Here is a 144179-nt window from a genome sequence, read left to right on the forward strand (position 1 = left end):
TGTAATTTTTTTTTCTTTTTTTGGTGTTGAGTTGTATGAGTCCTTTATAAGTTTTGGTCATTAACCCCTTATCAGATATCATTTGCAAATATCTTCTCCCATTCATTAGGTTGTTCTCTTCATTTTGTTGATGGTTTCCTTTCTGTGCAAAAGATTATAATTTTGGTGTAGTCCCAACGGTTTATTTTTGCTTTTGTTTCCATTGCCAGAGGAGACTTGTCCATAAATATATTGCCAAGGCCAATGTCCAATAAATTAATATCCACATTTTCTTCTAGAAGTTTTATGGTTTCAAGTCTTACATTTATGTCTTTAATTCATTTTGAATTTATTTTTGTGTGAGAAAGTGGCCCAGTTTCATTCTTTCACTCTTTCATTCTCACATGTAGGTGTCCAGTTTTCCCTCACCATTTATTGAAAAGACTGTATTTTCCCCACTGTATATTCTTGCCTCCTTTGTTGTAGACTATTTGACCACATGGGTGTGGGTTTATTTCTCGGTTCTCTATTCTATTCTGTTAATCTGTATGTTTATATTTGTCCCAATACCATACTGTTTTGATTATTATAGCTTTGCAGTACTTCTTGAAATCTGGGATTGTGATACCTCCAGCTTTGTTCTTCCTTCTCAAGATTGCTTTGGCCGTTCCAGGTCTTTTATGGTTCCACACCAATTTTAGGGGTATTTGTTCTAGAACTGTGAAAAAATACTTCTGGTGTTTTGATAGAAATTGCATTGAATCTGTAGATTTATTTGGGTAGGATAGACAATTTAATACCATTAATCCTTCTAATTTGTGAGCATGATGTATTTTTCCATTTGTTTAGGTCATCGTTAGTTCCTTTTGCCATTTTTTTTTTTGCAGTTTTCAGAGTACAGGTCTTTCACTTCCTTGGTTATATTTGTTCCTGAGTATTTTATTCTTTTTTGGTACAACTGTAAATGGAATTCTTTTCTTAATTTTTCTTTCTGTTTTCATTATTAGTATATAAAAATGTAACAGATTTCAGTATGCTAATTTTTCTGTATACAACTTTATGGAACTTATCCATTCTAGTAATTTTTTGGTGGAATCTTTAGTGTTTTCTATATATAGTATCATGTCATCTGCAAATGGAGACAGTTTTACTTCTTCCTTACCAATTTGGATGTCTTTTATTTCTTTTTCTTATCTGATTACTGGAGTTAGGGCTTCCAGTACAATGCTGAATAAAAATGACAAGAGTCAGTATCCTTGTATTCTTCTTTCTTTTTTTTCTTTTTATTTGGCAGAGAGAGAGAGAGAGAGAGAATCTTAAGCAGTCTTCACACTCAGCATGAAGCCTGACATGGGGCTTGATCCCATAACACTGGAATCATGATGTGAGCTGAAATCAAGAGTCAGACAACCAACTGAGCCAAACAGGAGCCCTTATCTTGTCTTATTTCTGATATTAGAGAAAAGCTTTCAATTTTTCACCATTGAGTATGATGTTATCTGTAGGTTTTTCATATATGGCCTTTGTTATGTTGAGGTATGTTTTCTGTAAACCCATTTTGTTGAGAGTTTTTATCATGAGTGGATGTTGTATTTTGTCAAATGCTTTCTCTGCATCTATTGATATGATCATTTTTGTTATTGTTGCTGCTGTTCTTATTGAAGTAGGCTCCACACCCAACGTGGGGCTTGAATTCCTGACCCAGAGATCAAGAGTCCCATGCTCTACTGACTAAGCCAGACAGGTGCCCACGCAGAGTTTTTATTAGATAATATTTGTATTTCCATGTGAGAGGTGGAGAAACCTAAGACATAGAAAAGTTGACTAACTCATCCAAGGATCCCCAGCAAGCAATTGGTAGGGCCAGAATTCAAACTAAAGCAATGTAGTTCCAGGACCATTCTCTTACCAACTATGCTACATCATGTTTTAATCAATAAATAATGTTATCGGCAGGACTGTGGCACTAAACAACTGTAGTGGCTCTTTCCCATAAATTATGCAGAGGCCCTGACCAACAGAAAGGTGATCACTGTTGTTTATCTACTCCCACACAGACAAGAGAGAGACAATGGCATTTTGAAATAAATCTTGTAATCTCATATATCACAAACCTGTCGCGTTTCCACTGTTACATGTGTAAGAGAAAGCAATGGCATTCAAATTAAGTAATGGATCTGAAACAAGGAAAAAGAGTAAAACTCATACTCTGCTTCCATCCTCTTGGATGTCTTATAACATGGAACTTCTAGATATATTTTACTTCCTAGAGGGCTAGAGAGATGCATTCAACAGCCAGATAGATGTCTTTTTAATGCAAATCATATCATATCACTACTCTGTATTGAATTCTTCAATTCCTTCCACTACTCCTGGAATAAACACTAAATGTATTAAGGTGCACATACATGTCAGCATCGTCAGACTCCTGCCATTTTCCCCAGTCTCATAATGTCCACCTCTCCCCCTTGTTTGCTTTGTTCCTTCACCCTGGTCTTCTCTTCTCTCCACTTGGGACACTCATCTTCTAACTCTTGGCAAGGCTGGCTCCTTTTTATCCTTCAGGGTCTCAGCATAAATGTTATCTCCTTAGAGAGATGCTCTGTGTCCACTTGATATAAATAGGTGACCCCCACTTCCCAATTACTATCTAGCATCTCACCTTGTTTGCTTCCTGGCATGATCCAGAAGTAATTAATAATTAAATTATTAATTATTGAATTATTCATTCTTTGTCTACCCTACTAGAAGTAAGCTTTTTTGTTCAGCATCACATCCATGATATTAACACAGAGCCTAGCACATAGCAGAAGTTAACATATTTATGATACTAAGAAATAAGAAGTGTATATTACACGGAGTTTCGCAATATTCCTTTGCCTGCACACTCATACAAACCTCACCTTCTGGTGTATATTTACCTGAAAGAGCATACAATTTGGAATTGAACAGACTTAGATTCTTATCCACCTCTGCTACTTACGAACTCCAAGATCTTGGGTGTGTTTTTAATTTAAAAATTTTCCTTTCACTTGATAAAAAAGTGGTATTTACCTCATGGATTCAGTGTGACCACTAAGTACAATAGTATCTGTAGAAATGATTCACTCTATTCCTGGCACTCAGCCACCAGTTAATAAATGTTTGTCTTCTTTATGTCTTTGGCACTTGTAAGCGCCACTATCTTACAAGTTCATGGATCACAGCAACATATTAGAAAATGAAAGTTAAGAAATAGAAATGTTTTTTAAGTTTCAAATCTCCAAGCAGGAAGCCTTGCTTTTTTACATCACAAAATTTAAACAAGAAGAGAAAAATTACACAAAGGAAATAGAAGAGAGGCAGGAAGCACAGGAGGGAAAGGTGAGAAAAGAAAGAAAGAAAAAGAAAAAGAAAGAAAGAAAGAAAGGAAGAAAGAAAGAGAAAGAAAGAAAGAAAGAAAGAAAGAAAGAAAGAAAAAGAAAGAAAGAAAGAAAGAGAAAGAAAGAAAGAAAGAGAAAGAAAGAAAGAAAGAAAGAAAGAAAAAGAAAGAAAGAAAGAAAAAGAAAGAAAGAAGAAAGAAAGAAAGAAAGAAAGAAAGAAAGAAAGAAAGAAAGAAAAGGGTTTGCATCTTGCAAAGATACTGACAGACCATTCCAGTTCTGGCCTGGTGTTCACTGAACACACACACAGAACATACAGGCAGTTCTTTCTTGTTGGTTGATTGCTTCGACTACCTGCCGCCAGGCCCTACATGCTAGTGCAACTTGTCATTTTTCAGAAATGAGCATCATTTTCTCAAGTGTTTTGGCCAATGTGAACATTTCACGGATGTTTTATGTTGAAGGAACACCTAGTTTCTTACATGTTTTTAAGGGACAGGAAATGTGGACATTTAAAGGCAAAACAACCCAATATTTAGCATCTTAGAACTTGGTTATATTCTAGCATATTTAATGACATAGTGGGAGAAAGAATTTTCTTAAAGCAAAAGCCTCTGAGGTATTTCTGGAGGCATATTTCAGATTCTCAAGGAGGGCTTAGTAGGAAATATTTTTTGCTAAGATGTTTGACATGAGTCCAGACGATTCCTGGAACTCTCTTTATATAGAAGCAACACATATAGATAAGTTAGAGGTTACTAGCAGGTTTGAAATGCTCCAAAATGCTCTCATGTCAAAGGGCCACTGTTTCTAGTATTAGGTGAGTGCACCAGCCATTTTATTTCTTCTCAGTATCCCTATTCTGTCCCTATTGGTATATTTGTAATAGGAGGAATAGCCTCGCGTCTCCTAATAGACAAGTCTCTTGGGTAACATTTGCCAGACCAATGGCGTGGAACCAGGATAGATGGCATTGCAGATAAAAATAAGGTTTCAGGATACAAAATGACATCACATAACAACATCAAAACTTTAAATGAGCTTTAGCTGGTCTGTTTATGTAACAGTCTGGAAAATAAGTAACTACTGTTACCAAGTTGATTAGTGAGGTTATCTTAAAATCTCTCCAAAGGGGATCGTTTTGAACTGGAAGAGTTTTTAAGAATCATCCTGCGAGTTCAAGTCAGATTTGGTGAAAAGCAATAAAGGAAAGTCCTGGGTCTTCAGAAATGTACATCTGTTCTTCAGTTTAGGAACTGTGTGAATCTGGAGTGCAAGTCCATGGGATAGATGGAGCAGCCATTAGAGGGATTTCAGTTTATCCCTTCAAAAGGATTTACACCAATAGGGATTCACCTTATCCAGCAAGGCTTTAGGACAGATTCTTCCCATAGGCCTTCTAGCAGGCACCTTCTGTGACCTACCAAGACCCTCTTGCTTCTGTCTGCTTCATTTCTTTTGGGATCTGATTGCTATCTGTGAGGCTTCCTCTGACGCCATCTTGCCTCTTCTCAAACTTGCTTTGACTTTATGGAGACTGGCCATGGTTACATTTTTAGAACTTGACATGAACACCCAAATCATGGAAAGATGGGATTATTTTCTCCATCTTATTAAAAACACAGACAATCCATCATTTATCTTTCCTTCTGTGGAAAATTTTCTAATAAAAATGTTCACACATTAGTGCTTAATAAGAAGCCCAGTGGATGTCCTTTACTATTTAGTGTTCATAGACTTGTGATAATTCTTTTAGCTGAGGACTCTAGAATCCTGTGACTTGGCTATCCAGATGTGGAGAAACAAGGAAAACCCTAGTAAGAAAGCCAAAATCCTGTTCACACAGGAATTTGGTGGAGAATTCATGGCCTATTTCATTTCTACCCACCCATGGCTTTCATGAATCCTGCTGTTGCCTGACCAAATCGGGTCTGTTTGTAACGCCCTCCCTTTTAACTTGAACCCCTACTGGTTTTCCTACTTTATTTATTTATTTTTGTGGAGGGTATCCTCATTTCTTTTTTTTTCCCACACACTTAGCTGAACTCAAGCTTGAGTCCAAACAAGACTGCCTTGAGTGGATTCCATAGCAGCGTTCCTCAGCTGGCTAGGTCCCCTTGTGATGGCATTCCCAAGGACCCATTGGCTGGGATCCATAGCATTCCACTATCAGGACTGCTGACAAAGGTTTATTTTTTTTAATACACTTTAATCTAATGCTTAAGGAAGGAAGGGATGTTTACTTGTATGAACCTTAGTTTGTGGTGGGTTTTTGTAAGATTCCCAGGGCATTCTGAAAGCATGGGATTTAATGCTCTGCATTCTCTGAAGGTAAAACAAAACAAAACAATAAACTTATTTCCCTTTAGTATCTTTCCTTCCAACTTTTTTTTTTTCATCCCTTTGGGAAAACATCACTCTTTCCAAATTGAAGACTCTCTTCAGAAAAGGAGAAATCAAGTGACTAACATTCTTTCTTTTGCAAGAAAAATAAAAATAACACACACACAAAGAGAGAACATTAAGTGATTTCCTTTCCAGTGATCTTTGACATGTTTTTATGAACATATCTCCAGACTTCCCTTCTCCCAAGATACAGCTCCTCACATCAGAGTTGGATTAAAAAACAATAAAATTAATTAATAAATTAATAAAAATAAGTGAGAAAATGTACATTGTTAAGCTTTCTTTAAAAAGTAGAACCATTTACATCTTCCCAAAAAAGAATGGCTTTCAGTTTTATCCAACACAAGATAGTATTTACAATAGGACAGAGAAAGAGATGACCCAGAAGAAAATGAGACGTGACCAATCAGTGGGCCTGTTAAGAATATTAATATCATTTCCTGATGAATATTACTAAAAACACTAACAAGTGACATTTACTGAGCACTTTCCATACACCCGGTATCCCCCCAAGCTCTTTACATGCGTTATCTCACTTAATCTTTAAGCTAACCCTGAGATATAATTTAGGGGTTGGAAAACATATCTATAGAGGGCCAAACAGCAAATATTTTAGCCTTTGTGGTCACATAGGGTTTCTGTTACACGGTCTTGATTCCTTTTGTTGTTGTTTTCTTTGTTTGTTTTTATAAACCATCACAAATATACACACCATTCTTAGCACCTGGGCTGCCCCCAGATAGGTGGCACATTGAATTTGGCCTGGGGGCTATGGTTTGCTGACCCACTTTGATCAGAGTAGAACTTATACTATTTCCATTTACAGAAGAGGAAGTTGAGACTTAGAGGAATTAGGTTAATCTGCCAAAGTTATATACCTAATAAGTGGCACAGGACTTCAGTTAACCATGTAGACCTTAGCAAGAGAAAATGAATTGCAGTTAAATCTTAGAAGTCATGAAATGAGGAAATAAATATTGAGCATTTCTAATAAACCCTATATAGTTAACTATGATTCGCGCTGTCACTGGAGTATCAGCTAGTTTATAAATGCCTTATTGGATATACTAGTAGATATATGCTATTTGCACTTAAACTCCTGGTGCATCCAATATCAAATGATGACTATTTCATGGGCACAAATAGAAGGGTTTTACTTTTAGAACACTGTAATATTTTCCAGCCTTAACTAATATAGCCCTGATTTTAATTTTTCCTGTTCTTTACCATTTCCTTTCCTTAAGTTACAGACAACCAACGTAAATACACATTCAACATTTCAAAAGCACAACTTAGCTGAAACTGAAAAAGAAACACACACACACACACACACACACACACACACACACACATACAATGGGCCTAAGATTATTTCTTACTATATTCCTCAATCCAGAATTTGAATGCAAATCATTCTAAATTTTTACTGGTTATCTGAAGTGCCATAAAAGGAAAAACATAGTGAAGCATTCAAGAAATACAAGATTTTTTTCAAAAAAATTTGATGGATCAATTCTGTGGTTTGAGTATAGAGTAAATTTGAGCCCGTTGAAATCAATGTTTTTGAGGTTAAAAATCACTAATTAGGAACATGTATATGTGGTACTTACATGCACTATGCTGCTTTTCCCCTTAGAAGTAAATTATGTTGAGTATGAAAGACTTGACCCAAAGTATCTACTGCAACTTTTAAGTGCTCATTGTTCATTACTAAGTATTTTATTGAAGATTTTTTTGTCTAGATAATAATGCTAACTCCAAACCAAACAGCAGGAATCAAATCAAATCAAATTTGGGGAATTTGTAAATGATAGGCATGTCTAAAATTAGGAAGAGAAAGCATATCCAATAGATAAAAATCCTTCTCACCTATATTCTTTTTAACATGTGTCTTTAAAGCATCTAAATCCAGACTCCATTGACTCTCACTCCATTGAGAGTGATGGAGTAACATATTTTGAAAGTTTCCCCAAACTTATAATTTTTCCCACTAGATTGAAACAACTCCTTTTATTGTCTTGGCAGTTTTTAAAAACCGCCTGCCTTTATTTTTATCTAATATCCAGAGTCCTATCAATAAATAATACACATTAAATAACCATCTTGGTTGATTTTTAAGAAGTCTTTTTTTTTCTTTTGGAATAAAACTAAGCAAAAGGAAACTTAGAAGTGTACCTATATATACAAACTGGCCACAACCAACAAAACACAGGAAATTGGACACACTATGGATGGAGAAAGAATTTCCGATTTCTATCACAGCTCATTCTGCGAGTAACACTGCAGTTCATTGTCAAACACAGGAGGGCCTGGGGTGCTTAGGAGAACAGATGGCAGCTGGGTGAGGCCAGACAGGAGAGAGGGGAAGGTGTGGCCACCCAGGAAGTGATTGTAAATTATGCAGCTTGCTCTTCTCGCCTTCAGATGAAAGGGAGAAAAAAAAGTATTTAGAAACGTGTGTGCCAATGGTCAGCGCTGCGGCAGCCCCGAGGCATGTCCAACTCAAGATACAAAGCAAGGTATAGACCGAAAAGCAATCAGGGGTTTTCAGGGAATGTTAGGAGATAGATGGTGATGCAGCAGCGCAGCGACCGCGCTGGGTCAAGCAGCGTGCTTGAAATAAAAACAAAACCCAGTGAAGTTTGCAGACTCAGTTTTTCCTTCACGAACCTAATGCTATTTGAAAGGTAGGTGCGATACAGGACTCTAGTGAAATGAACAGACGCAGCCTAGGAGCGCAGCTGTTCTTGCTTCTCACCGTGAAGTGATCAAGAAAAAACAAATAGACTTCCAGAGAAGCAGAAGGGAATAAAGCTGAGATTAAAAAATGTGGGACCCGGGAAATTTAGGGAAATGGTAACAAGGGAGATTATGGAATCACCTAAAGGATTATCTTTAAAAGACTCAAATCATTATATCAGCATTATTTTAAAAACCTGGCTGTTTTCTTTGGGGGGGCAGGTAATGGCATATCAAAGTATAATAAGATGTCAAACAAATTTTAACTTAACTCTTGGCCAAACAGCAAAATAATTTGTTTCCTGTACATCTTCCCTGTGTCATTTCTATTTTGTATATGAGCATGCTCTGCCTATATCAGATTTTCCTAAGTGCATCATCAAACTTCGGGGGTGTTTTAACAGTAGTCTCACAGTGCCTAAGTCAGTGTTGTGTACACAGTAAGTGCGTATCCACCAAAACTACAAAACTGGGAAGTTCATGAAGTTTGAGTTCATAATTCCTGCACGCGCGGACTTCCCAAGTGTTACAGAGCTCCGCCCACCCCCTTGTGATTTTGCTCAGAAAAGTAACGTTGGGGGCTGGCAGGGAAGGGGTAGAAGGAGACAGTGTTGCAGATTCAAGGAGTAACATGTAAGAAAAAGCTCAAAGGTGAGGAGGAGGAGGAAGAGAGAAAAACACGGGAAGGGTTTTCGCAAGTGAAAATAATTCAGCAATGGTTCGAGGTAGTAGTGGTGGGTGGGGAAAGGCAGAGAGAAGTGGATAGAGGCTAGGCTGCCGGCTCCTCGCAAAGGCTATTCCAGAATCTTCTAAACCCAGGTGAGAGTTTGGGTTTGGGCTTTCTCATGACGGCAATGGAGAGCCAATGGACCGTTTTAAGCAGGGAAATTCATTCCCAGAGATAAAGTTCTGTAATGTTCTTTCTGGGCGCAGTGAGAGCAGAGGTTGGAGAGAAGGTAATCTTGAGGCTTAGAGGTCAATTTTGAAGCTTCGGCCGAATCCAGAAAAGAAATGATGGCAAATTGCATGGAATGAAATGAACTAGGACTAGGAGATCAGAGTGGATTTGGGGAAAAGAGAGAAAAGAGAGAGAGAGAGAGAAAGAGAGAAAGGGTGAAAGCCACATTTGTGGTTTCACATAGAGACCACAGCAATGAGGGTAGGTTTGGGGGAAAGAAAGTGCGTCTTCCGAACTGTAATTTTTGCTTTGGCTCTGTCTGAAGATACGGCTTCCGAAATCCCTCCACCTCCTCTCAACCCTTCCATTAATTATTAGAGGATTCTGCATAGAGATTGGATATTTGTATTAAAATTGAAGTGTGCGAAATACAAAATGCCCTAAATTATCACAATCAGTAACTCTAATTGGTATCAATTAAGACCCTGAATTCTTCCCTACCTAAAATTAATCTTTTTCTGTCAGAAAATATTTCTGAAGCAATGTGCAAACCATTGACATCTTATGAGCTTGTAAAATACTGAAGTGTTTGCTAAAGTATTTTCTTTTCTACATTCTATCTTCTACTAAGTGAATTATTTATCTGATATTTTGTGCTAATCTGATAACATATACATTTACATGTACAACATGCATACCCAGATATAGGTAAAATTCGTAGCTTTCCTAAATTGCAAATTCAATATTTTTGTACCAGTTCCAAAATTCCTATTCACTATTTAGAAGCTTTCCTACAAGACACAAAATCCATTGTGCAATATATATATATATATATATATATATATATATAACCAGAATATATATATATATATATATATAACCAGACTGCAGGAGTGCAAAAGTATACACTGTTTCCTTCAAAAATGGAGTCATCACTCACAGATGTAGATGTGTACTTCTTATGCCAAGATGAGACAGATGTGGTTCTATTCACTCAGGGACAGGTGCTACGGAAAAAGAGATAAAACATTTGTAGAAAGTGTAAGCAACTACATCACTGTTGCTAAATAAATAAACTCTCTGCCAAAAAACTTTATTTGCTTATTTCTCCTTCATGTTTATTTTAAGATCTGGTAGAGCTAAGCTCTATTCCATTTTATTTTCCTGCATTGGTCACAAACGGACAGGGCGTACATATGTGTTTGAATATGTTCTGTAAGAATGAATGGCACAGACAGTCCCCACGCCATGCTATACTATTATTAATTAATATAAATCAAGCTTACCCCTGACGTACCACACCCACAATTTGACACACTTCACTTCTGGCAAGATCATGTTCACCACCCTTATAAAAGAAAACAGGTTAAAATGAGGGCCATGAAAGCTAGGCTTTCTGGCAGGAAAAGCCAACTTCACATTATTTTTCTGAGAAACATTTCGGGGAGCCACAGACTAAGAACAGTACCGGGGGCAGAAATGTGCAGCTGCTAGGCTAGGGCAAGGAAACAGAAGATGATTTTGATTTTAAATATTCGTATTAATTCTGACTCCAAAAGAAGGATCGGGTGGGAATCAGCAGCTGGGAGAGGGAAGGCGAGTGGAAAAGATGATTTTGATTTTAAATGTATTTAATCATAATGCAAAGTGGAGAACGAAGGAGATCTGCAGCTGGGCCAAGGAAGGCAGAGGGCTGAGCTGGAAGATTGTCTTTCTTTCAAATACGCAGCTTTGGCTTTCCTGGAGCCCAGGGGGACCAGGGAACTTGCAAATACAAGGAAAGGTTTTATAGCTTGAGGGGGCTGCAAATAGAAAACTCTGCCTGCCCATGTTGACATTAAGAAAAAAAAAAAGATAATAAGAATAGTTAGTAAATTTAAATGAGATTAATCCCAAGATTGAAAAGGCAGCAGAAAACTCAAGAAAGTGTTGGCTGTGGAGTGCTCTAATAAAAACAAACATGCTGATTATTTGATAGTTATCTCTCATATAAAAGAGTTTTATTATCATTCTTTAAGAATTAGGAAACTAAAAATACACTGATCATTGAAATTATAGAGAATATAATGTACTCTTTTAGTTGATGATTTTAAAGGAAGCTTAGGGGCTCTTAGAACATTATGTCAGTGCAGTTGGGGCTTGGTAAACGTTTGTGGAATGAAAGTAAAAATTAATAAATAATCATTAACCTATATTTTAGATATGGTAGAACAAAACATACACTGAGCCTACAATATTCTCCAAAAGCTGTTTTGTATATCGGCTTGTTATTTTGTTATTTGTCTCACAAAATACAGTGTCAAGAAAAACTCAATTGAACTTTCTTTTCTTTTCTTTTTTTGGTATTCTGAGTAATGTGAGTTGTTTAAAGTGTGAAATTTCCATGGCACATTGATGATATTTAAGATACTATTTAAGAAACCCAAAAGATATATATAAGTGTGTTGAGAATGCCCATAAAGGGGAGAGATGTTCAAGGGAATAATCTCAACTAAGGAATCATTTGCTTTTAATATGAAAATGTAAGTATAACATACGTTTCACACTGCCAGGTTGAGAGAATCTTTGTTTTACTTAGGGTTATTCACTATTTTGAGAGTCTTTATTTCATTTGAGTGAGATGTGATTTATTTTTAAGCCCAGCTTCTGTGTTTCCGTAATGATAATCCCTTGGATACAATAGATAGCTTGTCAATAACAGGTCATGTCGTATTTCTTGACAAACAAAAACTTCCATTTAGGACCACGTTAAAAGACTGTGTAAACCTCCATCCACGGAATTATCAACACTCTAAAATAGGTGGTGGCGGTGGTGGTGGTTGGGATGCAGAGTGGGAGGAGCCTTGCCCAAGAATCTGTCTTTAATTTTTTTTAAGTCAATTTTGCTCACCAGGTGGGGGCTTTATCCATGCTTTTCAAAGCTTGACCAATGAATCCAGCTTAATACAAATATTTCCCTTTGTAGGCAGAATAGTCAAAGCCTTAACTGGTTTAAATCCAAGTAAGAGATTTTACTTTGTCTGAATGCCAGAAAGCATACAAAAAACAATTATCAAGGGCATAAAATTCATCTTTATATCCATCATGAACCAGTGGAGTCGCAGTGGATCTCCGTTGTTCAGTGTCATTCTATGTATTCTTAGCAGCTTTCTAATTCTAAATATGCTATTTGATTTTATTTTTTGACAATTTCTGTCAGTGTACGTCCTGAAAGTAGGTTGTATTTTTCCCTTTCAGTGAAGCTGGAAGAAGCAAGTATATAAAAAAATACCGTTACTTCCTTACATTTATATTTTGTACAACCCAGCATTGATTTGCTCCTTATTTAAGCAACATTTTCTTGATAAATTAAAAAAGCAGCAATAGCCATTACTGCAGGCTATATACAGCCTCTAATATCACTTAAGCATATTACAGAATATAATATCTGGTACTTAACGACTAACTTGCATATGAAAGCTCACATAATGTCTCATAAAACCCTTAAAATGGCTTCAGTTTAAGAGTCTCTTTAAAAAAAAACACCTTCAGGGAATATTGTAAATGAAGTAGCACTCCAGCCTTGGAAAAAAAATTCACACACTTGCAGAAATTTTTAATATAAATTGAACACATTAAAAATTAATTTTGCATGACCATTTCGCATTGCGGTGCCAATGCATAGTTAAGATAAGGCCTTAACTCTTCTTTGTTTAAAGTAACATGGAAGCTCTTTGCTTTCTCTCTTTGCTTTCATCTGTACATAATTATTATTTTCATTAATCAGAAAATGGACCCCCATTTTCCTATTCTGACAGCCTCAGCTGGAGTTGACGGAAACCCTACCTGAGTCACCAGGGTAACCTAACCATAAACTTCTAGGAAACTCATTAAAGAAAGGTGTGAGCTGACAATTAACCAAGGCAGTTTCCATCATCCTTCCTTTTTTGAAACCGAGGGGCTTGGGAGAAAAGCTTACTCATCAGAAAAGTAGCTTTGCCCTGAGAAGTAAACCTGCTCTGACTTGGCCATCACTCTCCTTTCCCAGACCCCTGATTTGTCTCTTCTTACTTGCTTTCAACTGGATCGGGTATCTTCTTGAAGATTTGTGTGGCTTTTAACAGGAGTATTAAAGAAGTAACACAATGCACATTTTCTGTTAAGATACTCATTTTTCGATGGAAATAAACAGGGGCAAAAATAATAACCAATTGCACCTTTTTGTAGTTGTGTAGATTTTTTTTTTATTAGTCTCCTGGCCATCATTTTACAACAAAAATTCCCAAAGAGGGCATCGGTCGCAATAAGACATTGACGAATGTCTTTCTCCGCGGAGAGCTGGCGTTGCATAGATCTGACATGCTGTGGTTTTCTGTGGTTCTGACATGAGCAGCCAGTGAGTCCGTGATGCCAGTGGGAGCTCAGAGGGAGTTGCTGGGGTGATTCACAGATTACATCTCAAGTGATCAATTTTAAAAAGGTGGGGATGGAGCTGACCTAAGAAAGTGTCCTAGACATTAGGTCAAAGGTGCTATATAAATTTAGCAAACAAAGAAAGAAACCCAGAGCACATGTTCCTTAAAGAAGCTTGCATTCTATCCTTTCATTGTTCGTATCAAAGATTTAACTATGCAAATCTTAAAAGCTGAAAATAAAATGAGAAACCTCAGGCTTAGTTCAGAATCTGTGGTTTAACCTACTGGGATGGGGATCGGAAGTTTTGGGTCAGGGGACAAGTTTTACAAGAGTATTTTCTTAGCTTTCTTAAGCTTCCAGAAGACCTTGTGAAATATTACAAAATGTATTCCCTAGTTCTCTCTTAGTTCTTACACTCCATGTTAATACCATTTATAAGATACAACAATAAGACTCCAAAACTATTGAGAAGACATTCATTGCTCACTGCCAGAAAAGGTATTAGACTGGTGGTATCTTATCTTGAAAAAAAAAATCATTCAAACTGTAAAAATGTAGTGAAGCCAATCTGTCTGGAAGAATTGGAAAAGAACTATCCAACTGCTTGCAGACACACACACACATTTTCTAAGATCTTCACCTAACACAATCATTGTTACCCGCCAAGCATTGTGTATGGTGGAATTGTTTTCAGAAACTTGCAGCCTTATTTTCCATTGAAATGTTTCCAGTCAGACAGATTTCAACCATCAGTTTATTGCAATGCAAGAAACAATCCCTTATACTGTAACTCCATTCATGTGAGTCCAGTGTGCCCCCCTTTTTAATGCAAATGTTATGAACAGGATAAACACTGTAAGAGCTAGATATTTTTTTACTCCTGGGTGGACACAGAGTCATGCAAAATCGCCAAATGTACTGAATTTAGATATGTACAAAAGAAAACAAAAAAAAATCCATAGAGAAGCATCCTTCTTTGTGGCTTCAGTAATTCTCAGTAAATGGCATGTAAACTTAATTTCTCTCTCATCTTCTCTCTTTCTCTCTCTCACATATGCACACACACACAAACACACACACACACATACACGCACACACAAGCAATGACAATACACGAAGTTCACACTAGAAAACAGTTATGTAAAATTATTTTAACATTTTTGGAGGATATCTTTTCATAATCACCTGGTACTAACATGATCAGCTGTTACTGGAGGCAGTGGAGATACAAGTATCTATAAAATTGAAATAAAGGTAAATTTTTATTGAATTGTTACTTATAGTGTTGAATCCACAAGGAAGTAAATAAAGACAAATACCCAAAATCTGATGGGATGCCAAAACCCAGAATAATCCAGTTTTCACGTAAAGTTGAACACAAGTAGTAATTCTTTGGAGTCATTTTGGGTGTCTCAATAAGTAACTCCAAAGAGCTATGAACCTACTAAGGCAGAGAAGCAACCCTACATTCCTAAGTCCCCTCCTCACCATACGGCTTCTAGGATCATACAAATCAGGCAAAAATAATAACATAATAAGCATGGCATGTGCATAATACTACCACATTTATGCAAGCTTATATATGTAACCATGAATGTATACTTTTATGATATAAACAATAAAAATTCTATCCATCAGAATTTTTTCATTAAAGCACTTAAGATCAAAAGTAACACACCTATAGAGATGTTAGCATGTGTCCCAAGCTGCGTTCATTCTCCTTGAACAGAACACAATCTCCAGTCACCTTCCTTCCTAATGGAGTATATATTCTTTTGCTTCTCTTCAAAATTGTGAGAAAATGTAGGCCTTGACCAGATATAGTAGGGTTTACAAGAAGACTGGGAAGAGGTGGTGAAGAACAAACACACAGAGGTCATTTTGTAAATCTGCCCCTCCTCTAATTTTCTACAATTTGCAGTTGATAAGAAGGTGTGATAGGCTGAATTGTGTGCCCCTCAAAGTTCATATTTTGAAATTCGAACCCCCAGTGCCTCAGAATGTAGCCTTATTTGGAAACAGGATCATTGCAGATGTAATTAGTTATGTTTAGACCATACTGGAGTAGAGTGGGTTCCTAACCTGATGTGACTAATGTCTTTATAAAAAGGGGAAGTTTGGGCATAGACACACACACACACACACACACACACACACACACAGATGCACACACAGAATGTCATGTGAACATGACAGCACAGATAGAGGTGATGTGTCTTTAAGCCAAGAAATGTCAGAGATTGCCAATAAGCCACCAGAAGCTAGGGGAAAGGCATGGGACAGATTCTTCCTGACAGCTCTCAAAAGGAACAAACCCTGACAGTGCCTTGATCTCAGACTTCCAGCCTTCAGAACTGTGGCATAATAAATTTCTGTTGTTGAAGCCCCCACACCCTTCCCATTTGTGCTACTCTGTTACAGCAGCCCCAGGAGATGAGTGCAGGAGGTTTCCATCATTATGAGTTTCTGGGTCTACTTTCCAATGAGGAATAATCATAATAACAGAGCATAGTAGAGACCTAAGGCTTTATGAAGGACCTCCTATTCCACGAACATCTGAGAGGTGTGTGTTAACACTGTGGTAGATGTCCAAAGAAGCGACGTAAAAGCAACCCAAGTGTCCACTGATAGATGAGTGAATAAAGAAGAGGTGGTATATACCGACAATGGAATATTACTCTGCCATAACAAAGAATGAAATCTTGCCATTTGCAACAACATGGATGGAACCAGAGGGTATTATGCTAAGTGAAATAAGACAGACAAAGAAAGACAAATACCGTATGATTTTACTTACATGTGAAATCGAAAAACAAAAACAAGTCAAGGGCAGAATCAGACCTATAAATATCGAGAACAAGCTGATGGTTGATAGAGAGGAAGGGGTGGGGGATGGGCAAATAGGTGAAGAAGAGTGGAAGTTACAGACTTTCAGTTATGGAATGAATAATTCATGGGAATAAAAGGTACAGCATAGGGAATATAGTCAATGTATTGTAATAGTGTCGTGTGGTGACAGATGGTAGCTACATTTGTGGTAAGTATAGCATTACATACAGACTTGTGGAATCACTATGTTATACACCTGAAAGTAGTGTAATATTGCCTAGCATCTATACTTCAACAAAAAATATAGAAATGAAAAATAAATGAAAAACAAAGAAGCAATTTAACAAAATTAATGTGGGTTAGGGAAAGACAGCAATACTATAATAATAGTATAAATGTTGGAGCTACTGTTTGTTTGTTTATCTGTTTGCTTGCTTTTTCCAGAGCTTTTGTTTATAGAAGAAGCAAGAGTGACTATAAACATCAGGAGTAGAAGTTCAGTAGAGGTTTTCTACTGGGAAAGGACAGAGTTCACTTGTGAGTATTTAACGTGTACCTGTTACATGAATAAGTGAATGAATAAGCAATATCTAGCAAAGCTTCAGAGAGGAGGTAAAACTTTAGACCCTGATTGCCCTGAGTGGGTAACATCTCATTTTACACAAAACCAAATCAAAGCAAAAATGACATTTTACCCAAACATGATAGAGTGGTAAATTTTTGAGGAGGAAAAAAAAAAAAAAAAACGTTTACAAGCATTTCACAACCGTTGGAACCAAGTGGTATGACACAAAATATAAGACTTGTTATCAATATTCACAGCATATTGTGAATTTATTTTTAGATTGTTGTATAATATAAAAATAATATATAAAGTAGTCAATGATACAGAATCTTGGGAAGATTCTCAATGCTAGAATACTATGAGACAGTTAGGATGTATGCACTTATGGTCCTTTGAAAGAAAGAATACTGATTTTACCCCACAGAGTAGCATGATCTGATTTTCCTTTCAAGGTTTACCTGGTATTTGGTTTCTCTATAAAGGAAACTTCTCTATATGTGACATACACACATGCACCTGCAAACATATACATGGGCGATATGTCAAAAACAATCTGGCACCTGCTGAGAACAAAGGGATGCTTTTTTTGGTCCAAACTGGAGTGCTCTCCCCACCCCAAGGGGCCTGCTAAGGAAGAAGACAATTGGGCTCTCTTTTCTTGCTCGAGCAAACCACGGTCAAAGACTGCATGTAGTTATTAACAGGATCAACATTCTGTTTCCCTTCTTGCCTTCCTCTTTCAAGGTCATTATAGGTATAGGAAAGCAAAATAAATCAACCCTTCTCTTTAATTATTTAATGGGATATGAGGAGTTCCATGAAGAGAAATAATATCATAAGTGGGTTGAGGTGGGATAGCAGTCGTGAATTGATAACTGTTCATACTCATTTGACTTGTGTCACACTCCATACTCTACAATACTATGCAGGAAATTTCATCATAGAGATGAACCAGGAAGCAGCTATAGTATCTTTACACAACATAAAACATTCATGTATTATAAATAAATGATATACAGTATAAATATGATTGCTTATTAACTAATGGCCTACACTCAGGCTTCATCTATGACCTATATAAAGGATTTTTGGCATTTAACGCAAAATATACACAACAATATTTCCTTGCTTTAAAACTTAAAAAGTGTATTCTCATTAAACAGAAACCTCAAAATCAAGTTCAGACAAAAGCCAAAAAGAATGTCATTCTCCCTCAGATTTTAGTTGGATTAAAATAGTGCTATTGCACCGATAGATGTTCAGGTTACCCAAAAGAGAGTAAGATAAGGAGAAAAGACTGCTTAGAGGGAAGACAAAATACCTTGCATAAATAACAGATAATTCACACACACACACACACACACACACACACACACAAACACACACGCCAAAGGTTCTCTAACTTTAAAGCTCTGTCAGCTGCCATGGAGAAACCACTGGCAAATTTTCTCCAAAAATAGGACAAAAGAATTATACCAATTCGATGAGAGATGAATGGCAGAATGTTTATCATTAACTAATCTTAAATATATTATTTACTTTGGAAATATTCCCACAACCCCCATGCCATAAATATTAAAACTTAAATTTTTTCTATTGCTTGTATCTACTTATGAGTTTATTTATCGAATTCTCCAGACCTACAGAAGATATACCTTTTGGAAAACAACTTCACATTTTTGTTTCATGGTAGCATTTGAACCACAAACTTAATTCAAAATTTATCTTAACAATCTTAACTACAATATCTAATTTCTTCTTATTCAACGGCTTCAAGGATTTCTATGTCTATGGTTCTAACAACAGCTCTAAACAACAGACATAGAACCATGAATGCTCACACTGAAGGAAAGTGTTAGAACATTCATCTTCCATGAGAACAGCCCAAATGAGGACTCACCGAGGACACACCTCATTTGAAAGCCTGCCCTTAATGATTGCATATAGGTAGTTAAAATAGAAAGGTCTAACATAAGTGAATTATGATCCCTTTCAAAATATGTCCCCTTGAGTTTCAAAACTTGCAAAACTTGCAAAAACTTGCTTTCAGTTTGCAATGATTACTTGATTTATTAATCACCTTAGCTATCTTTTTCTTTTCTTTTAAAATTAATTTGAATTAATTTGACATATTACATTCAACAAAAGAATTCTGGGGATTCCTGGGTGGCTCAGTTGGTTGAGCATCTGACTATTGGTTTTAGCTCAGCTCATGATCCCACGGTCGTGGGATCAAGCCCTGTGCCAGGCTCTGTGCTGAGTGTAGAGCCTGCTTTGGATTCTCTCTCTCACCCTCTGCCCCTCTCCCCTGCTTATGCGCTCTCTCTCTCTCTCTCTCAAGTAAAAAAAAAAAAAAAAAAAAGAAGAAGAAGAAGAAGAAAGAAAAGAAAAAAGAAAAGAATTCTGAAATTTTAGGATATTCTCCCCAAAACATGTTTTTGAATATTGAACATTCATTAATTGGGATTGGCCACACACTGTAATTTATAGGGTAAAAGGACTTGGTAAGCTGTACTATTTCTTTTCAAAGAACAGAGACTATTTCATTTCAGCCTGGGATCCTTGAAGAATGTGTCTTCGTTTCTTCTCACTGCAGGCTACAAGCACTGCTGAATTGCTTGGTGGAAACTAGCATCAGAATTAATATCTACCTTCCCCTATGTCTTTATAAGCTTTGGGAGTTGAGAAGAGAGTAAAACAATAATAACAAAAGCAGATTCAAAGTACTTATAATTCATAATAAAACCTCCATAACAGTGCTTCTTAAGTCTAACATTTTTTATTCCCTCCATCTCCCCACCCACCATTTTTTGCTAAGTGCAGTACACCCATATGCTTCAACTAGTGGCCCTCAGCTTTGGCTGCACATTACGATTACCTGGAGAACTCACAAAATGAAATACGGATGACTAGGGCAGGGCTTAGGTTTGGATAGTTTTAAAACGCCTCAGGTGATCCCAGTTTTCAGTCAGGGAGGAGAACAGCTGTATTAAACCAATGGTTTCTAGACCTTTCCAATAACCAGAAACACCTGGGAGACTTTTAAAAGCATGGAACCCTTTGCTACTCTACCATACCTTCTTTTCTATCTGTGAAATGGAATCGGAACTTGCACAGTATCTAGTGTTTGTGATTATTAGCAGCTCCTCTATTATTTTCATGAATCATCAGCTTTGAGAACCACTGAATACGCACTATAATTCAACCAAAAAGGGGGGGAAAAAAGGAGCTCTGATCAAATATATTTGTATCGCATCAGAATGCGGTCTCATGTGATGTGAATTTCATGGTGAAATCGTCTGTGTTCTTGTGCATCCATTCAGTAAATGTGATGATTGGTCTGCGTGCTGAACTCCCACAGAGGACTTAGGGTTCTGTGTTCTGAGAACCTCTCTGTAGTCTGTCCACACTGAGGTGCTAACTCTCTTTGCTGTTCCATTGCTCTCAAGCCTAATTCTGTTACCGAACGTATCACCATGGACGGTTTATATGTCCAATCTGTATAAATTCCTGCAGAGGTACTATGCTTTTTGTACACTAGCAGCTTCCTATGGGCCGGACCCTAAAGTGAGTGCTGTACATGTATTATCTCAGAGTTTTTTCACAGTCTTAATTTCCTTATACATAACATGGTTGGTGGGACATCACTTTTTGCTAGTTGATTAAACTGGTTCTCAACTGACAGGAGACTTCTCTGTTAACATTAAAGTGTTATTAATAAACTGAAGCCCTGGGACCTCCAAGGTTGAGGGATGTGAGGACTAGCAAACATTGGGTTAAATCACTCAAAGATCTCCTTTCTGCATCTTTGGCAAAGAACTGACTGCTGCGCATCAGTCAAAAGAGTAAGGGAGGAATTTTACCCACTTAAAGCAGAAGGATTCTCACTTTTCTCAAACCCAATGGGAACTTCTACTATGGACATGCCTTGGAACTTCTGACCTATCTTGAGTAGTTCACAAGTTCTTGAGTGAACTACTCAAGATAACCCAGGAGGCAGTTCATTCAAGAGAAAAAGAGAGTTCATTTCAAGAAGTGTTTTTCTCATTGTGATTTCCTATTATTTATAATTTTATTTTTCATGCATATTGAATAAAATCACCTTTTATGTCAGATGTCCATTTAGAAAAACAGTTTTTATCCCATGCTCACAAGTCACGAAACAATTATATTCAGATTCTCTGTATGATATTTTGATTTCAGTGTCTCCCTCACAACCATTTTTCTGAACCATTTTTCAGAATACTTAGAGCTTTCAAAAGTACCCTATCTCCTCTTCCATCTAAGTTGCCTAAGATGTAGCACTTAGGAATCTATGTAGAATACTGCTGCTGGATAGATTATACCTAGCTGCAAGGACCCACTGGAAAGACACTAGGCCAGTTGCATACTTTATTTTCACTGAGTGTCAGGTCTTGTAAAAATATAAAACCCAGGCCTTATTCTCTGAAAGTCTGATGTTTTTCAAGTGAGGATGGGAGTATGTTGGCTGGAGACACGTCAGGGAAAGAGAGGAGCTAAGAGATAGAAAAATCTGGGGTAATCCACAAGTTAGATTTCTCTAGAAGTAAGATTTCTGATCCCCTAAAATGTGAAGAAAAATTGAGAAAACCCTTTTATATGGCTCCAATTTGATACAACATATTCTTAAAAAATACTGCTTATAGAAGCTTACAATTAATTCATTAAGTATAGGGAACTACTTGGGTACTTGCATTTCAGAATCACCTAGTTTTAAAAGAATCCCCAAAGTCTTTTTTTTTTTTTTTTTTTGCCACAATGGGCAATGGTGAAGCTAATGGTTTTAAAAGTGGGATGCCTGAAGCAGCTTTAGAATCACCTGGAAACTTTTTAAATGTATTTTTTTTTTTTTTTTTTTTTTTTTAGAGAGAGAGAGAGTATGCACACATGCAGGAGAGAGAGAATCCCAAGCCGACTCCATGCTCAATGTGGAAGCCCGACATTGGGCTTCCTCCCATGACCCTGGGATCATGACCTGAGCCAAAATCAAGAGTTGAACACTCAACTGACTGAGCCATCCAGGAGCCCTAGGAACTTTTTAGAAAAGAAGATTCCCTCCCAAGCCCATCCTAGACTGACTGACTCAGAATCTGCCAGTGGGGCCTAGCCCTTTGTGGTTTAACAAGCCTTTCAGGTGATTCCAATTCCTGAATTTTGAAAACATTCTGGTACAAACCAATCTGGGCAGATAGCATCTTTCACAGCTTATTAGAAATGAAGTAGAAGAGAAAGGCATAACTTCCTTCCCCTGGTGACTACATGTTAGCACCCAGCTCAGAGCTTTTCTACTTCCTTAATCACAAGGGATCAGAGAACAGAATGGTGTATGAAGCCATCATTATGTGATTGCAGTAGGCTAAGCATGACTCCTTTTCGCAGCTACCTGAGGATCTGCTCTTGCTACAGGTGCATTCAGTATGCATGGAAACATCAGACTCCTTGTGCCTAATCTAAATCCTTTTTATGGAAATTAAGCTTTCCTCTTTGTTTAGTTTGCAGTGGCAAGGAACAGCTGGTGAGTAAAATTAGTATGAAAAAATCTTCATATACTTAATGGCCATGATTTAAGTCATTCCTGAGTTTTTTCCTCAAACTAAAAAGCACCTTTTACTCTTACTTCAGTCTCTCTCATGAACTAGTATTCTGCTATTTAAGTTAGGAAAATATAAATTAATTATCCATTTTTAAAATCCATAATTCATTTTAAAAGAGTAAAACCAATATGTCTTGCTCTGCATAAAAATCACTGCAGGCTCAGGAGACAAATACAGACAGAAGCTTGCTAAGGGAACTCAGATGATTTCCGAAATATGCCTGCTTTTCACAAATGTATAGTGATCATTATAGCAAGGTTAAAGTTTAACACTAACACCTTTATTTTTATTTTTTTATATTTTGCTCATATTTGGAGAAAAGAAAATGCATATTCTTGGAATATTCTGCTAGCACACACTTCCCTTGGTTGTTAAAGCACCCTAATTGTTGTGCTTTTCTGTCTTGTGACTTACGTGGTGGTTCTGACCTCACCTTTATTCCAGGTGTGAATTATGCAATTCAGACTAGCCAATCAGACTCTGCTTCTTCCTACCCACGCTGTTGGATCAGAGATAAGAGCTTTCTCCAATTCAGTCTGAAGAGAGACACTAAGATTAAGTTCTCTGACTTCTTTATCTAAAATTTTGAGGAAGGGACACTGTTTCTTTAGCCGGAATTGTTAAGAGGATGGGCTGAATGTGGATCCCTCAGCAACCATCTAATTTGGTGAGCCTACCAGCAATGGAAACAACACAGAGATAAAGCAAAGCTAAGAGATGGAAAGACCTCTAAGAAGGCCCAAGAATTTCCACCATAAAGCTGATTAAGACTGAACTTTTCAGGTAAAAGAGCCATTGATTTTTTGTTATTTTTATTTTTTAAACAAATTTATATTGTATTCTTAATCACTTGTAACCTAATGGGCAGGATGTTGTGACTAATTGGTTTTTGAAAAAGGAAAGATAAATCAACCGTGTCTGTAGGATTTTGGCATGAGTAATGGGGTAGATGGTGGTTCTTTTCCCTGAGATTCTGACAGAACTAAACAGAAGGGCAGGTTTGGTGAATGTTGTATAGAAGTGGGTGGTATAGATAAAACTATGTTGGTTTTAAACATTTTTATTTGACTATACCTGTGAAACATTTATTTAAAAATGTATTGTAGGTCACTGATTATGTAGGTCTATATTTCCTTTAAGAGGTCTAAGCTAAATGTGGCTATTGGGGAGTCATTGAGATACATGCGGTAGCTGGACTAAGAAAACGCCAGAGTGTAGAGGGTGTTCAACATTTATTAAGCCGTGTTATTACCTCCGTGACATTGAATGGCTCGGGAGTAAGATAATGACAGAAAATTTAGTTTGAGTTGAAAGCTGGAACTCAGTGGAATGTACTGCAAAAGCAAGGTTGCCGTGGGTAGCAAAGTGACAGATAAAGAAGCGAAGATGAACACAGATCATTCTTTTAAGAATCTTGGTTGTAATGGAAAAAGATAGGGAAAAAAAGTACCCTTTACCTAAATGCGTTTGGATAATTATATATGTATTGCTGTTTGACTCCTAATTCTTTATATGGGTTCAAGGGTGCTATTACCACTTTCACTTTTGCTGCCAGAATTGTCTGTTGCCATTTTAATTTAACATTACTTATTAAAATGTGGGAGTAGTGTCCAAGCAGATGGTTGTCAGTAAACTGATGACTACAGTTATGGATTAGTGTCCAAATACAATACTCAAAACTTGGTACACTACATAGTTTCCTGAATGTGACTGCCAAAATAAATCTGGCCTGGAAAATAATTTTGAGGATTTTCCCCTCTTGCTTAAATTTTCTTCACTATTTTAAACTAAAGATCTCCTTAAAAAGCTGAGGCTGTGCACATACAGATCAACCACAATATTCATTGAATACAGCTGTAGACTTTCTTGATAAGTTTATTTAGGAAAAAACTAGTCCAGTGCAAGGCTCATGTAAACTCCAGTTCCATCCAACATGATTGTTTTCTTCCAGAGAAAAAATCTGAAACCATTGTAAAGTATTTACTCACTGTATCTGTGTTGATCAAGTCTTAAAGTGAATTCTCACTGGTATTTACCTTATTTGACAGTTCTTGTGCTCCGTGACCAAAATAGGCTCTAGAATCTTTTCCTGTCTGTCTCTTCTTCTCTAACCATAGCTACTCCTTTGGTTTATCTCTTAGCAGAAGGCAAGTTGTCTTTTATTTGGGAAAAGCTGTCACTAGGTCCTCCGTTCCTCCAAAGACCTACTCCCTACTCTTGCTGCTTGGAAAAACAACTGGAATGACAATAAATTGGCTGTGCCCTGAGTAGTTCCCAGAAAGTACAATCTCTAATACACTGCTGTTGTAAATCTATCAAATGCTTGATATTTATGAAGGCTTACCTGAGAGATAAGCAGTCCCTCGAAATCCTCTAAAATTTACTCAGGATTAAGTTAAACCAGCAGAGAGTCCTATCCTTCAATAATAGTTCTCCACCCAAGCCTTTACCTAGTGTTATTTTCCTGGCATGATGTCACTGGACAGTGTTGAGGGGCACTGTAGGAAACAGCCTCATGTAGCGGAGGGCTCTGTCTGAGATAAAGGTGTCAGTGAGGGTGATTTTCATCCTGTTACACAGTGTTCTTTTTATAAGGACTCCAGGGAGAAATTTTTTTCTGGCTTTAACACCGGCAAAAGTCATTCTCTTAAGCATTTGGCTTGTTTTTATCTCACGGACCGTCCCATTTTTGGCTTGAAGCAGAACTAATATGTTGTTTAAGATACCTGGCGGCAAAGAGGTCAGCAGGAGGTCATGCTGTCTTCTCTGTGGTGAATTAGGGACATTCATTCATTATCTTTCCAAGTCCTCATTAAAACAGCTTTAATGTGGTGACCATTTGATGGTAGGCATACGCTTTAATCTTATGAATATCAAACCCACCTGGGTTACACTTCCTGTTACGGACAGTTAGCAGAAGCAGGTTAATATGATATTTTAACTCCTTCATCTGCAGCATTTGTGTAGGAATCAAGCTCACTGGTCATGTGAATTTGGCTCAAATGGTCTTTGTAGAGTCCTGATTTATTAGGTTCTGTCTTCAAATCTCTGCTTGCTTAAGATACTTTTAATCATCTGTTTAATTTTGCACCTTACCTTTTTTTTTGCTCTGATATATTATTTTTCAGGTTACTCTTTAGGCCTGGATATGCCCTATTTTTCTTCCTCATCTGACCTAGATTCAAATTTACACACTGTGAAATAGCTAATAAATTCCCATTAAGGTTGTAAAAGGTGAAGGTTCAACCAGTGTCTAAGTCATCAAATTCTCATGTAAAACTGAATGATCCTTGATATTAACAGCTTGGCAAAAGCACGCTACAGGTCCTTAGGATTTTATGAAAAAAAAAAATTTAAGTCATTTGGCTGAGGGCAACCTACCTACTCTAAAATGACTTGAACATTTCTACAGTTTCCATGTCACCTAGGGCAAATCTCCCCTCTCCTAATTAATCTTAAAAAGTAATCTTTTCCCTGGAAATCTGCCCATAGTTCTATCTTTACCTGTACTCATTGTATGATTTTTTGTGTGTGTATGTGTCTTTGAGGCTGGACATTAAAAGGGAAAGTTTCTGTTCATATTTGGGCGGTCGGAGTCTAGGGAAAGTGGGACAAGAAGCCCCATTGGGAGCTTTCTGCACCCCCCCCCCACCCCTGCAAGCAATAGAGAGTATTACAATGATTTACAGAGACACGTTGAAAGTAAATTATGTTGTAAACGCCTGTCCCCTGGGCCAGCTAAGAATCACAGGAAAAAAATGTAAAAAGTTTGAAATTCCCAACAGCAAAGGTTGACAGGAAAATATGGTTTTGTTTTTCTATGAGTAAAAGTAACTTTTATGTTGTGTTTTCCCATGAGAAATTATAAACTTTCAAAGGAATTTTAGCCTCTTGCATGCACATATAAGAGCAATTTATCTGGTACTGCCCCAGTGAAAACACTCTTAAGACTTTAAAGCTGTTAGAAGTGGGGCTGAATTTCTTCAAGACTGCTACTTCTTATTTGTCCTTACTGTCTCCTCTTGTCAAAACATTTACTCAGACTTCGAAGAGTTGCAAGTTGGCACCATGTTAATAATATGAAAATGCATTTGTGCAGCCCGTGTGGCTGCAATTTTTGTATATATTCATCACTTATTTAATGAATAATGAATCCTTTACGGTAGCTAGGCGACACAGAAGGATATGCAGCAAATTAAAGGAGAACTTGTCAATATAAGACACTGCAAGTGTTGCCAAGGTAGCTTCGCCCCTTTGTAGCCTCCTTGAGGCTCAAACAGGGCCTTCTCAGACCCCTGCCTTCCTCTTCCTTCCTCCCTTAATGAGCACCAGCTACAGGAATTCTACAGCCAGGTGGGTAGCGTAAATCATTCAAGTCCGTCCTGTGGTTATGAACCTTTGTTACTCCCAAGACATAAAGATCTACCTTCATGTTAAGTCTTTCTTCTTCAGTGTCTCAAGTTAATTAGAAATTAGCCTAAATGACTTTTATTAGAAATTCAAATTTTTCAATGCCATGATAACAGAAATAAGTAAGAGATGGCCCTAACCTGCTACTCACCCTTCTCTGCAGCTAAAACTCCTATCATTAGATTCTTCAGCAGTGTGGCTTAGCAGTGGCTTCTTTTCATCCAGATATTCTTGGTCAGACTCTTTGTCCCCACCCCCTCTCATAATCCCTCCTTTGCCAAAGGTCCAAGTTTTCTCTAGTGTTTATAAACTCTTTCTTGTCAAAATACCAGATAGTCTGTTTTTCCCTAGCAGGGGAAAAAAAAAAAAAAAAGATATGTCATTTCAGGGACGAGGAGCAGACAACAGTAATCCTCCTCTGCCATTCCAGCATCAGCATCAACACTTAAGTGTGCCTTTATTCTCCATCTCGTCCAACAGAACTTTCAGGACTTTGTTCCCTTTAGACCTCAGAATTAATTCTAAAGTTTGTATAAACGTCACCACAAAATCTTGGTAAACCTATAAACCTGGTAAAGTGCATGCACATTATATTGACTTAAGGAACTACAGTATCTCTGCGTAATATTCCCACAACTTCAGTGATGAATAGAATGAAAGCTAAACCGGCATCATCCTCATTTTCTCATGCTCTGCTAGACACACACTAAAACCCTGCCGCTATGCGTTTGTTTCTTTCCCCACCCCTTCATTTTCTCTGCCTGTGATAGACATATCCTTATTTATGGATTAACAAGTACGAAGATCATGTCACTTCCTGACATAAATGATAATGTACTTTTTGTCCCAGAGATATATTTAGATCAAAAAAAGAATCCTCGTGAAAAGCATCAGATTGAGTTGTTGGTTAAGCAGAGCTACTTAATTAAAATATCACATTAAAATGCTTTTTAGTAAAGAGAAAGCTCAAAGCCAGTGCTTCATTTGCAGTAAGGTTGGGAAAGACATTCCAAATCCCTTCCAGTCGTGCAACTTAGCTTTACTCCAATGTGACCATTAGTCCTTAACCTCAGATAACAAACTTCTAGGGAATGTGAGGCATAGGGAGTCCTCAGAATCATCCTGTGCATGCCTAATCAATAAAAGCTATCCCTTAATTTCTTGGTTAATGATCAGCAAAGGGACAAAATTTTTTTAACTGGAATTTTCCTGTGTTTATTTATTTTTTTTTAATTTTTTTTAACGTTTTTATTTATTTTTGAAACAGAGAGAGACAGAGAATGAACAGGGGAGGGGCAGAGAGAGAGGGAGACACAGTGTCTGAAACAGGCTCCAGGCTCTGAGCGGTTAGCACAGAGCCCGACGCGGGGCTCAAACTCACGGACCGTGAGATCATGACCTGAGCCGAAGTCGGACACTTAACCGACCAAGCCACCCAGGCGCCCCTCCTGTGTTTAAAAATAACCCCTCTCTGGGGCACCTGGGTGGCTCAGTCGGTTGAGTGTCTGACTTCAGTTCAGGTCATGATCTCATGGTTCATGGGTTCAAGCCCTGTGTTGGGCTCTGTGCTGACAGCTTGGAGCCTGGAACCTGCTTCGGATTCTGTGTCTCCCTCTCTCTCTCTTTGCCTCTCCCTTGCTCATGCTCTATCTCTCTATCTCAAAAATGAATAAACATTAAAAAAAATTTGAATAGCTGATCTAAATCTACTAAATATTTTCTTGAAGTTTAAATATGGTTGTGTAAAAAGGCCGTATAGGTTGTATAAAAAATGTACTTCCATTTTTGTAGTAAATAACATTAAACTGCTTAAATTATAGACCACTGGATGGATAGACAGATGGATAGATAAATAACAAGGTACAAATATATCTTGTCTTTGTTCCTAGTTCCTGGAACAAAGCTTCAGAAATCCTTGGAATTTCCTGAGTGATACAAGTGTCTCTGTTATGCCAAGGTGGTGACTCCTGGGAGCCTCAAGATAGTTTCAGGATAGGAGAAGCCTTTCACCAAAAAGACCAGTCTTGTGATTAGAGGGTTGGAACTTTCAACCAGCCTTGCTTTCAGATGGAGAGAGGAGGAAGGCTGGAGATTGAGTTCAATTACGTGGTCCATGATTTAATTATGCCTGAGTAATGGAACCCTAATAAAAACTCTGGACCGTGAACATGGTGGCGCCTCGTGGTTCATAAACACACTTATGTGCTAGGAAGGTGATATGCCTGGATTCCAAGTTCCCCTAAGACCTTGCCCTATGTATCTCTCCCTTTGGTTGTTCCCAATCTATATCTTTTATAATAAAACTATAATCATATGTATAATGCTTTTGGTGAGTTCTGTGAATTCTAGAAAATGACCTAACCAGAGGGGATTGTAGGAACACAATTTATAGTCTGTCAATTGGAAGTGGCACCCAAGACTTGTGGCATCTAAGTTGAGTGCAGTCTTTTGGAGAACATTGCCTCTAACTTGTGGAATCAGGCACACGTGGTTAGTGCCAGAATTGAATTCAATTGTAGTTGGTGTCAGAATTGGTGTCAGAACAGAGATGAAATCTTTTCTGAAATTTATTTTTGTTTACCTAATGGTTCAATTTTTCTAAATTAATCAAAAGTTGGAAAAAATGGAAGCGGTAATAGCGAAGAAAGGATTCAGTTATTCAAGTACTGAAATAAAAGGACACTTTATGAAGGTGCTGAAATATAAATTTTCACAATTTCATGACCTAGAAAATGGTTAGGTTAATTGAGAACACAATTTAAATTTTAGTTATCTGTATTTTATAAAATGTATATATTACATATTATTAATATAAATATATATCGCTATTAATGTTTATGCTAACTAAGGTAAATAAATTTAACTCCAGTTGAATTTTGAGGCCCAAGAGCACAGAGAGTAATAAGAGAACATCAAGGCAAATAAATATAGGACCTAGTTGATGTTAGGATTTCTCTCGCATAATTGCATACTTTTTCAAGTGCATCTTTAAATTCTTTCATGGCAAGAGAATTGTTTTCTACCCTGAGTATTGAAATGGTCGCTTTTCACTTTCCTTATCTGCAAACTAGGAATAAGTCTAGCTCCTACTATTCAATAGTGTTGTGTGGATAAAAGAAAACATTGGTTTAGGGAGTCTTAGAATTCTACATGTGGTGCTGGGCAATGCCCTTAGTTGCCTCACACAAGAGACCCGTCTGTTCCCTGACTCTACCTCACCACTTTGTCACCTCCCCTGGACTTCTGCTTGCCAATATTTCTCTTCAACGGCCTACAAAATACTGAACTCAAAACTCTGATTTGTTCCGACCAATGCAGAGAACACAAAGTTTTCACTCCCATTCCCCAGAACGAAGTATTTCTCCTAATTTCTGAACAACTCTATTACACTGTTGATCCACAGCAAGCCTGTGACAAGGAAATTCCTTCAGTTCAGTACAGTGTCTGCTTTTAAATCTAAATGCGACTTTTACATTTATTTGTATTGCAATGCAATTCCTTTCCTTTGTTTCTAACTTGAGTTTAATGCTTCTAAGGTAATCATAAATTTATCCTACCTTTTTAGTATTTGTTACATTTGCATTTGGTAACCTGGTGTTACCTTAAAGGGATAATGTGGTTAGAAAGAACACTGCATTGGCAGTTAGAAGCAAATCAAAAAACCAAATAAATATTTGGGTTTAGATATGCTAGTTATGCCATTTCAAGATCATTTTGTAGTTAAAATCTTAGGTTTTTATCCATAAACTTGAGATTATAATATCGTCCTCCTTATATAATAGAGTTTCTGTAGGGATCAAATTAAATAAGGAAAACTATTTTAAAATACTCTATAAAACTGAAAAACAATATTCAAATATAAAGTAGAATCACAACTAATTTATTTTATTTTATATTTTATTTTATTTAGTTTTTTAAGAATAACTTGGGATGAAAGCATGAGTTCTTTAGCCACTCACTAGAGACCTTCTCTTTGTCCTTTATCCAAGTTCATTATCCTCTCCTCTTTGGTTTGCTTGTTCTCCAGACCCTTGACCTAGATTTCCCCCTCTTCCATAACAATATGAGACTGTTAGATTAGTTATACCTAAGGCTCCATTCTAATGTATTGATAATTATTTTATCCACTTTCTACCAGCTACTTCTTGCTGAGTTCTCCAGCTTCAGCCTTTGGAAGTTGGGGGATAGAATGTTAAGGATATTGGTTAAGAAGCCAAATAATCTTTGGTTGGAATCTTCAGTCACTCCCTGGCTAAGTGACCTGGGACAAGTTATTTTACACCTGTATATCCGGGGTTCTTCATCAGTGAAATATTCTTTCCATGTAAGGAAAGTAAATTTCCTTATAAAACTAGTATAAAGTTTGTCAGAGATAATATATCTAAAGTATTTAGACCAGTGCCAACTACTTATTAACTTAAAAATATTTGTGGTGGAAGCAGGTTTAAAAAAAGGGATGGGGGGAAGGATAAGGAAATGACTGAATTTTAATTCGGACTTTACTCCAAATGTTTTCCATATAAGTGTTATGTTAATTTCAATTTTTTGAGATAGTATGCAATGTCAGATAGAAAGCAAAGAAGCTTTCTGTGGCATTTTCCTGGGTCTCCAGTTTGTAGACAACAGGTCATGGGACTTTTTGGCCTCTATAATTATATGACCCGATGCCTTATAATAAATCTCTTTATTTTAAATATATGTATCATCTATTCTGTTTCTCTAGAGACCCCCTGAATAATACATCAACATCAGGCAGGAAACTATTAGCTGCATGCACTTCTTATCCTCCAGCTGCCCATTCAAGAAACAGTAGGTAGTTTCATATCAATTATCACCATTTTTCCTAACAGTTTATAAGCCATATATATTTAATATGCTTAAAGTGGACTTGATGATTCTGACTCCATAATTTTAAGAATCACTCCTTTCTTCCTCTCTCAACCAGAAAGATATTTTGTATTATGTAGTCATAGTTAGAATCTATGAATAGGACACAATTGTTCCCTCAGGAGAAACCTACACTGGACTTAGAGATTTGAAATCAAATTAAACAAACAGATGTTGGACTTTTCTTTTCTCATGTGCCCTAGAAGTTCTCCTTAACCCTCTGGTGTTGATTATGCTCTCTTCTACTTGAATTCTCACTGATCCCGTGGATGACCTTAGGAAAAGGAAGGGAAATTAATAGTCATTTATGATGGCTAATTTTGTGTTAACTTTAATAGGCAAAAGGATGCACAGATAGGTAGTAAAACATTATTTGTGAGTGTGTCTGTGTGGGTGTTTCTGGAAGAGATTGGCATGTGATACAGCAGACAGAGTAAAATCTGTCCTCACTCATGTGGGCAGTCATCTAATCCACTAGGGCTCAAGTAGAACAAGAAAGTGAAAGGCAAATTGTCTCTGTATTCTTCAGCTAGGATGCCCATCTTTTCCTGACCCTGGACATCAGAGCTTCTGATTCTCAGGCCTTTGGGCTTGGATTAAATTATGCCAATATCGTTGTTCTGAGATTTTGAAATAAAATCCTATTCTTTACGGAGAGCATGAACTATACATCTAAAACAGAATCTTAAAGTAATATTTTATAGCACATTGCAATTCATTAATTACATTCACATTTATCATGTTCTTAGATACACAAAATTTTGGAGATTTAGAATAGTCAGATTGCTCAAAGTCACCAGCTGGTTGAGGATAGGTCAAACTGTTATGATTTTATTACATTTTCTAAAATAGAAAATCAGACCAGGATATACTCTCCAAGTTTATTCTCTCAAGTCCCTCATTTTACAAATAAAAAAAAAAAAATAGACATGCTGACAATTAAGACAGAAACCCTGGTTTGTTAGCCTTTCTTACCTTATCACTATACATTCAGATGTAATGATATTTGTAGATATGTAGATATTTTTAAACATTAAGGACAATACCTGTGCTATCCAAAAGTCATGCCTCCCAAAAAAGGAACATTAGGCATGAAAATAAAAAGTATTTCGATTCCCTAATCAACAACCATGAGCCTTTTGAAGTCCCTTGAGAAACCTGTAGGCTGATAAATATTTCTGCCCGGATACCAATTGTCCAAAGCCTTGACTGCTCCAGCTGATTTTTTTTTTTTTTTTTTTAATTTTTTTTTTCAACATTTTTTATTTATTTTTGGGACAGAGAGAGACAGAGCATGAACGGGGGAGGGGCAGAGAGAGAGGGAGACACAGAATCGGAAACAGGCTCCAGGCTCCGAGCCATCAGCCCAGAGCCTGACGCGGGGCTCGAACTCACGGACCGCGAGATCGTGACCTGGCTGAAGTCGGACGCTTAACCGACTGCGCCACCCAGGCGCCCCTCCAGCTGATTTTTAATAGCCGTTCTCTGAACCTTTCACTTAGGTGCATGAAAACAGTAGCATTGTCACAATGAGAATACCATCTCCCCAGCAATCTTTGTAGATTCATGTCTGATACAGAAGTATTAGAGGCGGTTCCATAGTTCCATGTCACTGTTCCATTTAGAACTCTGAGATAGTATGATGACTTCTTTTCACAAATTGAGACATTTCCTTCCTTTCGTAGTGCCACATACTGCCAGAAAAGCCCATTTGCGTAGTATGTTGAAACAATGTGCTCTCAGTTTTGGGCACTCCATGTAATTAAATGATAACACCATCTCAGCAATCTTTTGGTGCTTCCTCCTACCTAGGATGTCATCTACTCATGACTCTTATGTGATTTATAATCTGCGCTCTATAAGTTTCACAAAAATAAAACATAAATGCCAGGCCAGAATGACACAAATGGAGAAACAGCCCATTCCCCACCTTCAGCATGATTTGTGATATTTACTGACTAACCAAACACTAGCATGGGATCAGACCCAAATAGCCTTTCAAGACTGGAGTGGTGACAATTGGCAATGGTTAGTGTGGTACCAAAGTATGTACAATATTTGCAGTGTCATAGAACAGGGCTCTTTCCAAAGGGGAAATGCAGCCTTACTGCACAAAGGAGACTGGGAGATGATGTGGGCACAATCCATCCTCCTGGGTATAGGAGGGAACCTAGAAATGTCATAAAATCCCTCTTTGATCTGTTGTCGCTACTGTTGGTTGTATGGGAAATTAACATATTTAATTAACTGTCTGACCAAAGCAGCTGTTACCTTATATAAAACCTTGAACATTGGTGCCTGGCTCATCCCACTAGGTGTTTGAATGTGCCAGGGGCATAAGACTGATGATATTTTTATACTGCATGGCACAGCATGATTCCTCTTGCAATAGGCTCAAGTCAAGATCTTCTTTAAATTCTTCATGGAGAATAATGATGCTCCAGCCCAAATTGCTTAATAACACCCTATGTCAGGCCAGCCAACAGGAAGCTCCATGCACAACAAAATGAACTCTGGCCAATCCAATCGTTTCCAACTTCCAAAAAGGCCCCTGCTGCATAGGCCCTGGCAAAGTCAGGCATGCATCTTTCCTCTTCGTCATCAGGATGCTATTTTAATTACAATTCACTTCTCTTATGACATTACTTGCCTTCTCTCTCTATATATATATATTTTAAACTCCTTGGCTGAAATATTTCTAAATGGAAAGAAGTACTTCAGAGTCAGAAGTTACTTTCATTAGTTTGCTAAGTTGTTGGTCCAAAGCTATTATGGAGATGGTGTAAAATAAATTTAATGCATCTAATTTCATATGGTACATGGATTGGTTTGAAGGATTTCTGTGAGGGGGGTGAGGGATGGTAGAAGGTGGCTTTTCTGGCCATTGAAAAAGCTTTCCTTTACTTGGTTTGTTATTTCACCCAATTGTGAGAGAGTAAGAATCAGGCATTTTCTATTTTGGATGGCTTGAGCTGTGAAGTGATGAGTTTATCTCTAGCAAAGATGGAGGCCAGAATTTTCAATACCTTTCTCGGGGTAATGTGGTAACACTGGTTATCTTGATTGCCTGTGCTGCTCTTTTTCTGAACAAATTGACTCTGCCATTGAATGTGTCTTCCTCATCATACCTTTACTACTGGATACACTTAATATTTTCTTTTGTGCCATTTCTGAAATTCTTGGAAAGTCTTGCAAAGTCTGCAGTTTCGGCTAGGACCATATGTAACTTACAAACAGTTTGCTAGTTCAGCAACTGAAGGGCTCAAAATCCTGATTAGAGAGTGAGGCCCCCATAAAAACTATAGAGAAAAAAGTTAGCTAGCTAGGACTTTACTGTTGGCATTATTATAGTCCAAACTTCTAATAATAAAATATGTGATAGATATATGAAGTAGGTATATGTGATTCTAAAAAGTGATCAATATTTCCAAAAATATAAAACTAAAAAAATTGAATAAATATTAGCATAGACTATCTCATTCTGAATGAGCATATCCTGTGTTGTACTGCATGTGGTCAAAGACCCATTCTAGTTATTTGTTGGAGCTATCATATGAGAATCTCCCAGGATTTAAGGAAGCAAGGTGGTGAATAGTTGGCTTATTTTTTTTATTGATCCATTGTAAGACATGTGTGTGTGTGTGTGTGTGTGTGTGTGTACACACTGACATATATATATATATACATATATATGTATATGTATGTTTATAAACCTATCCATACAATTATATATTTCTATCTATATAAGATATAAGATGAAAATTATTCTTTAAAACCACATTATTAAAACATATGGGATAACATCACATCTGACGGTTGGAAGAGCAGCTTCAAGCTTCTAGAATTATACATGTTAGAGAGATAGTGGCCTTATGTCATTGTTAACTTTAATTAGGAATAGACTGCTCAGGTAACTAGGTGATAGTCTCTCTGCTATTATATAACTGATCTTTTGATGACGACCAATGGAATCCTGATTGCTATATTCAGATGGAATTCACCCAAAGCATTCTTGTTATTCAACAAATGGAGAAAGTGAGGAATGAGTAAGTAAAGTATTCCGTCTGTCCTAATGTTGCCTATAGAATAGATATCTAGCAATGACTATAACTGGAGAGTTTCTTTAATAGATATTTGATCAGTGTAAGAAAATATATGTATTATATAATCATTATGTTACTATTATATATAGATTATATATGTTACTATATAGCTAATATAAATAGAATTAACAAACTATAGGTGATATAGAGTGAAGTTCTGATAATAATTTTTAACCTATTGTAGCTTTCATTGAATAAAGTATTGTGTTAAGGGATTTATGCACATTCTGTCATGCATTCATAATAATACACATAAGGTAGCTACTAATAGTATCAACATGAAATTGATCAGAACATGAGGAGAACGCTTAACTTCTAGGTCAATTGTCACCCATAAGTGACAGAAGTTTGTCAGCATAGGTTTTCCCAATACAGATGTGATGTGCTCACCTATCACAGAATTCTTCCTGTTAAATGAACTGGTGAAATCTCTAGAAGTCTGTTGTAGTCTGCTTCAGATAATGCTTCTTATGGTCACAACTTCGGATCCTGAACTGACTTTCACCTATGCTGTGCTATTCTGCTTTCTTTGTAGGAAGGTTGGTTGGTCGGTTTTACTATTTGCAGAAAGTGCTTAAAATTTTGGTTTGTAATTGCTCACTGCTTTGTAACTATGTTTAACAGAGCTTACTTTACTCTAGCCATCTTTCCTAAATGCCCGCTGCCAGGTGTTCATCACCCCTGCAATGTCACCTCTTTCTATTTTTGTGTCCTTGTAACTTTCTCTCCACTTTCTACCAATATGCGCCGGCTCATGCTGCAAGGTAGTCTTGTGAATTGGGCAGGACCTGATACTTAGAGGATAAGAACCCATATGAGTCTTCAAATTACCTCTTTTATATACATACCCCCACTGTACCACTTTCTGAGAAGGATGCCTTTCCACCTGTGTATCCTCAAGCCCTGGTACACTGCTTGTCTTGGGTGGAGTAGGCCATCAATAAATATGGAATGTTAATTGGAATAAATATATTTACTTAAATGCAAACATATTTAATTTGGAAATTCATTCTTCTTTTCATAATATACCAAACTTTTTGGGGGGGAAATTATCTCTCTCCAATGGTCATTGAGTTTGAGTATTCAAAGTAGTGTGCCCTCTCCTAGGCAAATGACACAAGTCAGGAAAATAAGTGTCTGTCACTGTCTCTGTGCATGTCTGTGTCTGTGCATGTGTCTCTTTTTCTGTGTGGCTCTGTGTGCATGTCTCTGTATGTCTCTTTCTCTGTATCTCTGTGTGTGTCTCCTCCTCCATGTGTGTCTCCCCTTCTGTATCCCTCTGTCTTGGTGTATGTCCCTGTATCTCTCTCTGTCTCAGCGTGTGTCTGTGTATCTCTGTTTCTGTATGGCTGTGCCCCTGTGTCACCCCCTCTCTCACTGTCTCTGTGTTGCCGTCTCCCAGCCCTCCCTGTGTTCCTCTGAAGTCCCTCCCTCTGTCTCTGTGTTCCCCCCCTTCTCTGTCCCTCTGTCTTTCTGCACCCCCCCATGCTTCTGTATGTGTGTCTGTCTCTCTCTGTGACCCTGTATGTGTGTCTGTCCATGTGTATCTGTCTCCCTCTATGTGCATGTGTCTGCATGCATGTGCTGGTCTCTATGTGCCTTTCTTTGTGTGTGTGTGTGTGTGTGTGTGTGTGTGTGTGTGTGTGTCCTTGTGCCTACAGTGTCCATGTACATGTGTGTGTCTATCTCTGTGTGTCTGTCTCTTAGAATTAGAGTCTAAAGAAAAAGGACAAAGATGGGGAGGAATGGTCGAAGTTCATCCATTCTAGTGTAGACTTCAAAGTATGTGTGTCTTAAGTATTCTGCTTCCTGTCGTTTCCTGAGCCTTATGAGTTCTATTTATTTTTTAACAGCATTAAGATATAATTTGCAAATAATAAAGTGCACATATATATAAATGCATAATTTTAAAAATGTTGACATATATATCCCCCCATGAAACCATCATCAGAATCAAAATAATGAATATATTCCATTACCCAAAACATTTTCATTTTAGCCTTCATAATCCCTCCCTCTTATTTTTCAGCACCCCATCCCCCCCCCCTACCAAATTTAGTAAATACTGATCTTCTTCCTGTCAGTATACGTAAGTTTGTACTTCCTAAACTTTTTTAATACATGGTATAATTATTAGGTGCTCTTTCTTTTGGTCTGGATTTTTTCACACACCATAATTATTTTGAGATCCATCCATATTGTTGTATATTTCAGTAGTCAGTCATTTTGCTGGTGCTGAATAGTATTTTTTTAAATATTTATATATTTTTGAGAGAGAGAGTATATGAGCAAGTGGGGGAGGGGCAGAGAGTGAAGGGGACAGAGGATCTAAAACAACAGGCTCTGCTCTTGACTGCAGAGAGCCTGATACAAAGCTTGAATTCACAAATCATGAGATCAGATAATGCTTAACCCACGAAGCCACCCAGGCACCCTGAATAGTTTTCTATTATGCATTCACCTGTTGGTGGGTTTGGGGTTGTTTTCAGGTTTTGGTTATTAGAAACAAAGCAGATATAAACATTTTTATAAAACTCTTTGTGTAAACATAGGCTTTCTTTCTCTGGGGTGACTTCTTGGGGTGGAAATGGTTAGATCCTATGGTAGATGTGTGTTTGACTGCTTTAAGAAACTGCTGAACTATTTTCCAAAACAGTTGTATCATTCCAATATTAAAGTGTTTACTTCATTTTGAGTTAATTTATTGTACAGAGTGAAAGGTATACATAGAGGTTGATTTTTTTTTTTTTTTTAACATGGATATCCAAGTTTTTAGGCCTCATTTTTCATAAAATATTTTCTGTGTTAATTTATCTTTGTTCCATTAAAAATCAGTTGCACATATATGTATGTCTGTTTCTGGGCTTTCTATTCTCTCCATGAATCTGTTGTTGTTTTTTTCTAATTTTATTCCAGTATCACAACTCTCTTAGTGTAGCTTTACAGTGTTTTGAAATCCAGTGGCCTTAGTCGTCCAAATTTGTCCTGACTTTTAAAGCTTATTTTGGCTATTCCAAGTCCTTTGCTATTTCCATATGAATTTTAGAATCAACTTGTCATTTTTTTTCACAAAATGTTCTACTAAGATGTTTTTTTATTGTATTGAAACTGTACCTTAATTTTAAGAGAATTAATATCCTTAATATTGGGAACTTTAACACATGTTCATGATTTCTCTCAATTTATTGAGCAATCGTTTGTAGAATTTAATATGCAGGTCTTTCACATCAGTTGTCAAATTTACCTCAAGTATTTCATATATTCTATTATAAAGGGTTTTTTTTCAACTTCACTTTTAATTGTTCATTGCACATATATAGAAATAGAATTGGTTTTTCTGTACTTACCTTGTGTCCTGCAGTTTTGCTAAACTCCTTTATTAGTTTTAAGAGTTCTTATAGATTTCACTGGATAATATTCATAGAGGATGATGTCCTATATAAATGTCAGTTTTACTTTTTTCTTCCTAATCTGGGTATTTTTTTCCACCTGTCTCCCTATGCTAGATAGAACCTTCAGCACAATGGAGAATGGAAGTGCTAAGAATGGACATCCTTGTCTTGTTTTCCGATCTCATGGTGGAAAGCATTTCACAATTAACTATGATGTTAACTGTAGGTTTTCTATAGATTTCCTTAGGTTGAGGAAGTTTCCTTTAGTCCTTGTTTGCTTATAGTTTTTCTCAGAAAGAGATGTCATTTTGTGTGAAATTGGATTTTTTTGCATCATTTGAGATGATTTTACATTTTCCTTTACTTTGTTAATATGATGAATAACATTGATTTACCTATTCAATATTAAACCAGCCTCTCATGCTGAGATACAATCAAGGGTACTTTGCATTCTGCTCTTTATATATTGTTGAGTTCTATTTGGTAAAATGTTGACAGCTTTTGCATCTACTTTCATATAGGATAGTTGTTTCTAGGTTTATTTTAATTGTTGATGTATTTGTTCATTTAGTTTCAGGATAATATTGACCTCAAATGAGTTGAAGTATTTATTCCTTTTCAATTATTTGGAAAAAAATATATGTAAAATTGGTGATTTTATTTTGTAAATGTTATGAAGAATTTCCCAGTGAAGCCATCTGGGCTAGAAATGTTCTTTGTGGAATGTTATATAATAAAAAATTCTATTCCTTTAATAGATATGGTATAATTTGTCCATTTCTTCTTGAGTAGGCTTTGGTAGTTTTTGTCATTTAAGGAATTCTTTATTTCATCTAACTTGAACTTATTGGCATAAATAAATAACATTAGATTGTAACATTAGATTATATGTCACTTTTCTAATTTCTGATATTGGTAACTTGGGTTTCTCTGTTTCTTGTCCACCTGACTAAAGTTTTATTAATTTTAGTGAATTTTTTTAAATACAAGAACTAGCTTTTTGTGCCACTGAATTAATCTATTTTTTTCTCTTTAACTGATTTCTGTGTCTAGCATTTATTATTTCTTTCATTTATGTTAAGTTTAATCTGGTTTCTTAATGTGAAACCTGAGGTCATTTATTTAAGAACTTTCCTTTTTCTAGTGCTGTAAATTTTCCCAGTACTGCTTTTGCAATATCACAAAAGGTTGAATAGGTTGCATATTAATTTTTTAGATCAAATACTTTATAATTTCTTATTTGATTTCCTATTTAATCATGTGTACTTTGGTTTATAAATATTGTGGATTTTTGAGGCCTCTTTTTTTTTTTTTAATGATTTCTTATTTAATATCACTGAGATGAGAGAGCATATTTTGAATGACACAAACTCTTTAAATGTTATTGAAACTTGGGGCACTTGGGTGGCTCAGTCGGTTGAGTTCAGCTCAGGTCATGATCTCACGGTCCATCAGGTCAAGTCCTTCATTGAGCTCTGTGCTGACAGAGCCTGCAGCCTGCTTCAGATCCTCTCTTTCTCTCTCTCTGTCCCTTCCCTACTCACATACTGTCTCTCTCTCTGTCTCTCTCAAATATAAATAAATATTAAGAAAAAGACTTTAAAAGTTATTGAAACTTGATTTATGGTGCAGAAAATGGTCTATCTTGGTAAATGTTCTGTATGCATCTGGAAAAAAGTGTGTATTTTGCTGCTGTTGGGTGTTATCTAAATGGCAATTGGGCACACTTCATTCATAGTATTGTTCACATCTTTTCTTTGCATACTGATTTTCTATTTGTATGTTGTATTGATTGAAGGAAGGCTATTGAAATGTCTGACTATAATTATGCTTTTATTGTTCTTTATAGTTTTATTAGTTTTTGCTTCATATATTTTGAAAAACTTTTATTAGGTGCATATATGCTTAGGTTTACTATATCTCTTAATAAGATGGCCCATTTATTAAATGATATTCTTTATCTCCATTTTTAAATCTACTTTTTCTGACACTTAATGGGTATTCCACCTGTCTTATTAGCACAGCATAACTTTTTTCATCATTTTACTTTTATCCTATATTTTTCTGTGTATTTGAATTGTGTCTCTTATAGGCAATAAATAGTTGGGTCTTGTTCCCACCCCCATCAGACCATTTATACCTCTTAATTTGGAATTGTACCACATTTAATGTAATTATTGATATAAACCTCTGTTTTCTACCTCCTATTTGATATGTAAAAAAAAAATAAATAGTGTTTTAGGAAGTGGTTGAAAAATATCTACTCATACAGATTTTCAGCTGAGATTCCAGAACCTGAACTGCCTACCCTTGCTCCTTATGTTGTCCTTTTATTTCTTTTGTTGTTGTTGTTTTTATTGGATCATGTTTCCTCTCGTTGATTTCTGTATGAGTCTGTTTCTTAAGCTGTGGTATCCTTTTTGTTTTGTTTTGTTTTTTGTTTTTTCTGTCCTAGTTTCTAGTTGAGAGCTTGTGATATATTTTTAAATGTTGGGTTTAACAAAAATGCTTTTTATATGTTAAATATTTTTATTATTTTGTTTTTATTTTCTTAGTTGGATTATTTCCTATAACTGTACTATCTTAATGATTGTTTTAGAGGTTATAATATATATATATTTTCTAAGTTACCATTCTTGATGGTCTTGACTCTGTGTTGAAGATGCAGATTTATCTCTTATCACTTCTGTCAAATGTGGTTTAACATCATTTATATTGTCAATATTTTAGTGATAAATTTTTATGTATTGAAATATCTTTGCCTTTGTTTTTGAAATATATTTTGCTGGGTGTAGAATTCTAGGTTGACCCTTCCTTTTTTTTTCCCCTTTAAATACTATAAACATGTTGCTCCACTATTTTCTCACTTGCCTTGTTTCTAGCAATAAATCTCCCATCCTTAATCTTCTTCATATTTTTCTTTCTTTTTTTTTTTTTTTTAAGTTTTCTTTTTCTTTGAGCCATTGGTTGTGATGTACCTTGTGGTTTTATTTTCTGTGGGTGGGTGGGTGTATGGGTGGGTGTTTATTGATTTCATTAGGTTTCTTGGCGGTATAGATTATATTATCTTATCACATTTAGAAAATATTTGGCCAGTTTTTGTTCAAATATATTTTCTCCCATGCCATCTTTCAGGGACTCCAATTAAATCTATATTAGCCTCCTTGAAATACTACAGATACCTGATATTCTGTGCATGTTTAAAATTATTATCTTTGTATTTTATTTCGGATTGTTTCTATTATATCTGAAGTTCACTACTTTTTTCTTCAATACCTAGTATGCCATTAATCCTCTATCTCATTGTATAATATCATCTATCTATATTGTGGTTCTTATGTGAGAGTCCTAATTTGGGTCATCTTTATATCTTCCACTCCTTTTTGTCTCAGTTCAACTTTTTAAACATTTGGAATACATTTGCAACAACAGTTTTAATGTCTTTGCCTGATAGTTTATCATCTGTGTCAGTTTTGAATCTCTTTCAGCTCATTGGTTTATCATCATAAAGGTTGTATATTCCTGATTCTTTGCATGTCTGGTCATTTTTATTGGATGGCATACATTGTGAATCTCAACCCGATGAATGCTAGATATTTTTGTATTCACATAAATATTATCAAGCTATTTTCTGAAACACAGTCAAATTTCTTAGAAATGGTCTGATACTTTTGGGTCTTACTTTTAAGGTTTATTAAGCAGAACTAAAGCAGTACCTAGCCAAGGACTAATTATTTTCCACTGCTGAGAAAGATTGTTCTCAGAAATCTACCAGTGTCCTATGAAAGAATAACCTCTCTTTGAATAAAATAAAGAGATTTATGACATTGGTTACAAAGCTTAAAGCAGCAAGAGTCACAGATGACTAAGTTTTCAAGTCTGGCAGAATATAAATGTACCACTGATAAAACAGAAAAGTCACTAGTTGGAGTCAGAGTAAAGTGTTGGGCAGGGGGGAAGTAAAAATGAATACAACTCTATGTGCATGGATTTTTAAATCTCACAAATGAAAATTGCAACTGTATGTTGTCTTCATTCATCACATTGAGGAATATTTTTTTAATTATAAAAGCTTTTTATCAAACATTTACTTAACATGCATCCTTCTGCCAAAGACTATTTCCACAGCCATGTTAATGTGTGTATACCCTTTCAATTTTAGTAGTTCACACATTTAATCATGGGTGAAACAAGAGAGACTTAAATGAATTTCCACAAATTCAGAGTCAAATGCTCAAGATGTGAAAAATATACCAGATTCTGAAACTAATTAAAATACGCAAGGAACATGTTAAAATACATTTCCTATTGTAAATTAAACTTTACCTAAGAGCTATCCAGCATAAGAAAAGTTTTGAAGAAAAACATCTAGCAAAATGTTTCTGCCTAATTCCCAGAAAATATGGAGCACTGTGCGTGGTTATAAGTTATGTTTCTAACACAAGCCAATATACTTTCCTTAATTTGCTTGGCTAAGACCTAGTAATTTAGTGATAATATAACATATTCAAAGGGATAGGGAAAGAACACTCGTCAGCATCCACCACTGCCGTGCAATAAAATTCCAACTTTTTTAAAGAAGAAAAATATAGCATCAAACATAAAAACCTGGGATAAAACCCACAATATGAAAGTAACTGCCTTAATGAAATATTAAAATTGCATCAGGAATACTGTTCTGGCATTAAAAATAAACAATAACATTTTTTCTAGTTATGGTTCACTTCAATTCTTTAAAAATTAATTATTACCTCTTTAAATATTTGATTAAATTAGATTTCAGTGGGCTATCACTATCCACAAAACACAGGGTATGGTGTATAAATTCTCCTATCTCAATTTCTGATGTACTTTGTCATGTTATTTAATTCTGTGATAACTTACTCTACTTTTTATTTTTTTTTACTTTGGTAGTTTTATAAAATGAGCACAACTAAAGCTCTTATTTTGAGTGCAAATAGAGTAGATTATTAAGCTCCATAAAAAGTAAAACAAAACATAACAAAAAACCTGTGACAATAATATTTGATACTTTCCTATCCTATATTGCCTAACTTTCTCACAAAGTCCATTGCAATTGCACTTATGAATCTTATCCTTTAAATCCTATATAATTGTAAGGTAAGAGTCCTACAGCCCAGCTTTAATAGTATATACAATTTGGCTGCCAAGTCAAACATTTTTCACACCTATCTATAACTAGCAATTAAAAACACTTTTTAAGGAAAATAAGCATTTTGAACTGTGGTTCAATTTTGAACTGTGATTCAATTTCTCTAGTTTCAGAGTAAATTTTTGACCCTGCTCTATGTTTAGAGATGTGGCACATAGATGTAATCTTGCCATTAGTATGTTTACTGAGCCACTGTTTTTCATTTCAGAGAATGGTCTTAACATTCATATTGTGCTTAAATTTGCACAGCTATATTTGTTGTTTAATTTCAAATGTCAGCCGATGAGCTTTGGAAATTATGCCTCAGAGGACAGCCAGAGGAAACTGTTTACCAGGTTATCTACATTAATTTTGGAGAAAAGAAAAGGAGTTATCAGGTTAGATTGAAGAATGAAGATATGGAAGATATGAGGGGACTTTTATTTAGACAAAGCTTTAATTGGTTTAATTTCTCACATATGAAGAAAAAAACCTTTATGACCCAGTGACAAATGAGTCCGTTTTCTTCAAACTAAACTCACAAGGTCTGACAAACTAGTATTTCCCCCACTAGTACTTACATTTTATTTCCTAGCTCGGCCACCAGAATTGTAATTTCGCTAATCACTCAACCTGTGTTAGACTCAACACCCTACTCCCACCCCAACTTTGGCGTCCCCCATGTACACTTTGTTGCCAAGCAGAGTAGAGCACATTATGTGGTGTTACTCAATCCACAACTCTATAATGACTCCATAATCTATTCTGGAAGGAGAAGAAATAGACAGCCATGTTGATGATTTTAGCCCTCTGGCCATAGTTTATTGGATTAAGTATAGACACCCTACTTAAACTATAATAATAATCTTTTCTCAAGAATGTGAAGTAACAGATGCAGAAGTTCTATAATAACTGTAGTTCTTTGGAAAATGAGATGTTACATTGTTTCAATATCCAAAAGGAACTGGAATCAGGGAAATTCAGTCTTGTTAAAAATTAGAATAAAATAGAAGTACAGAGACAAAAAGACTTCTGAAATGATGTAGGCCCAGAAAGATAGGGAGGTTAGTGTCAATTTCTTATCTTCCAGTCCATTTTTTGTCCCCATTGAAGCCCAGGTATGCTTCCTGGTTTTGGATTCCAAAAGGTGCTGTTGTACACTTATATTTAGTTCCCCTCTAACCTCGTTGACTGAACTGGTTTATGTCTTGAACTATTTCTCACAATTAAAGCCTTGACTAAAAATGTTATGAGAATATCTCTCCTCACATTTCTTGTGACTGTACTCTTCCATGTTTAGTAGTGCCTTCACACTTTCAGTAATCACTTCTGTTACAGCAAATACTCAGTGCCCAGGAGGAGACAAGCGGCATGCACTCAGGGAATCAGGAAAAACGGTTTGTTTCACACCCGTGCCAGCCCAGTGGAATCACCTCCAAAGGCCAAACCCTGAGCCTTGGTGTTGGTCTCTTTTTATGGGTGGGATTTCAGGGTCTCAAGAGGAAAAAAACAAAGAAAAGGGGCAGGGAACAAAGAGAAAAACAAAGAAAACAAGAGAAAAAAACAAAGACAAGGGGCATCAGTTGTGCTACATGGGCAGTTGGCAGATGTAGGAGGCAAGCAAGATTACAGAAGCCAAAAGTATGCAAAGGGAGTATCTGGCCTCAGACATCTGGCTGTCCCCTTTTATATTGCTTTTACCAGCTTTCTTTCTCATTCCCCCATCTTGATTCTCAAGCTGCTGTAGTAGACTTAGAGAAAATCAGTTTGTGGGGGGCAGGGAAACCTTTGCTGCCATGGGAGGAGGGGCAAAATGTGTTCTGGCTTCTTCCTGCTGGACAGGGATGTTGAAGGGAGGAGTGAGACAGCTAGGGTTCTTCATCATCCAAAGGAGTGTAGCAACAGCTAGAATGGTCCAACTGGAGCATCATCTGGAGTTTTATAGCTTCTAGGCAAGAGGAAAAAAAACGTGGTTAGCATATTAAGAATACAAGGACCAAACAGGAGGGCTATGAAAAGCATTAGGAGAGGACCAGATAAAGGGAGGAGCCAGGTTACCCAATTCCATATATTGCTCCAGGAGTTCCATGAGCCTGCTAATTCCTGCCTCCATTTGTTGATTTGCTTCTCTAGCTGCTGGACCGTATCTCAGACTATCCCTGATTGGTTGACATAGAAACAACATTCTTCATTTAGGAAGAGACATAGCCCTCCCCTTTTGGCAGTTAGCAGGTCCAGCCCTCTTCTGTTTTGTAAGACTACTGCTGCTAGGGAGCCTACTTGGTCTTAGATTTGGTGACCTGTTCTATGCCATCTGTTAGGTCCTTGGATAATTTATGATAATAAGTGGTTGAGGAGACCATTCTTCCTGTTCCCATGCCCATCCCTGCCATTATCCCCAAGGAATCAGCAGGGGTATGACTTGAATGGCTCCTCTTGATTGAGTGTATGCTGCCGAGGGTACTATAAGAGACTGATTGTTGGGTACAGTGTTTATTTGAGGAGTGAGGAAGGCCAGGTACAGATGCTAGTCCAGTTGGCCAGTAGACACACATAGGTGTCTGGCCCCCACATAAAGAGAAGCCCCGGAGGGGCTGACACCAGGGTTGGGTTGTAGGAAGATGATTGAATTTCTGACAGTCAAGAGTCTGGTTGCATTGGCCAATGGTCAGATTGCCGACTGGCTCCATTCCCATTTTGTTTGTCAGGCACCTGGGAGCTGTTTGGGACAATTTGACTCCAGTTAGTACGGGTCTCACCATGTGGGGGTCTGGGTCTTTAGCTAACAGGGTAACGTTTACAGTTGTCTGTGTTATAGGAGTAGCTGTGTAACACGAGGATCCTGTGGACAAGCAGAGCCATCAGGTTCTGGCCAGGCTGGGATTGGTATTATTGAGGAGGCGATGTGTTGCATATTTGCAATATTTGGTCTAGATGGGGATCTAAGACAAATGACCTATCTGATTTATGGAGGTTGAAGGATTAGGCAGAAGTGACCCAGCAGGCATGAGGAACTTCAGGGCAGGTTGGATCAGAGAGCCCCCAGTGGCATTTTATTTTTATTTTTCCCACCCAATAATTTTTTCTGCTTCTGGTACAGAGAGTGACCCTCTTGGTAATATAACATCTATTCGGTATGCAGGGATACATGGTGGCACAGGGGCATGGTGGTGGTGTCGTTTTACCTCTGTGGACTGGAGGAGCAGGAATTTGTAGAGGGGGAGGGGTTGGAGTAAAAGTTGGGAAGGGTACAGGGGGAGGATTGGAGTAAAAGTTGGGAAGGGTACAGGGTACAGTGCAACCCCGTGTGCCTGTACCATAAGTTTGACCCTCATGAAGACAGTAGATGGGGTTCAGCGGTTGGACGCAGAGAGTGGCCCTTTGGGCCTTGGGGGAATGATAAGTCATGCATTTGCATGGCAGGAGTAAGAAGATTCTTTTTGGACAGGTTAGGAACAGGAATATGTGCAACAGGGATAGGAGATAGGGCGATCCCATCCTGGGGTAGGAGACAGTTATAAAGGCAGAGAACAATATACAGAGGAGGACATCAGTCATAACTCAGATCATATACATCTAAGGAGAATAAGGCATCATGACACTCATAAGTAGAGGGAGGCTAACAAGAGTTTGTGACTGAGGAGCCAGTCTGTGGGAGTAACTTGGGTCAGCCCCATAGCAGAGAGTATAGCAGCAAGTATGAAAAGAGAAAGAAGTAGGGGATGGCAATGAAATCTGAGAGAATGATTTGGTAGAGTTCATTTAAGTTGCTTCGTGATTTCCTCAAGCTTCTGGTTACAGAGAATTCTCAGGTGTTGGCTGCAGGCCTCTTATCATCTGCTATCTTCTTAAGGGTGATCTGTAGAGGATTGTTCTGGTTAGCAGTTACTTTCCATTTCAAGTGGTTGTCAGGTGATAGATACAGTGTCTTTACTTGAGAATGGTGGATCCAGGCAGTTAGTCCTGCAACCTTGAGAGCTGTGGGTGTGGTTAGCACAACTAAATAGGGTCTCTTCCAGGTAGGTTTGAGTGGTTCCCTTTTCTAATCTTTTATCCAAACCTGATCCCCAGGTTTGTAAGGGTATATACTTATTCCTAGGAAAATAGGTATCTTGTCTGTCACCATCTATGTATCTCAAATAGTTTCTCCTAATCCTTGTCATTGTTTTTGTATTTCTAAATTCCCTAGTTCTGTCAGGGTCCTCCTGAATTTGACTAGTGGAGGGGGTCTTCCATATAGGATCTCGAATGGGGAGAATCCTATTTTTGCTTGGGGTATACAGTGGGGGGAGAGCTAGGGATAGTATATCTGGCCAGGGCAAGTTAGTTTTCTGACAAAGTTTTGCCATTGCTGATTTAAGGGTCCAGTTTATACATTCCACTTTTTCTGAACTCTGGGGCCAATAGGCTGCGTGGAAGTTCCACTGGATACCTAGGGTTTTGGCTACTTGTTGCACCACCTCTGCCACAAAATCTGGACCATTGTCTGAGCCTATGGTTAATGTAATGGCATTCCATGTCTGGGAACGATATCCCTTAGCAAGGCCTTGGTTACTTCTCTTGCCTTTTCAGTGCATGTGTGATAGGCTTCAACCCAGCCCGAAAATGTGTAGATGAATACCAAAAGATATTTGTATCTATATGGCATTATTTTGGTAAAGTCTACCTCTAAATCTTCGAAGAGTGTCTGACCACAGTGTTGGATTGCCATGGTCCCAGTGGGGTTTTGTTTGGCGTCATTTTGAGTGCAGAGGAGGCAGTGTTGAGAGATCAAGGCACAGAGGGATGGGAGTTGGGCAATTACATAGTAACAGCTTAATAAGGTTTCAAGGGAGGGTTTTTTCCTAGGTGGGTGAGATCATGCTGTTGGAGAACCACCTGGTGGGCTAGCTGCTCTGGTATGTAGACTCTTTGGTCTGGAAATGCCCACCATCCTTCTTTTGTCTGGCCTCCTTTTTCCTGTTGTGCCTGTTTTGTTTCGTGGATTGTGTACCTTGGGGGAAGTTGGCAGTTCCGGGGCCAGCATGATTTTTGAGAGAGTTGTTTGTTTTCCTGCTGCTTGTTTAGCTGTGGCGTTAGCATGTCAGTTACTATCTGACACTGAATCTTTTCCTGTTTGGTATCCCTTGCAGTGGATGACTTCTGCCTTCCTCGGTTCCCAGACTGTCCTTAATAGTTTTAGGATTTCTTCCTGATTTTTTATTTCTCTTTCTCCTGTGGTCAAAAGTCCTTTCTCCTTGTATAGAGCCCCATGTACATGTAGAGTGGAAAAGGCATAGCGCGAGTCAGCGTATATGTTGGCCCGTTTGTCTTTACTCAGTTCTAGTGCTCTTATTAGGACCCACAGTTCTGCTCTTTGGGCTGACCATTGTGGCCTATGGAAGGGCCTTTGCTTCTATGACCTCAAAATCAGAGACTACCGTATAACCAGTGTATCTTTTGCCTTTGTTCATGAAGCTGCTGCTGTCAGCATACAGGATGAAGTCAGGATTTTGTAAGGGCCTGTCTGATAGGTTGGATCAGCTAAAATAGACTTCATCAAGTACCTCTAGACAATCAGGCTCTCAGGGCCCCACCACTGTGGGCAAGAAAGTGTCAGGGTTTAGGGTTTTTATGGCTTCCAATCTTAATCGTGGGTTCTCACATAGCAGTTCCTGATGTTGTGTCATCTGAGCCTGAGTTAGCCAGTGTTGCCCTCTGGCATCATCAGGGTAATAACAGAATGGGGAAACTCAATGTTCAGGTTTTGCTCCAATGTGAGTTTGTCTGCTTCCTTGATTAAAAGTGTGGTGGCTACCAGGGCCCTCAGACAGAATTGCCATCCTGCTGCAACTGAGTCAATCTGCTTTGAAAGGTATATGCCCCTGTTCTCTGCCAAGGTCAAAATTTCTGGGTGAGAACTCCCAGGGCCACCTCATTCTTTTCATGTACAAACAGGTTAAAATCTTGTGATACATCTGGGAATCCTAAGGCCACTGCCTCTGTGAGTTTTGTTTTTATGGTTTTGATTGCCTTTTCTTGATTAGGTCCCCAGAAAAGGGGTGCCCTTTCTTCCCCCTTTATTGCCTCCTATAGAAGTCTAGCAAACTGTGACAATCCAGGGATCCATATTTGACAGAATCCTGCAGCTCCCAGGAACTTTCAGACTTGCCGGCGGGTAGTAGGAGCCAGAATGGTACAGACTGCCTGTTTCCATTCGGCTCCCAGCATCCGTTTGCTCTGGGTAATGTTGAAGCCCGAATATTTAACTTCTTGTTGGCAAATGTGTGCCTTTTGCTTTGACACCTGGTATCCTGCCTCTGCTAGTAGCCTGGGTAGGGTCCTGGTTCCCTCCAAGCACTGGGTCTGTGTGTGACTGGCTAGCAGGAGATCATCCATATATTGGAGTAGGACACATCCTAGGTCCCATCCCAGAAACCTGGCTAAATCAGATGCCAGTGCCCCAATGAATAAGTTTGGTGAATTTTTGAATCCTTGCGGCGGTCTAGTCCAAGTGAATTGTTCCTTTGCCCCTGTGGTAGGGTTTTCCCATTCAAAAGCAAATAGGGGTTAGCTATTAGATGCTAGCTGGGAGATAGAAGAAGGCATCCTTTAAATCTAGACATGCGAACCATCCTGCTTCCAAGGGTGTAAGTCCTAGTAGAGTGTATGGATTAGGCGATGCTGAATGCAGCATGACAACTGATTCATTAATGGCTCTTAGGTCCTGTATGGGGTAGTAATCATTTGTCCCAGGCTTTTTCATTGGCAACAGGGGAATATTCCATGGGGACTGGCATCATTTTAGAAGTCCCTGTTTGCGTAGCCTGTCCCAAGTGCATCTGGATCCCTAGGCATGCCTCTTTGGGACCATATATTGGCATATTTTGACAGGTTGGGCCCCAGGCTTTAGGTCAATTAATATTGGGGGGTGGTTTTTTTGCCAGACCAGGGGTGGTTCCTTCCACCCAAACTGAAGGGCATTCAGTTCCTAGCTCGGGGACTGCAGTTGGCTCTCTGGGAGGGGAAGTCTATAATATCCATTCCTCTTCCTGTGGAATTGTCAAGGACAAAATCATGGGTTGGACCTTTTTATTTAAGTGCAATTGTGTCTGCCCATCTGAGATGAAGGCTATTTCTGTGTCCAACTTGGCTAGGAGGTCTCTACCTAATGGTGAGACCAGGCAGCCATGTAGATACAGGAATCTATGAACTATTTGGTGACCCCCCACCCCACCCCCCCAGCTGGCATTGTCAGGGACCACAAAATAGCCTTTGGGTTTGCGTCCCAGTAGCTCCTACGATGGTGACTTCTTGACCTGAGAGAGGTGCTACCTTGTATGGCACCACAGAGTGTTTGGCCCCCGTGTTGATCATGAAGTCTATTGTCTGGCCCCCTACCTTCATTTTGGCTTGGGCTTATGGAGACCTAGTTGGATAGAGCCTGGTCCTTCCTAATCAGAATCCACTCCTGCCAGTCCAATCAGGTCAGCCTCCAGTAGTTCTGGTTGGTAGCAGCTGGGTAGAGTGGATTTGGTTTTCCTTTTTGGCAGTTGGGGCATTCATTTTTCCAGTGTCCAAATTCTTTTCAGTAGGCACATTGATTCCATCCCAGTGATGCCCTTTTTTTTTTGTTCTTGAATCCCTAGTGGTTTCCATGGGGGCCCTTCTGGAGGGGGTGGTCATCCCAAGGCTGCAGACAGGAGAGCTGCCTTTTGTTTCATTCTTCGGTTTGCCTCCTTTCTGGCAGCTTGATCCCTATTTACAGAAACTTTGTTCATGATTTCCAATAATTCAGTGGTGATCTTTCCAGTGAATCCATTCAATTTTTGGAACTTCTGTCTAATGTCACTTTGGGCCTGTCCCGCAAAGGCAATATTGACCATGCACTGATTTTTGGGGGCTTCTGAGTCAAATGGGGTATAAACTGTGAAGGCTTCACATAATCTTTCATAGAAATCAGCTGGACTCTCTTCTGCTTTTCTATGACCCCAGATACCTTTGCCATGTTGATGGCTTTTTGGCCCCTGCTTTTACTCCCTGGAGAAAGATGAGTTGGTATCTTTCTAATCTGGCCCTTCCCGCCTCTGTGTTGGGGTCCCAGCAAGGCTTCTCTTCGGGTATAGCCTTCCATGCCCAAGCCTCAATGTCTAGTTGCCCATCTGGTGCCAGAGTCTGGAGCCATTTTCTGGCTTTGGTGACAGTTTGTTGGTACTCTTCCATGTTGAAAGGGGTAAGCAGAAGCCACTTACATTTGACCCAGGCAGGGCTGTGAGTCTGGGTATGGATTCTAGGAGATCTATCATCATCTGGAGCTTCTCAGAGTAGGGCGGCATGTGGTGTGTCCAGTTGAGGAGGTCAGTAGTGGAGAACGGTTCGTAGTAGAAAACTGATTCCCCCTCTTGTAGGGTCCCGTTGGGGCCTGTTCTCTGGGGACCCCTAGTCTCCCGCAGTGGCATCTGCATTGCCATTGAGGGCCTTGGACCTTGAGCCACGGACCTAATGTATCTTCCTGCCAGTTCAGGTGTCCCTGGTTGGGTCAGAATGGCTGCTGGCGGAGGTGAAACTTATGGGGGTGGACTATCAGGCAGGTGAGGTTCCTCTCCCTCTATTGATGGGGTGCTGGGGCCATATGGTGGCAGAAATGGAGGGACTTCTTCTGAATTTTCTTGGAGGATGGGGGGCAGTTTTTTCCTGCTGTGAGGTCCTCTTCTCGGCCTGTGCCACTAAGACCCTACAGTGTCCCTTACTATTAATGCGGAACCGAACCCAAAGAGGCTTGACTTGGGCTATTTCCAGCTGCTTATCAATGTATGGGAATTGATCTGGGTGGCTAGGGTTTCCACTAACTACTTTATAAACAGACTGTGGGGACATCTAGGGGGCCAACCTACACCAAATGTAGGCCATTCTGATTCACAGAGGGTGTGTAATTTCTCGGGGATCAATTTGACCCCATAGTCACCTGAAAATCCCTTTTTAAAATTCTTAATGATACACTCCAAAACAGTTGGTTTTGAGGAATTTCTCCCCATCCTGGTATCCTAGATGGATCCCTCCCAGCATATAGTGTCACAGGATACACACAAGGGAACAGGTCACTTCATCCTCCTGGCCTCTCCCCTCATGCGGACTTAGATGCCTCTTAGCATTAGCAGGTCAGTATAAACCCCTGACTCAGATCAGGCCTTTGTGGACCTGATTCTGCCTTGAGCCACATGAGGTCATCACCGAATCACAGAGTAGGACCCACTCAGGCTTAGTAGCCAACACTGTGGAGCACGGGCCCTCTTGCACACATTCAGACAGATTGCACACTTCTACCAGGACTTTCCTGTGTGGTAACTATGTTTCCCAGGAGGTGATCAAGCTCCCCTTCCCACTCTAGGACGGGCCTTAACTCAGTCCTGGGTCCCTGGGGACACTTACCAGATCTGATGTTCCATCTGGCAGAATTTTCTGATGCCCCCTGGATTCCATTCGAGTGCAGCAGGGGCCGACTATTGCCAGGCCCAGCGAGGGTCAGGGTCCAGTGAAATCACCAGCTGCACGCCTTCCTTTCCCTGTCAGGGGCCTGCGATGAGTGGCCTCTCCTACATTGACGTCCTCCTACATTGACGGCTCAAGGGGCCAGCAGGGGTGTTGGTTTCCCAGCCAATGCACCAAAAATGTTACAGCAAATACTCAGTGCCCAGGAAGAGACAAGTGACACCCACTTGGGGAATCAGGAAATACTGTTTGTTTTGCACCAGTGCTGGCCCAGCCGAGTCCCCTCCAAAGGCTGAGCCCTAAGCCTTGGCATCAGCCTCTTTTTACGGGTGGGATTGCAGGGGCGCAAGAGAAAGGAAAGAAAAGAAAAGAGGAGGGGATAGGGGTGAGGGGAAGGGAGAGAAGGGGAGAGGGGAGGGGAGAGAAAGGGGAGGGGGGTGCTTACCAGTCATGCTATGCAGGCAGTTGGCAAATATAGGAGGCAAACAAGATTATAGAAGCCAGGAATTTACAAGGGGAGTATCCAGCCTCGGACATCTGGCTGGCTCCTTTTCTCTTGCAATTACCAACTTTCTTTCTCTCTTCTATTCACTAGGTTTTCATTCAACAGTATTTCATTGAGACCCAACTAGGAGCCAAGGATTCTTCTAAACCTAGGGTGGTGATGTTGAACAAAAATACAGTCCCTTATCTCCTGAATTTGGAATTCGGTGGGGAAGTATTAATTAATTCTGTTAAATTATTATACAATAATGAAGTGAGAAGGGCAACAAAGTGAAAGAGCATCTTTCTGTGAGTGTTTATAAAAAAAAATTGATGTAGTTTCAGGATGAAAGGCTTCTTTGAGGATATGGCATTTTAGCTGCTATCTGAAGGAACAGTAGGTATGGATTTCCAGAAAAGAGGAGGAGCTTGGAAGTATTTTAAGAAAAGTGGGGAGAAGCTCGTAATTCCCTGTTATAAAGAAACCCAAATGATATGTGAACTAAGGTCAAATAGGGCTAGAGTGAAAGAATAAGCAGGAGATGATGTAAGATGTTATTGGGAAAATGTCCAGGGCTAGATCACACATTTAAGGGCATTAAATAATTTGGAATTCATTTCAGAATAATGGAATGCAATAGAAGGCGTTAGAAGCAATGACTTGGTGTCAGTCACTTTAGTATTTTGAAAATATTATTCTGGCTGCTGTGTCGAAATTGTATTGGTGAGAGATCAGATTAGTTGTGGTGGACAAATTAGTTGTTAATTATAGTGCTCCTAGCCAAGAAATGCCACTAGTCTTGTAGTTTGGTATTGGAAATGGAGAAATATTTAGAAGCCCAATTAACAGGACTTGGTGATGATTTACATACAAGAATAAAAGAAGGGTTGGCCACTGTACATGACTCTTGACATTTATGGCTAATGTAACTAAACTGAGGGAAGTAACCCTTACTGAGATATTCTGAAGTTAACAGGTTTGGGATAAATGCATTATAAAGGGATAAGTGGAGGAAAATTTATTAATTGTCAGTTAGATATGTTGAATTTGAAGTAGTTTTACATTTTGAATCAACAGCTGGCTAGGGGCACCTGGGTGGTTCAATTGGTTAAGCGTCCGACTTCGGCTCAGGTCATGATCTCGTGGTCCATAAGTTTGAGCCCCATGTCAGGCTCTGTGCTGGTAGCTCAGAGCCTAGAGCCTGCTTCAGATTTTGTGTTTCCCCCTCTCTCTGCCCCTCCCCACCTCTCAAAAATAAGTAAATGTTTTAAAAAATAAAAATAAAAAGCTGGTTTAATTAGAATTTCCTCCCAGGACATAGAGGCTGAGAAGCATCAATATATCAAGATAGTCATTAAAACTATGAACATAGATAAGATTACTAAGGGATAAAATAAAAGTGAGAGGATAAGGAAATCTGGGACTAAATCAAGAAGAATTCCCAAATTTTGTGGCTGGATACATGAGGGTAAACCTGAATACCATAGCATCTAAGAGAATCTTTCAGAACGATTGGGTCACAAAGTCAAAGCAAGAAGGTATTTACAGAAACAAGGTTGTCAAGGAAGAGGCATGCTAAAAAAAAATTTAAAAATGTATGTACTGAATTAAATGATATTGACATTACTGTTGACCTTACTAAGAGCTGTTCACGTAGTAATAAGGCAGAACTGAGTTGGAAGGGGTGGCAAAGAGAGTAAGAGGTACAAGAAGGAGGTAGTAAATGTTGAGCTTTCTTTCATTTTTTTTTTAAAGTTTACGTATGAAGAGAAGGGGTGTTGTGTTGTAGTGACTAGAGGTAAATGGAACTTCCTCTCCTCTCACTGAATATATGTACTTGGGTGCTGACTTTTAAAATACTTGGATTATATGATGTTTTAATACAGTCATTTTGATTGAACTTGTTGCAGGTGACTATTAGAACGTTTCCAAAAGGCCCTCTTTGCAAGTAATGTACCCAACAGGGAGTTGCATCATTCCTCCCGTCCTTGAAACTAAGCCTGTCCCTGGGTCTTGCTCCACTTCCAAGTCTGTCCCCTCTCTTACTGATTTCACAAGGCATTGTTCGTGTCATTTCATACCTTAACCCATGATGGCACTTTGGAATAAAATGAGACTACTCTTATAAATTATTAGCGTAATGCTATAATCAACACTCAAAACAAATTTGCTAACTTTAATTGCCTAATTACATAGGCAAAATAAATACATTAATTTTCATACATCGCCTGGGAAGTGTTCTCAGATGTAAGGTGATGTAGGTGTGAGGAATCAATAACATTGCTGAGGGTCTAAATTTAATGAATAGGCTGGCTGGATTATCTAAAAAGTTTCCTTCCTCCTTCCTTATCTGTGGGTATAAGAGATACATATTACTGACAATTGGTTATAAAGAACAAGGACACATTTTCGTTTTGCCAAATAATAATAACATATAATTTACTTTAAGGATATGCATGTGTAGGATCCCAGGAAAAACTGCAAACAAGATGCCCAGATAAGAAATACGAGCATAGTTCTGGATTAAAATAAATGCTAAGAGGTCTTAGCCATTGGAGTTTCTGGATCTCCTAGGCTGCCAATTATTCCCAGTTCTTCAGTTATTTGTCCATTGGTGTGTCTGCTCCTCAACTCCTTCTTATTTTAGTTATTTTCTTACCCTGTCTTTAAGCAATGTTTAATGTGTGTGTATGTGTGTGTGTATTTTCTCCTCCACCTCAAAGCCAACTTTGAAGTTAACTGTACTTTGTGCTCTTTCCTAATTTCTGACTGCATATGGCCCAACGAGAGCCTTTCCAGTGTCTCTGTTATGACTTTTCACTTTTAGTGCATGTGGATATCCCCATTATTCTTTTCTCATTTGATAATTCAAATGCCAGAGGGAGAGAATCTAATTGGTCCAGTCAATTGTTTTGAGCCAAATTACAATGTAGGATTTCTGCCATTCTGTTGTTCAGTTGCCCATGGGTCAGATGGCAGAATCATTCTTATTTAGGAGACCAGTTGACTGGAAATTTCATGTAGAAAAAACGTCTATGCACTTAACAGAAAATGTAGTTTAATATTGAGAGCAGGCACAGTGCTCAATAAAAACTTGTTGATACATTAGGTACTATTGGCCTATGATGCATACTCAATTCCTGCCTGCATATCAAAATCACTTGGTGAAGGTTTTGGGAACACTAATTCTAAGGCCTCAGTCTACCTGTTCTAAATTTAGAGTCTCTATGGATTCAGTTTGGCGGTCTAGTTTGTTTAAAAAGCTTCACAGTTCATCCTGATCTGTCTTGCAGTCCTGTAGGGTATTTTTTCTTCATATATGCAGTACCTGAAGCTTTATCAGTCTTCACTCATTTTTCAGTTTATTTTCTTTTCAAGGAGTTTACCTTTTTGTTAGATATTGACTCACTTTCATTATGGATTGCCTAGTTACAAAGCTTTTATAGGTGTATCCATTTTCTCAGAGATTCTAAACTAGGACAAGAAAATTGGTAAACATTATAAGCTAAACATGCAACTGAAAGAGAGTCCTCCTAGAAGACGGGGAATGTTGAGGGCTTTGGAATATCAGAGAAAATATGCTCCATTTAACAGGGCCAGTCATTATTTAGCATATCTGTTCTTGTGCAAATATGGGAGATTGGTGTTGCCAGAATGTCTGTTTTCCAAAGAAGATGATACAGGCTTTTATGAAAATTTCCACAGTTTCTATATTGACAACTTATTAAATTCCTTCACACATTCCCACTCTCCTCCCTGCTGGTCAAAATTTATAACAACTATATGAAAAGACATCATTGTACTGCAGTTGTTCTTAGAGAAACAATTCACTTTGAAGAAAAATACATGATACTCTACTTTGGGTATAGATAGTGAGGCCTAACAGTCAGGGTTTGTGAGAATAAAGCCATTGGCCCATCATTCTGCATTAGAAAAGAGAAATTCAGGGTGGAGTGTAGTAGGAGAAAATGGGAACAGGAAGATAACAATAATGCATAATCTATCTAAAGAAATATAGCCTATGGTGTTTAGGTGAGGTTAAAATAATTTTAAGAGTTATTTATTTATTTATTTATTTATTTGCATGTTTGTGATTTAATTATCTTCATTATCTCCCCAAACGTGTAATACACACTTCTCCCTGTACAAATGATCTCTGTAAATTGAACAAAGGAAAATCGAGCAAAAGCAGCTGAGTCCCATGTCTAGCTTTCAGCATCTCGTGGAGAATGGAAATAAGCCATGGGAATGGACATGTGTGTGGAAACAAGAGTTTACAGTTACAACAGCTGGAATCCATCCAAAGGGGATCATAAGAACCAAAGATCCTGGGAATTCCCAGAACTTGGGGGGATGCCATTGAACTTCTCAGAATTTGGCATAGAGACCAAGATCCTATCCACCTCTCAATGCTAAGTCACCCTAGGTACCCTATGGGTTACAATAATAAATTGCAAGTGACAGTGTTCTTGGCTCTAAATAGCTTATATATCTTATTCAAGATAGAGTTTGGTTATCCTTATCCTCTTCTCTTTAAAATCTGGTACCAAGAACTAAATATGCACAATGGTGCTTTAAATTTGAAGGATGCTGTATAGAGAGTGAAGGCCTCACCCTTACCATGAAATATTCTAAAATGGCAAAAGTAACAGGAAGACAGAGAATAACAGAAGCCTACTACTGTGACAAGTCAAATCAGGGCTTTAATGGTATGATCTTAAACTATTGATCATGTAGAGTAAGGACTGGGAGAAGCAATGAGAAAATGGTAATCTTACTATGAGGTGTTAGATTAAGACAGATGCAACAATTCTTACTTTTTTTTCCATGGAAGATTTTGACTAGAGCTTGAATAAGAAAAAAAGAACTTCTCCGATATCTAAGTAATTATGATAAGAAATTTGAAATACGGAATTGGAAAACAAGACAGGAAATACCACCAGACTTGATGTTGAAATAAACACAAGAATGTGAATATTTGACTTTGCTGTTTGCAGTCTGACAACTATGGAAAAATTACTTAATTCTTGATTGTCCCCTCTATAAAATGGTAGTATTTGTTCCAGTCCTCTATAGCTGTTAAAGATAACAAGAAAGAATGTATTTAAAGTTAATTGTCACAACTGTTAAGTAACGGTTGAATGAATTAATAAGGACCATTTTTGGGGTCTGGGTGGCTCAGCTGGTTAAGCCTCCAGCTGTTGACTTTGGCTCAGGTCATGATCTCACATTTCATGAGATTGAGCCCCACTTTGGCTCTGCTCTGAGAGCGTGGAGATGGTTTGGGATTTTCTCTCTTCCTCTCTCTCTGCCCCTTCCCTGCGCGCGCATGCTCTCTCTCTCTCTCTCTCTCTCTCTCTCTCTCTCTCTCTCTCTCTCTCTCTCGAATAAATAAATAAACATTTAAAAAGATGATTTTTAATGACTATAACTGAAATTGAATATAAATAAATGTTCTTGCAACTTGCTTAATGACCATTAATCAAAGGAATTATTTCAACTCCTGACGCACTACCTCTTAGCTTATAAAAGTGCCTAAATCTCTTTTATTAAGTATAAGAAAAAAGATATGCATTTCTTCATCACCTTTCCTTTTCTTTTAGTCGGCAGTTAGTATATACCTTATTCTCATACTATATTTGGAATCAATGCATAATTTTTAGTTTTTATTTTATTTTATTTGCTTTTTTATTAACATCCAAGTTAGTTAGCATATAGTACAATAATGATCTCCAGAGTAGAATCCAGTGATTTATCCCCTACATACAACAGACACCCAGTGCTCATCCCAATGAGTGTCCTCCTTAATAATCCTTGCCCATTTAGCTCATCCTCCTACCCATGAGCCCCCCAGCAACCTTCAGTTGTCTATATTTGAGAGTCTCTTGTATTTTGTTCTTCTCCCTGTTTTTATATTGTTTTTGCTTCCCTTCCCTTATGTTTGTCTGTTTTGTATCTTAAATTACACATGAGCAAATTTATATGATAGTTGTTTTTCTCTAATTATGCTTAGCATAATACACTGTAGTTCCATCCATGTTTTTGCCAATGGCAAGATTTCATTCTTTTCGATTGCCTAGTAATACTCCATTGTGTGTGTGTGTGTGTGTGTGTAGAAACCACATCTTCTTTATCCATTCATCATTCGATGAACATTTGGGCTCTTTCTATACTTTGGCTATTGTCAATAGTGCTGCTATAAACATTGGGGTACATGTGCCCCTTCAAAATAGCACACCTATGGGGCACCTGGGTGGCTCAGTTAGGCATCCAGCTTCAGCTCAGGTCATGATCTCACAGTCTGTGAGTTCAAGCCCTGCGTCAGGCTCTGTGCTGACAGCTCAGAACCTGGAGCCTGTTTTGGATTCTGTGTCTCCCTCTCTCTCTGACCCTCCCCCATTTGTGTTCTGTCTCTCTCTGTCTCAAAAATAAATAAACGTTAAAAAAAAAAAAAATAGCACACCTATATCCTTTGTATAAATACCTGGTAGTTCAAGTGCTGGGTTTTAAGGTAGTTCTATTTTCAATTTTTAACGAACTTCCATACTGTTTTCCAGAGTGGCTGCACCAATTTACATTCCCACCAGTGGTGCGAAAGGGTTCCTCTTTCTCCACATCCTTGCCAACATCTGTCATTGCCTGAGTTGTTAATTTCAGCCATTCTGACAGGTGTGAGGTGATATCTCATTGTGGTTTTGATTTGTATTTCCCTGATGATGAGTGATGTTGAGCATTTTTTCATGTGTCTGTTAGCCATCTGGATGTCTTCTTTGAAAAAGTATCTATTCATGTCTTTTCAATACATAATTTTTAAATAAAAATTACACTATTGAGTTTATATAATGTGGTGGGAACAATTCCCATTGTTTCCCCTAGGCAACTCTTTTTATATCTTGCCTGTACGATATCCCAGAAGAATCAAAGATTATGTTTCTGTGCCCCTGTTCTTGGCAATGATCTCATCAAAATGTCACAACCTCTTGCTAATGATCTGAATAATTTTCTGGAGTACTTATTACATGATATCCTGGGATATAATTGTTTTAAAATATACATATGAATGCAATATAAGTGTACTATGTCGAATCATAATCTACCTAATTCTGACTCTGCCTCTGTCATAGGAAACCAGCTGAAATTAGGTTGTCTACTGTTCTTGGTCACTAATGTTAGATATGGAAAAAATTTCAACTGTGGACTTTTCCCAGTCATGGAACTTGGTTTTATAAATATTTTAAAGGGATTTTCCCTTCTGTCACCAATTTCAGAGAATAATTGATAAAGCAGCTTTTCTCATGCAGACCTCTTCTCCTTGGTGTGGACTTCCCATACATTATATTTAAAGGTTAGAATAAAATCCATGAGCAATATCAACTGATAACCTATCCAATATCTAACAACTTTCATGAATCGATGTTTTCACAAAACCTCTTGACAAATTATAACCAATTAATAAGAGTAACTATAAGTTAGTTATCTCTTATGACTAATACAATTTCTTCATAATGCAGTATCAATTCAGCTCAATATTTTTCTGAATAAAGGGTAAGTCAAGGCAGTTTTTAAGTATAAACTACAGCAAATTATATGAAATTGACACTTTAGAAGAACAAAAATGGTTGCCTCAGTGATTACATTATGGCTCAACCCAATATATCCATATACCTCAAAATATTATTTTCTGTTTTTTTTGCCTCATAAAAGCCTCAACATGCATCTCAAAGCTCATGTACTTTTTCTAGACACTCCATCTAATTGACAAAGTACCTCATGAAGCTAGAATGGCTTCCAAAAATTAGACAGAATATCTACCATTAAGTAATGAAAAATTCTAAACATTTCCCCATTCTTTTTTATTGTACAGCTTTACTTTTTTATTAATAGCATAAATCCAGTTGAATACCTTATATAACATTTGAGAAGCAATAAATTATAACTTCTTGAATTTATTTTCTGCTTTCTCAGAAGAGTTCATGTCACAGACCTTGTCTTATTGTTCAAAAATCTCCTGAAAATTAGGTAGAGATTATTTTGTTGAGCATTGATAGAACTGCGAAGAGCAAAGGTACACTCCAGCTGACTCTGCGCCTCCATTAAATCTTGACTTGAAAAAGAAGGTACAAGAAAAATCTAATAGCTGAAAGTGAAGCTGATAGAAAGTTTAATAGATTTTTTTCCCTACTATTAGTATAAAATCCATGAGTCAGGGATCATGTGTGGCGATACGATGAAGTTTTGGGGTGATGGGGGTTCATGGGGCCTGGAGCTGACGGCCAGGAAAGAATTCTTGAAGACATGTTTGGTGCAAAAAGGTGATTTTATTAAAGCACAGGGACAGGACCCATGGGCAGGAAGAACTGCACCCTGTAAGTGTTGGGGACAATAGTTTTATGGAGTCAGGGGATCAAGAAGCAGTTTCCAAGAGACTTTCACATGCAAAAGAGTTACTGGTGGCCTAGCTATTGTCAAGCTAAGGTTGTTTTCCCTCTAGCAAAGCATTAGCATTAAGACAGTAGGGAGTTCCTGGATTTTAGGCTGTTGATGGGATTGCCTTTTTCTGGTAAACTGGTGAAGACTCTTCAATTTAACCATTTGTTTTTTAATCCTCTCCTGTTTTGGGGTAGATGGGAGTATCCAAGGAATATCATACTTGTCCCACCTGGAGGAGGGGTGTGCTAGCTTGTGCTTAGCCCCTCAGCCTGCCTCGTGCTTCCTCACCACTACTACATCTCTAATTTTCAACAAGAATGACTTCCAAGTAAAAATGCTTTATTAAATAGTTTTTAAATGAATACTTAGGCCATTTATTGACATACTTCTATGTCATACATATTTTTTTGTCATACTTGAGTTATTTTACCACAGCCATAGGAGAATAGAGCTATGCAATTATAGAACAACATTTCCCTGCACTTGTAATTTTGCATATTAAAAATATACATATCGATTTGTTATTTAAATAGAAGTCATTATTTATTTTTTATATTTTTAGACGAGTAAACACGTTTAGGAAGAAAAGTTGGGGTAATTTGCCCAGAATTCGCAGAGACTGGATTCAATCCTTGGTGTGTATAGCTTCTAAGCCCTATATCTTTTCTCAGTAATATATTACATTCTCACATTATTATTGTGATTTTTTTTTTTGCTTTCTTTTTAAATGTGTGCTTTAAATGTTAATTTATTTGGTTGAATGATTTTTTTCATTCAATTGAGTTGTTAGCAGATAGCCATCATTTCCTTACTTCTTATGTTAGAGCTCTTACTAATAATATAAAGAAAAATGAGAGGAATTGTAAAAACTTAAAATTTAGAAAACATTCATTGGTCAAGACAATTCTCTGGAACTTGGCAGAAATTTGCATAAAGTCCTTAAAAAATGGAAAGATGGTGCCTATAATTTTTATAATTACAATCCTCCTTCGACCCCATCCCATGCAGAGAATTCACATGACCAAAAGAAACAAAAACTGGCCTGAAGGAATGAATGAGACAGGGTTCTGAATGGAAGCAAGGCCTTAGACTTTGTTCAGTTGGATTAAAATCATCAGCAAATGACATGGAAAGGGCAAAGAAGTGCTTCTTTATTTTGCAGAGCAGTGCTACTCCCCAAAATGATGGTAAAAATTCCATTGGTAATGATGTTTGCAAATCAGATACATCTTGAAAACCTTCAGGAAACCCAAGGGTAGTCCTAAGGGCTTGAAGCAGAGTCCTGGTACATACCTCTCAGTAACATGTAGTTAAGTCAAATTTACACAGAAATCTTGTAAGGACCCACTATTTTTTGCTCTGCATCCTGAAATCCATTTACAAAGTCACAGAGTTACAAACAAATTTAATTGGTACAGCTCTGAGTTCCTTGTGTTTGAGTGGAAATTAGCACTAAAGAGTAGAAAAGTTCTGTTCAGTTTGCAAACACTAAAAGAGGACGCAACGATTTCTTTCTCCATATTCTCTCTCTCTTTTTTTTTTTAACATTTATTTATTTTTGAGACAGAGAGCATGAACAGGGGAAGGTCAGAGAAAGAGGGAGACACAGAATCTGAAACAGGCTCCAGGCTCTGAGCTGTCAGCACAGAGCCCGAAGTGGGGCTCGAACCCACAGACCATGAGATCATAACCTGAGCTGAAGTCGGATGCTGAACCGACTGAGCCACTCAGGCGCCCCTCTTTCTCCATATTCTAGTAAACACGATTCTGTGCAAAAGTATAAGATCCTTTTATTTCTGTAAGTAACCCCTGTTCTCAGTAATTTATTTGTAATCTCCATTATAGTTTAAATAAAGGGAAAAAATCACAGGAGCAGACTGATGAATCTTAGCAGACTTTTTTTTTTTAAATCTTTTTAAGATCATACACTTTACAGAAATATGGCAAAGGCACATGCAAGCAGAAAAAAAGTAAACCTAAAACATCACTGGCTTAGAAGATGAAATGTAAAAACAAGGGCTTTCAAAGTGAAGTAGGTGGAAATATTGATAACTGAAGAGGTTTTGCTCACACATTTTATGTTTTGCTCAGACATTTTATGGATCTGGAAGCTGCTATGTTTTGTTATCTCAGGTAAAAGATAAATAGTAGTTTGTTAGTCTCAGTCCTGAAAATGGCTGCACCTCTATTACCTAATGTAGTAATGATGCATAATAGGTACCCAATAAATGTTTGAGAACGGTTGAACAAATGAATCGCAAAGTCAATAATGATTCAGTTTTGTGAGCTTAATAGGTTAAAGCAATGTGTTTTTGACACTAGATCTGTACATTTATGGTATTTCTTAGATATAGCTAAATATATATTACACAGTGGTAATCTCTTATGCCTATTGGAATCACTGTGATCATCTAAAATTACTAGTGCCCTCCATCCTGAGAAATTCTGATTCAGTTGCTCTGGGATGAGACCTAGGCAGTAGTACTCTTAAAATCTCCCCAAGTTAGGCAACTGTGCAGTCATGATTGGGAACCACAAGAATTTAGACCAAGTTGTCTGTATTACCAACTAAAGTTTATGACCATCAGCTGTAAGTAGGAGATAGTCACTGTCAGGCATCTATTTCCAGCAGTAATCCAAGTAGAATAAATTTTTGGTCACACTGATATTGCAGTGGTGGACATATTTAAGACAAACTTAATAAAAACTCACTACCTGAGTCTATACGTATTTATTTAGCAGGCATAAACTGGGTGTCTACTTTGTGTGGGCAGTGTACCGGCCCTGGCAACACCGTAAGGTGTTACGTAGACAAGGTTCCTACTTTAATGGAGGAGAGACCACTCTGCCCCATACCAAAATATTAGAGTCACACACACACGCACACACACACACACACACACACACACACACAAATTAGTGTAGGGCGGGAATATCTACTCTAGATTATGGACTCTGGACAATCTTCCTGGAGGGAAGACCTTAAATTGGAACAACAGGGGTGAAGAGAGCATTCTAGGCAGAGGGAATATATATGAAGAAGACCAAGAATGGCAAAGAGCTTTTGAAGTAGAGGAACTGAAAGAAGGTCATTGTGGTTGGACCATAATGAATGGAAGGGCAGACTTAGTCTCAGCTGAAACTTTGCTTGGATCATGAGAATGGGGATCCTTTATATTTAAAAGATTTAACCTCCTGAAAATGTTGATTCTGTCCAATTTTCCTGTTCTCCTCATTCAATTTTTTTTATATCCTCTGTCACCAGCCTAGTCAAAGCCACCACATCTCTTTCCTTGTTACCCCTTCTTGTCCCCTCACTGAAACTAGCATAATCCTCTAAAGGTAAGTAAGATCTGGTTATGTCATGCTATGGCTTAAAACTTTACCATAATTTTTCACTGACCAGGAAAATGTCCCTAGGTCTCACACACTTTTCACGAGCATTCTCTCCTCTCTCAGATCATGTTGTCACTGTCACTCTCCTACCTTCTCCAGCCATATTGAATTTCTTTTAATTGTTACAATTTACCAGACTCTCTCACACAGATTTCCTCCTTAGCCTGCTTGTCCTGTGTGATTTAACCTGGCCATCTGAGAACTTAGATATGTAACTGTTTATTTTTTGTCCCCAGTTAGACTATAACGCAGCATGTAAGCCTCTAGCATACAACCTGGTCTTTATTTATTGAATTAACCCATAAGAGAAAAGATAATTGCACTGAGATAATTTACAAAGAAGTCCTATACTGATCAAACATGAGATTTTCCTCCCATAATTTCCATCAGAAAACTATAGTTTTTAATAGCAGCACATGATCATTTTTATTCTACTTATAACACTACTTTTTGAAATCAAAAAATAGTTTGTGATATCGTTAAAACTGGGGGATTTTTCTAAGCTTTGGGAAAGATCAGAAAGTGATGGGTAAAGAGCGAAGCACCCTCCACACAACTCTGTGAACACAGAACTAGTCATTTACTATACGCAACACTTAGCCACTTCCACAACTCACTCTGACAAATCTTACCACAAAACCACATGCTCCTCCAATTGCTTGACAGAAGTTCAACTTGAAAAGGTTTCCTTCAGTGTAGATTTTCTGTATGTTTCCAGTTAGTGATAGAAGGGAAGCCTGTCACAGCTTGTGTGGGCTTGGCACTCTCAAGGCGCTTGGGGACCCAAATAAAGGACCAGGGGAGGCATGGAAGATGAGAATAAAAGAAATCATCAGAAACAAGAAAATAAGACAACCCATATGGCTGTTCCCTGTGATGCAGGTTCAGGTCTCCTTTGAGAACCTAAATAACATCTTCTGTAGTCTCTTTTCCAAAGAGAATGATCTGGTAGGTGAGACAAGACAGTAATTTTTGCCAAGCAGTAGAAATGCTCAAAACTTAGGCATGAGGTGAACTACATTTTGAGGTGGTTAGTTTGGAGGAAGATTCGATTCCTGGGAGCTGCTAATCTGTGCAAAGAGGTGAGAGAGCAGAAAGAGGTTATGTGACTCTTTGAAAGACTTCTGGACCAGTTCCATAATGAAGTGTTCAAAGCAACTCTTCATTTCCACACGGACGTGTTTACACAAAGAAGTTGGAAACCCAACAAATACAATAGTAAAGAATGTGTGACCCTAGTTGGGGCAGAGGGGCCTCAGGTGAAGACCCAGTTCTACTGGCTGACAGGTTCCCTGGGTTCCCACAGATACAACTAATACCGTGAGGGCTGAAAACTTAATTCGACCCCCCAGTTGGCAACAGAGATGGAGCTTTAGTCAACTGTCATGCGAGCCGAGTATTGTGGCACAGGACCTGATGGAGCCAAAGCTTGTTACCTGAAAGGATTTCAATCGCTGTTCAGGCCAATCATGGAAGTTAATTATGGGGTAGGGAAAATTGCCTTTATCATTTGTTATCATTTGATTTCGCTGCCTTGATGCATCATTCTGGCAGCCCACGTAGACTTTTCCCAAGTTAGTTCTCCACTGTAACATTTTATACTTCTCAGACATCCTTCTCTTCAGTGAAATATTTGCATTCAACAGATGTCTCTTTGCCATGTTTTTAAATCAGTGACACTGAAAAATGCAGTCCTTCTGGCAAGGAACAGAGAAGGGAAAGCTTGGGAAAAGAGATAGCATGATGCTAAAATCGCAACTTCTGGCACAAAATTGCCTTGGGTGTATATACCAACTATAGGATATGTTAACCTACATGGCCTCAACTTCCTTATCTGTAAAATGAGAATAGTAACAGCAGCATTTATCTTGTTGGACTGTGGTAAAGACTGAGTGAGAAAATCTAAGCAACATACTGGGAATCGTACTCAGTACAAACTAGTCTTCAAGAAATCTTAGTGATTATTGTTTTTTGGAATTACTCAAATCATAGCATTACGGTAGCTTTCCACTCACCCAGCATGGGATGAGAGGTCAGACCGAAAAGATGTAAACACATCTGAACCACCCAAACCCATGCAACATCATCTTTAAAATTTCTTTTAATTGAAATACAGTTGACACACAAGGTTAATATTAGTTTCAGGTATGTAATGTAGTAATTTGACAAGTCTATAGCTTACTCTGTGCTTACCACAAGTATAGCTACCATCTGTCATCATGCAATGCTGTTACACCATCATTGTCTATGTTCCCTATACGGTACTTTTTATTCTCGGTGATCTGTTCATTCCGTAACTGGAAGCCTGTATCTCCTACTCTCCTTCCCCGTTTTGCCCACCCACCCTCTGGCAACAACCATCTGTTTTTTCTCTGTATTTACAGTTCTGATTATATTGTTTTGTTTTGTTTTTTAGATTTCACATGTAGCTGAAATCATATGGTACTTGGCTTTCTCTGTTTGACTTATTGCACTTAATATTAATACCCTCTAGGTCCATCTGTTTTGTTGCAAATGATAAAACTTCTTTTTTAGGATTGAGTAATATTCCAGCGTGTTTGTGTGTGTACCCCATCTCCTTTATTCATTTATAGAGGGACACTTGAGCTGCTTCTATATGTGGGCTATTGTAAATATACTGTAGTAAGTAAGGGTGCATATATTTTTTAAGTTTTTATTTTGAGAGAATGAGAGAGAGAAAGAGCATGAGTGGGGAGGGGCAGAGAGAGAGAGATGAACAGGTTCCATGCTGTCAGTGCAGAGCCCAACGTGGGGCTCAAACTCACAAACCAGGAGATCATGACCTGAGCTGAAATCAAGAGTTGGATACTTAACCGACTGAGCTATCCAGATACACTAGGGATGCATCTCTTTTTAAATTAATGTTTTTGTTTTCTTTGGGTACATACCCAGTAATGGAATTACTGAATCATATGGTATTTCTATTTTTAATTGAGAAAACTCCATAATATTTTCCATAGTGGCTTCACCAATATTACATTCCCACAAACAGTGCACAAAGGTTTATTTTCCCCACATATCTTGCCAACATTTTTGTCTTTTTGACTCTAGAGATTCTGAAAGGGGAAAAGTGAAATCTCATTGTAGTTTTAATTTGCATTTCTTTCATGATTAGTGATGTTGAGCATCTTTTCATGTGTCTGTTGGACACCTGTATGTCTTCTTTGGAAAAGTGTCTGTTGAGGTCCTCTGTCCATTTTGTAATGAAATAATTTGTATTTTGGTATTGACTTGTATAAGTTTTTCATGTATTTTGATGTTAACTCCTTATCTGATATATTATTTGCAAATATCTTCTCCTATTCAGTAGGTCATTTTGTTGGTTTTTTTCACTGTGCAAAAACTTTTTACTTTGATATAGTCCCAGTAGTTTATTTTTGCTTTTGTTTCCCTTTTGTTTAGGAGACGTACTTCTAAACATGTTGCCACAGCCAATGATGATGAAATCAGTGTCTCTGTTCTGTTCTAGAAATTTTATGGTTTCAGGTCTCACATGTAGATCTGTAATCAAGTTTGAGTTTATTTTTGTGCATGGTATAGGGAAGTGATTAAATTTAATTCTTTTGGATGTAGCTGTCCAATTTTTCCGTCACCATTCGTTGAAAATACTGTCTTTTCCCCACAGTATATTCTTGCCTTCTTTGTCATAGATTAATTGACTATGAGTGTGGGTTTATTTCTGGCCTCTCTATTCTGCTCCCTTGGTCTATGTGTTTATTTTTGTGCTAGTACCATACTGTTTTAATCAATACATATTTGTAGTATATCTTGAACTTTGGGATTGTAATACCTCCTGTTTTGTTTTTATTTCTCAAGATTCCTTTGGTTATTTGGAGTCTTTTGTAGTTGCATACAAATTTTAGTAGTTTTGTTGTAGTTGTTGTAAAAAATGTGATTGGTGTTTTGGTAATTTTCATCAAGTCTGTAGATTGCTTTGGGTAGTACAGGTATTTTAACAATATTAATTTTTCTAATCCATGAGCATGGGATACCTTTCCATTTTTGTGCATTTCAATTTCTTTCATCATTGTTTTATAGTTTTTAGATTATAAACATTCCATCTCCTTGGTGAAGTTTATTCATAGGTATTTTACTTTTTGGTGTAATTGTAAATGGAATCATTTTCTTAATTCTGTATCTGCTACTTCATTTGTAGTGTATAGAAACACAATTGGCTTTTCTGCATTAATTTTGTATCCTGTAAATTTACTGAATTCTTTATTACTTCATATATATATATATTACTTCTTATATATATAAATATATACTATTACTTCTAATATATATATAAAACATGTATGTATGTATATATATTACCTAATATATATATATATATGTATATATATATATATATATAAAACATATATATTACATATATAAAACACATATATATGTATATATATATTTATATAGTTAGTGGAATATTTAGGGTTTGCTCCACATAGCATCATCTTATCTGCAAATGCTTAACATCTACAGTTTAACTTCTTCTCTTCTAAAAACTTGGATGCTTTTATTTCTTGTCTGATTCCTGTGGCTAGGACTTCTAGTACTATGATTAGTAAAAGTGGTAAGAGTGGACATCCTTATTTAGTTCCTGATCTTAGGGGAAAACTCAGTTTTTCACCATTGAGTAAAATGTTTGCTATGGATTTCTCATATTTGTGGAGAGTTTTTATCATAAATGGATGTTGAATTTTGTCAAATGCTTTTTCTGCATTTATTGAGATGATCATATAAGTTTTATTCTTTGTTTTCTGGATGTGGTGTATCATGTTGATTGATTTGTGAATATTGAACCATCCTTGCATCCCCAGAATAAATATCATTTGATTGTGGTGAATTATTCATTTAGTATCATTAAATGTGGTTTGCTAATATTTTGTTGATGTTTTTTGCATTTATTTTCATCAGGGATATTTGCTGCAATTTTCTTTTTTGTAGTGTTTTTGTCTGGTTTTGATATCAGGATAATGTGGGCATTATGAAATGTATTTGGCAGGTTTGCTTCCCCTTCCATTTTTTAGAACAGTTTGGGAAGAATATGTAGTAACGCTTCTTTAAATGTTTGGTAGAATTCACCTGGGAATTTATCTGGTCCTGGACTTTTGTTTATTGGCAGTTTTTGATTACCAACTCAATTTTATTTCTAGTAATGATATGTTCAGATTTTTTATATCTTCCTGATTCCGTTTTGGAAAATTGTATGTTTCTAGGAATTTATCCATTTAAGTTGTCCGGTTTTGGCATGTAATTTTTTGTAGTATTCTCTTATAATCCACTGTATTTCTTAATGTAAGTTGTTAACTTCTCTTTTATTTCTGAATTTGTTTTTTGGGGTCTTGTCTCCTTCTTGATAAATTTGGATAAAGGTTTGTAAATGGTATTTATCTTCTCAAAGAACTAGCTCTTGGTTTCTTTGTTGTTTTTTTTTCCTAATTTTTTAAGTCTCTTTCATTTATTTCTTCTCTCATCTTTATTATTTCCTTACTTCTAACTTTGAGCTTTGTTTTTCTTTTTCTAGTTCTTTTAGGTGTATGGTTAGATTGATATTTTTCTTGTTTCTGGAGTTGTACCTATATTGCTATAAATTTTCCTTTTAAACTGGATTATTTGCATCCCAAAGAATTTGGATAGTTAGGTTTTAATTTTAATTTCTTCCATGCATTTTTTTATTTCCTCTTTGATTTTCACTGGCCCATCGGCCATTTAGCACCATGATGTTTAGTCTGTGTGTGTTTGTGTTCTTCCAGTTTTTTTCTTTTTTTTCTTGTGATTGATTTCTGGATTCATATGGTTGTAGTCAGAAAAGATGCACAATACACTTTCAATCTTCTTAAATTTATAGAAACTTGTTTTGTGGGTTGATATGTAATCCATCCTGGAAAATATTTCATATGCACTTGAAAATAATGTCTATTGTTTTTTGGATGGAATGTTTTGTATACATCTGTTAAGTTCATCTGGTCTAATGTGTCATTCAAAGACATGGTTTCCTTGTTGATACTCTTAGATGATATATCCATAGATGCAAGTGAGTTGTTAAACTCCCCTATTATTAATGTATTACTGTCAATTTCTCCTTTTAGGTCTGCTAATACTTATTTTGTGTACTTAAGTACTCCCATACTAGATGTATAGATATTTATACTTCTTATATCCTCTTGTTGGATTGACCTTTTTATCATTATATAATATACTTCTTTGTTTCTTGTTTCACCTTATTTTAAAGTCTATTTTGTCTGATATAAGTATTGCTACTGTTTTGTTTTTGTTTTTGTTTTTGCTTCTATTTTCATGTTCTATGTTTTTCATCCTTTCACTTTCACTCTCTGTGTCTTTAGGTCTGAATTGAATCTCTTGTAGGAAGCATATAGATAAGTCTTTTTTTGTTTTGTTTTTTAAACCATTCTGCCATTCTGTGTCTTTTGAGTGGTGATTTTGACTAGTTATATTTAAAGTAATTATTGATAGGTATGCACTTATTGCCATATTGTTTTCTGATTATTTTTTGTAGTTATTCTGTAATTTTTGTTATTGTTCTTTCCTTGTGGTTTTATGCCTTTCTTTGTTGTCATGCTTGAATTTCTATTTATTTTTTGTGTAGCATCATGGATTTTTGGTTTAGGGTTACCTTGAGGTTCATGTATAGATGGTCATTTAAGTTCATAAAAAATTCATAAAAGAAGTTTTTTTACTCCTTCAGGTTTTATGCATTTGTCATATTTTATATCTTTCCACTCATAATTGTCTTCCAATTATGGCCTATTCTTTTCCACTTAAAGTCCCTTTACCATTTCTTGTAAGGTCGGTTTTGTGATGATGAATTCTTTAATTTTTGTTCGGAAAACACTTTATTTCTTAATTCTGAATGATAATCTTTCTGTGTAGGATATTCTTGGTTGTAGGTTTTCTTTTCCTTTCAGCTCCTTGAACATAGCATACCATTCTTTTCTGACCTACAAAGTTTCTGCTGAAAAATTAACTGATAGTCTTATGGGATTTCCCTTGTAAATAACTTTTTGCTTCTCTTTTGCTGATTTACATTTTTTTCTTTAACATTAGCCTTTTACATTCTAATTATTAGAATTATTGTCTATTTCTAATTATTGTCTAGATGTGGACTTCCTTGGGTTCATCTTTTTTGGAAATCTCTTAGCTTCTTGGGCCTAGATGTCTGTTTCCTTTCCCAGTTAGGGAAGTTTTCAGCTATTATTTATTCATATAAGTCTTCTGCCCCTTTCTGTCCTTCTGGAAGCCTTACAATGTGAGTTTTTATTTGCTCAATGTTATCTAAGAGATCCCTTACCCTATCTACCTTTTAATTAAATTCTTTTTTCATTTTACTGTTCAGCTTGGGTGCTTTCCACTACACTGTCTTCTAGATTACTGAGATGTTCTTCAGCATCTACTAATCTATTGTGGATTCCCTTTAGTGTATTTTTTAAAATTTTACTTACAGCATTCTTCTTCACCTGATTGGTTCTTTTTTCTAATTGCTATCTCATTGTTGAATTTCTGAGATCCTCCACTCCTCTCTCAAGTCTGGTGAGCATCTTTATGATCACTGCTTGAAACATTTTATCAAACAGAGTGCTTATCTTCATTTTATTTAGTTATTTTTCTGGGTTTTGTCTTGTTCTTTTGCTTGGAGGATATTCATCTGTGTTCCCCCTTTTCTGCACTTTCTGTGTTTGTTTCTATGAATTAGGCAGAATAACTACTTTTCCTAAAAATAAAAGAATGGCCTTGTGTATGGTCACCCGCTGTATAGTGTGTGTGTGCCCGGTGACTTTGGCTGTCTGGTTGGAGCTGTGGGTGCTGTGGGTTGGGAATCATAGGGTACTCTGTGCTGGGGCTTCCCTGATGGGATAGCCAGAGCTGAAGTGGGCATGGACTGTGATAATCCGGGCTCTCTGCACAGAGAGAACCCTGGCGGGATAGCTGAAACTGAATTGGTTGTGAGCCTGGTGGTCCACAGCTCTCAGCATAGAGTGTGCCCTGGCTAGACAGGTTAAGGTGGAATGGCCTGGTCCAGGGATATCCCTGGTTTCTCCACAGAGAGGCCATGGTAGCAGTATGCTTGAAGCTGAAGTGGATGCAACCTAGGATATCCCATGGCTCTCTACATGAAGGGCAGTCTGGAAGGGTAGCTGGGGCTGAGGCAGGGCATGAGCCAGGGGTACCAAGTGTTCTGCACAGGAGACACCTGAGGGCAGTTGGAGCCAAGGCAGGTGGCACCCTGGAAGGACACCTGTGGTTGACATGGGCACTGTCCACAGCAGTGCCAGAACTTTCCACACAGAGGGCTCCCTGGGAGGACAGCTGAGGTTGAAGTGGGTAGAAGCCAGGGTACCTTGGGGTCCTTAGTGCAGGGGGGTACCCTGACAGTGTGATTGGAGCCAGGGGCAGCATGGGCTGGGGTATCCTAGGGCCCTCCACACAAGGGGCACCTTGGTGACTTAGTTGGGGCCAAGGTGGGGTGCAGGAAGGGGGTCCTTGGGCATTCTACAGAAAAGACACCTTGGCCAGGTACCTGAAGCCAAAGCAGTTGTGAGCCAGGAGTTCCCAGAATGCTGTGCCCTAGCATGCTGTCTGGAGCCAAAAAGTGTGGGCCCTGAGTGTTCTGGGGTGCTCTGTGTCTCTATCACCTTGGTGCAATGACTGGAGCTGTAGTGTGTAATGAGCACTGACTAGGGGTGCATCCTGGTGTATGCCACTGTGTGGCTGCCTTTGAGGTATGGCTGGGGCTGGTGTGGGATAGAGGTCTGGTGCTTGTGAGGCAGCAGGCCAGCTATGGCACCTGAGGCACCGCTCTTTTCTGAACTACCAAGATGGAGGGCAAACATCAACTGTGGTGCTGCCAGCTCTTCTGACCCAGATAGATTTCCAACAGTTCCCCCGCTCTTTGGTGGAGTTCTAAGGCTGGGTCTTTTATATACCAATCACTATTTTAAACAGTAGCTTTTTTTTTCCATGCCCCAGGGTGGATGTATCTTCTCACTCTCCCTCAGCACTTCCCTTCCCCACAGTAGCTGGCAGCTTCAGGGGTGGGGGTTTCCTTCATTACTGGCGCTCTCTCTTTTGCTTTTTTCTTTGTGGTCTATCTTTGGTTGTGCAGAAACTGTTCAGTCAACCCTCAGTTTTTCTTCAGGAGGAATGGGTCTATAAATAGGTATTGATTTGGTGTGTCTATGGAGAAAGTGAGTTCAGGGTCTTCCTACATTGCCATCTTGGACCAGAATGCTTATTTAGTCCGTGCAACTTTATTTTTAAACTCCACACCATGTGTAAAGTACTTAACGTATCTGAAATACTGGATGTTCAACTACCTGTAAATAAGTTTCTTACATATGCACTTGCACTCTTTAGATAGAGCTGAGTCTCCAATAATGGTCTAAAGATAATAGCAGTTATCGCTAAAGCTGGCTAAATTCATCTTGCTGTCGTTTATCTTTCCTTTGACTTTATAGTACTTGAAAATATTGATCTATTTTACAAATGACCATTGTGTACTTTGTCTTTCTTAATTTGGCCATCATTTTTTCTCCTTTCTTTCCTGCCCCAGTCTTGATATCTCAAACAAGGCTTTCTCTATGTGTGTGATGAATTCACGTTACAGTTAGGTAATAAGATGTGTACAGAAAAAGGTAAATGTTTTTCATAATTAGCCTTAAGTAGAAGAGAGTAATCAATGAGTAGATGGATAAAATAATCTTACCCTTTGAAATGTTCTGATTTTACTAAGTTGCATACAAAGTGAGATCTGAAATCATAATTCATAAATAAATCACATTTTAAAAACTGCAGCCTGTCTTATTTATGCATTGATTTAATACGCATGGATTCTGGAAACAAATCTATCATTCACTGTGTGATTTTTGGCAAATCACTTAAGTTTTCTGTGCTCTAGTTACACCATGAGTTGTATGAGGATAATAAAATTACTTCCCTTATAGGGTTATGATGAAAATTATGTGAATTAATAATAAAATGCTTAGAACAATGGCTCAAGAGCTACATAAATGTTTGCTATTTTAAAATACAGTAGTGGAGCCCCTGGGTGGCTCAGTGATTTAAATGTCTGACTCTTGGCTTTGCCTCTGGTCATGATCTCACAGTTTGAGTTTGAGCCCCAAATCTGGCTTCCCACTGACAGTGCAAAGCCTGCTTGGGATTCTCTCTCTCTCTCTCTCTCTCTCTCTCTCTCTCTTCTCTGCTCGCTCTCTGTCTCTCAAAATAAATAAATAAAAACTTAAACATTTAAAAAAATACAACAGTAATCACAGGGTCACCTGAATGGCTTGGCTGGTTAAGCATCCAATTCTTTTTTTTTAAAAAAGTTCTTAACGTTTATTTATTTTTGAGAGAGAGAGAGAGAGAGAGAGAGCGAGCGCGCGCAGAGGAGGGACAGAGCAAGAGGGAGACACAGAATCTGAAGCAGGCTCCAGGCTCTGGGCTGTCAGCACAGAGCTGGATGTGGGGCTCGAACCCACGAACTGTGAGATCATGACCTGCACCGAAGTCGGACGCTTAACCAACTGAGACACTCAGATGCCCCAAGCGTCCAATTCTTGATTTCAGCTCAGGTCATAATCTCATAGTTTGTGGGTTCAAGCCCTGCATCAGGCTCCACACTGACAGTGCAGGGCCTTCTTGGGATTCTCTCTCTTCCTTTTTATGCCCCTCCCCAATTGCATGTACTCTCTCTCTGAAAATAAATTTAAAAATAAATAAAATACTGTAATCACATAGCAAGAGTAAACACTGTAAGGTATTCTTCATGAAGTATAAAAAGACAAACTGATAGACTTGTGAATTTGTCTTTCAAGTTTTCATAGACTCAAGGTGAGAGCCAGAAGATTGTGTGCGTATGTATGTATGCACATGTGTGTATGCATGCATGTGTATGTTTGTCTACTTTGGCTCCTTTAATATAGCAACTCTAGCTCACACTCTATTTAGCTAAATGAAAGATGTTTACATTTCCTATAAGGCTGTTGCTTTTCCAGTCCCTCTGGCAGCAGATAGAAGAGAATAACATCCTGCTTTGCATGGCTAAAGGCACCTCGGCTGCAACAAAACATTGTATTGAATGTGTCTGAGGAAATAAATGATAGGCTGTTCTCACAAAGACTGTATCATGTTTAAGAGAAGTTTAGTCTTTACCTTTCAATTTTCCATGCAGTTAGCTATTATCCTGAAACATTCCTGGACTCCCAGAGTGCAGCCAGCAGCTTCAGGAACTGACAACATTTATAAGCCACAACTGAGTGGTTTCACTCTGTTGATCCCCCGTTCCAAAGGATACATGTGGGTTTTGGTCACAATTGGGAAAAAAATTGATTTTGTATTTTAAGTGGAAACTTCTTTAGCCATTTTAATGTATATGTGAATTGGAACAATGTCACAGGAGTACTTAAAAGAGTTTTATAAAAAATTAAAGGATCCATAGGTTACTTATCCTTTTTCCAGTGATTTAGCATTAAGAACAATAAAATTTCTAGTATTTTTTATTATTAAAGTATGGTTGATATATAATGTTGTATTAGTATACAGTGTACAACATAGTGATTTAAGAATACTTCTTAATCTTGGACTTTTTAATCTTCTTCACCTATTTTGCCCATCCCCCCAACTCCCTTCTCCTCTGGCAACCACCAGTTTGTTCTCTGTATTTATGAATCTGTTTTATTTTTCGGATTTTATATATAAATGAAGGCATATGGTATTTGTCTTTCTCTGAATTATTTCACTTAACATAATACCCTCTACTCCCTTCCATGTTGGTAGCAATTGGCAAGATCTCATTCTTTTTTTTTTTTTTTTAACTTTTTATGGCCAAGTAATATTCCTGTGTGTGTGTGTGTGTGTGTGTGTATATGTGTGTGTGTATAACATCTTCTTTATCCGTTCATCTGTGGATGGACACTTGGGTTGCTTCTGCATCTTGGAAACTGTAGATACTGCTACAATAAATATGGGTGCATAAATTTTCAAATTACAGTTTTTATTTTCTTTGGGTAAAAAAAAAACAATAGTGCAATTACTGGATCATATGGAATTTCTACTTTAATATTTTTAAGGCATTTTTACTTTTTTAAGGAAGTTTATTTTGGGAGAGAGAGACAGCGTGTGTGCATGCACATGAGGGAGGGGCAGAAAGGGAGAAATAGAATTTCAAGCAGTCTCCACACACCTCAGCCCAGAGCCTGACCTGGGCTCGATCTCACAAACTTCAAGATTGTGACCTGAGCTGAAATCAAGAATAGGATGCTTAACCGGCTAAGCCAACCAGGAGCCCTTTGGGCATTTTTAAAATGTATTTTTTATATATATTTTTATTTGATTGTAGTTGACACACAATATTCCATTAATTCCATGTGTACAAAATAATGACTCAACAACTCTATACTTAATGCTATGCTCTTACAAGTGTAGCTACCTTCTGTCATGATCTGTGTTCCCTATGCTGTACCCTTTATTCCCATGACTTATTCATTCCATAACTGAAAATATGTATCTCCTGCTCCCCTTCACTCATTGCCCATCCCCCTACCTCTGGCAACCATCAGTTCTCTATCAGTCTGATTCTGCTTTTTGTTTATTTGTTTTGGTTTTTTTAGATTTCACATGTAAGTGAAATCATATGGTTTGTCATTGTTTGCTGACTTATTTCACTTAGTATAATACCCTCTAGGTCCATCCATGTTGTCACAAATGGCAAGATCATCCTTTTTTTTTTTTTTTTTTTTTTTTTTTTAAGCTGAGTAATATTCCAGTGTGTGTGTGTGTGTGTGTGTGTGTGTGTGTGTGTGTGTGTGTGTGTTCATCCATCTATCCATCTATCAGCGGACACTTGGGTGGCTTCCATATCTTGGCTACTGTAAATAATGCTGAAATAAATAGAGGAGTGGATATATCTTTTTGAATTAGTGTTTTTGTTTTTTGGGGGGAAATACCAAGTAGTGGAGATACTGGATCATATTTTAACTCTATTTTTACTCTTTGGAGGAACATTGATATTGTTTTCCCTAGTGGCTTTACCAATTTATGTGTCCACCAAGAGTACACAAAAATTCTTTTTGCTCAACATCCTTGCCAGCACTTGTTATTTCTTGTCTTATTCTAGCCATTGTGAAAGATGTAAGGTAATGTTTCATTGTGGTTTTGATTCGCATTTCCTTGGTGATTAGTGGTGTTGAGCATCTTTTCACATTTGTTGGTCACCTTGTATGTCTTCTTTGAAAAGTCTATTCAGGTTCGCTGCCCATTTTTTAAACAGATTATTTGTCCTTTAAGTTTTTGTTTTGTTTTGTTTTGTTGTTTTGGTATTGAGTTGTATGAGCTTGTATATATTTTGAATATTAATCCCTTATCAGATGTATAATTTGCAAATATCTTCTATTCATTAGGTTGCCTTTTTGTTTTGTGGATGATTTTCTCCAGTGTACAAAATCTTTTTATTTTGATACAATCCTGGTAGTTTATTTTTGCTTTTGTTTCTCTTGTGTGAGGAGATCTAACTGTAAAAGTGTTACATTAGCCAATGTCAGTGAAATTACTGCCTGGGTTCTCTTCTAAGAGTTTTATGGTTTCAGGGGTCACATTTAGATCTTTAATCCATTTTGAGTTTATTTTGTGTGTAGTGTAAGAAAGTGGTCCAGTATCATGCTTTTGCATGTAGTTGTCCAGTTTTCTCAGCTCATTTATTGAAGGGACTATCTTTTTTCGTTGTATATCCCTTCTTTCTTCATCATAGATTAATTGACCCTATAAATGTGGGTTTATTTCTGGCCTCTGTTCTGTTCCATTGGTCTGTATGTTATTTTTGTGCCAGTACAATGTTGTTTTGCTTACTACATCTTTATAGTATATCTTGAAATTTGGAATTGTGATATCTCCAGCTTTATTCTTTTTTCTCAAGATTGCTTTAACTATTCAGGGTCTTTTGTGATTTCATACAAATTTTAGAATTATTTGTTCTAGTTCTGTGAAAAAATGCTATTGGCATATTGAGAGGAATTGCATTTGAATCTGTAGATTGCTTTGAGTAGTATGGGCATGTTAACAATACTAATTCTTCCAGTCCTGACCATGGAATATTCTTCCATTTGTTTGTGTTATCTTCAATTTCTTTCATCAGTGTTTTATGGTTTTCAGAATACAGGTCTCTCCCCTCCTTGGTTAAGTTTATTTCTAGGTATTTTATTCTTTTTGGTACCATGGTAAATGGGATTGTTTTCTTAATTTCTCTTCTTGCTACTTTGTTATTAGTGTATAGAAACACAATAAGTTTTTCTGCATTTTGTATCTTGCAAATTGAATGCATTTATTACTTCTAATAGTTTTTTGTGTGTGAAGTCTTTAGGTTTTTCTATATGTTGTATCATGTCTCAAAATATTGACTGTTTAACTTCTTACTTTCCAATTTGTAAGGCATGTATGTATGCACGTATATTGCTTGATTGATTTGGCTAGGATTTTCAGTACTATATTGATAAAAGTTGTGATAGTGGACATCCTTGTCTTGTTCCTGATCTTAGAGGAAAATCTGTCAGTTTTTCACTATTGAGTATGATGTTAGCTGTGGGTTTCTCATATTCATGGAGGATTTATGTAATGAATGGGTGCTGAATTTTGTCAAGTGCTTTTTTCGCATCTATTGAGGCAATCATATGATTTTTATCTTTCCTCTTGTTAATGTGATAATTCCTATTGATTGTTTTGTGAGTATTTAACCACCCTTGCATCCTCAGAAAAAAACCCCACCTGATCATGGTGAATGATCCCTTTAATGTATTGATAAATGCAGTTTGCTAATATTTTGTTGGGGTCCTTTGCATCTATTTTCATTAGAGATATTTACTTAAAGTTTTCCTGTTTTGTAGTGTCTTTGGTTTTAGTATCAGGGTAACTCTGGCTTTGTAGAATATATTCAGAAGCTTTCCTTCTTGTATGTTTTTGAATAGTTTGAGAAGAATAGGTATTAATTCTTTAAATGTTTGGTAAAATTCACCTGTGAAGCCATTTGGGTCTGGAATTTTCCTTGTTGATGTGTTTTTGTTGTTTTTGTTGTTGTTGTGCATTTATTTTTTGGAGTTTTTTTGATTATTTAATATTACTACTAGTAACAGTCTTTTTAGATTGTCTATGCATGTTTCTAGAAATTTATTTTTTCTAGGTTGCCCAATTGTTTGGAATATAATTTTTCATAGTGGTTTCTTATAATCCTGTTTTTCTGTATTATTGGATATTACTTCTCTTTTATTTCTGGTTTTTATTGGGGTTCTCTCTTTTCCTTGATGAGTCTTACTGAAGGTTTATACATTTTGTTTCTTTTCAAAGAACGATCTCTTGGTTTTGCTGATCTTTTCTATTATTTTTTTTTTAGTTGCCATTTCATTTATTTCTGCTCTAACATTTATTATTGTCTTCCTTTCCTTCTACTGACTTTGGGCTTTGTTCTTTTTCTGTTTCCTTTAGGTGTAAGGTTAGATTGTTTGAAATTTTATTGTTTCTTGAATTAGGCCTGTATCACTATAAATTTCCCTCTTAGAACTGCTTTAGCTGTGTGCCAAAGATTTCAGATAGCTTTCATTTTCAATTTTCTCCACGTATTTTTTGTTTGTTTTTTCTGCTTGATTTCTTCATTGACCCATTGGCTGTTTAACATTATGTTGTTTAGCCTGCATGTGTTTGTGGTTTTTTTTTTTCCAGTGTTTTTTTTCTTGTGATTGATTTTCTAGTTTTACTCCATCATGGTCTCAAAAGATACATGATATATATCAATCTTCTTAAATTTATTGAGACTTTTTGTGGTCTAAAACATGATTTATCTTGGGAAATGTTCCATGTGTACTTGAATATAATGTATATTCTGCTTTTGGATGAAATTTCAGGCTGTATCTGTTCATCTGGTTTAATGTGTTGTTCATAGCACTATTTATTGATTTTTTTTCTGTGTGGATGACCCACTGATGTAAGTAGGGTATTAGTTACCTATTGTTGTATTACTGTCAATTTCACCCTTTATGTCTGTTAATATTTGCTATATGTATTTATTTGCCCTCATATTGGGTGCATAGATATTTACAATTGTTATATCCCCTTATTGGATTGTCTCTTTTTATCATTATGTAACATCGTTCTTTGTTTCTTGTTACAGTCTGTTTTAAAGTCTATTTTGTCTTTTTTTTTTTCTTTGTTTTCATGGAATAACCTTCTCTATCCTTTCACTTTCAGTCTGTATGTGTCTTTAGGTCTGAAGTAGTCTCCTGTAAGCAGCTTATAGATGAGTCTTTTTTTTTTTTTTTTTTTTTTAAATCCATTCTGCCACTGTTTTAGTTTTAGAGTATTTAGACCAGATACATTTAAAGTAATTATTGATAGGTATGCAGTTACTACCATTTTTGTGAATTGTTATCTGGTTGTTTTTGTATTTTGTTTTTCTTTTTTCTTATGGTTTGATGGTTTTCTGTATTGTTATGCTTGGATTCCTATTATTTTTTATGGGTGTGTATCTATTACAGGTTTTTGATTTGTGGTTACGATGGGATTCATATATAACATCTTCTGGGTATAATGGTTATGTTGAGGGTCACTTAAGTTTGAACACATAAAGCACTGAACTTTTATTCTCCCTCCATGTTTGATATATATATACAATGTCATATTTTACATATTTTTACATTTTTTAAATATTTTACATCTTTATCCCTTGAATCATTTTTGTAGATAATACTTAAATTTTATTACTTTTATGTTTTAACCTCTTTACCGGCTTTATAAGTACTTAATCTTTTTCTGTGTTTGCTTCTACCTATGAATTTTTTCCTTTTATAATTTTCTTCTAGATATGGCCTTTCTATTTAAAAAATCATCTGTAACATTTCTTTTAAAGTTGGCTTAGTGGTGATGAACTTCTTTAACTTTTGTTTGTCTGGAAAACTCTTTATATCTCTAATTCCAAATGATAACCTTGCCAGGTATAGTATTCTAGTATTGTTGGTTGTGGGTTTGTTTTTTTTTTTTTCTTTCAGTACTTTGAATATTTCATGCCATTCCCTTTTGGTCTGTATATTCTCCTGAAAAATCAGCGACTGTCCTTATGGGGTTTCCCTTGTGCATTTTCTGTTGCTTCTCTCTTGCTGCTTTTAAGATTCTCTATCCTTACCTTTTGACATTTTAATCATTACGTGTCTTGGTGTCAACATTCTTGGCTTCAACTTCTAGGGGCTGTCTGTGATTCCTGGATTTCCTTGCCCTGATTAGGGAATTTTCCAGCTTCTATTTCCTTCAATAAGTTTTTGCCCTCTTTTTTCTCTTCTCCTTGGCTTCCCCTACAGCACAAAGGTTATTACACTTGGTGATGTCTCTATTTTTTATATTTACTGTTCAGCTTGTTTGCTGTTACCCTGTGTTCCCGATCACTGATCTGTTCTTCTGCATCCTCTAATTTGCTTTTGATTCCCTCTAGCGTAGTTTTCATTTCAGTTATTAAATTCTCCAGCTCTTATTTTTTTATATATTTCTTTTATAATTTTGTTGAAATTCTCACTGACTTCATCCCCTTTTTTCTCAAGTTTAGTGAATATCTTTAGGACCATTATTTAGAACACTTTACCAATTTTATTACTTTTCTTCATACTGTTTAGGACTTTTTTTTTTTCTCTGTGATTTTTGTCTTGTTCCTTCACTTGGGACATATCCCTCTGTCTCCTCATTTTTGTCTAACTCTCTGTGTTTGTTTCTATATATTAGGTAGGCCAACTATATCCTCCTGGTTTTGAAAATAGTGGCTTTGTGTAGAAGAGATTCTGTGCTGTCCTGTAACTCAATCCCCCTAGTCTCCAGAGTTAGGAGCTCTAGGGGTGTCCCTTTTGTGGGCTGTTTGTACCCCTTTGTTGCTCAGCTATGATTGCTGTGGGCACATTGGTGGTTGGGGCTGGCACTTAGCCCAGCTGGCTACAGTGACCTGCTTTGCCTATTGTGGGCACACTGGGCAGAGTTTGCTCCTAACACTGTTAAAGCCAAGATACAGGTGCCATGAGCTTGCTAGTGTACAAGACTGGCCCATATCCTGGTTGTTTGTATTTATCAGCTCTGACAGCTGTGGGTACACGAAAGGTTAGGGCTTGCTCCCTTTTTAGCTAGCTTAGGTGCCTGTGGACATGCTCGTATGTTGGGTTATCTTCCGACCCCCAGGGAAGGAATCATTTTGGAGGAACACCAATACCATCTGGAGCTACCTGATGGTGTGGTGAGGCAGGAGCCACTTTGGAGGGTAACCTGCCAAGGCAGGCAGTTTGGGTGGGGCAGATCTGGAGGGGACATCAGGGCAGCTCACATAGTGCTATCAAGGTAAATGGGGAGTGTTAGAACTAGCTCTCACAAGCATCCAGATATCTAGGCTGCAGGAGGGCAAGCGAAATAGCACCACTAATACTTTTGTTCCTGGAGAAATCTGCAGATCCCTGCCGCTTTGGCACATGTCCTAAAATTGGTCAGTATAGCTTCACATATATCCCAGCTACTGTTTTCAAGCTGTTTCTGTGCTGTACCTCCAGCACAGTTATTTAACATACTGGGACTCAGCTTCTTATTGCCCTCATCTCCTGGAGTTAAGCCCTGCCAATTTTCAAGGCCAGATGTTATGGGGACTCGTCTTCGTAGCATGTATCCCCAGGACCAGAGATACCTGGTATGTGATCTGATCCCCTCGCTTCTCGGTGCTAATCCTTCTCATTAGTGGTCAGTCAGGCCAGGGGTTTGGTTCCTGACCACATCCCTGCTCCCCTTACCCTTTCTGATGTGACCTTCGCTCTATAACCAGTTGTAGAAGGTCGATTTTTCCCAGCATTCAGCTTGTTTCCGGAGGTAGTTGTAACATAAGTAGTCGTTTTTGTGTGTCCATAGGACAAGGTAAGCTCAGGATCCTCCTCCTCTGCCATCTTCCCTGCCCTTCTCTGAAATATCTAGTACTTTCATCAGAGATGTAGAAGTAAAACTTCTTGCCTGGCCTCCTTAAAAATTTTTGGAAAGAAAGGAAGAAAAAAAGGACAGTTCTCTATCAGTTCTTTTCACAATAATTACGTAAAAATCATCTCCAAACTTAGGGACTTATTTCTCAGTCACAATCTGCAGGTGTCCAAAGCTGGGCTAATCTAGGCTAGGCTTAGTTGGACTTTGCTTCAGTATGTGGGCTGGATTCAGATCTGTCCCACACATCTCTCTTCCTTGGGCCAACAGTAATATGTATCTGAGGCAAGTTCTTTTCATACAATAATACAGGAATGTAAGAACACAAGTCTGACAATGTAAGAATATTCTGAACATCACACCATCTCATAATCTAATATCCAATTGTCCAAACAAGTCAAGGAGTAGAAAAGTACATTCTGTCCACCATGAGAACATAGAACTAAGTTAGGGATAAGGAGGGAATAAATATATGCTGAAAAATAATTTAAATGACTACACGAACAAACCTGTGGATAACCAACTAAGTTTTCAAAGAAAGAAGTACCAGGGTAATTATTTCTAGGGGCTTGATATTGGTCAAAATTGTCTTTAAAAGGCTTAGACACATGTAGTTAGGGTCCTTTTGTGCCTTCAGACAGAAAGTGAGAATATTCTCTCCCTTCAAGGCCCTTAGCCCATACCTTCCTTGCCTCACTATAAACATTTGGTGCCAGAAAATCACCCTTGATTCATGCCTCAGGCCACATAAGCTTGAAGGGAATAGCTTCTATTCTTTTATAAAAATTACTCCTCAATCTTCTAGCTTCTTCCTATCACTCTTCATACCATGAAACCATAATCCATATAATTAACAGAAATCTCTAAATTGCTAAATTCAAAGCAATAGTGTTTTAAATCTGTGAACTCAAAGTTTAATTACTTTATGAACCATAACTGTGACAAATGGTAGAGATGCAAGGTTGAATAATACTCATGATTCCTGCTCTTATGGAAAGTACATATAGTTGGGAATAGATACAGATAGGCTATATATAAAAACTTGCATGATAACATGAGCAGAGCATGATAGATAATGGACGAAGGCATCAAAAAAGGAGAATTGAGCTTTTGGCTTTAGGAAGCAATATTTAAATTGATACCTAAAATGTTAGTGAGAGATGAAGGATGGGGTGTGTGTGTGCGTGTGTGTGTGTGTGTGTGTTAGGATTCTCTAACCCAGAGACATGTATTGAACTCAGTGAATGTCGAATGTTTGAGTAGATTAAAACTGTAATGAATTTGTTGAATCAATTCATTCTTTCATTTAACAAATATTTACTGGTTTCCTACAATGTTCTCGATGTGTTTCAAGGTGTGGGAGTTCAAACAGCCAAAACACAAAACAAATAAAATATTGTGTGATAGTTGTAAGTCCTCTGGAGAAAATTCGAACAGGAAAGGCAATATAAGATGTAAGTAAGACTCAGATTTCATTTTAAATAATTTGGTCAAGGAAAGGCTAAGAGGGTGACAAGACAAGGAAGTAGGCATAGGAAAAGTAAAAAGGCTTGAAGTGGAATAGTGGTGAATTCCAGGCATAGCCAGGAGGCCTGTGTGACTGGAGTAAAGTACATGAGCAAAAGAGTGGTGTAATCTGAGCTTTGTTTTAATAACATCACTCAGCTTGGTGGAGAATAGGCTGTAGGGAAATATGTCCATTAGCATAAAGGTAGTGACAATCTGAAAATATCAGAGGCTTATTAAAATTGTATTTATTGTTCACACAAACTCCAATGTTGATGTTCCTGGATGAGTAGCTCTCTTGGATCATGCTCTTTTAATTAGTGACATATGGATCCATACTCCTTCCATCCTGTGATGCAGTAGCCTTCCACAATAGATCTCCATGGTTTCTGAGGAAGAGGAACGTGAGAAGTAGGTACTGCATATTCAACAACCTCCACGTAGAAATGTGACCCAACCAGTTGCCTTCCATTGGCTATAATTATTCACATAGTTCCCCAATGGACTAGTAGGCTTGGAATTTTAGTTCTTGGTTCAGTGTCCACCTTCAAGTAAAATAGACATACAAGTCTAGAAATTTCTGCCATAGGAAACAAGAACAAAGGCAGGAAAACCAGTTTTGAGGCTATTATAATAATATATGTGAATTTTTTTTACATATATGAGGGAGAGAAACAGAGCATGAGCAAGGGAGGGAGGGCAGGGAGAGAGGGAGACACAGAATCCGAAGCAGGCTCTGAGCTGTCAGCACAGAGCCCAACGTGGGGCTCAAACTCACAAACCGTGAAATCATGACCTGAGCCAAAGTGGGATGCTTGACCAACTGAGCCACCCAGGTGCCCCAATTCTCAGACACTTTAATAGTTTAACATAGATTGTGGTGTAATATCTGGAAAAGGGATTTGAATTCTACCTCAGCTTCTTTCCAGTTATACAATATTAGGCAAGTTATTTAATCTTTTAAAGAAAGATGCATAGGGTCGCCTGGATGGCTTAGTCAGTTAAGTGTTGGACTTGATTTTGGCTCAGGTCCTGATCTCAGTCATGAGATCTAGCCCTCTCCCTCTCTCTCTCTTTTAGGATTCTGTCTCTCTGCCTCTCCCTTGCTTGTTCTCTCTCTCTCTGTCTCATAGGTTAATTGGATTATTAATAAGTGTGTCACTTGATGTATATAATATATAAGACATGTGTTTTATATCACATGGGGCTCTGCATTGGCTCTGCACGGACCGTATAGAGCCTGCTTGGGATTCTCCCTCTCCCTCCCTCTCTCTGTGCCTCTCAGAATGAATAAATAAACTTAAAAAATCTAGTGGCATACATAGACCCCTCAGTGGGGGTATACATGGTATGGTAGAGTACAAAAATAGTGATTAAACATTATTGTTTTGAATATCATTACAGAAGCATTCCTGTTTAGAGTCATTCTTGTCCAGATTAGATGAGCTATAAGTCAAATCACTTTCTACTTGGGGTCCTACTTCAGTATTGTGAAAGTTTCCTTTATGCATTCCCTGACCCATGTGCCTGAATAGTAAATGGCACAATGAAGAACAAAAGCCATTTTGCTTTAATGGATATGAACTCATCTTTTATCTGGATTAAATCCTTGTGAGGTCAGGGATAAACAACTGCTTTCTTCTAATAAGGACTTACAGCCTAAAAATGTCCGTCGGTCTGTTGGCCTTCCAGCCACTTCTGCATGTCCTCTAGTTGTCCTTTTGCTCTGAGTAGTGGTCCTGTTCTATACTGCTTAAGTGCTTAGGACGCCAACACTATGGAAATACCTTCTTAATTAGGAATCAAGTGTTAAGGCTTTGAAGGCTCAAGAGTTCAGGGGAGGTGTATGAGGAGGTATTAGGGCATCAGCATTGGCCCCCAGTGCAACAGAGCTATATAGAGTCTGTGCCTGTTTTTGGACTGAACCTTGAACATTGTGCATTTGAGGAAGACTGAGACCTCTTTGAGTTTTCTTCCATGAAGTAACAAGAATAACTGTCACAAAAAGATAATGACTAAAAAAATAACAAGCCTATTCTAAAGAAATAGTTTTCATCTCTCAAACTAATCCAGTGAAGATTAGAGGTGAATTTGTTAAGACCATAGATATTTCTCATTATTGCTTTGTAATTTAGCTCTCCTGCCTGGAATTAGTACACAAAGATGTGAGATATGGATAATGTCTATCTTTAGCATTCAATAATCACATTTATTATCAGATAATGTTATTTGTGCTTTATATTTTAAAGTGGCACAGAAAGTACTGAGTAAAAGAATTCATCAGAAGTGTTGACAAGATTTTTAATTCCTTCTGTTTCCTTTGATATTTTTCTTAAATAGAATATGTAAGCAATACAACCCATACGTAAAACACATCTCAGTTTATGTTTATTCTGCTTTTTATTGCACATTTGAAAACTAATAATTCAATGTTCTAATATTAGCTGTCATCTTAGCTATGATAAAATTAATTATTCATCAAAATATCAAACAAATGGTGCCTTTTTTGTTTTAGATGAGAAATCGTTCTTTCAGCTTTGAGAAACCACGTTTGATTTTTTCCTTGTGTTTCGGGTCAAATAATATTTAAGCATTTAAGTTATAGTTATAATGTTTTCATATTAAATATAGAAATCTGCATGTATCACAATTGATAATAAATTAAAAAAAAACTTTTTCTTTCTACACTTGGTTATTCCTCCCGTTGCTTATTTCTTGGCAGATAACATTCTTTAGAAAATCCACTATAAGAGTCATGTTTTGGAAAAGTTGAATATAAATGATTTCTTTTTGGTTCTGGTCAATGCTGTACTCTGCCTTTTACAGGCCAGAATTCACCATAGTGAAATGATGGGTGCAATAATCAGGGACTCTGAAAATTTTTTCTGAGAATAATATATTTCCTTTGAGTCTTCTGGAAAGTATTTTAAGTTAAAATGTGATCTTAAAACACTAGTTTTGAAGAATCTTTATAGTTTTTATTTAGGATAAAAAAAAAGTTTTGTCTCTTGTTAAATTTATATTTGTTTTGGGGCTCCTAGGATTGTGGGGGTAGGGGTGATAATAAAGTAGTTTATAATAAATCCCACCTGTTTCAGGGATGTCTGAGTGGCTCAGTCGTTTAGGCATCCGACTTAGGCTCAGGTCATGATTTCAGGGTTCATGAGTTCGAGCCTTGCATAGGGCTCTGTGCTGACAGCTCAGCCTGGAGCCTGCTTAGGATTCTGTCTCTCTCTCTCTCTCTCTCTGCTCCCTCCCCCACTCAAGAATAGATAAACATTAAAAAAAAATTTAAATCCTACCTGTTTAATTTCCGTATTTGTTCTTGGGTAAGTCACCGGGAGACGTTTGTGATGCCTGATAAAAGACTGCAGTTTGTACGAAGCCTTGTTCTCTTTACTCAGCCTGATTTTATGGACCAAATTTGTAAAATAGGGGATTTATATGTTCGGGGCCCCACTATAAAATTCTATATCCTAAATCTTGCAAATCTTACAGACTCAGGAGTCTAACATGTTCAGGTGTGCTAAGGAGTGAAACTGTCCTGGGCAAGTGTGAAGTTGTGTAAACTATCTCTTTATGGTGAGTTTGCCCCTTTTTGACCTATTGCTGCAACTCCAACTTACCCAACATAAATTTGCATTGCTACCATTTCAGGTGCTTGTAAAAACGTGGAGTCCCAGCCCAGTCTTAGATTCTATCGAATTCAATGAGACCAGAGCCCAGAATTCACTCTGTAAAATAAGGATGCCAAATAATAATGCCAATATGAGTGGTCCCCTCTGGGTAATGATCTTTCCTGGCCTGATAGTCCCACCATTACTCTTAATACTAATAAGTAGACATTATTAAGCACACCCCCCCTTTAAGTGTTTAGGTTTGGATGCCTGACAATGTGCTCACCCTATCCATAGACCACACTTTGGGAAATGCATAATTTCTGCCTCTTGGTGAGACACAGCCCCCAAGTTTGCAATTAGCACTTGGGGGTTGTGGACCAGAAATGATCGTCAGATTGGCAATAAACTTCTGTACCTTGAAATGGTTGTCTTCTTCCTGGCGACTCTTGCCACTGTCCAGTTTGCTGTGTTCTTTTTCTATAAAAATGCATTCAAACCTTGTTAGTTTGTGTCTGAATTATCCAAATAAGCCTGCATTTTAAAGTTACTAGCATTCCCACTAAAATGTGGAGTTTTTGAGTCTGTAAACCTAGAAAAAAATTGTTTATATACTTTTTTTTTTTTAACGTTTATTTATTTTTGAGACAGAGACAGAGCATGAACGGGGGAGGGTCAGAGAGAGAGGGAGACACAGAATCTGAAACAGGCTCTGGGCTCTGAGCAGTCAGCACAGAGCCCGATGCGGGGCTCGAACTCATGGACAGTGAGATGGTGACCTGAGCCGAAGTCAGATGCTTAACCAACTGAGCCACCCAGGCGCCCCAATTGTTTATATACTTTAAATCTACTTTGTGCAAAAGACCCTGATAAATCTGTCAATAGAAACAAAATAAGATGACATAATAAAAAGTCTATTTTTCCTCCTACGTTTCACAAAGTGAGTATCTTCACAGCAAAGAGAAGCAGTCCTAAAAGTTTTCCCTCATTTGCTGAAATTTATTACAGTAATTCATTTATCACAAGTTTCTATATAAGGATAATATTTCAACAAAGACTGAATCTTCACTAGAAGGAAGGTACGGTGTTAGGCCCTATAGGTGCCAAGTAAATAAATAAATAAATAAAAAAGAAAACGCAGTCCAATAATCTAGTACACCAAGTAGACATATTTCTTTAAATTGTGACACACTGTGGCGTCATGTGGAAAATACTATGGGAACACACACGATGGTTAATGCATTTAATTTTTATTCCAAAATATGCAGCACTATCTTTTCTCACAGACATCTAGGTAATGAAACATTTTGTCAGGAATCCATTAACAACCAATTCCAGTTGAGGACAGTAGTGATCTATTACAATAATTTTTTTTATGAAGTTTTATTCAACCCGCATTTGTTGAGTAAGGACTTACTATGTGCAGACTCCTTTACTTGGCACTGAAGGTGTAGAATGATGACATCCTATTCTCTGCCCTGTAAAAGCTTAGAAGTGGCATATAACACACAAGAGAGAAGGTGGTTTGTATAAAAAGAAATTTCCTAGGGGCTGGGGAAAACGTGACCCTCTATAATTTTGAAGGTTATATTTCAGCTTAGACTTTTAACATATTTTTCTGTGATAATTTTCTAACCAAAATATTAAGTATTCTGATGATAGACTAGATGAACAAATATCTTTATCTTGTGTTTTGTTTCTGATACAGACTAGACTATGGATCTACTCCCAATTCACTTTATTTAGGACCCCAAAAGTCTCCCCTGATGTAACTGCACTTCGTATCTCTGGGTCTTATGTGCAGATTTTACAATATGACAATTCTTATTTAGCTACATGATCCTTCATAAAGAGTCCTCAGGGTCTGTCATGCTCTGTAAACTCACATTAGATGGGAAGAACCTGGAGAGCAGAGACCTTATGTTGTGTAGAATTTTCTTATGGCCTTCAGTACATTGGACCAACTTTCTATTGGCTGGAACTGATTGGAGGGATTGAAGTGTCTCAAGAATCTGCAGTCCGAAATTATGGAAAAGTAATAAATCTGTTCACTAATTAAACATTTTGGTGTTACAGTATGCCAGCGCTGTGATCTGGATTTTTATGTCCCCCTCAACTTCCTGTTAAAATCCTAATACCCAATGTCATCTTAATTAATAGAGCTTTGGGAGGTGATTAGGTCATGAGAGCAGAATGAAATTAGTATCCTTATCAAAGAGACCACAGAGGGCTTTCTTGTCTGCTTCTACCATGAGAAGGTTACAACCTGGAAGAGGGCCTTCACCTGCTCATGTTGGTATCCTGCTCTCTGACTTCCAGCCTCCAGAGCTGTGAGAAATAGGTTTCTATTCTCCAGAAGCTACCCAGTCTGTGATATTTTGGTACAGAAGCCTGAACAGACTAAGACAGTCAGGTAGCTTGAAGCACACAGAAGCTACAAAGATGAATTAAGATACTAGTCAAACCAAGCAATTCTAGTTAATTCCAGGAACCACATCTCAAGTGACATTAGGTTAAAAATTGAACAAAATCCCACTTCAGCATTAAACATTCTCTTATTTGTTTCTTTCTCTTCTGGGGCAGATAAATAAAAGCTACAATGAGGAAATAACTTAATAACTAATAAAACAATATGATTGAAAAACATTTGTCTTACAGAGACAGGAACATTGCACATGTCTGTTATACAGCTTAAGTTCTCAGTACTACTAGTCGGAATTCTTTTCTCCTGTATACCCCGAGGGCATATAATACTCCATAATATTTGAAACTGGCGAGTCACATTTGCTCGGGAAATTTCAAAATTACAAACTTTTTGATCCGAGTTTTCTTCTTCCTATTAACCACATATTTATTGAGCTTCATTTTTTGTTAGTATCAAAATCTATTGATTCACAAGATAAATATTGACCTGACCTTGCCTTCACCTCAGTTTATATCTACTTCTTAAGTCAATAAATCTAGAAACTGATCTGACAGCAGTCAATATTAGTTTAAAATTCTTAAAATAGCAGCTTTGCTCTAAGGTAATAATTCAGTATTTTATGGATTCCGCCTCAAAGAAGCAAAAAGGCAATGTAACTTACCAATTTGCTATATAAAACTATTTCTGTGTCATTGGGTTTCACTCATGCCAGAGAATATCTCTACTTTAATGCCTGTATATCTTCTAATCTCTGACCCGAAGTATTTGAAATACTTTATTCCACTTGCTGGTGGCAGTTGACTACCAGTGTCTTGCTTTGATTCTAATTATAATTAAGCTATGTAATTATTCTTCAAATGACTGATGCTTTCTGTTGGGCTCAGTTCCCTGTGGACTGAATTTTACCTGGAGGTATAATAAATATAGTCAACAGCCATACTGGACTTTGGAAGTTAAAGGCAATAATACATTTGTTACCTCATTAATCAGCTTGTTTTTATCTTTTCAAAGTCTAGGAGAAATAAAACCATGGGTCAAGATTTGCATATATTTATACTATAGATAAAGGAGGTAAAGCTTAGGGGCCTAGTCGTAACCAAAGCAATGTATTCTGCAATTTATTACTTTTTTTAAGGCCACAGCACTCATCTTTTACTTATACTATTTCTCAGTGCTTTGGGCGATAGATGACATACTCATACCACAGAATTCCATAATGAAATCTCCCAAAATGCATTTAAAGAAAAGTTAACTTTAATTTTCCTCATAAGTAACAAACAAGGAAATTTCATTTTGGAAATAGCTTATACCTCGTTATGTTCTAAAGAAATAGGTTGTGACATTAAAATGTATATAATCAGGGGTGCCTGGGTGGCTCAGTTGTTGGGGGACGGACTTGGGCTCAGGTCATGATCTCACAGTTTGGGAGTTCGAGCCCCGCGTCGGGCTGTGTGCTGACAGCTCAGAGCCTGGAGCCTGCTTTGGATTCTGTGTCTCCTCCCCCTCTCTCTACCCGTCCCCTGCTCATGCTCTGTGTCTGTCTCTCAAAACTAAATAAACGTTAAAAAAAAAAAATAAATGTATTTAATCAGACAATCATTTATTTAGAGATTGTGCTTAAATGTCATAGGAATAAATGACGAGATCAAAACAAGAAAACATGTTATCCTATACAGAACATTTCAAAGTGTAATGTGAAACAGAAGTTAATCTTATTAAAAGTTTAGTCCATTCTTTGCGAACAGCAGTCTAACTAGGAGAAATCATGCAAATTGGCCAAAGCATGCAAGGGAAATACAAATGCTTCCTGAAATACTGATACTGCACTTGAAATCACATTAGAAAACCTTTTGAGCAAAGCTAATAATCCCTCCAGTAAATTTTAGTTTCTGACCGTAGATCTACTACCTTGTTTATATATTTACAGTTTTACATGTATGTAACATACTTTGCATATATGTGGCCCTGAAATTCATATAGTTACCATGACAAACTCATGCAAATGACTTTTGTTCCATGTAGATTTAGAAGAGACTCAGTAGATACAGGAACTAACTATAAGTCTTGAACATGACATGACATGATTTGCCACATAAGATGATTAGAGCCAGGTCATGAAGGAAAGCCTCACAGGTAATTAGAATGATAAAGTTAGTATCATTCTTTCATTTATTAACTTTTAATCCCACTGTTCTTAGAAGTTGCTATTTCATTTTATCCCATACTATTTTTTATAGTCTTTTCCAGCTCCAAAATTATATGTTTATCCTGAATCTAGCATTATGAAAATATAAATACCTAACTGAAAAGAATTTAGACAAGGTCGTTTGAAATTATCAGTTACATAACTGTCAATGAATTGCATTTTGATAAGTTTAGATAAAATTATTTTCTTTACTTTTTATATTACTAACTCCCATCCAAAAGGTTTTTTAAAAAGTTCAGGGGACCTCCTCACCTAATTATTCAGCTCTCTTCTCCTAAGAAACTGAAAATGGTTAGAGAGAGACCATTATTTCCAGAGAACTGGCATTTGAAATTCAACAAAATGAATTCTCCCCTTACCTAGAATTCTTTGTTTTTTGTACTTAGTTTTGGTTAACAGAGAGTGCTGCTTACAGTATCTCTCATTTGTGTAAGTGAAAAATAACTCTGTTTTTATTACTTAAAATATTACAAAAAGGGACAATATGCTAAAAATATGCAGTGAACAAATATCATCTGTACAGACTGGAAGAGAACCTTCATAAATTAACCTTATTAGTGCATTACTGTAAGCGAATGCCAAAAAACCTCCTAATTTGCATTAAGATAGATTTTTCAGGTTGGCTGCATGATTTAATTAAAGAAAAGATTAAGAATCATTAAACAAGCTGCTCTACCTTGCAATAACAGAATTCATATCTGATTCAGGTTAACGAAAACACAGATGGTGATTCAGTAACTGTTGAGTTGCTGTAACAGAATGAAAATGATCCCATTAGTTCTCTGGAAATGTGAGGGAATTTGGAAATTAGTATGCAGATACATTGTATGGTGCTAGACAGCTTGGTCTGCTCGGATCATCGCTGATTATACTTTGTTTGGGTTGGCAACACTGAACTTAATAAATGAAAAAATGTTCCAGTATACCACAGTTGGAAACTGTTCAAGGTTGAAATAGGTGTGCAGGATTTCAAAAGGAGAGAGTTAAGTAAACAAATGTCAATCAATTCAGAGCTGGCAACTTTCTTTTTTTTCCTTTAAAGAATATGTCTGTTCTTGAGAAGCAAGTGTCATAAAAATGGAAACCCTTTACTGGATACATATGTCTGTGTGGTATTTATTATTACAAAAGTATTTTAAATGCACAGGATCACTTTGAGAGAGATGTGTAAGCGTTTTAATAGCTTTTTTTTTCCTGGCAGAAATAGAAAAAATTCAGTCACTATGAGGATTATTTTTCACAAAAAGAAATCAATATAATTCTGATGGAAAATGTTATGACAGGATAAAAAAAAGTGTAAATATAATGGCTATTGAAAGTTTAAAGGTGTCAATAAGGACCACAAAGTAATCCTCAAGGAGCCTTCTGGGAAAGAACAACTTAAACAAGTAGCAGAGTCAATCACAGCAGCTGACAGAAATAGCCATTGCATTCAAGAGCTCAACGACACACATGGCCTCCATTTTTAACACCTGGTTCTCGCCATCAGTCTGAGTGCTCAGTCTCTGACCCTTTGGAACAAATCTGCATGATGGCAAAAGCCCATCTGGACAGAGTCCGAGTTAGGAAGCAAATGACCCTGGTCTGTTAACTTGCTACCAAAAATGGAGGTGAGACGTCCTAGATAAGTCTTCTCAGAATATTGAACTGCACCAAAAACTTTATCCTACATAAGCAAATTGCATTAAAACATTAAAAAAATTGCATCAAACAGTAATGGACATCCCCGACTTTCAATGTGATAATACTAATCTTACAGACATAACCCCCTTTTCAGAATTAGCACAACAAATTTTAAGCAGGCTGACTTTTCTCTAGCTATCCATGTATTTCACTGAACTTCTAAAGAGACTATTGCCATTTTTTTCTAAAACTTACTAGAAGAACTTGAATCTATTCTGAATTTTAGACTGGAACACTTAGCAACATCTAAAAGTACGCATGTTATAAACATGAGTGTCTTAGTTACAAATGACATCTCCCCTACATCCCCCATTATAAGCCCTTTTTCTGGCTTTCAAACTAGATCTCTGAGGAAATCCTACTATTAAGAAGAAATGCTACAAAATGCTTTCTACACAGTGCAGGATACAAAATCAGTATCTGATTATAAAGGTCTTGATACACCACCATTCCTTTTAAGCACAACTTTAACTGCTTGATCTTTAAAAAACAAACAAACAAACAAACAAACAAACAAAAAACTCCAGGGCACCGTGGTGACTCAGTAGGTTTAACGTATGACTCTTGATTTCAGCTCAGGTCCTGATGTCACTGTTTGTGGGATGGAGCCTTGCATCAGGCTCTGTGCTGATGGTACAGGAACCTGCTTGGGATTCTCTCTCTCCCTCTCTCTCTGTCCTTCCCCTGCTCACTCTCTGTCTCAAATAAATAAATGAACATTAGAAAAAATCCATTATGGTTTCCCGCTGAAACTATACATACTTGATATGCAATATATCAAGAAAGACACTGGGCACATGAATTGTACATGCAATGGATGGTGCTATTTTAAGTGGAGATGCTTAAGAAAAAAACTTGATCAAGTTGCTATTTGCCACTATATTGCACTACTGTCCCTGTTAGGGATCTAAAGGGAGCCACCTTCATGCTGAATGTACAATGATCTGTTTAACTACATTTAAACCTGATTACCTGAAGAGTTGCAGTCTCCTCCCACAATGTGCAGTAAGGATTCCAACTAGACTTTTTTTTTTTCCCTTGTATGATGCCAGTTTTATCTATATGTCGGAATATTAGGTAGAAAGGTTTGAAGCCAGCGGAACAGATTTTGAAAAGTTGATACATGGTGATTTTGTAAATACTATTTACAATTAACCCATTTCCTTTAACACCAGAGCCTATGTGGTGGCAAATTGGTAGTTGCTTTTTTTTTTTTTTTTTTTTTTAATTGCTGTGAAGCTGTTTATAGGTGTTGCAGTATTAACTTTGCAATAGCTTGGAGAAAAGATCTATAGAAATTAAAAACAAAAAACAGTAGGCTTGTTTTATAAAAAGCTTCACCATAGGATTCTTTATAATAAAAACATTAATTCCTGGTGGCTGTAATTTATTTACTTTATAGAGTAAAGACAACATTTACCCACATTTTAGGTAAACTTTCCCATATGACAAAGTTGAGTAAATAGATAGAACTTTGTGAAATTTGATTAATACTATTTTGTTTAAAAGGCCATTAAGATTAAAATTTAAATACCAAGTCTGTTGAAATGAATAAAGGCTCACTATCACCTTTAGATGAGGTGCATTTACTCATCATTTCTTAAATCAACGTTTTAAGATTATCTCCTTTATTCCACATTAGAAATAAAGACATTACTTTATCAGTATTGCTGTTATTACTTTCATTTCACCAATTATCAAATTGAAATTTAAATTACCAAAGTTTGCATAGCTAAGCAGGATTTGAACATGGCACTTCTGATACCAAATTCAGTTATCTTCCCTGCAATAAATATTAACCCTAACTAATGCAATAATTGTAACCTTTACTATACTTCTGACTTCATGGAGCTATGTAGTTGTAAATAATGCAGGTAAGGGGCATTTCTGTATTCAATTTGTACTGTGCCAAATTGATTTCAACTTGTTGACATGTTGCCTTGCAAAGTGTTCTGTAACCTGTTTCTCACATGTGTGGTCTATTTTTCCAACAGTGCACAAGAAATAGAAGTACTGATCTTGGTTACCAGTGTGTTCAAGACGAAGAATGAATGCCTCTGGCACAAGAATCCAAATCCATACAGGAGAGGAATCAAGGTTTCCACTGGGGAGAGCCTTTGTTTACTCATAACAAATAAATTATGGAATACATTCACTTATCAATTCCTAATTGAACACATTGTTTCCATTATGTGGTGGGGAAGCATTTCTGGAGAGAAATCAAGATTCTGTTCAGAGAAAAGAAGGCCCTGAGCTACTAATTTTTCAGCAACCAAGTTAATCTGCCTACCTGCCCCGGAAGAAATTCTGTTCTTGTTCTTTTCCAGAGTAGAGCCACTGTTCTACATGCTCTGCTTAAGACTGATGTGCTCTTAAATAGAATGAATTTCATCTACTGCCGAGGCAAAGTCTAAAAATAAATTAGTGGACGGGGGAGAAAGTGTTCAAAGAACAAATTATGACTATCCATAGGAGATAAGTAAAGGCAGGGGAAGGGAAGGAGCTTAATGGAGAAGAAAGAGGAGGAGGAAGAAGAAAGAAAGGGAGAGAGGAAGGGAAGAGAGTAATCAAGGTGCAAAAACCAAAAAATGATTAATTTAAAAAACTCCAAAGAGGAAGTGGGGACAGGTTGTGAGAAGACAGATGGGCAGATTCTGATGATCCATATGCCAACACGAAATTATCACGAATTTAGAGTTTTCTCTTTTCCACAACCAGCATCCCACCCCTTTCCTCTATCCGCTCATGGAAATACATGGACTTAAAAGTGGTTAAAGTGGTCCTTGTCAGGGTTCTTGTTTACTCCCCAACCCACAGACCAGCCCTTGTATACAAGGCGTGACAGCATAGTCATTAGATTAGCACCGTCATCAACAACAGACTACCAAGGGGAATGAAATCAATGGCAGTAATTTTTATAGGCAGACTAGAGGTACATCCAAGAGGTCTGTGTGAAATCCTTAAATATCTTAATTATTCACAAAATGAGCCAATGTCTTGGTACTTTTTTTATTTAGGTCATCTCCTATTTTCTAACTATAATTTCCTCAGGGGTCAAAAAAGGATACTAATATGTAAACAGAAAGCAAATCTAGCAAATATGATCTTTATGCATATATTTTAGGGTTTCTTCTGTAGATAGCATCACAAAGGGCCAAAGCTTCAACATTTCTATTCCCTCCTGCATTATGTTACTCTACACACTTATGAATCCATAGCTGCTGGCTGCCACAACTCCCTTCAAAATAGAGGACTCCATGGAATCCACAGAAGGGATTCCTCAGTGAAGTCTCAGCCTAATGCTGTGCTGACTGCATTGTCATACACACTGGTTAGGTGTGTAAATGTGACATCAACATGGAAACAAGCGACCTGAATAATTGAAGACAGAATGGAATTTGTCATAATATCTACAAAATGCTGTTATAAAATATTAAGAATTAAATACATATTAGCTATTGCTAATTTTTTTTTTTTTAATGTTTATTTTTGAGAGGGAGAGAGTGTGAGCAGGGGATCGGCAGAGAGAGAAGGAGACAAAATCTGAAGCAGGCTCCAAGCTCCAAGCTCTCAGCACAGAGCCCCATACAGGGCTCAATCTCACGAACTGCGAGACCATGACCTGAGCTGAAGTCAGTTGCATAACTGACTGCACCACCCAGCTGCCGTGCTATTGTTACAGTTTTTATTATTTAGGAAATGTGTATGAGGAATGATGTAGAATGATATGAGGATCATTGTGGATCAGTATAAAAATTAAAATTTTAAACATGAAAACTTTCCTTTTTCTCTCCCAAAGACAACCCATCTTTCTCTAAAATCTGAAGTCCTTCTGAATGGCAAGTTGAGAATTTTCAGTGTCATAAAATGATCATATTCTCTTTAGCCTGCTTTGTATTTGGGGAAAATAGAGGTTAACTGGTATACAACTATTTTGAAAGATTAAGATGTCTGAGTCAGTCATTTTCCTGGGATGGAATTGGATTCATTTTTAATGAACATTGAGTAATGCCATTCAAACCATTAGTTTCATTCTTTGTTTCTCCTTACTACATATCATGGCAGTAGATACTATAGAACATACATAAAAATAAAACTGGGGAAATTAGAAAAACTTCCTGGAGACATTGTTTGAACTGGGGAATAACTGTTGCAACTGTTATAAATCTAAGACACAGCTAAAGAAAGAATTAGCAACTTCCAGTGACAGCTCTAGTTAATAAAGAATACAACTCTACCTATGTCCTAAAGATTTACAGAGCCTGTGGCAATATGATCATTGTACTTTCACATGAGATGTCTCCTACCATTGCGAGGTGCTTTAAGGGTAGGTTAATTTATCCTAATACGCACTGGAGAATATTGTAGAAATTGATTGATTTTCTTAAAAAAAAAAAAAAATTGAAAGAAGGAAATTAAACTGTACCACACTATTAACATACCCTAAAACACAGTTCTTGGTCCATGGCAAGTAACTAGTATGTATTGATTAACTACTGTGCACGCTTTAAAATTCCGGAATGGGCATAATATTAAGAAAATGTAATTTTTCTTCTAATAAGAAAAAATAGATTAATGAAAACCAATGAGATTTTTTTTATACAGTCTTGTTTTGAAATTTACAGCACATACTCAATTTGAAGTCTTTTATGAACTTGAATAATTTGGTTTAATTCAATCATTTTATAGATTGCTACCTAGAGATCAGACAGATTTTAGTGAACTTTTAAAAATCATGGAGCTAAAGGTCTATAATCTAATAATTAGAATTAAAACTAAAGTTACAAAAACTTACATAGCCAGATGAAAAGGTCAAAATGACAGTTTGATGTAGTCAGTGACAGGCCACTCAGAAACCTTTAAAATGGTTATCCAGAACCCAGTTACCTGATTCTTGGAGACTCACCTTTTCTTTGGGAATCAAAACAGAGTCAAAGTTCACAATTAAGATAGTATTGTATAGTGAGTTTTTAAAAAGAGCCTCTGAACTGCTGTTAAACACTTCTCCTGGGAGCTGGGTTGGGTGTGGTTCCTCAAGCCTAGAAAAACCTTATTTACGTAAGGATCCTTCTTTGAAAGGGAACAATGGTGCCTGTGGCTGTTCAGTAACTGTGTTGGTCCCCCAGTCTTGTGCCTGGGTACAGGTTGGGGCTGCACTTGCAAAGTGTTCCTGGGCCAGAGGATGTGAGTAGTCCAGCGTACCCAGTGGGACCCATCTGGAAAAGAACGCCTACACGTGGCTTTTGGGATTCCTGTCGGAGACCAGGGCAAGTCCCAGTAGGGCATGGACCCCAGCAAGGAGAGTTTGGGAGCAGTGGACTTTGGAAGACTAGGCAGTGAGGAGAAATGACAAAGGAATAAAGACACAACATCCATGCCACAAAGCATTGTCAGAGGAACCCTGCAGGCAGGAAGAACTAGTAAATATGCCCGTGGAATGACAGCTTTACAAATCTGCCCCCCAAGAGGGTCTCAGTGCTGATAGACAATGGTACCTGCCACACCGGGCTAGACTATTCCTCATGATATTTTGCATCTCAGTTTGATCTATGAAGGGTCAGAAGTGGCAGAATGCTAGAGGAGGAGAAATGGATGGCAGGGAAAACCAAGTAGAAGCCCGTGCTGTGCTACTTTTTCCTTTGACCGCAAGTAAGCCCTGGCCTGGGAGGAGAGAAGATTTAGTGCCAGATCAATTTAGGGATCAGGACTATGACAAAGCATGAAGGTTCTGTTTTCTGAATTGAGACTAGGTTTGTGACTGAAAGCACCCAGAGGACTTTTATCAGTGAAGGCCCCGAGGGGAAATGGACTTGCTGAAACTTCTCTAGTGACTGGGAAAGGCTTTCTTTGACTAAATTTGAAAGGGATAGTGGCAGCCAAAAATAAAGCTGTAGTTTGCTTATGTTCCAAACATTCTACCTGAGCTTATAGGACTGCTTACTAATGCAATTTCTGAGTGTATAGAAAAGTACACATCACATTTATTGATATTATGGTATTAAGCCATAAAACATTTCCAAAATAATTCAGTAAATTTTGCTATAAGACTAGAAACCTATTTTCAGGTTCTTCTACCCCTTTAGCTAGTAGGAATCAATACAACTACAGATTAAGTTTGTTTTTTTTCGAGCAGTGATTCTCATTTGGGGTGATTTTGTCCTCCAGGGATATTTAGCAATGTCTGGAGACATTTTTTATTGTCACAACTGGAGTGGGGTGGTGTTGCTGGCATCTAGTGGGTAGAGACCAGGGTGCTACAAAACATCTCACAATGCATAGGACAGCCCCTATAACAAAGAATTATTCAGCTCAAATGTCAATAGTTTCATGATTGACTTAGAGCATAGTTAGGTAAGTATTGTATGTTAGCCAGCAAGGCTGAGAAAAGACACCTTGCATAGCTTGGATATTTAACGAATGAAATCCAGACAGGCAATACACTATCTTCCCACATTCTCACTGGCTACTTCTTGTCAGTTCCATCTTGTAGCACTTCTTTCTCTGATCTGTTCTTTGAGTACCTTAGGACTCATGAAGACTTCCCTACTCCTGGGTCCCTAGTTAGTGTCATCTCTTAACCAATTTTTGAAATAGATAAGATGATCATTTGGGTTCCTTCCACTTCTGACATTGCAAGACTCGTGTATTTACCAAATTTTTGACAGAAATCCACAAAGGGGGAAATAAATAACAAAATAAATCCACACATATATCCGTTCATTATAAAAACAAAAGCTCCAGAAGGAATGTGCCTGAACATAATAAAAGCCATATATGAAAAATCCACAGCTAACCTCATACTCAGTGGTGGAAAAAACTGACAGTTTTTCTTCCAAGATTGGAAACAAAGATATTCACTCTCACCACTTTTATTCAAAATAGTACTGGAAATTTTAGCCACAATAATCAGACAAGGGATCCAAATTGGTAAGGAAGAAGAAAACTTGTCACTATTTCAGATGGCATGATACAATACATAGAAAACTCTAAGGGCTCCACCAAAAATTAGAAGTACTGAATTCATTGAAGTCACAGGATACAAAATCAATATACAGAAATCTCTTGTATTTTTATACCCTAGTAATGAAGTAGCAGAAAGAAATTAAGAAAATAATTCCATTTGTAATTGCACCAAAAGAATAAAATACGTAGGGGAAAAACCTAACCAAGGCGGTAAAAGATCCATACTCTGAAAACCATAAAACACTGATGAAAACAACTGAAGATGATAGAAACAAATGGAAAGATATTCCATGCTCCATATTAGAAGAATTAATATTGTCAAAATGTCCATATTACCCAAAACAATCTACAGATTCAATGCAATGTCTATCAGAATACTTTGGCATTTGTCACAGAACTAGAACAAATAATCCTAAAATTGCTTTGGAATCACAAAATAGTCTAAATAGAGAAGCATTCTTGGGAAAGAAGCACAAAGCTGGCTGTAGCACTATCCCAGATTTCAAGATATCCTGCAAAGCTACAATAATCAAAACAGTATGGTACTTGCACAAATATAGACACATGGATCAATAGAACAGAACTGAGAGCCAGGAAATGAGCCCCACCCCCTTATGTGGTTAATTAACCTGTGAGGAAAGAGGCAAGAATATGCAAGGAAGAAAAGACAGTCCCTTCAATAAATGGTGCTGGGAAAACCGGACAGAGTAAAACCAGACCATTTTCTTACACCACACACAAAAGAAACTCAAAATGTTTTACAATCTAAATGTGAGAGCTAAAGCCATAAAACTCCTAGAAGGAAACAGTAATATCTTTGATATCAGCCTTAGGAACATTTATCTAGATAGGTCTTATCAGGCAGGGGAAACAAAGGCAAAGATAAACTACTAGGACTACATTAAAATAAAAAAGCAAAAGAAACCATTAACAAAACAAAAAGCCAACCTATGGAATGGGGGAAGATATTTGCAACTGATCTATTCATTAAGGAGTTAATATGTAAAAATATATAAAGTACTTTTTAAAATTTAACACCAAAAGACCCCAAAAAATTGGTTAAAAAATGAGAAGACCTGCCTAAATAGAATTTTTACAAAGACATAAAAATGACCAAATACGTGAAAGGATGTTCAACATCACTAATCATTAGAAAAATGAAAACAAAAATCACAGTATCACCTTACTCCTGTTGGAATGGCTAATATCAAAAGGAGAAGAAATAGGGTTGACAAGGATGTGGAGAAAAGAGAATCCTTGTGCAACATTTGTAGGAATGTAAATTGGTACAACAACAGTGGAAAACAGTATGCAGTTTCCCCCCAAAATAAAAATGTAAATACTATAGTCTTTAACCCCTCAAAATGAAAACTAATTAAAAAATTACAGCATTATTTATAATAACCAAGACAGGAAAGCAACTGAACAAACAGACACTTAAATACAGAGAGCAAACTGGTAGTTTCCAGAGGGGAGGTGGGTGGGGGATGGGTGAAATAGATAAAGGGGATTAAAAGGTACAAGCTTCCAGTTATAAAGTAAATATGTCACTGAGATGAAAAGTACAGCAAGGGCACCTGGGTGGCTCAGTGAGTTAAGCGTCCGACTTCGGCTCAGATCATGATCTCACAGTTTGTGGGTCTAAGCCCTACATTGGGCTCTGCACCAATGAGAAGAGGCTGGAGCCTGCTTCAGATTCTGTCTCCCTCGCTCTCTGCCTCTCTCTCTCTTTCTCAAAAATAAATAAACATTAAAATTTTTCTTTTACATAAAAAAAGAAAACTACAGCATTGGTGATATGATGATATTGTAATAATATTATTTGGTGACAGAAGGTGACTATATTTATTATGGCAAGCATGTATAGAGTTGTGAAATCACTATGTTGTACACCTGAAATTAATGTAACATTGTATATCAACTATACTTCAATAAAAAAAAAATACATGAATAATTTGATACACAAAACAATTCATAAGAGTAAATTAGTATGGATTTTCCAATACATGTTCCAACTTGATAGATTTAAATTTATGTAAAATATAATACTCTCCCTTTTATTCTAATATTCTGATTTAAGGATGATGTAAGGGGTGAGCTTGTTGGTTCCTGATATGGTTTCTGGAAGCTAAAAGATATTCAGTAAATGTTTGTAATATGAAATAAAATATTTACCATTGTTATTGAGGAATCACCTTTTGTGATTCTTTCTAGATACATTTTTTCTGGGAGGAAATTTCCTTCCCCTCACTCTGGACATATTTCCAAGCAAGTAGAATTCTTTTCCTATAAGCTCAGCTCTGAAATATTAATAATCAGGGATGAGTGGTCAGTGAAATCAGTACTACTCTCATGTAATAATTGCTTGAGCAACCTGTCTGCTTGGTAAGAAAACTTTGGCTAAACTGATGAGATGGTCTGTACATAGATAGCTACACTTCCATTTAGGGAAGAACAGAATTTGGAAGATGAGCACAGAGGGAAAATTGAAGCTAATCTAAACATACTTTACATGAAGTCTACTAAAAACCTCTTCTCTTTACTCTCACATTTTTCCTGATTTATTAAATACATAGGGAGATTTGTGACTCTTCTACTTGAAACACACTATTGTATTAAAAAATTTACCACATGGAAAGAAATCCAAACCATTTCATGTCTAAAGATGCATTTCGACAAAATGGAGAGATACCATTAATTTGAAATAATTTTACAGTGCACCTGGGTGGCTCAGTCGGTTCAGAATCTGACTCTTGATCTCAGCTTAGCTCATGATCTCATGGTCTGCAAGCTTGAGCCCTGCATCAGTGTACAGCCTGCTTGGGATTCTGGCTTTCCCTCTCTCTGCTCCTCCCTTACTTGCTTCCTCTCTCTCTTTCTACCTCTCTGTCTCAAAATAGATAAACTTTTCTTTTCAAAATTGAAATAATCTTGAGAGGAAATAATGTCACCAAAATGTCCCTTCTGATGCTAAAATGAAAAATTCAGTGTTTATGAAAAAGATGCTCAACATCGCTAATCATTAGGGAAATGTAAGTGAGAGATCATTTCACACAAGTCAGGTGACTAATATCAAACAAACAAATGTTGGCTAGGGTGTGAAGAAAAGGGAATCCTTGTATATTGTTGGTAGGAAAGTAAAATGGTACAACCACTATGTAAGACAGTATGGAGCTTCCTCCGAAATTGAAAAGTAGAGATACTATGTGATCCAGTAATCCCACTACTTGGTATTTGCCCAAAGGAAATGAAAACACAAATTCAAAAAGATATGTACCCCTTATGTTTATTGCAGCATTATTTATAATAGCCAAGATATGGAAGCAATCTAAGTGTTCATTGGTAGATGAATGAAGAAGTTGTGTTTTATATATAACTCTATATATAGATATGTCTCTATATCTCTACATATAGATATGTCTCTCTAAATATCTCTCTATATAGGTATGTCTCTCTATATATAATATATAGAGACATATTATATATGTAGTGGAATAGTACTCAGCCACAAAAAAGCATGAGAACTTGCCATTTGTGTTAATAGTGATAGACCTCGAAGGTAAAATGCTAAATGAAAGAATTCAGACAGAGAAAGACAAATACCATATAATTTCACTTATGTGTGGAATCTACAAAACGAAAACCAAAACTGAACCAGAAATAGACCCATAAGTACAGAGAACAGAGCAGTGGTTGCGAGAGAAGGGAGGGTGGGGTAATGGGCAAAATAGGTGAAGGAGATTAAGAAATAAAGTCTTCCAGTTATAAAATTAATCACAGAGATTAAAAGTGCAGCATAGGAAATATAGTCAATAATATTGTAATCATGTTATATGGTGACAAATTATAACTACACTCATGGCGAGCATTAAATAATGTATAGAATTGTCAAATCACTATGTTGTACATTTGAAACTAACAACATTGCGTACAATTGTATACAGTACATCTATACTTCAATAATTTTTTTTTTAAATTCCTTTAAATTCCTTTAAATTTTTTATTTTTAATATTTATTTATTTTTGAGACAGAGAGAGACAGAGCATGAACGGGGGAGGGTCAGACAGAGAGGGAGACACAGAATCTGAAGCAGGCTCCAGGTTCTGAGCTGTCAGCACAGAGCCCGACGCGGGGCTCGAACTCACAGACCGTGAGATCATGACCTGAGCGAAGTCGGACGCTTAACCGACTGAGCCACCCAGGCGCCCCTAAAAAATTTTTTTTAAAAATTGAGCTTAATCCAGAAGTAACCATATAAGAACAATTTGATTTCACAGTGTGAATTATGCATAAATTTATTTGCACTCTCAAATGGACTATCATCACTCAATCAGATAAGCTTTGAAAATGCTAATCTTCCTTATCTGTTCCTGTCCCCTCCTCTTTTCACCTTTTCCTTTCGTTCACTGCCCCCCTTTCCTGACATCACTTATTTTATATTTCAAAATTAGTTGCTTTCCTAACTTAACTAAGAACATGAAATCCATGAGCTACTTAATGTTACCCTGAATTGCTAAAATTCCATGTATGTGCTAGGTCGATAGCATATAGCTCATGGGTCTTTCTTTCTCTAAATAACAATATTTTTTTGTTTGTCCTTTTGTGTTCCGTTACTTGGCATTAGAGGTATTGTGGCACATTACTGACTTGCACCATTCCAGTCAGATCACACATAATACAGTACAATTCAGCAGGAGTGATCATAAAAACAGAATTATCTTTCACCCTAGGAGGTTTGCCCTTCCTGGTAAAGGTTGAAAGAAATGTATGGAAGCTCGCACTAATACTGCTCACAGCTTAGGAAGCTGTGAATACAACACAACTTTAGTAAGGACAGCTCACTGGGCATTTTTGAGTAGGCTGAAAGGAATGTAGTGAGGAGATATAAGTAAAAAGTACCTGCCAGCAAAACCCATAATAATGGAGTTCCATCAGTACCTAAGTCTTAAAAATACCAGCATTATCCAATTGCTAAAGCATTTTAAGATAAAACACTGAGATTTCAAATTCACAATGCATCTTTTTGTTGCTTTTATTTCAGTGTTCCTTGGGGAGAGGACAACACTCACAAACATTCATTTATCTTAATAAGATTGTGCTTCCATAAAAAAAACAAAAAAAAACAAAAAAAAAACCAAAACATTAATTCTAAAATGAGTTTAGATGGGACCTAAGGATAGAGGTAGAGTAAAACTAAAACACAGTACCTCTTTCCCCACAATTTCCCCTTTCTGCTCAGGAAAAATAAAAAAGGATACACTCCAACACCGTGACTACCTCAACAACAATGGAAAAAAGATAAACGTGACATAGAAGCCAAGGATAGAAAACGCAAGATTCTTGTGTAGCTTGTAGTTTTGCTGGACTGCTAAGTCTTCGTTTTCATTACCTAGAGGTAGTTCGGGAGAGACAGTGTGAATGGGGAAAATTTAAAGAAAACTATCCAACTTAGCTGCCTAGGTCAGATGTGATCACAGAAAAGCTAGTGGGAGAAGTTTCTAGCTACAGTGACATGATATCAGCGGACAAGGTAGAAAGAATCACTTGGGCTTTCCCCGTCATAAAGGATCCTATTTTGGGCCGGGTAGTGAAACCATAGAGGTAGCAGCTAATAATTAAAATCAAATGAAGCTAGGGGTACCTGGCTGGCTTAGTTGGTAGAACATGGGACTCTTCATCTTGGAGCTTTGAGTTTGAGCCCCATGTTGGGTGTAGAGATTACTTAAAAATAGATCTTTAAAAATAAAATCAGGGAAGAGTGCCTAGGTGGCTCAGTCAGTTAAGTGGTTAAACATTGGACTCTTGATCTCAGCTCAGGTCACCATCTCAAAGTTCAGTTCGGCCTCATGTTGAGCTCTGTGCTGATAGTGAGGCATGTGCTTAGGATTCTCTCTTTCTCCCCCTCTGTCTGCCCCTCCCCTGCTGGTACTGTTTCTCTCAAAATAAAATAAAGACACAAAAAAATCAGGGGTGCCTGGTGACTTAGTCAGTTAAACATCTAATTCTTGATTTTGGCTCACGTAATGATCTCATGTTTCATGACAATTGAGCTCCACATTGGGCTCTGCACTTGGCATGGAGCCTGCTTAATTTTCTCTCTTGTACACTTGTGCACACTATTTCTCTCTCAAAAAAAAAAAAAAAAATCAAATGGAGCTAAATGTCTCAGGTAGTAAAATGGAATTTATTATAATTGAATATAAAGAGAAAATAAATAAGATAACATCTTTAGAAGTAGAAAAATTGGGAGGGCACATAAGAAACTCCAGATGCTACGTGACCTCCTCTCCCCCAGCTGTGAACATTGGTGCCATAGGGCATCCTAATATAGTCCCTATTTGATGCAGATTCTGGTTCAGGAAATCTGGGGTGAGGCCTGAGATTCTGCATTTCTAACAAGCTTCCATGTGATGCTTATTCAGCTGGCCCATAAATACTTCAAGTAGCAAAGAAACAGAAAAAATCAATAAGTGGTGGCTCCGGGATAGAAGCAAATGTTTTAAGTTTAATCAGGAAAAGATAGAGGGGTGACAGGGGAAAAGAGGAGAGAGTGTTTGACTCGTTCAAAGTTCTGGATCATTCCTCCTATGTTCCCAACTACTGCTGTGTCAAAATCTCAGAAAAGAGCAGAATCTACAACCTCCAGCAACACATACATAGCCCAGCTGAGCTCTGCTTTCTCCCCTTCAGCCCCATACTTCATCTATTACAACTATAGAAAAAGCACATTGTAGTTCTGAGGTGAAAACGACCTATCCTTAAATAAGATGCCAAAAGGGCACAGGAGAACTTACCCATATTAGAACAAAACAAAAGCTTGAAATAAAGATTCTCTGTTAAGCCAAAGCAAGGAGAATAAAAAGAAAGACAAAGACAAGATGTAAAAATACTTTAAAGTAAAAAATAAAGGAATATAACATGCAAAAAAACACATGAAGATCTCAGTCTAGAAGAAAATATAACACAAAGGTCAAAATAACATAAAGTTCAAAATCATGTTTCCTATGAGTGGTTCATACTGCAGAGGAATTTAAACTGGAGCTATTCAGAGATGAGGGACTTAAAGAATTAATTGAAAATTTGTGTAGCTAAGAGAACATCACTACAAATAAATGTAAAAAAAAAAAAATAAAACAATGTGTACATGACCCATATTCCTAACAGCAAGGGAGGCTTCATAAAATCTTTGTGATTGTAGAGAAGAGATAAAGATACTGAAGAAATAACAATATTAACAAAGTCATGAACATACAGACAATATAAAAATACTTAGTGTTACCAAATTAGAGATGGGAACATATAGAAGTGCTCAATGAGTTAACAAAAGCTCCCAGTTAACGATGTTTAGTCATATATACGAATTTATGTCTGGTTTTATCAATTCAATAAAAAGATAAACTGAAACATGTTAAATGCATATGTTGGGTATTGCTAGATTATCCTGTATATAGATTAAATATAACTGAAGGCAACTACAGTTGAGCAACTTACAGGCATAAACAGTAAGGACAACTAGCAAACAAAGCAAACATAAAGTGGACAAGGCCATTTGAGTACATCCTCCTAGGGAAATTACTGAAAGATGGGCAAACAAGAGGGTAATCTAAGAAGGACACAGAAATATAATGTAAGAAAGCAAATTGAATCTTCAGGCAGATGGTGAGGGGGACCTGGGGTAATAGCTGTGTAGCAAGCATGAAGAACAAACATCTAGTCCAGATTAGTGGGCTCAGGGAGGGATGTCCCAAAGATTATACAATTGGAAGACAGTTGAGCGTCACGTGGGTGGCTACATTGGTTAATCATTGACTTTGGCTCAGGTCATGATCTCACGGTTCGTGAGATTGAGCCCTGCATCAGGCTCTGTGCTGACAGCTCAGAGCCTGGATCCTGCCTCAGGTTCTGTCTCCCTCTCTTTCTGCCCCTCCCCTGTTCATGCTGTGTCTCTCTCTCTCTCAAAATAAATAAACATTAAAAAATTAAAAAAAAAAAAAAGCAAAGAAAGACAATTGATGTGTTTGGACATATTGAAATGATGTTTCTACTTGGTAAGATTTTGGAAAAAATTAATAATTAATACAAGAAAAAACTAAGCAAACAATAAGATAACTATTAACTCCAGGGAAAAACCACAAGTTGTTCATACAAGAAACTTAAGTATAGTTTCTTATGTGGATCGTTTTTAAATAACATTCACATAGTAAAAATATGAAATCTGTGATAGAATTATATTGTAAGGATGTATAAGATCAAATAACTATAACTGTGTAATATTTTATTTGTATGAACTCATTTAAATACACAGGGTAGATACCATCACCATCCCATTTTTCAGAGAGGAATTTGTCTAAATTTATTTTTTAAATTTTTTAATGTTTATTTATTTTTGAGAGAGGGGAGTGGAGAGAGACAGAGCGCAAGTAGGGGAGGGGCAGAGAGAGAGGGAGACACAGAATTCGAAGCAGGCTCCAGGCTCTGAACTGTCAGCACAGAGCCCGATGTGGGGCTTGAACCCGCAAACCATGAGATCATGACCTGAGTCGAAGTCGGACACTTAACTAACAGCCATCCAGTTGCCCCTAACTTTATATTTTTAACAATAGCATAAAGGAATATTTTCTTGAAACATAAGAAAGGCCCATTTGTGTTGCAGTAATAAGTGTACAAGGAAAATCAATGCTAGAATATATTCTGGTTAAGCTATTGAAATTTAAGAATTATTAAAGAACTTTTTAGGCACCTGAACAGTAATAAAATTCAGGCTAGTATCAACCAGTATTCATTTGTTCATTCCACAAATGCTTATGAAGCACTCTCTGAAAGACTTTGTTCAGACCACAAGAAAACAAAACAGACAAAACTATCTTCCCTCATAGAGTTTATCTTCTCACTAATTCAATACAGAAGACAGTGGAACAATGTGTAAAAGTTCTGAAAATATTAAATGCAGATCTGATACTATTTAAATATAACAGGAAAAGAAAAAAACATTTTCAAACACGAAAATGCTAAGATAATTAAGAACCAATGAACTTTTTTGTTTCAAGCCAACCAAGAGTTAGTTCCAAATAACTAACTCAGAAATAAACTGTGATAAAAGAACCAGGAATAAGCATCTCCATAAATTTAAATGTAAACCTAATTTGAAATAACTGAGAATTTTATTATGAAATGTAATAACGTTATAAATTTTAACATCACATGATTACTTATAATTTAAAAAACATTAAGAGCCAAAGTAGATAGGTAGAAAAAGTACATTTTCATGTTTCTTTGTATAGTGTATCTAAAAAATATTGGCCTTAGCTTCTTAATATCTGTCATAATCTTCCTTAAGAGAGATATTTTTAGTAATATGTATGTCTATGAGTGATTTAAAATGCATTCAGAGGTGGTCCAGGGAAGATGGCAGAGTAGGTGGATCCAGAGCCCATCTCGTGCCAGAGATACACTAAGATAACATCTACATCTGTAAAATTAACTCTAAAAATGATCTGAAGAGCAGACCTCCCCCAATTAATCGTAGAGAGGAGGACACATCAAAAATAGTTGGAAGGGTGAGACATGGTTGTGAACCCACAAGGCAACCTCCAAATGGGATGGACATCACAAGCATGGAGAAGTAGAGAGGACCAGATCTCACACCAGTCACCTCTGGCACTGGGATCTCACACTGGGAAGACAAGTCCCCATCTGGCTTTGAAAACCATTAAGTATTAACTTAAGGAACTTTAAAATTCAGTAACTTTAATGCCCAGAGAGAACCAAAAGGCAATAGAAACTGAGCCTCTGCCTTTAGGCAATAGAAAACTGAGCCTCTGTCTTTAACGGGTCAGCATAATAATAACTTGGCCTTAGACACAGAACAAAAGCAGCAATTTGAAAAGCACCCATGATACAAGTGAAGGAAATTTATTGACTAATCTTAGAATGTGTGTTGGAGGGACAGAGATCTTCAAGAGATTTCTTCAGGAGCAGAAGTGCTGCCAGGTGTCATTTCTCTTTCCATACCCCAGCCTAGATAGCCAGACTCTTGCTTGAGGCAGTTCTAACCTTCTCTACTTTGCTAGCATCACATGCCATGCTGTGCTGTGCCATACCTTGGCATCCCCCTGTGAACCAGCCCCATCTAACCTATTCATGTTGGTAGGCATTCCTCCAGAGCTACTCCTGCTCTCCCACACCCTGCAGGCAGCCTTGGCAGTGAACTGTGCCACACCAAAGTGACTTGCCCAGGGAAGGAAGGCAAATATCCCCACACACCAGCACACCTACAATTCCAGCATTACATCCAGCTGTTTGTGCAAGGAATAAGCCCTGCCCTTTGGTGTACCTGCAGTTGTGGCAAGAAGGCTAACTGCAGATACCTAGTCAGATTGCTGTTCCTTCCAACCAAGGAGCTTCCAGACAGGCCCCTCAATGGTACAGGGACAAAACCTTGCCAAGTGTACCCACACAGACAAAATGGGTCATCACAGCCAGCTGAGCTGAAGGTAATCATGGTTTAGCCACAATAGTAGGGCACACATTGTCCACACAAGGGACACCACTATAGCACCTAATTTTGGAGACCAGGGGGACTGAGCTACAGAGCATTACAGAACTTCTACCCAAGGCCACTACTTTCAAGACAAGGGGATATAGCTGACCTACCTAATACATAGAAACAAACACAGAGAGTTAGACAAAATGAGGAGAAAGAGGAATATGTCCCAAATGAAAGAATAGAACAAAATTACAGTAAAGAAGGTAAGTGAAATGGAGATTAGCAATATGCATAATAAAGAATTCAAAGTAATGGTCATATGTATACCCACTGGACTTGAGAAAAGAGTGGATGCTCTCAGTGAGAATTTCAACAAAGAGATAGAAAATATAAAAAAGAACAAATCAACCAATCAGAGATGAAGAATTCAATAACCGAAATAAAAAATGCACTCAAAGGAATCAGCAAATTAGAGGATGCAGAACGGATCAGCAATCTGGAAGACAGGGTAATGTAAAGCAACCAAGCTGGAAAAAAAAAGTTAAAATTAAAAAAGAAATGAGAATAGTTTAAGGGAACTCAGTGACATCATCAAGTTTAAAAACATTTGCATATAGGGCTCCTAGAAGGAGAAGAAACAGAAGGGGGCAGAAATTTTACTTGAAGAAATAACAGAAATTTCCCTAATTTGGGGAGGGAAACAAAAATCCAGATCCAGGAGGCACAGAGAAGCCCCAACAAGATGAACCCAAAGAAGTCCACACCAAGACACAGTAAGTAAAAGGACAAAAAGTAACGATAAAGCGAATTTTTAAAGCAGCAAGAGAAAAGAGAACATTTACAATAAGGGAAACTTCATAAGGCTTTCAATTGATTTTCAGCAGAAACATTGCAGGCCAGGAGGGAGTGTTATGGTATATTCAAAGTTTTACAAGGAATTAACCTACAGCAAAGAATATCCAACAAGATTATCATTCAGATCTGAAGGAAAGATAAAGAATTCCCTGGACAAACAAATGTTAAAGTAATCCATCACCACTGAACCAATCTTACAAGAAATGTTAATGGGAATTCCTTAAGTTAAAAGAAAAGGACATAACTAGAAGAAAATTATAAAATAAAACAATTACAGTAAAAGCAAACATATAGTAAAGGTAGAATAATCACTTACAAAACCAGTGTGGAGGTTTAAACACAAAAGTAGCAAACAAACAAAAAACAATAATAACTACAAATATTAGTCAAGGGATACAGAAAATAAAAGGGTGTAATATAAGACATAATGTACATAAAAGGTAGAGTAGGAGTAAAAATTTAGTGCTTCTGGAATGTATTTAAACGTGAATAACCATGAAGTTAATGTATACTGCTATATACATAAAATGTTATATATGAACTTAATGTAATTGCAAATCAAAAAATAAAGAGAAAGGAATCCAAGCACAACACTAAAAAAAGCCATCAAACCACAAGGGAGGAGAGCAAGAGAAGAAGGAACAGGAAAAAACTACAAACACAATTAGAAAATAATTAACAAAATGGCAATAAGTACATGTCAACCAACAAATACTTTAAATGTAAACTGTCTAAATGCTCCCATCAAAATACATAGGATGATCCAATGGATAAAAAACAAAACCCAGCTATATGCTGCTTACAAGAGACTCACTATAGATCTAAGGACATAGACTAAAAGTGAAAGACAAACAAAATGCAGAAAAAAATGCAGGGTAACAATACTTATGTCAGATAAAACAAAATTTAAAATAAAGATTGTAGCAAGAGACAAAGGGCACTACATAATGATAATGATATCAATCCAACAAGAGGATATAACAACCATAAATGTCTATGTTCCTAACATTAGAACATTTAAATATATAAAGCAATTTATTAATAGACATAAAAGGGGAAATTTTTATTTTATAGACATAAAAGGGGAAATTGACAGTAAGATAGTGATAGTAGGGGACTTTAACACCCCACTTACATCAATGGATAGGTCATCCAGACAGAATATCACAAGGAAACAGTGGTTTCAAATGACACATTAGATTAGATGAACCTAACAGATACACAGAGAACATTCTGTCCAAAAGAGTAAAATACACATTCTTTTCAACTGCATATGAAACACTCTCCAGGAGAGATCACATGTTAGGGGAAAACAAAACAAAATAAACAAACAAAAAACAAGTCTCAACAAATTTAAGAAAATTCAAATCATATCATATCAAGTATCTTTTCTGACCACATAGTATATGAAACTGGAAATTACTAGAAAATATCTGGAAAGAATACAAACACACGGAGGCTAAACAACTTGGTACTGAATAATGAATGTGCCAAGCAAAAAAAAAAAAAAAAGTTAAAAAATACATGGAGACAGATGAAAATGAAAACAACAGTCTCAAAACTTTGTGATGCAGTAAAGGTAGTTCTAAGAGGGAAGTTTATAGTGATACAGGTCTACCTCAAGAAAAAAAGAAAAATCTCAAATAAACAACCTAACCTTATACTCAAGGAAGCTAGGAAAAGAACAAAGATCAAAACTAGTAGAAACAAGAAAATAATAAAGATCAGAGCAGAAATAAATGAAATAGGGACAAAAGAGAAAAAAAGCAAGAGCTGTTTCTTTGAAAATATAAACAAAATTGATAACCCTTTAGCCAAACTTGTCAAGAAAAAAAGAACTCAAATTAAAAAATGCAGGAAGAGGGGCGCCTGGGTGGCTCAGTAGGTTGAGCAGCCGACTTCGGCTCAGGTTATGATCTCGCGGTCCGTGAGTTTGAGCCCCGCGTCGGGCTCTGTGCTGACAGCTCAGAGCCTGGAGCCTGTTTCAGATTCTGTGTCTCCCTCTCTATGACCCTCCCCCGTCCATGCTCTGTCTCTCTCTGTCTCAAAAATAAATAAACGTTAAAAAAAATTTTTTTAAATACAGGAAGAAAAATAACAACTGGCATCACAGACTTATAAAGAATATCATGAAAAATTATATGCCAACAAATGGGACAACGTAGAATAAATGGATAAATTCCTAGAAACATACAATCTCTCAAAACTGAATCAGGAAGAAATAGAAAATTTGAACAGACTAATTATTAGTAATGAAATTGAATCAGTAATCGAATATTTCCCAACAAACAAAAGCCCAGATCCAGATGGCTTGACAGCTGAATTCTATCAAACATTTAAAACAATTAATACCTGTTCTTCTCAAACTATTCTAAAAAAATAGAACAAGAAAAACTTCCAAATTCTGTGTATGAGACCAGCATTTTTCTGATACCTAGAGCAGAGAAAGACACTACAAAGAAAAAAAAAAAAAAGAAAATAAAAAGAAAAAAAAGAAAGAAAAGTAAAAACCAATATCTCTTACGAACATAGATGCAAAAACACTTAAAAATATATTAGCAACATAAATTCAAAGACAATTAAAAAATAATCCACCACAATGTCCACGCTATAAAACAATCATTCACCCTTTCACCAAATGGGATTGATTTCAGGAATGCAAATCTGTTAAGAGGAAACATCATATTAACAATAAAAGAAATTATAAAAGTCATATAATCATTTCTATAGATGCAGGAAAAAGCTTTTGATAAAGTACATTTTTATGATAAAACTAGAAAGTATATAGAAGGAACATGCCCTAACATAATAAAGATCATATAAAAAAAAAAAAAAAACAGAGCTAACAACATATTCAATGAAGAAAAGCTAAAAGATTTTTTTCTGAGATCAGGAACAAGGTAAGGATGTCCACTCTTGCCACTATTATCAACATAGTACTAGAAGTTCTAAATGCAGCATTCAGACAAGTAAAAGAAAGAAAGGAAATTTGGTAAAGAAAAAGTAAAACTGTCACAATTTGCAGATGACGTGATAGTATACACAGTATCCTAAAGGTTTAACCAAAAAAATGATTCAAATAAGATATATTAGATTAAATGAGATAAAATATTAGAATAAATTCAGTAAAGCTGTAGGATATAAAATTAATATGTAGAAATCAGTTGCATTTCTATACACTAATAATGAAGTAGCAGAGAGATTAAGAAAACCATCCCATTTATAATTGCACCAAAAAGAATGTAAGAATAAACTTAACTGAAAAGGTGAAAGACTTGTATTCTGAAACGACACAACAATAATGAAAGAAACTGAAGACAATTTATAATAAATGAAAAGATATATCATGGTCATGGTATGAAAATTAATATTGTTAAAATGTCCATACTACCCAAAGCAATGTACAGATTCAATCCAATTCCAAATGTCAATAACATTTTTCACAGAACTGGAACCAATTATCCTAAAATTTGTATAAAACCACAAAAGATCTGGAACAGCCAAAGCAATCATGAGCAAGAAGAAGGCTGCAGGTATAACAATCCCATATTTTAAGATGTACTACAAAGCTATAATAATCAAAACAGTGTGGTCCTGGCACAAAAATAGACCTATAGATCAATGGAATAGGATAGAAAGCCCAGAAATAAACTTGCACCTATATGGCCAATTAATCTACAACAAAGGAGGCAAGAATCTACAAGGGAGAAAAGACACTCTATTCAGTAGTAAATGGTGCTGGATCACTGGACAGCTACATGCAAAAGACTGAAACTGAACCACTTCCTTATCCCATACATAAAAATAAACTCAAAGTGAATGAAGAACCTAAATGTAAAACCTGAAAATAGAAAACTGGAAGAAAACATTGGCAGTATTCTCTTTGACATTGGCATAGCAGCATATTTATGGATAGGTCTTCTCAGGCAAGGGGGAAAAAAAGCAAAATAAACTAGTGAGACTATACTAAAAACTTTTGCACAGGAAAGGAAACCATCAACAAAATGAGAAGGCCACCTAATGAAATGGACAAGATATTTGCAAATGATACATTTGATGAGGAATTAAAATTTAAAATATACAAAGAAACATACAACTCAACACCAAAAAAACCACAAATAATCTAATTAAAAAATTATCAGAGGATTTGAATAGACCCAAAGAAGACACATAGATGGCTAATAAATACATGAAAAGATGCTCAGTATCATTAATCGTCAGGAAAATTCAAATCAAAACCATAATGAGATATCATCTCACACCAGTCAGAACGGCTAGTATCAAAACAAAACAAAACAAAACAAAAAAAACAAGAAATAATAAATGTGGGAGAAAATGTGGAGAAAAAGGAATCTTCATGCACTATTGATAGGAATGTAAATTAGTACAACCACTGTGGACACAGTATGGAGGTTTCTCAAAAAAATAAAAATAGAAATACCATATGATCCAGTAATTCCACTGTAGGATATTTACCCAAAGAAAATTAAAACACTAAATAAAAAAGATACGTGTTTTATGTTTATGGCAGCATCATTTACAATAGCCAAAATATGGAAGCAACCCGTTGTTCATGGATAAATGGACAAAGAAAATGTAGTGTGTGTGTGTGTGTGTGTGTACACACAAGGAATATTATTTAACCAGAAAAAGGAACAAAATCTTGGCATTCTGACAACATAGATGGACCCAAAGGATATTATTCTAAGTAAAGTCAGTCAGAGAAAGAGATATACCATATGATTTCACTTATATATGGAATCTAAAAAGCAAAAAAACAGACACTTAAATACTGTGAACAAACTGGTGGTTGTCAGAGAGGTGATGGGTGGGCAATGGGTGAAAAGGTGATGGGGATTAGAAACTTCCATTTATAAAATAAATAAGTTATGGACATGAAAAGTACAGCACAGGTAATATAGTCAATAATATTGGAGGGGTACCTGAATGGCTCAGTCGGTTAAGCATCTGACTTTGGCTCAGGTCATGATCTCACGGTTCGTGAGATTGAGCCCTGCATCAGGCTCTGTGCTGACAGCTCAGAGCCTGGAGCCTGCTTCAGATTCTGTGTCTCCCTCTCTCTTTGTCCCCTTCCCCACTCTCACTCTGTCTCTGTCTCAAAAATAAAGATTAAAGAAAAAAATTTAAAAAAATATATTGTAATAGTGTTGTATGGTTGATGGTGACTTCATTTATGGTGATCATTGAATAATGCATAGAATCACCAAATCACTGTGGTACATACCTGAAATGAATAGAACATTGCATATTAATTATACTCCAATAGAAATAAAATGTAAAATGCATCTGGACTTCAGCAATTTCTTCAACATTATTTTCAGGGTTTTCTTTTTAATTCTTATCTTAAAGTGAAATTATATTTGATAGTTTGTTTTATATACATGTGACTACACATATATATGTCTATATATATACACGCATATATATACATATATATTCACACACATATATATATATATACACATGTATATACATATATAAAACTTTGATTTTGGGATATGATTTTTTTATGTTTGCTTTATTTCTTAAGTATTTATAATAAAATATATCTTTTCAACAAATAATAAAGACTATACATATAAAAATATTTTGCAGGTTTTCTTCATTGTTTTGCTCTTATTTTTCTAAATACTTTTTTGCATCACATTTAGATGACTGTTAAAGTAGGATAAATATCATCTTTATACTCCAATCAAGAAATTGTTTTGTCATGAAAATGATCAAGATATAACAAAACCTTCCTGGTACTGCTGCAAAATCCAGACTACTAGGGATGCTTTGGTAATTACACCAATTCCAGGTGAAGGCTGTTCAAATCAAAACCATAATGAGATATCATCTCACACCAGTCAGAACGGCTAGTATCAAAACAAAACAAAACAAAACAAAACAAAAAAAAAAACAAGAAATAATAAATACAGAAACAAATTAGTCATTTCCAGGACAATAAAGGATTAATAAAAATCACGTTGCAGGGCATTGGAGAGGACAAAATGCCTTGGAATTTCAAGATGGTTCTAAAAATAAACTTTGAACAATTACAAAAATCTGTAAAATCTGCAAACACTGGGAAATGACCCCTTTTTGAACCAAACATAGCATCAGCAAATTCGCAAAACATATCAAGTAGAGAAATGCAGGGAAGTCCAACCTAGATACTGTTCTCTCACCCATACCTGAAGAGACAGACATTGGTGACACTATTGTAAGTCACTCGGTTGTAGTTGTTTACAGTTTAATACACACAAGGGGAATCCAGCCATGTCCATTGTGTGCACTTAGTTTGTCTCAGTTTGTCATTTTATTGACTTGATGCAATTAAAGAACTTTGACTTGTTCTGGATGAAAGAACCACATGACATATTTTGATAAATCAATTCAAGCAACAGATATCTAGGGAGCACCAATATGTAGTAAGGATTCTGCTAGGTGCTAGGGTTGCAACACTGAGGCTAGTTCCTACCTTGGGGAGTTTAGAACCCAGTGGAAAAAAGGGTCAAACAAACCAGTCTAAGGCAGGGTATTCCCTCTTACTTTTGCAGACAAACTCATTAGCAAAACTGGAAAAGAATGTCATTTCCAGAGTGCTGGCTTTCACAGGGCCCATTTATAGACAGGTGTTCTGGATGTTTCTTACATACCTTGGTTCTTTTCCAGTGAAAGCGGATGACTCTAATCTCACCCACTCTCATGATCTTACCTCATTCCCTTTGTGATTATACCACCTTTTCTGTACATGGCTGATGCACATTAAGGTTTAGACGTATTTAGAAAGCCTAAACTAAGATTCCATGTTTAGCTTCTATCACATTAACAATCACCTTTAACCAATTAGAAAAAGTACAGAGAAAATAGCCATGTATCATAATGCTACATCAACCCATCTTTTTAACCCTTGCCCATGGATTTCAGAGATGTTTCTTGGATCATACAGGGTGGCAGGCACTGTCACCTATGTGAGCCCTTTAGCCACACTTAATCCCTTCAATTTTCCCACGCTCATCCTTCAACTTTTTTTCTATTCTGAAATCTTGCTCTGGTCTCTCTTTCACCTGAAATGCCCTTTTCTCTGCTTCTAATATATCTTGTTCCTGCTCTCTCTTCACATCCCAGTTTAGGTTCCAGATTTCATATGCATCCTCTCATCATTTCAAGCCACCTTACTTCCTAATCCTTTCCAGAAATAGTTTCCTCCAGAACTATGTTGATACTTCGTATGTCATGTTCAGTATTTCCAGTTAGCTTTCATTATGTTGGCTTTCCTCAAACTGAAGTTCTGACACTTTTCTATGTGGTGTCCTTTGCATGTTCTATCCCAGAACACTACTCCTGGTAAGAATTTACTAAAGCTCAGTGAACCTTTTGCTTAACTGTCATTTTCTCATTCCCTGCATTCTCTTTTGTAGTGCTCCATTCTGTATGGTGGAAACCACGAGGACTTCCCAGAATTCTGCATGCAGGTACTGAGAAGCTGAATAAAGCTACCTGTTCTAGGTATGCATTTCTGCCTCCACAGGTAGCCCCTACTGTGGTAGATTGGAAAACATCAAATTTCAGCAATCACCATCACGCGTTGGCATACGGCATCGGGAACTGCAGCTCAGGAAATGACAGACTGACAAAACGAAAGAGGAAAACTTGAATGGAACACTTAGACCAGAAAAATAAAACCTATCTCCAGATTTTTCACATTCGAGGTTTCATATTTCCCAAATACATATGCCAAGTTCTGCCTACATTTCCACTGGCACTCCATTTCGTAAAGTAGTTTTGTTAAAACACTTAACGGGCCTCAATTAGAAATTTAAGTATATAAAAACGTAGGCTTGTGCAAAGGGAATGTGAAAAGGTAGGTCGAGTGTAGAAGAGGGGGAACAGGGATGGCACAAACAGCCATAACAGATGAGCTTTCACACCACGTGTCGGGACGTGAGGGAGACTCCCTTTCCCGCTCTTTAGGGATATGTAGCCATTTGAGAACACCCAAGATCAAATCAAGACTATCAAAGACCCATGCTGCATCATCACATTGCTGGTGGCCAGGAGCCAGCGCTGTCATCACTTGGTTTTGTGCTGCTTAGGGCAGAAAATCTGATTGTTCAGCAACATGTAATCAGCTTAAAACAAATCTGGAAGATGTTACCCAAAGACTAGATGATATCCAGGCCCTGGAATTTTCTGCAAAGAAAATGAAGGATTTGCCTTAAGATAAAAACTGTATCCGAGGAAAGAAATTTGAGACCTTGGGACAAAACTCAAGTCAATAAGTTTAATAGTAAGGCTTTAAGAACTGGGATTACAACCCAAACAAGCCAGGCAGGTCCTTCAGCGCAGTGAGAGAAGCCAGGGTCCAGTTTCTAGAACTAAAATATTCTCTGTCTTCTATGCCTAGATACCACTTTTATTCTTCAGAGAAGGCACACTCCCATGAGAAGTGGGATTACATTTAAACTCCAAGATGATAGAAGTCTTAATAGCTGAACAGAGTCATGACTTAACTACTTATCATGTGGCCTATGAACTTGACTATGTCATTTTGTCTCGATTAACCACTATTTTCCTTTGAAAAAAATATGGATAGCGGTACTAGTTTTAGTAGTATTTTGGTACAAATCTCTTTCTTCCTTCCACATTCACTCCCCCGCCACTCCTGGTGTGCTAACGTAGCAGCAGAAGTGGGATTTATAATATTATGTGTGGTTGGAGAAGGAAACAGACTCGTTGAACATAAGATACTGCAGCACATATAGGAGCAAGAGGTTACTCTATGAAATGTAAAAGTCTGCTTTCTGAGACAGTGCACCCTAAGCCTTTTCCAGTCAATGCCCCGGACCTTTTTTCTCCATCTTCAGGAGATACAGTATGGCCTCCAGCCTTAATGACTGCCAGGACAGATGAATGGGTGTAGTATGAGGGTAAGCATGAGTAAGTCTTGAAAGGTGAGCAAAAATAGCCAATGCTTATTGAGTGACTACTATTTTAAGTAAATAGACTATTTTAAGTAATTTTTATATTTTTATTATATATAATCTATATATTTATACAATATATAATATATATATATTATATAATTTAATCCCCATAACAAACCCTTGAGAAAGGCACTCTTATTATACCCATTTTTGCAGCTGAAGAAAGTGGGGTGAGGAGAGGTTAAGTAATTTGTCTATCACGTCACATGGAGTAAGTGGTAAAGCTAAATCTCTGAGGTCTGAACCCAGACCACACTCTTTTCCATTAAGCTTTACTGTTGAGTGTGGAATTGCCCAGGCAAAGAGGGAAAAGAAGTTGTTTGGGATAAGGGGAGTCACATGAGCAAAGGTGCAAAGGCGTGATATAGGATTCGTGTTGAGGGCTCTAGAAAGTTTGGGAAGTATATAGGAGAAATTATCAGGAAGTCAATTATAGCCAGATCTAGAAATGTTATGATTTGCTGATTCACAAATAGCTGGATAAGCTTTTAATATTAATGGGTGTGCTTTCCTTTTTATCTCCTATAATCAGTGACTTCTCCCTTGTCTGCTAGGCTATGGGGCATCAGTTGTGCCAACAGACGGTTGATAAATCAGAACAGAAAATATCATCAGTTTGAAAACGGCTTTGGAATGCCAATGAATATAAGATTATTGTGTTCGTGAACACTAACGTATTGTGCAATAAAATTTTGACAAGACTTGAACTGATTCCTAATAAGTAAGAGTAGGTCTCCTCGGATAATACAAAGAAAATTCTACAGGTTGAGGAAGGGCAAAGAGGAAGGTAAGGATAATACAGATCTTGCCTAGGGTTGGGATGTCAGAGAAAGGTGAATGTGCCCTAGAATCTAAAGAAAGTCCAGTGATCCAGCAAGATCCAGTGTTCCCCACTACCCAGCCTTGTAAATGGGCAGTAGCATAGAAACGGCTTCATGGAACATGTAGATAGAAAGACCTTGGCAGTAGCGTATGTCCAGGAATTCCATAGCAGAAGCAGATAAAGGTAATCTGTGAGCCAGAGAAGAGCACGATATCTCTTGTGAGAGAGCTGGACTGGAGAGGCCTAGGGTTCGCAATAAGGAGAAAAGAACAACATGCATTTGCTGAGAAGCAGAGGTCACATTACAAAGAGGTCACTGTGATCAGATGAGGACAACCTGGACCAGATGCCTCTTGCCCCACCCATCTCTTACCATGTTGTCTCAACACCAGGTATTCCTTTCTCAAGAACAGAGTTTAGGGATTGGAAATTATATTCAATAGGAATTTAACTTGCAATACAAAGTGAAAGGAAGCTCACAAGAGAAAATAAATTCAGTTATAGAAAAATTAGATTCCTTAGACACCTCAATTTGTGACCTGGCATTCATGCCTACTATACAGCAAAGTTTACTTTTCCAGATTTGGATACAGACATAATCTACAATGTATAAGCAAACTGAAGGGATTATGTCTGAGATGGATTTCAAAGATAGCCATCAACTGGGGAAGGATAGATGACTCGAGAATCGGAAGGAAGCAGTTAGCCAGACTGGCATGGGGAGTAGAATGAACCCCTGCCTGATGAGCAGGTCTCATAAACAGACTCGATGGCAATTTCACAAACTTTACGAATTTCACATTTACTTAATTAATCTTAAGCAAATGTGCTTCTTTTTCACCCTCTCTGTATATGACAGCTACAGGACACTCACTCTTTCCTTTCCATTTGTAGACTCCTCATCCCCTGTGTGGATTTGCTCCAGACAACTATTCCAGCCCTTTCTTGAACTAGCCCTGCCTGTTCTATCCTTGGCCTGACTTAAATATTTACATCCTCATTCCTCAACTGACCCCTATCAATTCAGGATGAGGCATTTTATTTATCTTTGCAAAAGTTCCTCACCCACTACTGGAGAAACGTGTTGCTATCATTCAACTTTATAACACTTCTCTGAAGTTTTCAATTGTGTTGACATCCTTTAAGCTTTCCCAAACTTAAAACTATGAAGGTTGTAGTGACATTTGCTTCTGAATTGCAACAACAGTACCATGTTTGCGAATATTGAGGATCCACTTTAATTTGAACCATTTTATTTATTATTATTTTTTAAATATTTAATGCTTCTTTATTTTTGAGATAGAGACAGCTAACAAGTGGGGAAGGGGCAGAGGGAGACACAGAATGTGAAGCAGACTCCAGGCTCCAGCTGTCAGCACAGAGCCCGACGAAGGGCTGGAACCCATGGACCACGATCATGACCTGAGCCAAAGTCGGACGCTTAATGGATGGAGCCACCAGGGTATCCCTAATTTGAACCATTTTAAACAACCATAACTTTGTGCAGCTCTAAATTTTCTTTATCTTACCTTTTCATATGTTAATATAAACCAACATACAACAGCACTTCCCAATGATCTTAAACACTTTTATATAATCATTAATTTCTCACCTCAAGCTTCATTTTTATTATAGCCACATACTTTTAGCAGTATTGGGATAATTATCTTTTTCCTGTAGTACATGTTCTAAATCTTGTCCTATTATGACCTGGATATGAAGGACAGCTAAGCTACTTAACTTCTCTAGACTCAATTTCCTCATCTCCAAATATTAAGAAAAAATATTTATATAACTAATACTTGCATGGCACTTGCAGTGTGCTGGGTTCTGTTCTAAGCATTCTACAAATATTAATTTGGTTCATCCTCATAAGGTCTCAAGGAGTAGATACTTCTAGTATCCCTACTTTATAAAGAAACGATGGCATGAAGTGGTTAAGTAATTTGCCCAAGGACACACAGCTACTTGTGAACTAGGAGTCAGCACCTGGCACTTGACCATTACAAAGGCTGCCTCCCCAGTTAAAACAAGCTTAGACTCTTTCTGCATTTCTAAGTTAAACCGATACAGTTTCTACTCTGAAGGCACTGACAATGTCAGTCAGTACTAAAGTACTAACAGTTAAAATGCTGACAATTTAGTACAGATGCTTACAGTCAAATGATCAATAATACTCATCTGCTTCAACTGACCACTGATGATATGCCTTCGAAGCACTGACCATACCTCTGACAGCCATTGAGCTTTCCTAAATGCGGACTATAATTACACACTAAAGACACTTTGATAGGCTTGCGAACCATTTGTTAGTCCATAGGAAACTTCTCACTGGTCATAATCAGCCCACGGGCACATAGCAGGTGCCTCAAAGGAGTCTGGACCTGAAGAAGACTAAGATATCTTCGTCAACTTCTCCATCTTTCAATTTCCCTCCACAATATCTACCCTTTTGGACACCTCAGACAAGCACAAAGAAGTACCTTAAACTCATGCTCTGAGTGAAATTTGCCATTTAAAGTCATAATTGACATTTGCATGGTGCCCAGCTTTCCAGCACAGTCTATCTCCCAAGGTGAATATCCCCTAGCTGAAACCTACAGTTATCACCTTAAAAAGCAGAAGGTAACAATCTAGGATCACCTCAAGGAGTTTTGCATTGCTACAGACAGTGGCTTAGACATTCTCTCTTAAGAATTTTCCTACACATTTTATTTCTGTGTAAAGCCTTGAATAACAAGAATTATAACAGCTCACAAATTTTGGGGTTTCGTATTTGTTAAGCACAATTCTGAAAACTTCACGTTTTCATTCTCAAAACAATCCTTGGAAGCAGATGATATCAGTACTCTATTTTTGAGATGTGAAATTGAGGCTGAGAGGTTAACCAACTTCCTCAAAATCCACATACCTGTTTAGGGCTGAGTGTGTGTTATTTCTTAAAGCGCTTTCTGGCTATCTATTGCTTCACAGCAAATTTCCACACAACTTAGTGGCTTAAAATAACCATTTGGTTTCACTCACAAATTGGTAGGTCTGGAACGTGGGAAGGGCTTGGCTGGGTTCATCTCTGATCCATGTGGCATCATATGGAGAAGCAGCGGCTGGAGAATCTACTTTTCCCTCACATACCTGCTGCCTCAGCAGATGATATTGTGTCTCATCATCCAGAGCCTCCCAATGTAACTTGGGCTTTTCACAGCACAGTGGAAAGCTGACACTTTAGAGCAAGTATTCCCAGAGAAAAGGAGCAGAAACTAGCATTCCTCTTACAAGTAGACTGGGAACTTTACCTCATTTTAATGTTCAAAGTAGCCAGAGGCTTCCTACCTACATTTGCAAAGAGGAAATAGGCGCCAACTTTCAATGGGAGGAGTGTCAAAGCATTTGCAGCTATAGTCAATCAATTAAGTATTTGCAGCCTATTCAATTGATTAAGCAATTGTAGTCAGGTGGCAGCTGGGGTTGAAGGCGTCTGAAGGCTCCTTTGGGCTGCACGGCCAAGTTGGCTCCTTCACGTGATTGCAAACTAATATTGGCAATTAGTTGAGAGCTCAGGAAAGGCTGTTGACCACGGTGCCTACCCTATACACAATCTCACTATGTAGAATCTCAAGCATGGTGGCTGGATTCTCAAAGAATCTTGACGGTTATCATTGCAGGAGACACAGCAGAAGCTGCAGATCTCTGCCTCAATCTATTTATTGGTCAATCCTTAAGAGCAGCTGATTCACAGGGCGCCCGGATGGCTCGGTCAGTTGAGCGTCCGACTTCAGACTTCAGATCAGGTCATGATCTCAGTTTGTGGGTTACAGCCCCGTGTCGGGTTCTGTGCTGACAGCTCGGAGCCTGGAAGCTGCTTCGGATTCTGTGTCTCCCTCTCTCTCTCTGCTCCTCCCCCACTCAGACTCTGTCTGTCTCTCTCAAAAATAAATAAACATGAAAACAATTTAAACGAAGCAGCTGGTTCACAAGGAGAGTAGACTCCACCTCTTGGTATGAGGTGGGGCACCAACTTCTACCACAGTGCAAGGCCTTCTCATAAAGTGGTTGCCTTCTACCAGAGAGCATGCTTTTGTTTGTTTGTTTGTTTGTTATTACTAGTTATGCATTTCATGCAATGAAAGTTGTGGTTTATCGTATTCGTGAATACAGAATGCCTTCCACTGAGAGACGCTTAGCAGAGCTAGATTGAACCATATGAAATGTCTAATATTCAATCAGCTTTGACCAACAAGAATTGCAATGTCATGATTCAACTTAAAATTTTAGGTGTCCATCAACATTGAGATGTGAAGTAAAAAAAAAAACAAAAACATTTTGTATAAATATTTAGCAGAATCAGAGAGAAAGCTTTGCTATCTTAACTTTTATAGAAAAAGGTCATTTTATGCTAGCTCAGAATTGTCAGACCAACATTTCTATCTTCTTCTTACTTATATCCTTTAGTCCCGATCCCTGAAGCCCTTCCTGGCATTGATTCTCTAAGTTTATGAGGCCAATGCTTATATTTGGTGAATACTTGTAAAGGCCTGCTCTCCAACCTTTTCCCCATAGGAGGGAATAAGGTCAATTCACTGTGTCAATAGCAATGTAAGTGTTCTCCTTCATACCAAATCTTCTATTTTTCTTTGTGACTTTCCCAGTGTTGCTCCCCACATGAAGGACCCGTCTTACAATTCACTTCTAACAGAAAAGGTTTTCAATAATAGATTCCCCTGTGAAGCTCCCCACAGCTCTTAAAATGAGGGAAGGGAGCCAAACCTCAAAGCTCAAGACTACTTGCTGAGGTGGTATATTTTAGGAAGGAATTATTATGTGTCAATAACTCTCTTATACTATGGTTTATATGGCATGAAACATTCAACAAATGTAAATTAATAACAGTGATGTGATTATGACACATCATAATTCCATCTCCTTTGTCTTGCCGTTACTCAAAGAGCATAATCGAAGCAGATATGTTTTCTGTCACACCTCAGAAATTTTAAATATGTAATGATATGTGGCTGAAACACCATAGTGTCTTCAGCTGCTAAGAGAACAAGTCTCGTATCTTCTTGGTGAGGTTCTAACTCTTAACATTGGGGGTTTAGGGATTCTACTTACTATCTGAAACACAACATTCTGACAATAACACTCGTGACACCAGAAAGCGAGGGTGGACAAAACTCAAAGTGGGAATTGGAGCAAAAGAGATTGTCTCTCTCAGTGGTAGCCTACAGTGGATTACAAGAGGGTGTGAACTCATGATATGTAAGTAGAAAAGAAAGGCTGCTAGCATCAATTCTATCTTTAAGAAAGTCCGGGCTCTGCTCGGTGTTTGGGCTGAGATACAAAACAATTTCTCTATTTTCCCAAATAGTTCACCCCTCCTTAATTATAGCTCTCAGACGAATGTTTTGTTACCATCAGAAAGCAGGCAAAGCAGGAAGGAAATAATCAGGCATTTTCACTTAGAACATTGAATTTTAATACCGCTTTTCCTCTTGCTAACAGACCTTTCAATTTTACTTCTTACATGTTTTAAGTATGATCAATTTTACCTTTCAAGATATTACTCCTCATCTATAAAATTATGCAAAAATTGCCATAAACAAGCTGACTGAAAAGGAACAATCGTTGTACATTAAAAAAAATAACCTTCATGTTTATAGAAATAATAAAGCCCATGCAGTACTTCTTTTAAAGATCTTGCTCTAAACAAACTGAATTATTCATGCATAGAATTGTACAGCATTAGAACACCTGTTTTCAATCATGCATAATGTAAAATCACTCATTACCTCACAAGAGCCTCTACATCTCCAGCAATCAAATGGCATTGAAACAGCAAAACAGGTGCCTGGCAGGTGGATCCAAGCAGATGTTTTTGGCTTGCGTGCCTTTTCTTGTACAGGTGTGATGATCTTGTTTTCAACTGCATAATTGCTATTTAAATAGGTAATATTTGATTCTTATGCACTTTAATATTTATTTTTGCTTTTTCAGTTCCTCTCTCGTCGCCACTGCCTGGGCTTGAGGTGGATTTGAAAGCTTTGGGGATCCTGTAAGGTGCAGAGATGCCAGCTGAAGGTGCCATTCCACTGTCTTTCACTGACTTACAATGGCGAAGGGACCTTCTGTGACAAGTATGGTTTCTGAGTGAACCCGTGGAGTTTCAGCCGCATGGCTAACTACTGAACAGGAAGGAAAAAGTTTCTCTCCCTCGTTAGGTATCATCCAGAAGTCATATTTAACCATTCCCACTGTGCATACCATGAATTTTAAATGAAGTCAATGCAAATCTATGAGTACAAATCAGAAAGAGAACATCTTTCTTCAGCTGCCGATACACAATGTATTGAACGTCTACAAAGATAGCTCTGTGTGTATCTTGCTTGGGAGCCATCAAAATGCATTTGCTTAAGCATGTTTTAGGAAAACATCTTTAAGTCCCAGCTGGAAATAGGGCTTTCACTTTGTACTAGATTTATCCAATATAATTTCATTCAAGCAGAATAAGTAATGTAGCTTTCCACAGGGGGTGTCACAGCCACCTTATTTCCCTGTTTCTTTCCCCAGTTCTTCCTTTTTAAAAACAAAAATGATCCACAAATTTAGTATCAGTGAAAGGTGCTGTATTGAAAGATGTAAAGACACGCAACTTTATTTGTGAGAACACGTGCAGCATGAATTTGTGTGCTGTTGCAACCATGCTGTCATTCTCTGCAAATCTTTGGGGCTGTTTTTCATGGGTTTGCAGTGAGTGAGACTGCCAGAGTGGAATCACAAGTCCACTCTGCTGACACAGTTGGAGGTTTAGGCACCCATGTACCTCAGAAACTAAGGCCACTGTCATGCCAGGCAAGCGAACACACGGACAATACCACGAGCAAAGTATGTCTTTGCCACGGTACATTATACCACTGGTATTTTGGATAACCTATGAAAAACATCCAAATATTTCTATGTAAAGGGATCACTGTTGGCAACCATCCAAATATTGTATTGAAACCCATTCAAGTTTCTAAGTATCTGGACACGTGGGATCATTCATGAAGACCAAAGACCCAGACATGGCCACCCTCCCTTCCCCTTTACCCCAGATGGTCTGGCTCTGTGCAGACATGGCCATGATATTAGTTATCCATGTAATGCTCTTTCTAATAAAAAAATACCCTAAAATGAATTAAGAGGTAAATTATATTGCAGCTATTTTATCACCTAAAATGTTAGAATGATTTAAACTAATTTAATGGATTTTTGGTCTTGTATTTTCACCTAAGTATTGACAACTTGCTATATGACCAGACATAACGTTCTCTTGAGGTTGATCTCTAGTGTAAATAAAATGAGAATAAAATTTCTGTTGCAGCATATATTAAGCCTATAGATCCAAGCACTTCATATCTATTATATTTATTCTAATTCTATATTTGTTATTAATATTTTATTACTATGCATTATTTTAACTATTAGCTTCTCATGAATTAAAATCAGATTCCATGAACTAATCATTGGCATCATCATAAATCACAGTCACTATTAGTGCTCCACCATTACCAACATTTATTGAACACCTATTGTGGGCCAAACATATTTTTAAAAACTTTACATGAATTGGGGCTCAGTGGGTAAGCATCTGACTTCAGCTCAGGTCCTGATCTCTCAGTTTGTGAGTTCAAGCCCCGTGTTGGACTCTGTGCTGACAGCTCAGAGCCTGGAGCCTGCTTCAGATTCTGTGTCTCCCTCTCTCTCTGCCCCTCTCCTGCTTCCTCTCTCTCTCTCTCTCTCTCTCTCTCTCTAAGATAAATAAACATTAAAAAAAGTTTACATGAACCATTTAAATACTATATTATACATAATACATTATGTTATCTTTACAATTTTTTGTTATTTGAGTGCATCAAAAAATTCAAACCTACCAAAGTCAGAGAATATGAAATCCACTGTTAAATTTTGGTTTCAAGCTTTCTCAGTATAACTAATTTGGGCTTGTCAGGGAGATCTCTGAATCTTCCAGACCTGAGTTGCGGGATACACGTTTGATATGATACCCCACCATATCCAGTATGTGGCACTGGCAGGATAAAGACAAGGTAATTCTAAAGAAAATATTTCCAAAACATTTCCAACGGGCTTCTCGTATACAAACGTTATCCTAGATAGGGATCCACTCTATTCTTAAGTGGATGCATATGTGTGTGTGTATATGTGTCTCACATCCTACCGTTCGTAATCCATTTTTGCTTTTCAAAATGCAAATACTTACTTGGTGTTTGACTACCTCAGTGCAAGAATCCAAGGGTGCACTTTCTCTGGAATCAATTGTTCTTTTTAATACAAACACAAAAGACATTCTGTGTCACCTATAATTAGGTAGTAATAGCAACTGAAAACACTAAATAAGGGCATTAATTACAATCGAACTGAAGAAAATATCTACAATAAAAACACAGAAAGTAAGAATACCTTTACCTTGAACAGTACCAAAATTTATTTAGAAGGAAATTAGAATAGGTAGAAAAATAGAATAGATAAAACATGTCAAGAAAGCTCCCAGGAGTGTGGAGCATCAGTAAAATCGAAATTTAGGACATAGAGGACTAACAGGTCATCAAAAACAAAGAGCTACACCATGATTTTAACAATAACTCATTACTGATACGCTTTGAAAATTTTGAAGTGTCACCTAATATGTGTGTTCTCTGAATGTATCCTAACTTTTTCCACTAAACACAATTTTATCATTCTATCATTTACATTCTTATACATATATGTTGGGACCAGCAAACACTGAAACGAATTAGCGTAAGCATATCAGGATTGGCGCCTCTCAGAAGGGGGTGACTGAGTGATTACAGAATTCTGCCCAAATAGAAGGAAATGAAAACACACAGAAAAGCCAAGCCAAAAATTAGGAGTTCAGGGATTCAATGTTTTACATTGGACATTAAATTGTATTTCCTGGAAACAGATAAATAAACAAATGAAACAGTTGATGAAATACTAATGAATTGTTTCATCCTCAAAGAATGAATCTAATTTGGAGATAGTAAGGGGTGTGGTAAGTAAGTCTGCTTGCTGTAGTTCCTTTCCTACTATCTGCTATAAAGAAGTCTTAAGGACACTCTCTTCCACTGAGGTGGAGAATGGCAGGAGAAAGAAATACCCAAGTGTGTACTGAGAAGGTGTGGAAAATGGACATCAACCTCACTCACTTAGAAGGATACCAATGTTAAAAAGCAAGTTGTAGCTTAGAAAACAAGACAAATTTATTTTTCTAGAAAACACTATACATAGAACATTGAGGAGAATGAGATAAATTGGCACAGAAATATTCAAAGAAATAATTGCGATCTCTTCAACTCAATCACACACTCCAAAGCCAAGATATTTCAGCATATTATATAAAAACAACATTTCCAGAGATCCATCCATCAAGAGGCCCGTTCCCAAAGCTGACTTTTGTTAACAGTACAATCTTAATTTGAATGGAACTGTGGTACCAAGAAGAATTTCATTACAAATCTACTATGAAAAGAACAAAACACTTAAATAACAAAAATATTCAGGATAGCTGTTTAAAAATATTAAAATAGATCTACCCTATGACCCAGCAATAGCACTGCTAGGAATTTACCCAAGGGATACAGGAGTGCTGATCCATAGGGGCACTTGTACCTCAACGTTTATAGCAGTACTTTCAACAATAGCCAAATTATGGAAAGAGCCTAAATGTCCATCAACTGACAAATGGATCAAGAAGATGTGGTTTATATATACAATGGAATACTACTTGGCAATGAGAAAGAATGAAATCTGGTCATTTGTAGCAACGTGGATGGAAGTGGAGGGTATTATGCTAAGTGAAATAAGTCAGGCAGAGAAAGACAGTTACCATGTGTTTACACTCATATGTGGATCCTGAGAAACTTAACAGAGAACCATGGGGGGAGGAGAAGTGGAAAAAAAAAGTTACAGAGAGGTAGGGAGGCAAACCATAAGGGACTTTTAAATACCGAGAACAAACTGAGGGTTGATGGGGGGTGGGGAGAGGGGAAAGTGGGTGATGGGCATTGAGGAGGGCACCTGTTGTGATGAGCACTGTGTGTGGTACGGAAACCAATCTGACAACAAATTATATTTAATAATAAATAAATTAATTAATTAAAAAAGTATTTTATAGTTGAGTACATTTTGAAGATGTTGAAGTTGGCGGTAGCCACTGGACTGATACATCTGTGATCTGGTTATCGTTCCTTAAGCATCACAAGCTTCTACCTGCCATAGAGAATCTCTTTAATTTGTGATAACTGCAAAACTGGATCAGTTTTCCAGTTCTTTCCCTTTAAAACTCTATGTAGATTTCCTGAGCTTTCCAAAGTTGGGACCCTTCTCTTTGTATGAGGCTTCGAGGATAAGCATCCACAGGGTCTCCTACCTCATTAGTTCTTTCATGCCACAGATTGCATATCCCATTGTCTATTCTATGACTCAGTTTCCCCAAACCAGTGCCAGTTTTAAGTGTTCATTTCTCTTGGTCTATAATGAGTACCTGTAAGGTTGCACTGTTAGAACTGAGTAATTTCTGGGGCATCTGAGTGGCTCAGTCGGTTGAGAGTCCAACTTTGGCTCAGGTCATGATCTCACAGTTCCTGAGTCTGGCTCTGTGCTGACAGCTCAGAGCCTGGAGCCTGCTCTAGATTCTGTGTCTCTCTCTCTGCCCCTCCCCTGCTCGTGCTCTCTCTCTCTGTCTCTCTCTCAAAAATAAACATTAAAAACAATTAAAAAAAGAATTGAGTAATTTCCTGTATGTGTGCAGTGCTGTAGTTTTTGACTATATCCTATAGATACAGGGTCATGGACTTTTCTACATCATCCATATAGAAATACCTTGAACCACTAAACAAGATCAACATTTTACTAGATTTTTCTTTTACATATTTTATAAGAATTACTTTTCAACACCTATTCTCTTGAAACCTCCTTGCAGAATCTTTAAGTCCTGAGCAATTGAGTTTTCCAACTGTTGGGAGAAGTTTGCTTTCTTCAGAGAGAGGGGACTTGCAAAAACCTGTTCATAAACCGAAACAAACTCCAGGCCACAGATTTTCAGCATCACCTAGAAAGCCAATGATCTAGGACAGCATATCACGTCAACTCAAATTATGACTGGAATAAAATGCACACTAACTCCCCTATCAAGCTATCTGGGCCCATTTCTTCAAGATTGTAATAACTGTCCAGCTGAGCAGATAATGTCACTCTCCGCCCCTAGTCCTCATTTTTATCATACCTGGATGTGAGATGCCAATCAATTGTTTGAAAGTAATTTGATCATTCATAGTGGACCACTTGAATGGCAGCAAGAATAGGCTATTACCAACCCATAAACAAGTGGTAAATGTTTGATAAGATCAGCATAGTATGAACGTATCCTCTAACTTGCCCATTATTAGTCGGCTCTCTATCCAAAACACTTTTATGTATTCTAAAGTAGATAGCTAACTTTCAAATGAAGAGAAAGAAATAAAATTGACTAAGGTAGTAAAAATAGTGTAATGAGATGATTCAACTGGTCTTATAGGAGTTTAAAGTTTCTCAGTTATCATTTTGAATATCAAATCTTATTCTAGTACATACGGGCAGATGGAGGTTCAAATGGTTTTTCACTTAGTAGAATGCCAAAGCTATATTGTGTGCTTTTAACATTTTGGCAAATAATTAAGTTAATATAATTTGTGTTTGCTGTCTTAGGATTCCTTGTTGAAAGAAATTGTTCATGTTCTCACATAAATCATGTTTCTGTATGCAATTATCAATCATTTTTACTATGGATACACGGAGATTTTCTGTTCATCTTGGATGGTGCATGGCAACATTCAATGAAAATTGGTCAATTGAATTAAATTTATAGGAAAAAAGCTAAGAATTTCACTTAAAATCCTTATCTCAGGTTATACTGAGATAATTTTTCTTAAATCGGTCAGACCAAAATTAAATGTAAAAGCTTTATAAGGACAATTAAGAAAGTGTTATTTGGAAAAACTTTTTTTTCCCCAAGTGCTTTATGAAGTTTAATTTAAAATCAATCATGTGTTATCATTTAAATTTTTTTAAGTTTATTTATTTATTTTGAGAGAGAAAGAAAGAGAGTGTGTGAACAAGGGAGGGGCAGAGAGAGGGAGAGACAGAATCCCAAGCAGGCTCTGCATTGTCTGCTCAGGTACTAAGGCAGGGCTCAAACTCGAGATCACGACCTGAGCCAAGATCAAGAGTTCGACTTGAGCCACCCAAGTGCCCCTAAAACATTTTTGTTAATATGAGTATCTCTAAATCTACATCTATTATCTATAATATTATTCAAAATATATAAATAATTTGCATTCATGTTATTCCTTATGAATACTTATATAAGCCACTAAGACAATTTTATTTCTCACATAAGAAATATTAGAGTAACTGTACATACAACTCAAAACTATAAAAGCATTAGTTATCAGGGATATTCACATACTTAAGAATTTAAAGTTGTTCCATTGTTTTTTCAAATAAGTCAGTAGAAGGATGAGTTTCTTCTTGGTAAAGTGAGAATAGTGTTTAGTAATCAATTTACTTAGTTAACTGCATAATTAAATACATTTTCCTTTGTGTGTAATGAACCCAAGAGAAAATAGTAAATCAAAATAGCAGCTCTAGTGTGGCACAGAGGTCAAATATTAGAATACTTTGTTTAGTAAGAGGTAATATGATATCACATACAACAGTCAAAAAATACTAAGTGCAATTGCTTTTGAGTCAATATTTCAGGAACTTGGTTTAGATTACCGGACAAAACAAACATCTCTGCCCTCATGGGGCTGAGAGTCTAGCAAGAAGAGACAGAAAATAAAAAATCAAACCCAATAAAGAAGCAGATTATATGTGGTATGAAAGAAGAAAAAGGAGAACAAATTAGGGAGGAATGAGACCACAAAATGTAGGGTGTACATTACAGTATCAGATAGGGTGCTCACATCTGAAAGAGGTCAAGGAAATTAACAAAGCAGAGATCTAGAAGAGTATTCCAGGAAGAAGAAACAGTGCAAAGGCCATAGGGCAGGAGCATTTCTATACCAGTGCAGCTAAAGCACGGTGAGGGGAGGGGAGGAGGGTTTGATGTTACAGAGGTAACAGGCGCTAGATTTTGTAGGTCAAGTTCAGCAAACTTTACTGCAAAGAACCCAATGGCAAGTATTTTAGCCTTTGGAACCCATGCAGTCTCTGTTGCAACTACTCAATTCTGTATATTTAGTGCCAAAGAAGCTACAGGCAAAACTTAAATGAATGTGAGTGGCTACAATCCAATCAGCTTTATTTATGGAAACTGAAAGTTAAATTTCATATAATTTTCACAAATCATATAGTAAAAAAAACTTGTTTTAACTGTTTAAAAATATAATACCATGTTTAGCACACGGGCTATTAAAATATGGTGGTGGGCACAGGGCATCTGGGTGGCTCAGTTGGTTAAGCGTCTGACTCTTGGTTTTGGCTCAGGTTTCTCATGGTTTCATGGGTTCGAGCCCCAAATCAGGCTCTGTGCTGACAGTGCCGAGCCTACTAGAGATTCTCTCACTCCCTCTCTCTCTGCCCCTCCCCAACTCACGTTGTTTCTGTCTCTCTTGACATAAATAAAAAAAAAAAAAACTTAAAAAAATATTTTAAAAAATGGTGGTGGGCAGATTTGGCATGAAGGCCATAGTTGAGGTGATATCTTTGGCCATTGTAAGGACATTGGTTCTCACTGAATGAGATGAAGTTTTAGTGTGGGATTTTTATCAGAACAACAGCATGACAGGCTTACTAGCTTTCAAATATTACTTGGGTGGCTGTGTTAAGACTACAAGGGGCAAGGATAGGACTGGGGAGACTTGTTATGAGGCCAGTAGAGAATCCCAAGGGAGAGATGATGGAGGTTGAGACCAAGGTGGTAATGGTAGAGGTAAAGAGAGGTGGTCAGATTCGGGACCTATTTTGAAGGAAGAGCCTGTAGCCTTCCTGACTATGTGTAACAAGTGTAAAGTAAAAAGGAGGCATGGAAGTTGCCCCTGAGGAAACCGAAGCAAAAATAAAGAAGTTAGGATCAGATGTACCTTGATCCAAACCCCACTGCACCACTAACGTGTATCAGGCAAATTACTTAACTCTCTCATGGCTTGGTTTTCTCAGAGTAAAATCAGGATGATAATATTCAACTTATAGAGCAAGTCAAAGTGCAGAGCAAACACCATGCAATGGTAACACTGAGGTATGTGATCTGCGCTTCAACACTTGTCATGATGAATTCTCCTACCACCCAAATAGGCAGGTCCTGTCATGTCCTTATTCTGGACAACCTAAGCACAACCACAGTGCCAACTGTTGGTTGCAGGGTTGTGTTTGAAACTCATTCCGCCCGACTCCAGGATCCATGCTTTCAACCCTTAGGCTAGCTAAGCTGCCTCCATGAAAAAAAAATGTGATTTATTTTTCATAAAACCAGACAACCAACCAGCAAAGAACTTATTAGCTGACAGAGTCTATCCTAAAGCCAGATAGAGTAGATAAGGGGCTAGAAAAAAGGGAGCAAAATAATAACTAAGCATAGATTGATATTTACAGGGTGTAAAAGGATTGTAACAAGTGTGCATGGGAAAGAAATTAGGAAAGAGAAAACTTAAGGCAAATAAAAGTTCACATTGGTTCTTGATGATTCATGAAGTCACCTTCTCTTCCTTGGCAAATTCAAAAAAATTCAAATTCATTAATTCATCGGATACATATTTTGGAATGCCAAAAATGATTGCTGAAACTTAGGAAAATAAGCAAATAAGCTAGAATTTGCCCTCTTGTAGCATTTGCCCTCTTGTAGAAACCATCATTAGCAATTAATTGGAACTATTTTCAGTGGGGTTAAGAGAACCTCAGTACTCTTCTTCCAAAAAATCAGAATCCCAGTCATGTAATTCAAGCCTTAAGGAGAAAGAGTGCAATTTATTGAATTTGTTATAGGAATTCTGTTTGCCGATTTGTGAACACCAAATATTAAATTGATTGGGTTCTTATTAGTCATTTCTCAAACTGAAATGACTCTCTGGAATAGGGTGCTGCTCTCTCCCAGATTGTTAGAGCCATAAGTTATCAGCCAATGCTGAGGGGGTCAGGACGCAAAGGAGAGGAGAAAAACTAATCAGCTCAGTTTTGATAAAGAAATGCTTCTCTCAGGGGACATGTATTGATCAAGCTAAATTTGTTTAATAATAGAAAATACAAATACCAATATAAGAGCATATGGCAACAAAAGCCTTGAAATTATACAAAGTATGGAGAGATATACTTGTGGATATTATACGTTTTGATTTATTTACAATCAAAATATATTGATCTCTCCATGAATATTGACAAGAAAGAAGAAAATACCTCGAAGGAAAGAATACCACATCAGAATCAGCTCGATAGCAGAGATCTCCATAGTTTCAGCTCAGTTCTTTATTTTTTTCCTAAAAATCTCAAATCCTGAGCCAGGCATGTCTCTGGCGTCTGGTGGTGCTGTCACCCCTGTGCACCTAGTATTGCCTGCTGGCTAGTGACAGTATCTCCTTGATGAGCAGGCCGGGGCCAGTCCCAGGCAGCTCCCCTTTCAGCCTGACAGCTGCATATCCCAGGTGGTCTGACATTTGAGATGGAGGCTGTGGATAAGATTGAAGGTGTTTTAGGGGAGAAGTAGGCTGTGAATAACACCAAGACTTCATCCAGATGGAATCACTCATGAGACAACCTGAGATACTCTATTACTGTCCATATGTCTCCTAGGTCTCCAAAGGCGAGCCTCCATTGATTTATTAGAAACCCACTATTTATGTTTTTGGCTCATCTCACAACAGACTACAGTGAAGGATTTAGCAGAGATGCTGCTGTTTCTAGTGGTTATTGGAATTTTATAAGTTCTTTAAATAAAACAGCCTCCATAAATATCCTAGTAAACATCACACAATAAAGTAAATATTTGGGGGTGAGCTTCAGTTGATTTCCTCTTAATATACACCACCTTTTTTACAAGTTTCCTTCTGAGTGGAGCCCCATGGCAAAACCTTTTACAGAACATGCCTATTTTAGGTAAATAAATAAATATAGGATTCCAAAGAAATCAAAATTACTAGATATTGCTAACAGCACTGCTTAAACACTATTTTTTTTCCCTTGCAGATAAACCTTGGATGAATTATTTCATTGTTCTACCAGCACAAACAGTTGTTATTAGTGTATCTTATTTATAGATGGCTCTTTGAGGGACTATAGTAATACAGCAAAATATCAGTTATTTCATCACACTGGTGAATTTAATGAACCTGAAGGTGTGTGTTATTTTAGCACTTGCTATATAGCTCCTGTGAAAACCCAGTGGTGCTAAAATCTGTAAACCTGTCATTGCTTAAGTAATAACCTTGTTAAAAGCATCTTCATTTAACTTACTTTAGCTTCTGCAGGATGTAGTTTTATTTTATCAGTGCAGAGAGTAGGTGTTTCAAACCCAAACCACTTATTGTAAATATAATTAATTGTAGTTCATTAATTTATTCCCAGTGTTATTGCTTTTATTTTAACACTTAGGTTAAATTAAATATTGTCTGGAATCTTAGTACCCATTTTCAATTTTTTACCAACTCTTAATTTATATTGAATTTCCGCAGTTACAGAAGTAAATTTTAGTCTGCACTAACAAAATGTTCATTTTAATCTTTAGTACTTCTTTACACAAGGCACAACAGACTCTTCCCCTCCCCTGTATTCACTGTAGATTTTTTTTGTAGAGTGCAGTTTTGTTAATCTGCTTGGAATGGATTTGAGTTTATTCTGGCCTTTTAAAAATATGAAGAAAATTGGATATTGATGGTAGGTGTTCAGAATTATCAATTGATTTCTACACGAGCACATCTACAATTATTGAAATGCGGGCAATAAAAGTGGGAACTCCCTCCTATTTAGAACTAGACATGAAAGGAGGGAGGGGGAAGAGAGAGGGAGAATCAGAGACAGAGACAGAGAGAAGATTAAAGAGGATAAATACTATAATTTGTATAATTATAGCTTTAAGGCAAAAACAAACTTTCTATAATTACCTAGACCGGCCAAGAGCAAGGTGTATGATAAAAGCTATATGTTAGCCACCACTTTGAAATTCTTGGCTAATTGCAATAATGCAGTCAATAAATACACACATTACACAACCACATATAGAAGAACTTTATACAAGGTATCGGTGGCCAACCACTATTTCACTGCTGAGTGAAATTAGTCAAACAGCTCCCAGCCTGATAGGTAGGCTATGATTTATATCAAATTGTCTTGTTCCAAAAGGTGTCAATAGACATCCAGGACAGAAATAGTATAATAAGTCCATTTGGCAATAAATTGAACCTGTCAAGGTAGTTTTCTTTCTGAATCTATTATTTTTAATCCAATTTTTTTTATAAAGTCATGAAATTCTTGTTTGATTTATGTGAAAGTCTTGGAAAATTGATAGTTGATGTTCACTTCTACAAAAAAATCTGCAATTTAACTTGAGCTATTGTGCTTTAAAATATATCAAACTGATTATTATAATCATCAAAATATTTTTGTAAAATCCAAAAAAAATGATAACGCTGTTATTGGTCATTGCTTTCCAACCCTTTACATATAAAAATTGATTTTAAATTTGGGGCTAGGAAGAGAGAAGAGAAGAAATACTTCAAGAACTAAGACAATTTCTTGGGTTATTTCCAGTGTTAAAAATAATACTGAGTTCAAACATTTGTTTTCTATGTAATGATGTTTGCCTTATATATAAAGATTTTTAGAGTTATTAATGTTCAGATTTTTTGAAGTATGGGTCATTCAAATAATAGTATATTTGAATATGCAGTGGAAAAGCCAGCTTTAAATTTGCATATATACAATTACTCTCATTATCAGTCTTTTTTTGTAATGTGTTTATCTCTAAAAACTTTTTTTAGTAATTCAGTTAATGTTTATATGCCTTGAATAAATGACATTTTTAATCAGAATATTAAGCAACTATGTTAATATGTGTTTGGTGAAAGTTAGTGTAGTTTCTAAATAATGGCCAGACAAGAGATTACACAATTGTATCTTTCAATAAGATACACTTTAAATGTACATTAAAGTTAGAAAAATTTAATGAAATTCACACTTATATCAAGGATTTTTTTAATTAAATCTATTGGTTGTTGGTATCTGTGAACTCTTAAGAATAAACACCTGCAGTGTTTTATTATGTAAAAAGGTGGTTTAATTGCATCATATTTATCACAGAAAAATCAAGCCCTATTCAGAAGATAATAATGACACAGTAATTGGATCAGTAATTGGTTCAGGATGATTCTATATTGTACTAATAATCATAAATACTGCTGTCTTCTGCTTTGATACAGGGCTGACATGCTAATATAGATTGGATTTAGAGCAATAAATATTAGTGAACTGGATCTAGTATTAATGTCTGGACCTTTAGTTTGGCTATGCTGGCCAGAAACAGATACAAAACTTGCAAATGTATATATTTTCAATTATGATATGAATTCAGTCAATACACTCGATTGGCTTTTCTTATTCATGTCTGAAACTAGTATCTTCAATGTATAGAGTGGAGGGGAGTAGATATAAAGACAGTTCTTGATTTTTCTCGTAAAAGTGATCATTTTGTAGGAGCAGTAGAGTTTTTACATTTGATGGAGCCTGGTTACCACAGCTGATGTGACATGATGACCTGGTGGGCAAAATTCTTCACGTGCCAGTCATGTAATGATGGATAAGAAAATCATTTCCATTACCACACTGTGTTCAGCAGACACTTGGCGGTTAAACAGGACTATTTCTTAGCCAGTGTGGTGGCAGCCTTTCACTGGAGCCAAAGGAGAGGAGGCTCATTATGTAGGAAACAATGATCCTTATTCACTCAACATGGAAACTTGCCTTACAAGAGCACATTGGACGGCTCTGGGCTGGAACAAAAATGCTATATCCCCTTTTATCAATGGAACAGAAACCCAGGATCAACATGCCTGGCTTGGAATGCAGCCTACTGGTGATAGAAATGGATA

The 144179-nt window shown here is 37.2% G+C and overlaps 1 long non-coding RNA gene across 1 annotated transcript; it reads left to right on the forward strand.

Moving 5' to 3' along the window:
* Window positions 1–9092: 9092 nt before the first annotated feature.
* Window positions 9093–99128, forward strand: LOC132673539 (uncharacterized). The gene is made up of 3 exons (XR_009608099.2): window positions 9093–9305; window positions 17053–17145; window positions 98944–99128. It is a non-coding gene; the product is annotated as an uncharacterized LOC132673539 (long non-coding RNA).
* The last annotated feature ends 45051 nt before the right edge of the window (window positions 99129–144179 follow it).

Source organism: Panthera onca, chromosome C1, assembly GCF_046562875.1.
Source record: "Panthera onca isolate mPanOnc1 chromosome C1, mPanOnc1 haplotype 2, whole genome shotgun sequence".
Taxonomy (NCBI): domain Eukaryota; kingdom Metazoa; phylum Chordata; class Mammalia; order Carnivora; family Felidae; genus Panthera; species Panthera onca.